The 135,000-nt window shown below is 39.2% G+C and overlaps 3 protein-coding genes across 3 annotated transcripts; 1 reads left to right on the top strand and 2 right to left on the bottom strand.

The window, feature by feature from the left end:
• Positions 1–30,760: 30,760 nt before the first annotated feature.
• On the bottom strand, positions 30,761–32,881 carry LOC146370550 (glycerol-3-phosphate dehydrogenase, mitochondrial-like). The gene is made up of 3 exons (XM_084908418.1): positions 32,602–32,881; positions 31,471–31,614; positions 30,761–30,807 (listed from the first exon to the last, which is right to left on the bottom strand). Exons 1-3 carry the CDS (start codon positions 32,879–32,881, stop codon positions 30,761–30,763), a joined length of 471 nt encoding a protein of 156 aa, XP_084764544.1.
• A 1,049-nt stretch (positions 32,882–33,930) lies between these two features.
• Positions 33,931–122,720, bottom strand: LOC146370548 (uncharacterized). The gene is made up of 4 exons (XM_084954526.1): positions 122,587–122,720; positions 89,677–89,756; positions 37,778–37,902; positions 33,931–34,197 (listed from the first exon to the last, which is right to left on the bottom strand). The coding sequence occupies exons 1-4, from the start codon at positions 122,718–122,720 to the stop codon at positions 33,931–33,933; spliced, it is 606 nt and encodes a 201-aa protein (XP_084810652.1).
• Positions 46,363–51,319, top strand: LOC146370549 (nuclear receptor subfamily 4 group A member 2). Its single transcript, XM_084908627.1, has 8 exons — positions 46,363–46,539; positions 47,019–47,123; positions 47,308–48,179; positions 48,634–48,763; positions 48,951–49,114; positions 49,490–49,692; positions 49,860–50,038; positions 50,166–51,319. The coding sequence occupies exons 3-8, from the start codon at positions 47,310–47,312 to the stop codon at positions 50,420–50,422; spliced, it is 1,803 nt and encodes a 600-aa protein (XP_084764753.1). The 5' UTR covers positions 46,363–46,539; positions 47,019–47,123; positions 47,308–47,309; the 3' UTR covers positions 50,423–51,319.
• Positions 122,721–135,000: the final 12,280 nt, after the last annotated feature.

The raw sequence follows: 135,000 nt of genomic DNA, 5'->3' as shown, positions 1-135,000 counted from the left end.
AAAGAGCATCGCGGTGGATGTCACAATACATCACAGGAAAGCAATGTCAGCTACTAACCCACTCCACCTCTTATATATTCATGCATAGCAAACACAAAGACTCAAACCGGTGTGGCGTATGCCATCTGACCCTGCACAGGGCTTTTATGGTGTGATGTCATCACGCCCCATTGTCATAAATGAACCTCCTCACTTCTGTGCCGGTCTGTCAATAAATTTTCAAGAGGCCTCTGTCATACGTTTCTAGTCTACTGTGCTCTAGATGGACATGAAATAATTGCCATGCAAAGAGTTGCACGTTTCCCTTTCTAATTTTAAGGGTCAACAGCATTTTAATACCATTTTAAACACAGACACAGTGTTTTTTATGATGCATGTACAAGCGGCTTTTGATAGCTTAACCAGCCAAGCATGGTTAAAGAGAGAAACCATTGCAGCTGCTTCCAGGACCCACTTAATTTAGTCCCCTGACCCCAGTTCACCTGAGTCTGCATGGAAATCATAATGCAATTCAAGTGTGACGAAAAATGATATACTGTGTATTTACCCCAAATATTTATGCAGGACCTACTAACAGTCATGCTTACTCCTAATAAAGAGAAAGTGATGCCTTGTAACACTGGCAGTGCTAGGTTGCTGCTACATTGCCCGAGGCCATTGTTTCCTCCATTATCATTTTCATTGGATTCTATACAGGGCAGTGTTTCCACTGTTTACAATTCCTGCCTCATATACTGTAGGCCTTAGGTGTTTTACTGACCCGTTTTGGATATAAAGTGATTTCTTTCAGAAATTTTGACTTTATTGTCAATAAAAAGTCTCTGCCTCACAGACATTAAGGCATACTGTATCCTGACACTCTATATGGTATATCTGCTGTCTACCTATGATAGATGTTACACAGCTAAAATTGGAGTTTACTCAAACCGACAGCTGCTGCAGGCATCCAACAATGTGTCTGCTGCTTAGCATCCCCATCACTATCTGCTGACCTGATGATACTGCGTGCTGCTCGAGGGATGAATACTCCAACCCTGAAAACACAACAGGATAAAAAAGGAAATCCTCTGTGGAGTAACACCCTTGAATTGGAGGATTATTCTGCAGTTTAGTACCTTAAGAAGTGTGTCAATAGTAATTCAAAAGGATCAGGTGAGCCCTGTAACAGCCAAGCAGAGATCCCTGAGGCAAAATCATGTTCTATATTTCCTGGGGGAAGGTCTGTACTGTACTCTGGGTAGCAATCTTCCAGAGGCCTATTAGACCACTGTAGCTGTATAAAGAGTCAAGCAGAGAGGGTGTCTCATCAGTGCTGATAACAGGGTATCTGGTCAAGTCATTAGCTCTTCTCTTATTGAATTCCTCCAGCCAAATAGACCAAATGAAGCTAAATAAAGCTATAGATGGTGAGGAGCCTTCAACCCATTAATACGCTGCCACCTCTCTCTCTCTCCCCTCCTCCTCCTCCTCTTCTCCCAGAGCAACAGACATGCACTGACTCTCGCTCCTTTTCTCATTCTCTTATTCTCACTTAGTCTTTCTTCCCCCCTCCCCTTCTTCCTCTATTGTCTGCATTCCACTTTTTTATTCCTTCTTCTGTTTTCCATCATTCTCAGCGTATCTCTCCTCTCCTTCTTTCTCCTCCTTCCTTCCCTCCTCTCTCCTCCCTCACTTTTTCCTTGTCTGGGGGCCCTAATGGCGAGCATGTACAGCAGCTCTGACACCGTCACATCTGCTGGCAGAGAGGGTCTCTCCCTCACCACACAGCCTGCTAATGAGATCTTCCCTCATTTAATTAATACCATAAGAATTTTAATTCTGACTGAATCAATTTAATGTGATGTGATTTTGTCAGCTCTATTCCCCAAGTAAGGAAAAAAACAGAGCGGGCCCTGATGCTTATTACATACATCATTTCACGGGCCCTGCATTCCCTGCTGACTTAAACAAATTCTAATTAAGACTAATTAAAGCATCATTTATGAAAACGCTTGTGATAGTTATGCAAACATTCTGGGTGGGTATGCTCTGCATGATAATTACCCCCCGGTTTAAATTAAGACCTGTTCCCTGGCAATTATGCTAGCCACACACCAGCACCTCACAGAAAAACGTTCTTTATTCAATTCCTGCAATTAAATATGAGACCTGGCTCCTGAACTCTCCGCTCAGAATGCATTTTATAAGAAGAAAAGGGTAATTACGTATTGTTGTTTTTCCTTCTCTGTCAGGTGGAGTTAATGGAGCCAATCCAGTGTTCTGTATCAAAGTTACATTTTGGCTAAAGCGATGATAATAAAGCTGCAAGTGGTGACTGATAATCTGAGCTGACGCCCACTGCCTTTGTATAAAATTATTATTCTGTGTTTTCTAGGCGAGTTTATGTCACATTGATGCTGGTTAGGACAATGTGAGCAAATGCAAAACTTCCACTTGGCAATGACTTTCTATGAATTGCTTCAAACACCCCCCACCTTTAAAAATTGTCTAAAACATTTCAAATATTTTAAGTGGGTCTAAAGTTGTGCTAAAACATGTTGAAAGTATCATTTTGGTTCATTTCAACTTGTAAATGAGACAAAAAATGACTCACTATGCACTCAGTACACAAGTTTTAACACTATGACTGATTGTTCCTGGTTAAAATACACAAAAAACCCTCAAAAGCTAAGTAAAATTTTAAGTTGTTCCGTGGACCACTACAGGGACGAATAAAAATAATTTCACGCCAATGACTGACCATATTTGTTTAAATTTAAGAAAACAGAATAGAAAGTAACTCATAACAATGAATAAACTTGAAGATGGAGGCAAAGACAGAAAAGCAAGTCAAAAGATGCACCATGAGAATTTAGTCAGATTATGCCATTGCTCTTCACAGGCAAAAAGTGCTTATCAACAGAAAAGACTGAGGCCAGCTCGAGCACATGGTCAGCTCTAAGAAAAAAAACTTAGCAGTATGAATGTTGAACTAGTCCTTTAAGGTCCAACGGAGGTATAAAGGCATTTATCAAATACAAATATTGCTGTGACTTTATAATCAGGGGTCTCAAGACTACATGCAAGACAAAGAAATAGTAGAGGCTGAAGTATATTGTGAGAAGAGTGTTTTCCTTCTTTAAACGAATGTGCTGATCCATGCTTATGTCAGCTGGCTGTTAATAGCCGCTGCCTCTTTATCAGGCTTTTAGCAGGAGTTTACAGAATGACGCCATTACACGTATCAGCTCTGTTGATACAGCAGCACACTCCCAGCAATACATTGTTTCCCAGTGCTGAGGACTGGGCTATTCTTACTTTTTCTGGCACCATTTAAAAGACTTTGTAAATAGGTTATTAAATAGGCATTAATGACCCTAACTGTAGCAGCCCTTTGCCAAAGGCTAGAATTACCCCATTCCATGTTTGAAAGTAACTGAGTACATTCATATAACAAGTACAGATTAAATTGTAATCTACTCCACCTTCACCAATTCACAAACTGTAAAAATACTTTATATTTAAATTGTTATTTCTATTGTTTTGCTTAAATGAAGTTAGCTAATGCAGAACTTTTTCCTTGTGATGAAGTATTTTTATAGTGTGGATTTACTTGTTTCACTTAAGCAAATTACCTGAATAGCTTTCCCATCACTGTCCATGCTTTTCATGGCTTTCTATCACTGCTAAACCAGCCGCTCATTAATTACCTCTTTCATGACCTAAAGCAACAAAATACAAGATACTTTGTGTAGCTTTATAAGTTTAATAATAAACAGATGTGTGTATGTGTGTGTGGGGTTCATGGAAATTCATCATACTTTTAATAAAGTTATGGCTTCCTTGTGCTCAGATGGCTTGACACGGCGGTGTTGTTTATATGTTTGCACAACACTTATCACTTCTGTCATGTTTGTTTACTTTTCTCAGTGTGTTCGATTTTGGCAACGCCGCAGCATTATTGCGTTTTATTTCATGAGAGGCAGCTGGTTCAATAAGATGAGGGGGGGGGGGGGGAAAAAGAGGCTCAATTCCCAAATCAGTTGCCGGTGAGGCTGAGGGAACTCGAGCGGCAGGGAGCAGACCCTGGTTCCACCCACGTCCTGTTTTACGTGCGCTGCCTCACCCTGTACATGCAGATGGCACAGTGCTCCCAGATTTCATTTGAGGTAATCTAATCCCTCCACTGCTCCCTCTAGAAAGGAGGAGTATTAGCGGCCATATGTCAACCAGATTTGTCAGATTATTCATTACAATTAATTGCTGTTCCACTTAAGGCCTTTAAGGCTGTGAATTGCTCCGAAATCTATTGCAAACACAAAAATTATGAGTAAAAGACTTTGGCCCTGTCATTCAAATTTCAGGCTGACCTTTAGTGGAGCCAGGCTTTTCTGAGGGAGTGCAGGAGAGCGAACCATTCTAATTGGTGTTTCTTCAGCTTTTTTTTTGTATTTTCCATCTACAGGTAGAGTGGCTGTCTCTGTTGACAAGGAATACAGGGAAGACTGTTGTGCCAGTCAGGAATGATTAAACCTACAGCCCACTGAAGTCCACATTATTTTTTTTAAAATCTGCTCCACTAAACATACTTAAAATATTGGTTATATTCATACCTATAATTTGTTTTTCCTATTTTTTTTTTTTAAATGCAGTAACGTCATAGTTACTTTCTACACACTGTCAACTGAATTTCAATGTAGACCTTTTTCGAAGGTTTGCTGCAAGGCAGCCTAATAGCCACCTGAATTAATGTGCTGTCCAAGGATATCAGCCATAATACTTTGGTGATTAATGTTTCACTGGTGCTCTGCTTCCATAGTTAAGGCTCAAACCCCAGAGATAAACTATTCAGTACATGCTCAGATCACATTCAACCAAATATTCACATTCAACTCTAAATCAGATATCTTGTACTTGTATCGTGTACTCCTTTTTTTCTTTTTTTTTAAAAAAGAAAAACCAATCCTGACTAAAAAATATTGATTTTAATTCCTATTAGCCCAAATCAGACTAAGTAATCCTTGAAGAAAAAGTCAGAGCAAATTACAACATTCCGAATTACTTTAATTATGATTGAAATCCATGGGGCTGATTTATTGCTGATGATGTATTTTGGTTAATTAGGAGTTAAGGCACTAGGAGTGACTTTAAGCCTGTCTGATTGGCCCAGTTAATTGTACTTTATGAGATAGGGCTTACCAAGAAGGGCTTAGAGAGTCAGTGTCAGGGCTGAAGTAGGAGGAGAAAATCTCTCCCAGGTCATATTACCCAGGCAAGAGTTAATGAGAAGGTGGAGGTAAGAGAATTCATCACCATATCAATCTGCACCTCCTCTCCTTTCACCTCCACTCCAACTGTTTTTTATCTTTTCCACATTAATCATGATTAGTATGACATAACATTGTCATATTCCTAGCAGCACAGAATCAGATTTGTGGTTTTATAGCGTAAACTAAAAATCAAGGAGGTGCAGCGAGATCACTTTTTTGCGTGTGTGTGTGTGTGATTTCTAGAAGTAGATTTACTCTAATCATGTACCGTATTATTCAGGAATATCTTTAGTTCATCACCTACTGGTTTGGTCGTATACATCAGCATTGTTTGAGAGGATGCCTCAAAGTACTTGAGACCAGCTCAAAGAGATCCCACACCCACTTACTGGGCGAGGGAGGCGTTGGAATATTTCAGATTCTCCTCTATACTCGTGGTGCCGGTGGATCGATGCTCTAAACGCCAGTTGCCTGGCCTCGTCTCATCACTGTACCCCCGCCGACTGACACATCCTCATTACATTACAATACGGTTGCCACTAAAGGTCATTCTCCCAGAACATAATCACACACAATCAAAACCACAAACTTCATATATCAAGGAGACAGTAAATAGCCTCAGGGTTTATTTTCTACTGCCACAGAGAAGCTTTCGGTCTATTCATAAGTTGAAGTTGGCTTGAATTAAGATCTGATACGAAAACGACTTCTTTGACACCTCCGTGTTTAGAGATCATATACTAAATTGAAATAGTCTTAACACAATAAATCTGCGCTTGTTAGCTCTTTGTAGCATCAGCTAAAATTGCTGTTTATCAGATTATAGTGACTGAAGCAGACGGCTGCTAATGTTTTCCTTCCTCCTCCATGAGGAGTGGGTTGTCATGAAAAGAAGTGTCAAAGTAGAAAAAAAAGGAGCGGAAACATACCCCTCTCCTCCATATTACCATAATGAGGAAAACACACTTAGTGGGCCATGACCTGATGTCATCTGATTATACCCATGATTAATGATATCCTTTTACCAAAACATGCCACTACTGTAACTGTCTGGGATTAAAAGCAGCAGATGGTAATGTATTCATGCTTTCAGCAATGTGTTCTTATATCCAGTGTTAACTGGATATAAATTTTGTGTGTGTGCATGTTTGTGTGTGTGTTTTGAATAGATTTATCTAGGGGGAATTTATTTTTGTCTTTGGTCATTTAGATTAATTTATTAGCTTCATGTTGCGCTACTGCATCTCTGTGCTTATTCTTAACTTTCGGTAAGAAGAGCAAGCACCATCTGTTGCAGAGTTATTAGAGACTAATTTGGATTCCATGTAATTTCTAACTATGGATACATGTGCTCACTGAGATTAGCTTGTTTTATCTTTCCAACAGAGAAAAAAATATTTGAAATACCATCTAAAAGTGATCAGCAGTGCACAGAAAATAACAAACTGTGCTGTACACTTTGCGTGTCAGCACCAAAGGTGCTTCTGTTGGTGTGAAGATGACTTTAATAATGGCGCAATAGTATCCCACGAGAGAGCAAAAGCTGAATTACAGCATCTTGTTTTGCACTCAGACTCTAGTCTCCAGATCCCAATGTCCAGTCGATGACTCAGTTGAAAATATTTTCCTCTGGTTTTTCCTCTATCCAGACGCCATGTCAACAAAGCCCCCAGTGTTGCTGCCATGTAGGAGCTACAATGTCAGTCTGTCTGCTTAATTGCGAGTGGGATGAATGTTAATTTACACAGTCAAGAAGCTTCTTTGTAGCACTTTTATAGCCCAGAGGTGTAGATTTACATCTAAGGGATACAATGAGTTTTAGCTTGTGCTAAAAGGGGGGTGATAGAGCCCACATTCCTCGACCTCCCACGGCATATTGTTCCATTGTATATGAACACCTCGCTGCCACAGAACAGTCCTGGTCAGGGTAGGTGTGGAAGAAGAGCGAGGGGAGGGGGTCATCCTGACCTACAGCTGAACTTGAGCGAAAGGCAACATTTTATATTTGCTCAGTCTGCATAGTCGACATCAGAGTGCACAGCATACCTGCCAGCGGAAATGATCTGTATATCTAATGTACACTTTAGCTTTGTGAGATATGCTTTTAACCACTTTAACGAACAAGCCGAATTTCCACTTGAACAACAGCATTGTGCAACTCAAAGGGAGATATGCTGTACTACTACAAAATGTAGTAGTACGTAATTATAAGAGAGTTGGTCCTGACCTCAGGGGTTTGCTGCTAGACTTCACCAGAAAGGTTCCTGTGCACTACATGAATATGCTCAAGAAATCCACCCTGTATTTGTGTATTGGGCTGTCAAAAAATTAAATGAAAAGTCATTCTAATAGGCGACCCTTGGCCTAGATCATATTTCCTGTCAATTATGAAAGTATGAAGTCATGCATAGTTATGAGGCATGGGTGGGCCTATTAAAATTCATAAATGATTTGTGTTTATACCAGGCTACTCTAAACCACTTAATTCCACGTGGCCATGTAGAACTAATGCTGGTCCCCACTGTATACCTTAAAGATAGGCAGGTGCATTGAGTTTCTCACAAATTTTAATAACTCAATTTTCACTATTTAAGAGAGAAGGAAGACCTAAGGGGGAAAAAGAAAGAAATTAACAAGTCAAACAATCTTTACTCTTGCTTTAGTACAGATAACATGTAATTTAGCAACAGGATTTTCATAATAAATTGTTTGCTTAAAGCCAGAAGATGCACCAGAAAAAAAAACCTCTTCTTCCAACTGCCACAGTAATGGGCTAATTGTTTTCTGGTAATTATACCTTCTTCACCAGTAAACGTTTTGCAGACCTCTTGGGTTCCCGATGTAACTGAGGTGTGTGTGTAATTACATTTCTTAAGGTCAACCTTTCTCCAGGATGAATTAGTGAAATTGCATAGTTGACCACTTCAGGGCATGGATCCAAACGCAATTATCTTTATTAATAGATCTTCACTTCATTGGCAAGAGATGACTCAGAATCCAACTTACTGACACAAAACATGCCGTGCATCTTAAAGTTGCCTCACAACATCGCTAATCTTACATTTCTTCATTTGGAAAGCATGACACAGTCAAAGCCGCCTTCCTCTTGTTAATCGAAATTAAGGAGAAGTGTTTTGGTATTGAATCCTGAATGCCAGTGTAAATACTGGCTTGAAATGCGCAAACACTTGATTTGTTTTTTCTCACCGTGTGGGGCCTGGTACGAGATATTGATCAGAGAATATCCTGGTCAATCAGACTAAATGATTGCCTATAAGCCCTCAGCGCCTCCTGCTTGCTGGAAGGCATGAGGGGGATCCGCAGGAAACCGAATTACAGAAGCCCAGATATGAGCTGCCTGGCCACTGATAGTTCCCAGCAGCCTCGTGGAACTGAGCAATGCAAATGTACAATAAACAGGGCCTAAGCTGGTGGAGGTCTTTCAATCACACAGGGGCAATAGTTCAACCCCCGCCATGCATAATCCCAGCCTTGAAACCCCTGGGACTCCAGCTTCCAACCTGCTCAATGGCACAAAGATATTAGATAGCCATATGTAGATTCACTAGGTAAACAGACTCTCATGATAACACAATACGCTCTCTTTTCTACCAGGAATATATTTGAAGCTAAATTCTGCTTTTTTTCCTGAGAGAAGGCTCAAATTGAAGGCTTAGCTTTGTGCCATCAGAATTCGATGCAGCTGTTTGCTTTGTTTAACATCTCTTGCTGAGAAGAAATTGGTATCTGTTCTTTGTGAATTAAGTTGCCGGGGTGTTTGCATTGCAGACAGGGCTAGACTGGAGTGTGGCTGGTACAGGGCCTGTTGGGGGGGGGGGGGGGGGGGGGGGGTGGGGGGGGGTGGGGGTGAAGTGTGTTAAGGCAAATGACAAAAAAAATCTCATGGAAACTGAGAAAACTGGATATTAGTTGGAAAGGAAAAGAAACGGAAAATAGAAAGTGTTCTTTTTTTAGATGCTGATCTAAGGATTCAAAGTTATTTGATTACAGCTTAAGTGGTTTTATTCTAATGAGCTGATGATTTAATTGACTAGCTCCAGCTCTGGGTGGATTGTTACCTCTGTATGATTAGTTCTGTGCAGTAGATTTATTGTTCTTTACTCTTGATGTTCAGCCTTTCCCGGGACATGTTTACTCACTCAGTCTTTCACTAACACGGCCACACGCACACAAGCTACGCACTAAAAATAATTCTAACACAACCAAGCAAGTACATCTGTGTGAAAACACAGACGCACACACAAGGACGCAGTCGCTTTGTCACACATGCATCTGCTAGAATAGAAGTGCATAAACGCATATACACACACAAACAGCAGGGAGAGTGCTTGTCTGTGTGGGGGGAGGGTCAGCAGGAACTGAAGATAGCAGTCTGGGATGGGGTGGAGGGTGATGGGTAAGGTTGGGACTGCTAGTGTTCTCCAGGTCTGTGTAACACCCCCACACCCTCAACCACCTCCTCCTCTTTCCCTCCCCTGCCTTTCTCGCCAGCGACTCACTAGTCCCAGCAGGAGCCACTCCAGGCTTGGGAGAGGGTCCTTCCGGCCAGCAGGGGATCCAGAGAGGGGGAGTTAGCGAGGGAACAGAGAAGAGAGATGTGAGATGGGCCATTTTAGGCTTGCATCACATGATCGGGAGGTGGCTGATGAGGAGCTGACACCTATCATCTGTTCTGCCCGTCCATTATGTCAAATAGAGTGAAGTGACAGAAGGACAATGTGTTCAAAAGAAAACCCCTCGATCAACCTTTTTGTTTGCAACAAATGTAGCAGAAATAGCCACAGGAGTCCCAGATAGGATACGGCTATGATGTTCTGAAATTTCTCCTCTAATGTCATCGTCAGTTTTCTCACTTGTAATCGCTTTAAGACTTGTTTTGTTCAGTTTCATACCTATACCGTTGATCTGCCCGTGTATCTGTTGCTAATGATGCCTCTGAGGTGCATTTTATTTTGTCACAGATACAGTGCTGTAATTAAGTGGCTCTCAGTCCTGCTCCTCAGTACCCAGAGTGCTGCTTGTTTTCAGTCCTACTAGAATCTTAATTTCATTCAGCTGGTGTTCTAGGTCTAAATCAGGCCCTGATTACATGACAAAAGTGGAAACCAGCAGGGCCTCTGCATCCGAAAGGACTAGAAATGAGAATAAGTGAAACTCGCTGCACAGTAGAAAGCAAAATGCAAATGAGATAATTTAAAAAGTAACCAAGTTTGTCAATTTTCTAAACTTGTCCGTAGGTAAGCTGAAGGTATAAGAGCAAAGCTCGAGGCTGTTTCTTTTGGTGCTGAACACATGAGTCCGCTTGGAAATGTAAGCACTTGTGAGTAAGAGATGATAATGATGGTATAATAGGAATCTATTAGTCCTTCAGTTTTTGCATGCCTAATAATTAGATTAATTGAATGACACTCATTTAGAGAAAATGAGGGACCCAGTGGTGTTAATTCAACCTGTGTTTCCAGATGCTCAATTCTAAACAGCTAAGTGAACTACCTAATCATAGCCCACCATCTGGGAATTCCCCTTCAAGGCAGCAATAGGGGATGGCGCCATAATACGTTTTAAAGGCATCAACTGATGGTTGCCTCCAACTAAACATATTGACGCCTCTCCAGCTAACAAATGGGGGGTAAAAGTGAGTGCCTTGATTATTAACTCCCTGTTCATTTAGGGCACCTAATGCTAATTTCTGTCTTTTATATGAAGGTAAATAAGGTCATTATGGCTGTGTTAATGATTAGCATATCTCACAGGTGTAATTCTCTGGGAGTACTGCTCTGAGACTCTTTTCCTTCTGTAAAAATCACTCAGTGCCATGCCAACATAGGGAGACTGACTAATTTATCCCCAAATTTGCTCCATGTACAAAAAATCATGCAAATGAACTGGGTTCTCAATTGGAAGACACAGCATTTGGGTGACATTAATCAAAGAAAAAATATGCAGACAAAGGTGACAGTAATCCCAATACTCATGCATAAGTGGCACAGCTGTGATTTGGCTCACTGTATATCTATACGGTTCCTTGCATGGACTGGAGCACAAATGGAAATACATTACGAAACCACCTCCTCTCATTATTTTTTTATTTTAGCTCACAGAGATCAAGTGGCAACGGACTTCAAAAAAAAAATTTTTTTCTTCACACTTAGGTGCTCATGCCTTGCCGTTACAATAATTCAATTACAAGTATCTGTTGGGTTTTCCATTATCACTTAAAGTTGGCAAGAAGCAAAAGATTTCAGGTTGTCAAGAGAGGGGATATCTTGTCATCTGTAAATGAGCATGTAGTTGTGTGGCTGGTATGACACATGAGGTGCTTCAAAAAAAAAAAAAAAGTTACGAAAATTAAAATAATTTGACGGTTAAATAAGTATGTCAAGATAAATTGTGTGGGTTTATGCGTGTTTTTCAATCTCGTTAATGATGATTGATATAGACATGTGATAATTGTAATTATCTCCCACTGCCTCCCGCTCTTTACACATGTGCATCTTCATTAGCTCGGTGAGCCTATAGATAGAATGCAGCATATACAATTCCTTGGAGTGTGAAATTTTCCAACATTCACCCATTCATCTGCCTGGTGTACAACTGTTGTGAGAGCAGTGCACTGCCACAGCCTGCGCTCACCTAAGCTCTCGACTGAGTTGTAGTGCGACGGAGCCTAATCCCCCAACAGAGCCGACAAGCCAGCCTGCAAACAGAGCTCGCTGCTGGCTCTCTCTGCGTGGAGGGAGCAAACCAACATCATAACAAAGGGTGTTTATGGAAAAATAGATGCTGGCGCAGCCGACCAGAAAGGGCTTAGCAGTGATCAGACCCCGCTCCCACCTTTATCCTTCACCGTTCACATTGAAATGCAAATATCAAGGCAGGGTTTCCACCCGCGTGCCACTCACAAATTGAAAAGCAGTTTTTATCTATGCAAATGCAAGCATGGTAATTGAAGTTAATCAATCAATGCTAGCTTTCACTAAAACCTTGAACATGATTGAATAAAGTAATTATCATTCAGGAGAAAATGATGAAGTTGTAGACAGCATGAACCTTATTAAAGGAGGATTTTGAGTCACAATGGCTTAATTTAGCAGCCCCCTCTGTGTCTTCCTCCTCTTCTCCCCTCTGCCTCTCTTTCTCACTCCATCCCTCTTATCTTTGCTCTCTGGCTCAATCTTGTGTGAGGCAGAATAACTCACTGTTAAGAATATTTTAAGGCAGTGTGAAATATGCGAGTCCGACCACTTGTGGAACGAAAAATAAGGTAAGTCCTGATGGAAGCATTTATTGCCGATTTAAACTGTCTTTAAACTCTTTTTTCCCCTCCCCAGAGAATAACAGTCAAATTATGTGCTGCCTTTAAATTCTTTTGCTTTAAAGTAAAATCAGAGGGAGATACATGGGAATTTTCTTCCTGACCATTTTGATGAAAAACAAGAAACCTAACATATTTAACTCAGTTCCCATTAAAGAACTTTATTTTTAGTCCACACGTCTTGCAATGACACAGATGTGATTTAAATGTTATAAATGTCTATTCATGCACTCAATTTAAATCTGGCTTTAGTAATATATCAGAAGCACAAACTAGTGCAAACACTCTGTCGGATGTTACCAAACTGTATCTACCTCTGCAGGTATGTCCTAAAATTAACTCCCATAATGAACAATTTGAAACTTTCCTAATTAGCTGCCAGAAGAGAGGTGATAAATACACGTGGACTTTGAAGTAGCGTCTCTTCAGGGCTTATCCTCACTGACCAAACCCAAACCTTTCTTTGATTCACACTTGATGTATCTGTTCTTTGAGGCTGAAATGACACTTGTACATAACAGTTGAGGTTAGGGATGAAAAAAAGAGAGATATCAGTGTCAACCATTTTCAAATGAAGCCTCCCCCCATCCCATCCCCCTAAGCTTCCACCTGTCATCCAAGACGGTGGTAATTGAGACTTCCAGTGTGCTCCGGCTGGCTACCTTACTGTGGCTCTCCTGGCTGCTCTCCTTGTGGCAGGGCTAGTTAAAGGCCTCTTTGGTTTGTCACAGAGTTTAATATGCACCCTACATAATTATGCAGGATTCACAGTGCTATCAAACTGCAATTCAAATTAGTTCAGGATTAAAGGCACAGAACAGTACTGGTTCCTTAATTGCATTGTACTGTGCTGATCACATTCAAATACCCATTACTCATTCCCTCTGCGGAGCAATAAGTCAGAGGGATTAATACTGAGGCAGGTGACAGGGCCAAGCCATTAAAAGGCAGTTATGCAGAAAGCATGGCTGGTTTTATTCACGTTAATGAAATCAGTGAAATGAAACTGTAATAGATTTATCAAAGCTCAGATGGATTTGCAGTAAATCAGTTTGATTCAGGCAATCAAACTGGACAATGGAGATAGTTTTCAGCTACAGCAGTGGATATCAGGCAGCAGCATGTGAGAAGTGCTGATATTCTTCTTGTGAGGATTTGGTGAACACCCGGTGCCTAGGCCCTATTCCCAGAGCTGGGCCTGCTCATTTTTGTCAGCTAAATGGTGCCAGTGACTGATAAAACATACTGCCTTCCAGTTAAACACCATATTCTTCTACCCCCTTCTCTCATCCCACACTCTGTCTCTCTCTCCCTCTTGCTCTCCTCTTGAATTTATGGACCGTGTGTTGCTGATTCTGGCTTGTTATACAGTGCACAAGCCCATGAATTAGAACCTAAATTCACTTACATCAAACGGATTAGTGCTGAAATCCATCTGTCTGAGCTTGTCTCATGGCACAGAGCTTCAAGTAGCTGTCCAACACAGGATGCTAGCTTGGACAAAACTGCAGAAAAAACAAACAAACACAGTTTAAATTAAATATAGCTTAATGAGACTTTGTTTGATTATCTGTTTATTCACAAGCATATGCTTATTGCTGCACACAGAAAGCTTCTGGTTGCAGTTGCATTATAATTGATTTCAAAGTGTTTAATGCTGATCTAGGGCTTAAAAATGCTAAAAAAAAATGGGAATTAAATGAAGTGTTAGCACATTATCCAATACAAATCTAAACTCTGTTCAATCTGAAATTCAAGGTGCAAGGTTCAGGTGCAAACTGAAAAGAAATCAATGAGTGACATTTTGCATTTTAGCGCACATACAGCCTGTAGAAAGTCACAGTAGGATACCAGCTTTTCCCAAGTCCTGCATTGCACTTTTTCCAGTGTAAAAATGGTTTAATGACCTGAGCTCAAATGACATTATTTTTAAATGTGTTCTTAATGAGTCGTCCACTGTACAGTATAAATTCCAATTACATCCAATTAACCCCAATCAGAAGCACCTCATCTCTAGCCTCTTTTTTATTTAATGGTTCGCTGCAGCTTCAACCATTGATTAGGCTGAATGAGCAGCACTACTAAATGACCACCTTGAAGGAGATGGGAGCTGTTAGCCTTAATAGAGACTGCGTTGCCATTACACCTCTGCATGCACAGTCCCCCCTCTTTTAACAGGCTAGATCAACTTTTATACCGGGGTCTGACGGGCTTCTATCCAGGTTGATTTTGACTTTAGCCCATTTGCTTCGAGGGAAAATGTTAAGTAGAAACCTTCCATCCATGAACGCTGGCCCATTATTTTCTAATTACAATGCATTTAGGTCCTTCAATAGGCATGCATGATTATACAAAACGACATTTGAATGTGTAAACAATGGAGATTTTCTTGAAGCAGCTATGAAACCAAATGGGATAGTTTGAGAAGTCTTGTGTCTATTTGCATTTAGCTTAAAAGTACATCCATCAAACGTCAAGTAAAAAAGTAAACATGATGCATGTGCAAAAAATAAATAAATAAAAACAGTAAAATACAAAAATTTTATATTCCTTTTGAGACCATTTGAGACTGAAAATGATCAGAGCGGCTTACTTTATTTCACTCTCGCTTCTGTCAGGATGAAGACAGGACTCTCCCTAACTGCAAGAGAAACAATACAGACTAGAAATAAAAGCATAAAAAGCATAAATCTATTCAACATGTAGTATCCTCCAGTGTTAAAACTGGCAGCAGACGCTCGGATAAGCCCTCCCACATACTCAGTCTTGAGAATTTCACTGTTTGTGTTCTTTTGAGGAGTTTGTGTTGAATAATACCCACATGGCAAGACATAACAATCTGTAGATTAAGCCCAACAAAAATATGCGTAGAACTCCCTGGCTTTCAAGTGCATTCAAAATACAATTCCCTCATAATCTGAGCTTTGTAAAAACAAAAAAAACAGTGTTGGTTTCTTAGTCAACATTAGAAGTGGATTAACAAGAGAACTAGAGATGCATGGTGTTTGAAAGAGCCTTGATATACAATTGCGTGAGATAAACACGAAGCCTTCACTGCGACAGTGTGCATAAGAAAATAATTGGCTTATTTATAGATGGTGTGAAATTAAACACACTTAAAAGCCTGGGACAGTATGGTTTAATCAACTGCCTTCAATTCAATTTATGCTCACAATTCACAATGTAACTGAGGAGGGGAGCATTAAATGCATTCCCTTATTACTCTATAAATGCAAGTGTCCAGGCAGACAAAACCCAAGTAATAAATTAATAGTAATAAAAACACCAGCTGTGTGGACAGATGTAGAAATTAAAAGCCAGCAACGAATACAACAGGCAGTCTAGCTTAATAAACCTTCAATGAAGGTTTAACCAGATAAAACAGTGAAAAAAAGACCTAATACTGATTAAACCGTCATTCCACCCTGTAACATGTCCAGCTTGTCACATCTACCAGCAACATAAGAGTTCAAAAGTCTTCTAAAAATCAATCTCTGATCAGTAATTACGAACAATACCAAAGAATTCTTTTTTTTTTTTAGTTCATTTTTTAATTTGGAAGGGAGAAAATGAATAGCCTGGACTTTGGCTCCCATGGGCTGTACCTGCCCCTCAACAATTACCTTACCTATGTAGGTCACAGTAGCCCTGGCAAACCTGCAGCCCAGTTTACTGTAGATTGAGCTCATCCAAGATATTCAGACAAAGCTTGAAAGTTCAGTACATGGCCTTTTCATTTGTTGCTCAAAATCACAACACTATCCAGATTTACAACGCAGTTTTCCAGACCAACAACCACTCTATTCAGTCTTTGAAAGGTAGCAGGTGCACTTCAGCATAAGGGTAGAAGCCTGAAGGCGTTATAAATGAGGCAACTAAATGCGAGTCATAGACAAGGAGAAAGTATCAAATTAGTCAGGCGCACGTTTCTAGACTTTTAATGTTCAAACAACCCATCCATTTTACCAGAAGACTGTGATATTGATATTAATTCCCCCAGGTACAGTACTATTTTCTAAAAAATGTATCCCCCTCCTGAAGGCACCCTTGAACAACACATCTCCCCCCATGAATTGCTCCTTTATTAACTTGGTGACAATGAAATTAGGAGTCAGGTTTAGCATTTTACTTATGGCTTTGAGCGTGTGTGCCTATACAAATCTGAAGGAGTCAGTGGTGTACGCATGCAAGGCCAGGGAGAAGAGTCTTTTTTGCATTCGTGGTTGTTCGCATGCTTCAAGTATGCATGCCACAGCAAACTCAACAGAGCATCTTGTTTTAAACTAATAATAACCAAATTCATGTTTTTATACTCAAATTTCGGGCACACTGGCCTTCGCTGAGAAGTCAGATTACTGTTTTTATGCTTTTTTTGTTAAAAAAAGTAAATTTGAAAAAACATGGATAGCAACAATAATTATGTTTTAGTGATAAAATGTTTTTAATTTCAAAAAATATTGCACCGATGGAGTTATCATAACAAAAAGATTAAAAAAAAAAAGATTTTGGTAATTACTAATATTGTTACAGCTGTGGTATAAACCTTAAATTGGGTGGCGATCTAATAAGTTTGTTAAACACTGTAATTTCCTTAAAAATTCAGTTCTATGTAATATATTAGTACATTTATTTCAATTACATCGAGTGCAATACCTAAAAATATGTATGCATTGAAATAACAGTTTGCTTATAGGGTCTCACCCAACTACCAATCACACTTACAAAATGTGATAGTCTTAATCGCCCAAATAAAACAATTAAAAAAAAGTAAAATTTACTACAATGATTTCTTTTAGTGTTATCAACAGGACTAAAATAGGAAAATAACAAAAATGAATGAATAAATTAATATGAAATTCTATCAGCTGTTTGCCTTTCACCACCTGGTAACCCTCTTCCTTTTCTATCATACTCACTTCCAATTACACAGCATCAGAATGATGTTTGCTAGCTGTGACGGACATGCAGTAAGTATACAAGGTTCATTATATAAAATCAGAAGTTCAAAACCAAAACTCTACTAATTAGTTAGGTTTCACAAGAATGTGTCATCAAAATGTCAGAAGCTCCACATTTTAAACACATCCCACTACAGCTTTAGACATCTCCTACAAGTAAAATCCACTTATTACAATGACAGTCTGTTGCTGATGAGGCACTGTACAGAGAAAGTATATATCACAGGTCTCCTTCTTGTAATAATTCACTTTGTAATAGGGGTGAGAACGCTACAGCATTTTATCAAAGTGTGAGCACTTGGACAGAGAGTACAGTATATTTTTAAATGTGGACACACACACTCAGGTTTTAGAATGGCTTGGGATTCCCGTGACCTCCTGCTTCAGTCGCAAGGGCCTTATCTCTGGAGGGTCAATTACCATTCGCTTTTGCTTGATCTTGTTTGTTTAACTTGACACGGTGAAGAAAGGCCTGACATTGACCAGAATTCACTGCATTAATGTGTTCCATGTTCTGCATTCATCACTGTCACTAACCTAGAGGAGAGTGCCGGCATCACATGAGGACAGAAAAGAGGCTGTATCTGTGTGTGTGGTAAAGACAGATGACACACGCACATACACACACGATAAAAAAAAAAATATGTGTGCAGAAATAAGAAGACAAAAATGATTAATTTCTTCACTCCACTGACAACGATAATAAAATGTCTATTTTTTAGGCTGCTGGAAGATTGTTTTTAAAGAAAACAACAATCTAAAAAAAAATGTTTTTGTGTTGTGCAACTCCATCGTCTGTGTGATGTGGGTGAAAATCTACAAGATGCTGTTCAGGGCTTAGTTCAGACAGTGACTCATACCTGATTCGCTTCTGTGCATGCACTCTTATTATTCCCTCTTGGTCACTTTAGATGTAATTTGTTACCAACTCACCAGGTGAGAGTGACATTTGCCTTTTCATTTTACCTGAATGCACAAATTTGTCTTTATTAAATAATCACAATTATTATTTGTATTTATCTATTGAAGACATTTCACAACTGTATCTAAATCTAAATCTTCTAATAGTAGTCAAGATTGACATTTTTTCAAAATATTTTCTTTTACATAAGTTGTTCTTTTTCTATTTTTATGAATAGCTAATAATAGCATAAGAGCATGAAAGAGCATGTATGCTCCAGGGTTAAATAAATAACATAAATGCAACAGATGTAGCGTTATAAATTAAACTAGTCTGACAAACTAGATGCTGGTTAGTGTCTGGTTTGGATCTATACGTTGTTTTTGTTGGGATAACATGCAAACTCCACACAGGGAGGGTTCAAACCAGAACTCTGGAGCTCTGTATCTATGTGTAGGCTTGGTGTATGTGTATATACATGTATATTTAAATAAATACATTTAAAACATGTTTTATATTTTAGACTCTTCAAAATAGCCACCCTTTGCCTTGATTACTGCTTTGCACACTCTTGGTATTCTCTCACTGAGCTTCATGAGGTAGTCACCTGAAATGGTTTTCCAACAGTCTTGAAGGAGTTCCCAGAGATGCTGAGCACTTGCTTGTTCATTTGCAATCCCAGACCATCTTGATTGGGTTTAGGTCAGGTGACAGTGGAGGCCAGGCCATCTGGCGCAGCACTCCATCACTCTACTTCTTGGTCAAATAGCCCTTACACAGCCTGGAGGCATTTTTGGGGTCATTGTCCTGTTGAAAAATAAATGCTGGTCTAACTAAACGCAAACCGGATGGGATGGCATATTGTTGCAGGATGCTGTGGTAACCATGTTGGTTTAGTGTGCCTTCAATTTTGAATAAATCCCCGACAGTGTCACCATCAAAGCACTCGCACACCATCACACCTCCTCCTCCATGTTTCACATTGGGAACCATGCATGTAGAGACCATCCTTTACCTTTCCTGAGTCACACAAATATACGGCAACCAAAGATGTCAAATTTGGACTGATCAGACAAATGCACAGATTTCCACTGGTCTAATGTTCGTTCCTTGTGTTTTGTGGCCTAGGCAAATCTCTTCAGGTTGGGGGTTCGACTCCCAACCAAGGCGTCTGTGTCTAGTAAGAGTCCCTAGGCTAGACCTCCCATGCTAACCAAGCCTACCTCGGATAAGAATGAGAGAGAGATAACTGAAACCATACTGGCTTGGACGTCGCCCGGTTTAACAAGCGTCAGGTGTTGAGCAACCAGGACACACTGAGGAGAAGTGGGCTACTGGAAAAAGAAGGCATACGTGAGCAAGAGATGTAAAACAGAGCGCTATTGGAATGCTACTATGCAAGTAAACCCAGTGGAAGAGGTTACATGAAGAGGATGTGGCACCTATGGACTCTTCGATAGTCTTATCGACTCTTTGTTCCACACATGGATCCTGTAATGCCTAGAACTATGCAGCATGAACAGCACCCTAACCCTTCATCGGGAACTCAATGGGGATGTGGCGAACAACACTTGAGGACAACTTCAAGCCAATTGCACAAGCCACCATCAAGGTTCCACCAAGAAGATGCTCCATCCACAATGGTGTTCTGCATAGGCCTGAACCCCCTCAGTGAGATCACTGACAAGACTGGCTACAGATAGTGACTACGGAGCAAGTAGTGACTACGGTGGCGTCAGCCACCTCCTCTACATGGGTGACATCAAGCTGTGTACCAGGAGTGAACAAGACATTGATTCACTGATCTCGAAGAGAGATACCAGCAAGATGGACAGCTTTCTGTACCCTTTCTTCATCACACCCAGCGCTGATAGTGGAATGTCATTCGGACCGGAGAACTACGGTCAGATGGTAACGAAGAGAGGGAAGGTAGTCAGAACCACCCTTTTCAGAGGCTGTGGTAGGATACAATCCCCTCAGCTCAGTTGTGATAGAAGCTCCTTCTTCCAAATGTTGGAGCACTGAGGTTTTTTGTTGTCAGTCTAGGTGTTAGGTATCGGAGATTCCATAGCTCCCACATCCTCTTCATGTAATCCCTTCCCACATTGAAGAAAAAAAAAAAAAAGCACATTGAAACTACATGTATGTAGTTATGTACATCCTCGAACTGCCAGTGTTAAATATATTAAATCTTCGACCATATAAAAGGTCTCAAGACAGCCTTAAAACACTCAACTTTTAATTTACATTGTAATTGGTAAATTTTGCTAAAACCAGTTAAGCTTTGTAGAATGGTTTAATTTGATGTAGTTTAAGTGAAGTTAAGGGACTAAAAGTGTTACATATTTTAAACTTCAAAAATATGAAACTATCCAAGAAAGTATAAAACTGCTTCTAAGCATGTTAAATACATAGTGATGATCAAAAATGATGAAAAGAAAATTAGGAATGTGTACTTTTACTATCTGCCGTTACAAAAATGTGTTTAATTTAGAAATTGTGTTGGTAGAAACTCCCACACAAGACCCTACAATAAACTCACAGCTCAATTAGTGCAGTGAAGTTCACGTAGAAAGGCCTGCCACTAGCTGAATCTCTATTCACAGGTTATCTGTGTGTTTCCTTTCAAACTCACAACCCAAATATAGTCTTATTTGTCATACCTCAGGGGCTTGGGAGAAGCACTTATTATGTAATGCTGCACCTAATTTTTCTGTGACACACAGTATAAAATACATAGTTTCTGTTAGTGTCACAACTGATTTTTAGTTGGTTTTAGAGTACAGGGTCTAAACCTACACCAGCCTGGAAGGAGGGAAGCATCAGTACCTCTCTAACATTTTACGCTCATAGGTTTTGGCCAGCGTTTGTACATCACTGTAGGGAACTTTTAATCAGTTTATCAATATGTGATTGAAGTGCAGACTTTCAGCTTCATTTTAAAGGGTTGTGTAAAAGTATTACATTTAATGTTTAGAAGTCACAGCCATTTTTGTACATAATCATTATTTTCAGAGGCTGAAAAGTAATAAGTGAAAATATATGGAATCAAGATGCATTTCCTGGACATTCTCAGGGTAACAAAACATGTCATTGAGAGAAAAACAACATGGATGTGCTGTTCCAGTCAACATCTGGAGTATTGTTCCTGATCCCGCATATCAGACAGAGACTCTGAGTGTCATGGTTACTGAGCTAAAAGAGGATCATCAGCACAGAACATCTATTAAAGTAGAGAAATCTAAAACCTCTTCTCATAAAGGAACACATGAGAAACGCCCACTGGTAATAATCAGATAGGAGCCTGTTCACATGCACATGCACCCACACACACTCACACTTTCCCGTAATATTTCATGAACATCCATGGTTAATCAAACCTTTGATTTCTTTTAAAAAAAATAGAATCTTTTCATGTACTTCTCTGAGCAGTAAAGAGGAACAACTGTAAGTAGTCTTCAGAGGCCGTGGTAGGACACAAAGTCATATGGAATGAATGGCAGAGTGAAATGTAAAGATGAATACCTCTGGGTTTACATGTTATGATCATTCATGTCACGTGAGAACTCAAATCAATGGTTTGACTGCAAAGTTAGCTAAAAATATGACCTTATATTACATTAAATTGTATCTGTATAATGGCAGTCATATTCTTTTTCCATTTTTAAGCACTTCTTGTTTCTATAATAAGCACCAAGTACAATCTAGGTTTGTTTGCTTTCTCTTTTACTTTCTTTCAGATGCCTCCATCACTTTCTCGCACACACACACTCACCACATTCCAGGCCTAGCTGTTCCACATTTCTTTTCCAACCATCCATCATATTCCACTTATCCAGTTCAGAGTTATGGTTGAGCTATACCAGCAGTCACTGGGTAAGAGGCAGAATACACCCTGGGCAAGTCACCAATCTATCTCAGAGAGACAACCACTCACATTCACACCTGCAGAAAATTTAGACTCACCAATTAACTTAACATAATGAGGACCTCCTAGCTGTGAGGCAACAGTGCTACAAACTGCACCCCCTTCCTTTAACCCTTTAAAACCTGAAACCTGAAATAACTGTCAGAAATTTTTGATAATGGAGTGTTTAGACAAAATATATAACAAATATATCAAATTTAAATCTGCATATATGAGTTTTAATTTGTATCACATTTGCTACATAAGCCATATTTTTGCAATTTAGTTATTAAAAATGTGTGATGTAATTTATATCATTTTTTGAGGGTAAAAAACAGTCACGGTGAGGATGTAGACGTCGCAAAAACTCACAAAAACACATGTATCAAATACGATATGCTTGGCTTTAAAGGGTTAAGATATTTAATTAATTCAATGCTTAAATATATTGTTCTTACTATCGTGTTAACATGTGAATCATTCTGAACCAACGGGCTTGTGCATTCTACATAGAATTGGCCCCCATTTCTCTATAAAAGAAAACAGGTTTACCTCCAAGTAAAACAAAGAAAGTGGTAATGATACTGCAGAAGCCTGCACCTCTGAAGCAAGAGGAGTGTCCAAAACGTGGACAGTCACATCACTTGTATATACTAATCATGTGATACTTGATGAGCTACTTTACTAATTTCTCATGGTCTATAATAATCCACAAAGACCAACATTTATCTGATGTCTGGATTAGGGCTAAAACTACCAGTTATTTTCATTACTGATTAACTTGCTGAATATTCCTTTGAATAACTGTTTTTCCTTTCTTATAAAGGTGCTGTGAGGAATGCAGGGATCACATTTACATCTATATTTGAGCTTCCAGGCAGATGACGTATTAAGAACAGAATGACAGGAAGGGTGAGGCTTAACTGTATGAAAAGTACTGCTAGGTTGACTGCCAATAATAGACTATTGCAAACTCCTGATAGGTATAGATCAAAACAATGCCTATTTTTAGGGCTCACGCAGGCACAGTGAATGGCTTTTGTGTACTGGGTATTATTGCAATCACAGTGTAGAAACGGTGCTGAGCAAATCTCAGTAATTAACCTATGGTAATGACAAAAGCCAATTTATGGCTCTTAAAGATCAAATGTATCTGGGTTAATGTGAGGTCAAATGCATGTGCGGGAATATCAGAGCTGGAATTGATGTAGCTGATTGGGGAGAGGTGTACAGGGATTACTGACAGTGTGAATGGTGCTGTCAAAAACATCTATTCTAAATAGACAATGGAGCGCAAGCTGTTGTCGAGCTTAATTCAAAACAATAACAGTACACAGTGTTAATACCACTGTACACTCACTCACTGGCTGTTTTAAAGTATGGTGAGCTAAACAGAGAACTCATAGCTGGAGGGGTTTTATTATAAGGTTTTGGCCTGTGCTTGTCAAACCTGTAACATTAAAGCCAGGAGAGGTTGGTTAAGTAGCCTGAACTAGACTGAAAAGTAGTAGTTACATTAAGTATAATAAGTTCAGAATGAATTAGAAGACCCTCTCCTTGCAGTGCTCCACTAACATTAACAGAATACAGTTGAAAATGTGGCGAATGGACACTTTCTCTTTTCTCACAGTGCATCCCATCTCCTCCCCAGGTAAATGACACACACACACACACACACACACACACACACACACACACACACACACACACACACACACACACACACACACTTGGGCATCCACATGATGTAAAAGAATTCCCCCCTTGTTCCACTGCACCATGGACAGTTTTGTAGGCAACAGACTGGTGTCTACATGGCCCCAATCACAGCAGACTGAATGCACTTTGGCTATGACAGCTTTCTACCATTAAGCAATTTGTGCCATAGCAACTCTTTGACGGGATCAGACCACACAGGCCAGCCTGTGCTGCCCACACACATTAATGAATCTTTGGTGCCATGATCCTGTCTCCAGTTATAGCTCTCCTTACTAAGACCACTTTTAATAGGTACTAAACACTGCATGTGCTTGATACGATCATTTATCCATCACATTTTTGGATCTTGTCAAAGTCTTTTAGGTCTTCCTTCTCTTTCAGCATCAAGGAATGACAATTTGTAAGTATCGTAATTGAACTCAACTCCATACTGGTGCCACTGTGACAGCATAACTAATGCTATCTAGTTCACCTTGCAGTAGTTTTAGTGTGGCTTGTCAGTGTATGTGAACTTACTTTCCTGGTATCCATCAGCCCACCTGACCACTTTGTAGATCCTGCGTCTGTAGGTGGAAGCCAGATGTTGTGCCATCTGGACACAGTGACAGACAAAACAGACATTAGTTATTCAGCCAGACTCCAAACAGAGCCTACTGACAGATCATGGCTCCTGGGGAGTTATGCTGCATTTAAATAGCACCTTTTGATATTAGATCAATACACCGGATTAACAGTCAAGTCATTCATGGGCAGATGCTGTGGGGAGACAGCATGCTTTGACTGTGATACATTATGTGCCAGAACTAAACAAAGAAGTTATTTCAATTCCAATGGTTTTGTTACTTTTTTCACAAAAGGTCAAGCGCTGTCAAAAATATCAGCATATTGACCTTTTTAAACATTCCAGAAACATTGGGATCATAGATTATGCTTTCTTCCCCTCTTTCTCGGTAACAAAGGGTTAAAACTCATTCACACCAAAGTCACAGGGGGCTGCAACTCTCTGTGCTTGTCATTTGCAGGTCATTGTACAGTTCATTTGAAGTCTAACATGGCATGGACTGTCCTGGTGATATGTGTGTATTGTCAGGAGGACAGAGAAGCTGTGCAGGATGACAGCAAGCTCTGTTACTGCTTGAGTAGATCCGTCCATTCAGTCTACCACCTACACATGTTTCATAATCCATGTTTGCAATCTAAAACAGGCTTGCTTCTAGAGTTAATATTTTCATATTTTTGAGCTTATTTCTCTTTTTTTTGCAGGACACCCACACACCTGTAAATTTTCAGCTTCCAAGTTTTCAAAGTTTTGGTTTTTTTTTTAAGCAGTTGTAGGAGCTTACCTAGAACTATCTACTGTGCAGGGCGTGCTTCTAGTTTTAAACACCTACATTGAATTCAACCTACTGTTTATCCACAGCATAATATAGAACTGTGCCACAGACTTGCATTAATTTCCAAAAACAATTACACACCTCACTGTCTGACACTGTGAGACATGTCCCTATACTCAACAAATATATAGGTAATTTCAGTACCTAGCTGTTGCAATTAAATACATTTGAGATCTTTTTTTTTTAAAAAGTTTTACGTCTTCATTAGGAACTCTGGAAGGGTATGGAGGTTAGACGGTAGCAAGAGACAAGTTATCACACTGTTTTCATTGGATTTGTTGAAAAAAATAAAACATGTTGTTCATAATGAAGCAAAAGAAGAACGCAAACATCAAATTTATATTTAGGGAACCCTGCACTAGGATAATGTACATTTTATCCTAGTTTATGATGGCTAAAATACAGCTGTGTTACAATCAAACAAAGGCAGCAAGCAAAGGTGTTTGACTTTTTGAGACTGCAGAAAGCATCAGACTACTGGTCTATTCAAATCTGCAGTAGACAGTTTGTATTGTGTTTTCTTCCCAACATGCACAGTGGAAATCAGTCAGGTCAGTGAGCAATTTTGACTTGGTGTGTTGTATACTAGTTTTATCTATCTGGACATTAACTGTGATAGTGAACACGTTCATTGAGTGCATTTTAAACTGGTCTCCAGTTGAGTAAATAGGGAATGATCGATAGGATAGATCAAAATTGTTGCCTTGCACAGAGAGTAGATCAAGCAATCATATATATAGATATGATTATTCTCTTCTTTGCCTCATTTGTTAAAATACATACTGGAAAAAGCGCTACATGGTCACCAGTTCACTGTCACTAATGTCAACATTGTTGCTCCTGCAGTTTGAGTGTCCTTGGAGTTTAGCTTTATGACCGGAGGAAAAACCACTGCAGGGTGGTGAGACATCACCTCTCCTATCTCAGAGAAAGACAGTGCAGACGGCTATGTTGGCAAACATAAACATGTGGACACCTACTGTTTGAAGACACACGCATCCTGCAGATATATGCTGTGTGTGTCAGTGCGCATGCGCACACACACACACACCCTTGAAGTGAGTTGTCTATCCTCTCTATTTCACCGCTAAAGCAGGAAAATAAACGAGCTCCTGCTGCTGCCTCTCAACAATCCAGTTTTTCTTGTATAGTGGTGACATATAAGGGATTAAATATTAATACGCTATTGTGTATCGATTGACAAAATACCTGCCACTATAATGGGCCGGTTGATATTTCTGAATAAAACAATGACAAACTCGTTATCAAAGGGCATTTTTAAAACATTTATGACAAGTGAGTAGCTTTGGAGCAGGAGGCCTCACATGGACAATAAAAAGCATGCCAATGAAGACAACGTCCATTTAGACTTGCTCAAAATAAAAGTTAAAGATAATAAACAATGTCTCCTGAGCTCAGAAGCCATACCGCCATGGATTTAAAACTCCAAAATAATGGATAATAATGATGGGTGATGAGGATGGGCTAACACTTCTAATTATTTACATGTCATTACAGTTTGTAGTGTAGACATCTAGCTGAGTTTTGATGTAAATAATCACAGTGAGCAAAAGGAGGAGTCCCTTTGGATTTGATGGCTAAAGAAGAAGATGGGAAATATTCAGTGAAAAAAAAAGAAAAGTTTTTCATTCTTTAATTCCAGAGGCAGAGTGAGCTACACTGATGCCTCCTTTGTTCGGCTGACTCATGGTTGGGGAATGGAACTGTTGTGTGGTGTGGAAAGATTTCACCACAAAAACAGAAAGGCAGGCCACTTCAAGCTGCAGGAAAGAAACAAAGAGGGTCTTTAAACATGCCAGTCCAGGCAGTGGAGAATCCAGTGAGTTGAGTCAAACTGAGAACAGCGAAGTAGAGATCTAGTGTTTGACACAAGGAGACTCTGGTGTGACTGTGAGAAGCCATGGAGACCCTTCCTGCTTTAGGGAAGGACTAGGGGAGACACTGGCTGTCCACTACGCAGGCCAGTGGGCCTTTCGAGGTGTCACCTCCACACAATGTGACAAACCCCTCTGGTCTGAGTCCTGTTCACACTCCCCCATCCCCTTCCTTATGTGTTCTTAGACAAATGAGTGAAGACCCCAGCTCGGGCACTACCACAGGCAAGGACGGAGACTGCATGGGCTCCACCAGTCAAGGCTTCTCGCTCCATCACTTCACACTTATATCCCCCACACTCTGCTATGTCCCCTTCCTTTATCTTACTTTTCAGGCTTCGGGCTTTCACTGCTCATTTTGTGACTACGAGACTTTTACCGAGGTCTCGCCCAGACATACGCCACATGTCACCCTGCCGTCTGTGGCCATGCTGCCTGGAGCCAGATGTGGTCTCAGGCTTGAACTGGAGACCTACTATGGCATGTCCCCAACAAACCCTTCTGTGTCTTATTCTTTATTTTTTATGGTGCTTACAGAAGACATATTCATACAGAACCTCGAGTACCAAGACAACAATGTAAGAACCCAGCTTAAGCATAATTCCACATTAAATATAATAGACTCAATCAATCCATAATAAAAGCAGTGATACATTATTAAATAATGGCATCATGTTACTAGATTTTTAACTACTTGCATTTGAGTATTCAGTGAGCAGTTTAGTCTAATGGTTTTCCAGTTAAGGGCCTTTCTAAAATGAGATGAACTTACGAGGTGATTACTGAGATAGGAAGGAAGAAACAAGCTAGCAGTGAGGCTGTAAGGAGTTAGAGATTGATGAATAGTTCTTTTTAAATAAAAGGTCTTTTTCATGCCATGTTTCCTCCATCTTCTTGCTGAAGAAATAATCCACTTTATTTCTAGCCTTAATAATGTATCTTATGGACCAAACACACTGACTATATGCTGCATATGTAGTTATGCTGCAGTAGGCCTAAGATGCCGAGTGGGCTTCCCTGCGCTGACTGTTTCTTCTTCACTCACCTTTTTCACTCCCTATGTGTTTATAGACCTTTTCTGTATTTAATAATTAGTAATCATTATCCCATAGTGTGTCCTGTTCTTTTGTCCTGTCTTTCTCTGCTCTCTTCTCCCTCACCCCCAACTGTGAGGGAGAAGAGATGGCTGGCAGATATCCACCTCTCCCTGAGTCTGGTTCTGCCAGAGGTTTCTTCCTGTTAAAAGGGAGTTTTTTCTTCCCACTTTTGCCAAGTAGGTGTTTTTTTTTTTTCTTGTCATAGAGGGTCGTGTCATTTATGGGGTTTCTTTACCTAACGACATAAAATATCTTGAGGTGACTGTTGCTGTAAATTGGTGCTATATAAATAAAATGTAATCAAATTGGAAAATAAAGCTATGAAGCACCTAATTAGTTAGATAATTTATCCACCATTTAATGCTCGATACCTTCTGGGTTACTTTACTCTGATTACTCAGCTGCACGCACAGTGAGGCTTTAAGCTAACAGTTACAGTGGCAGCAGAAAATGTCTCAAACTCTGTGTTCCCACAAAAAAATGAGTTTGAGACATTTTGTCTTTTTAATTGGTTAAACTAACCCTACCTGGCCTATCATCGTTTGATTTTTGGAAAATACGACACACCGTTTTTGCCACGTTGAGAAAAAATGTAAATAAAACTACATAGGTTTAGAGGGACATTTCTCTAGTGCTAAGTACTTAAACATCTCGTGTGAGACAACCACTTAAAAAAAATGTTTCACAGACTAAAACGCATAGAAACAACTATTCAACAGTTAAGACTCTGCTGTACTTTAACATCTTAACCTAAAAGTAAGATTTGATGAGACAAATCGAGTAAAATGCAGCTTTTTCTATGACACCCAGAACAGAACAATAAATTGGTAGAGCTGAAAATTGTTCTATCATACTTGAGTAAATATACTAAGTTACTTCCTAATAGCTTCTCTAAAATATGCCAATATACGCATCTTTATCTCATTAGCATACCAAAGCGTACAACCTCCTCTATACAGCTCTTCTCTTCACAGCAGATAAGTTGAATTTATCTGAGTTTTTTCTTTAGCATATAGAAGGCAGAGCTAATATTGAGGAATGCAAAAAAAGAAAAAACCCTCATGGACTAATCTTGTGCTGAGTACAGCCATGATAATGATGATGGATTAGAAATACAGCAGTGTATTGGGATTACAGTGCTATTAACTGGCCAGGGAAGGAGGATGAGGAGGCTGACCAGTATCAAACTAATCAATCAAATAATCGGGACAAGCCCTTGTCTACTAGAAACAATTAGACCACTTCTCCAAAATCAATAACCCTGCATTCTGTTTAGATACCCACTGGTCACTCATTCAATAAAACCTTCGTGGGTTTTGATAAGCCTGCCAGTCGGCAAGGGCCATTTGAGGCTCTGAGTGGGAACAAAATACATCAAACAGGCTCCAGGAAGGCCTCATAAAAATTGCAAATCGAAGACAATATAATTTAATGTGGCAAAGGTTATTTTTCCACTTGTTCATTATCAAATGTCTCATGTGAAAGCACTGCTATGAAGGGGAAAAATCTATTTGGTCTTGAGTGTTTGGGGAAAACAGGAGGGACATGTATTATATCTAAAGGAAAACAAAATAACGATGGAATCAAAAGGGTTCATAAAGTTGCTCTGAGAAATAGCCTTGGTATTGGAGGTGTCTCCAGCTTCCAGCACAGCTCCCATACATAATTAAAACAGGAATTTGTATCTGTCTGTACTCTGTGGCCTCCTGATGAATTAATATATGGTGGAAGTCCTACACAGCCATCAGATTAGCTCATTTATTTCTGTCAGCTGCTTGCTCTATCAGCTATTTGTAAATCAGAGAGGGTGGTTGGGTGGATGCTGGGGATGGGGGTGGGGATCGTTGGACGTGTATTTATTATCATAAATGGGTGTTATGAATTAGGTCTGATTCAAACGTCCCGGCTATAGTGCCGCAAGTGTAAGTGCGCAGTGATGACTTTCTTTTCTTTTCTTTTTTTTTACCTGGGAGAAATGTTATGTTGGTTGTTGCATTAATTATACCTTACATCACAGCTGTCCCTTACATGTATTGGGCTGCAGTTCAGTAAAACTTTGATATTTGTTGAAGATATTAAAAAAGAAAAAAAAAAACAAAAATAGGCATCAGGTGAAGAATGGTAAGTTTTTATGGAAAAAAAATCACCTTCCATTTCCTGGCTGTGGTTGCCGAGTTAGTTGAGGATGTAATTCAGACACTAATATCCTCTCCAGAGATGACTTGCTATGCGATGGTGTGTTTGGGCATCCGCTCCCCAGGTCAGATAGAAGATGATGCGACGGCGTCTTGGAGTTTTATGCTGTCAAGTCTGGAGGTGCATGAGTGTTGTGTGCATGAGAGGGCGAGTGGCTAGGGAGGGGAACAAACAAGGAGACTGCATTAACCTTTGGTCTGCTGGAGAGGGGAGGGCACAAGCGGGCCGGGCTGGTTGAAGGGACACCCCATAATCAGGCTCCTGTCAGTGCTGTTTCCAGGAGATTAATTCAGCTGGTTTCAATTCCAGTCGCTGCTCCCGTAGCCTCAACGCAGGGTACACATATTGCCCTGTTTAAAACACATGCACATGGCACTGACTCAATTTAACACAGGAATAGCTGAGGGGGAAGGCTGTGTCACAGGAGTAGCCTTCATTCCTTACCAACACAAATAACATGCATCAACAAGAAAGCAGAAATCTCAGTCTGACCCAAAAGAGAAAGGAATCCAATCAAAAATTGAGATGCAATCTCAGCAAGAATAGATGATGTTTGAAGAGAAATGTAAGTCTTCTCTTGCAGTTAACACAGTGATTACATGAAGCTGTGACACTCCCGAGCTGAAGTTCCCATTTGGACTAAACACCTGCTCTGAGCTAGACATACAGGCAGAGCTGCCAGACAGAGCCTGGCTGTTGTGGCCAGAGGCTGAGGAGTTTCTACTGCAGCTAACTAATGAACTGATGAGACGGCAGTGCTGAGGAGCAGGTGATACAGGAGGATAGTGACAGAGACGTAGGGGTCCACCGTTAGTTACCTGTAATAGCCGGGATGACGATGTGCACCCCGGCACTGGGCTGACAGATGTCGGGGTTCTTCTGATCATCCATTTTCCACAGCGCGTCCGTAAAAGGTCCCGTGGCATTGATAACACATTTGGCTCTGACATCAAATTCCTGCCCTATGAAAGAAAACAGCATCAATCACCAGGGGCTATTCATCTGTGGCTGGTGACAAGCCGGATTATTAATTTATCAGCGAACGCCCCCCTCTCTCCGTAATAGAGTGGCTCGAGTGTGTCCATGGGAGACTTCCCAGGATTGTAATTAATAGGAAACAGACATACCTAATTTCCCTCTTGCCTCTTTGTGTCACAGAGTAGCTCAGTGGCAGTGACTGAGGGTCTTTTGAAATTGTGGAAGGGAAATGTTTGTTAATGTGATGCTTGATGTTGACGAGCTACAGTATATAATGGGATGCATATCAAAAGATACCATGAGGATAGCAAATGATCTGTTTTGGCAACAAGATGAATGACAAACTACCTTTAAAAATTTGATGCGTGATGCTGCCACTGCTAAGAGAAGCGAAGAAAAGACCAGGAATGACTGCGTTCATAAGCCAGAAATTCATATCTCTGTGAGTGAGAAAAAAAAGAAGAAAAAATAAAAGACAGAAAAAAGAACTGATGACAAAACTGTTTTTATTATCCTTTCAGTCTGAGCCCTCCCTATGTGAGGCCCTCCTCTCACATTATTAAAGTGAGACATCTCCTCCAAGAGCACACTTCCATCTTTTAAAACATCAGGGGGTGGTCATGTGTTGAGATCCTCAAATCTTGGTTATTCATGAAATGTTTCAGAATACCATCTTTTACCCTTAACTGCTTTATTCTTCCAAAGCCAGCCCTATGCATGACATTTAAAAGGTAAGTAAGGCCATTTGGAGTACGCTAATTCTGTCTTATGTTCCTCCCTACAAGATCTGAAGCAGTCCTCTACACCATAAAACGCTTATAAAATATTAAAAGCCCCTGCATTAGATGTGCAATGACTATGTGCAAACTAGCACTGAGTAAGAGGCGCTGGGAGGAACCCTGTTGTGAGGGCTAGAGAGAGTGGGAATAGAGTGAGGCAGGAAGGAAGGAAGCGGCTTTTGTTGGATTTACCTGTGATCACATCCCTGCAGTGCGCTCCGCAGACCCTCTCCTTCCCCGTCTGAGGGTCTGCCCTCTCCAGTAGGTGCACCACTTCAGTGTAATTGGCTATGGCAGCCCCATACCTGGCAGCAGTGAGGGCGATGGCGAGGTTCATTCGAGCATCGTTGTGTTGTCCTGCAGCGGGGGGACAGGACCAGAGCGGGGGGATGTGAGTCACCCCAAGCCTGTGACTGGTGGTATGGAAGTGTGTCGGAACCGATATGTCACATCTGTCCCTGTCACTTTGCATCAGTGCGATGGCTGCTCTGGCCACACAAGGAGCACACTTAAAGCCACAGTGGCCCTTTGGCCTGAGTGTGGGGCCCCGGCAGCCCCTCCCCTCTCCTCTCCTACGCTGGGAAGGGTAACCGCTCCTCGGGAAAAGGAAGGGAATGCAAGGAACAGACGCACTGATGCCTTGAATATACAAAGAGTGCTGAGGAGCTAAAAAAATGGTTGTTTGAGAGTGTGCCTCTTGTGTAGTACATAATAGTTATTCCTGTCTTTTGAACATTTCATTAAGATTACTTTAATAGTTTTGTGTGCACAACTTCAGCAGGCTTCATTTTAAAAGAGAGCAGTGATCAGTGAAAACGGTCACGTCTCCTCCTAATAATCACATTTTTCAATATGTCAATATGACGGTAAACAAATCTTGACAGCGGCTGATCTTCCTTTCTAGAAGAAGATCCGTTGGCAGAATCCTTTTAATGAAGAGAGAAATCAAGTATCAAGATTTATGGATTAATCCCTCTTCAGCTCTAAAATACCAGAGATCTATATTCAGAGTCACAAGGTCACAAGTTTTGTAATTTAAATGAAAGGGTCTAAAAGGTGACAAATGAACAAAGCCCAGTTTCATTAGGAAGTGATTCTTATGTACATCTTTGAAGATTTATTGCTGGACAATCCCTTGGTTCAAAAGTAAAGAGAGAATAGAGATGATTAATCACTTTTAATGTTGGTGTCTCGGGTGACTTTCTTTCTATTTGTTATTGCCAAGGAAGTTCAAGTCCTCATTGTTGGCCAGGGAAAATGTTGCTACTTTGCAGGAATGAGCAGGGTCCTTTGTGCCCTGATTTATTTTACGTTTGAGCGACTTGAGGCTAGCTAGCTGGTGGGCTCTGCTTAATGCTACAGCATGCTGGAAGCCATTCCCTCACTACGGAAAATAAATAAATAAAATGAAGGGAAAAAGTAAAAAAAAGAAAAAAGAAAAAAAAGACCCAACAACAACAGATTTAAAGGCCACATTTTAGAATGAATTACATACAAGAGTATGCACCCTGCCATGATGTATTAGGAAGACCATAGAATCCACTTCTTCATCTCTGTAGGGTGAATGTGACCATTATAGTATGTGGTTAGCAAACTTATGCCACCGGTGGTGTATGAGCACACGCATGCACACGCATGCACACGCATGCACACACACAAGCGGCTAAGACTTGAGAGAGGTTTGGCACCGGTAGGCAGCGTCTGATCCTCGATGATTGCTGAGCCTTGTAGTGACCTTTGAACCCGTGATTCACAGCTCTCTGTTGTGGGGCCTGTCACAGATTGGCACTGGGTAAAGAAACAGGAGAATTAATACTACACTAAATGTCAGGAATTCAAGGATTAGTAAGATCACGGAACCAGGATTTATGAATGAGCGGCATAGCATGGGTATGATAACCCGGCACAGTGAAGATGATAACAATAATGATGATGATAATTATTATCATCAGCAATTAAAAGCCCAAATGGCCGAATGACAGAGGAGAGCTAAATGAGCATCAAAGCTCCCTGGAGGACAGGAGCCCACCCCCGCCCTCTTTCTTGTTCCCTCCCTCCCATCGTGCCCCTACTTCCGCTCGGCTCACACCACCAGTCGTTCCAGCCTCCTGGAGGTACAAAACTCAGTGGAGTGAGAGGAACTCTGCGGCTGGACAAAATGCTGCAAAATGACAGGGACAATAATGACAATGAATTTCATGTCTTCCAGTCATAGAGCCAGAGATGCTTGGCTGGGCTGACTTGTCCAATTAAATTGTTACAGGTACAGCAGGAGATAGAGTTATTATCCCAGATTCTTTTGTCAATTACTCCTTTAGCAGAAAGAAGAAGGGCAGAGTTGAGCAGACAACAAGAGAAAAATATTTCCGTAATATGGGGGAAAAAAAGTTTCAACACACACCAGAAATGTGAAAATTATTAGGCACGGTAATATAATATTTTAAATACTCGTGCTGCTGTTGACTAGTCGGATTTTTATGAAAAAAGCAAAGGTGAAGTGCCGCTTTTAAATATTTGAAAAACTCTTGCTGCTGAATGGTTAGAGTGTACGATCCCTTGTCCATGTGATTTATGTGTATGAAGTTAAAAAAAAAATCATTTCGTACTAAATTATATTTTTGCCAATACAACATTTTCTTAGGGTAAGGAATGTCTATTTGTTGAAACTATCTGGCAATGATGGCTTGAAAAATCCCGGGGAGATGAACCCAAGCAGTCAAAACCCAATCCCCATTGAAGAAGGTCAGGACAGAAAATGTCACTGCCATAATGTACCCAGTTGTTTATGGGAAAAGAGGTGGAAAAGACAGCTCGAGGAAAAATTAAATACATGTAAATGGTGTAATGTTTGTGATCAAAGAAAAAGAGTGTCTATGATAAACACTATGGCTAAATTTTAAATCTTATTAACATAACAATTATTATAAACAGTTATTAAGTAAATACTCTGATGCGTTTCAGATTCTCTGCCTTCTAGAGGTAAAAGAAGAAAAACACACTGGTATAAAACTGAACAAATATAAATAGCTCATGTAAAATACCCCCCTCTCCTACTTACTTCTGCTAAATGAATAAGGTTGACAGATCACTGCTCAGATAGTGGCCATATTCCCTCAGAAGTATGTTGCCTTTTTGCAGTACATGGGAATCCACATATCCTCAAATGCTAAATGAAGTCTGACAGATAGCCTAGAGAAACAAAGTTGGGAGTTTGAAGCTACAAGGGAGACCTTGAGTGAATGGGACATGCTATGTACACCCTGGCTAACAATCAACATATGCTTTGTTTTTCTGATGCCAACACCAGGCACATATAGCCCGGAGATAGATGGATCCTGGGACTGGTAGGAACGCGATGGCTACTGGCTAATTTCTGCTTTTTTTTTGGTTTGTTTTTTTAAATGTTGTTTCTAATTTGTTTACGCTCACATAGACAGCAATTACACAGCTGTGTAAAACACAATATATTTAACTATATTACACACAAAATAATAAAAACATCTGCTGTACAGCTACACTACTTAAAATGAATGTTAATGCACAACATACAATTTAGCACCATGTATATATATGTAAAATAAAATAATTTTTTTTTACTGCTAATACAGAAAATCAGTTGTTATCAAAGTTGAATTCTTAAATGTGTTTTCTACAAACTTGTTTTTCTCATAAGACAAGAAAAAAATAACTTTTTAAAGCACACAAAACAGGACAGACTTCGGGTTCTACAATTTGCAGTCAGATTGCTGCTATCAGCATCTCCAGCTGTGATAAGTGCTATAATTTTTAACATTACAAGTGAAAGTGATGCATACACTTTAACAGTGCATAGTAATGTGCACAGCACACTATATACTGCTCAAAGAAAGATTTCATGATTAGAGGCTTTGAGCAATAAACAGTGGCTCCCACAGCTTGTCTGTCTTGAGTCTGGTGGATTAAGAGAATCAGCACCTTGCAGCATTAGTGGGGGAAAAAAGCATTTCCATGGCTGATATGTGCCGAGGATGACTTGTTACTACATAGTCACATTCTTTTATCCCCTCTGTCTGCATTTTCCTCTAGGACAGCACTAAAAAAGACTTAATTTTATCATAGTCTTGAACTCTTTGACTGATGTTAGTTGGGCTAGGTATGGCTTTGTGCAAACGAGGGAGGGGTTCGGCGTTGGTGACAGGCAGCATGATGAGTTAAGAAGGTGCCACGGCCCGGCAATGAAAGAGAAATCAGAAAATCTCCTATCCCCCTCTCAGTAATGAACCACACCTGTACACTGCTTTAAATACCAGAGAGAAGCTTTAAATGTCAGGTGCAATTAAAGCTTATGATTCAAGGCTGCACCAATCAAATCAAGGCCTCTGAGTTCAACCAAGTCTGAGAGAGAGCAAAGGCGAGATGGAGCAGAGATGCCATGGTCTACTCTTCCTTTACCTTACACTTCAATGAGCCTTCAAACCCAAAGGTGACTATAAAGTTTGCTTCCAATCGGCCGAACTTCTACATCTTTTCGACTCCACGGCTTTATTGAGGGAAAGGTTTACCGTCTTTGTTTTGATCAGTCTTGATCATGTTTGCTTGAAAATTAATTAATTGAATAGTTTCATCAAATTTTAATCATAACCTTAATTTAATGTAATTTATTTGGAAGAAGTAGATGAAACAATCAGTGACATCAGTGATTTATGACAGTTCACTGTTATCAGAAAAGTTATTCCTTTAACAAAATAATATCACCTTTTTTTGGTGCACAGTCTTTTTGGAAAAACTGGATAAGACATATGTTTTAAGGGTAAATATACAAGCTGAAGGTTCAAGCTACCGGCTCCCAAATACCGTTGCTTTAATTTGCCCTGTGTAGCACAGGCTACATTTTACTGTTGAGCTGCTGACTAGGCAGCTGTGTTTCCTCCAATCACACTAATTGGTCTCTTCTGCTGCTCACCTCCAGCATCCTCATATGTTCATACAGATAACAAAATAAGGCTCCTAAAGAAAACACAGGCTTAGAATAATGAGATATCGCAAAGAATGAAACGTAACAGAAAATTGTGACATTTTACTTTGAACCTGGGTGACTCGTCTTAAACAACTTATAGCAAAAGAGGGTACATAAGCCTTGTTTCACCTATTACTGAGAGATAATTTCCCGAATTAATTTACAGTGTGATAGCAACAGAGGTCTGCTAAGTTGTAAGAATCCTTTAAAACAACTTCAGAAAATTCCAGGCAGGCAGTCATTCAAGGCAAACATGTCACTGCTTCCCGTGAATGAAAAATGAACATAGGGGGGTAAATAAAGCAATATGACCAGAGGGACCAGGAATTCTGCGGATAAGTGTCAGCTGCGGAGAAAAAATGAAGCATTTACCTGTTTGTAATCCAATTTCATGATGGCTTTCTGTAGATATCGGACTCCTCCGTGAATGAGCTTGGTGCTCCGGCTGCTAGTGCCTGATGAGAAATCGTCTCCCTGCACAGGGGCAGTTTTGAGATCTGACAATGGGAGCCAAGGAAACACATCAACATTTGGATACTTACTGTCCCAAATCTTTAGAATGGATCAAGATGCTATTCGCATATGCACAACTTTCCACTGTAATATTCATGACGAGAACAATATTGTGGGGCCATACATATTCCATTGGTTAAAAACAACAATCATTTCTACCACTATGACAGCATGAAGCACAAAGAGCAACCGCATATTCTGAGACCACATTTAAAAAGAACAAAACTTTTTAAAAAAAAAAAGAAACCTAGAGAACATATGCATGTTTTTAAACACCGAAGGAAGTCATATGACTTTCATAGCATTTTTAACAGTGAAATCGCTCTTTGCTTTGCCCATTAGAAGCTTCTTTGCTGTCCCAGATGGTCGATAAATCCCAGTTTTGAAAAGAAGAAAGGAAGAATAACTGAGGATTAGAAGAAAGGGTTTGAAACCCCCCTCTTCACTGCCAATAGACAACCAGGGCAAATAAAGGGGCAAAACATATTTAAGAAGCCTCTCACCAGCAGCATAGATAATTGATTTGGTATGTAATGGTAACCACATGAGGATGCACGCCCTTACTAGAAGAGAACAAAAGAGTTTTCATTTCTTTTTTTGGTGACTGGACTAAAGCCCGTAGACATGTAAAGGGGAGAAATCTTTCCAGTTCAAACGTACTGCAGCTCTACACTTTCTAGCAGACATGTGAAGCATCTTACAGAGGAAGCCCCAGAGAGGCAGCTTGGAAAGCAGCTCCACCACAATGGCAAGGAGGTTATGCAACATCAGGATGGAGAATACCCATTTGCAGTTGCAAACAGAGGCTGAACAAGACTCTGCCATGAAAAATCCTTTCGGAAAGCTCCTCACAGAAAATATTGTGCTGGTACTGTAAGAAAAAACTGGGATTTATTTGTTTTTATTACTTTTGCCTGTAAAACCTTGATACAGATCCCTGTACACGAGGGACAATTGGATTTTTTTCTTTTTTTTACTAAAGAAGTTGGACCAGAAAATATTGGGAACCAGGATAAGGTGGGATTTTCCTGTTTTTTTCTCAGTGTCAATAAATCCCAGATTTAAAAACAAACACACCTGTGCTGTTTACGTCTCAATACTGTCTCTTAAAATTTACTTACAGGGGCAGGATGGTGTGCATGGGTTTGATTTAAAATTATCCCCAGTGTCCAAATGTACATGTCACCCAAATGAACTGTTTGACCTGTTGATGTGTTTTTAATACGGCTATGAGCCTTTCCAGGCTTTGCATAAACATATAGCACACCCGTTTCAAGGCAGACTTGTGATAGAGATTATTATTATTATTATTAGGGGTAATCCTGCTTTTATGCATTTTTTAGGCTGGTTTATTGTAACACTAGAATTGCAGTCAGATCAATGATTGTAAAGATATTTAAAGGATTTTTAAAGCTTTTTCTTACAATAAGAAAAAATGTAAAACTATATAGCAGCACTTTTTACGGCATACAGAAACTTTTGCAAATACATTCAGAATTTTAAAAAAGCGTAAATCAATCTGACTATGAGGTTGTAATGAGCAGTTAGGACCCCTTAAACAATCACTTGTTGGATTTTATCTCATCCCTCTGATTCCCCTGAGTCCTCTCGATGGGGTTCTTCTTCTATCTGTTCAGTCCCCCTTTTACCTGTTCAGCCACCTTCACATGCAACACTCAGGCCTATAGCATCCATGCAAAAGAAATCCAGCCATCCATTTCATTGTCATATGACTCCAGGGGACAGTACACATTAATAAATGTGTTTCATTATTATGCATATGTCTTTATATTCCTTGTGATGGATTTAGGAAAAAGAAGCCATGTATTTTCTGTGACAAAGCTGTCAGACACCATCAAACAATAAAAAACAATACATCACATGCTTATTTATATTCCACTCCCAATAACATTTCAAAATAGTGTCTTTCGAGATTAATCACAGAATCTGCATGTGGCGAGCAGACGGACAACACTGAGACATGTTAACAAGCAAACTTGACTAATTGCAAGACTGATGATGATGATGATGATGATAGAGCTGGATTATCTAAAATAAGCAAAGCCGAAGAAGACAAATGGCATTCGCTCTCAAGTTCACTGCAACTGTGAGACACGTCCACATTATGGAGGCACCATCAACCATTTGTTAGAAATAATATGCAGCAGGTAATAGTGAACAGAATGGAAACTAACTTTTACTTAGTCACCTGTTGTTAATGAACACGTTTAAGGTCTGTGCAACACCGAGTGAAATTAAGTTACAAGTACCGTCTTTAAATCCACGCTGAAATTTTATTCAACAAACGCAATCTGAAGCATCCTTTTTATACTAATAAGACTTTGTTAACAACACTACTCATTGCTTTGCAACACTGAATCTCACGTTTTTTTTCTCTATTCTGTCAGTGCAGTAGGGCCATAAAATGAAAACAAGCCTCCTCCTTGCACTGACAGCGGTTCCCATTACTGCTACCTCCTCCTGTAATGCCCAGATACAGCTCAGTTGGTGAGCAACAGAAAAAAAAAGAAGAAAAATCAGCAACGAGCTTTGCGGTGTACAGTGGCCTAAGCAATCCATTGCTTAAACAAACTGCATACTGCAGGCGTTGTGTGGTAGGTAAATTGCACACGGAATTTATGGATTGGAACTTTTCTTAGGTTGCACAAACTCCAAGGTCTTAATAAAAGAAATGTGCAATGGTAGAAAGTAATTAAGTACATTTTAAACAATTGTTGTATTTAAAAAGAAATGTGAGGGACTTGTAGTCTGCCTGCTTTAACAGGAGAAATTATATTTTTATTCCACTATGCGGACTTTACAGTCATAGTTTCTTATTACCTGTACATAAAACACTCCATAAACTTGTAAAATATAATACATAGTTAGTGTTAGCTCTTCAATATACTGGAAATCTCTCCTGAGGTCTGTCTCACCTTTTGCCCTATGACAGTTAGTATAGGCTCCAGAGCCCCTGAACTGGACAGGTAGATGGGTGGATAGTTAGTTCCCAAATATTTGACATTAAAAAAAAACAGCATCTGAATGTCTTTGCAGGTTTTCCATCATCCAGGTTATAATAATTTATGTGCTCAAAAAGAAACCAACTGGACTTAGTTATGAAGTCAGAGTCTTCCTCTGTTCTCAAATGAGTCCCAGGTATTTAACCCACAGTGGGGTTGTCTTCTTGGTGAAAAATAGATGTCTCAATTATCTGTATATAGAAACTTAGCTTGCTACTTTTTTGTTACTCATAAAGTGCTTGTTCAATACATAACTGTGTTCACTTTGAAAAACAAACAAAATATAATTTAAAAGAAAAACTATAGCTGATAGTTAATAATGACACACTAAAGTGGTCACAAGCTGACACAGTGCAGCGGTGAGTGGTTTGATGATACGATGCCCACATTTTCAGTGTTTCCCACATGTTGTGCATGTATCTGAGATGTTGTGCTGAGACTCAGGCAATTTAAAGAGGTAGAGTGCGCGGTTATGAGATTTAAATGCTAAATGCTTCGTGCACACTGAACTAAAAAATCTTCAAGCTCAACACCGCATTTCTTTTGTTCCTCAGGAATACATCCACCAAATGTGCTGAACAGTCATGGAGAAATGCAGAGAGACTCATATACAGAGATACATTCGCTTAGTAGTAAGACTAAAAATATACATTGTACTTGTTAACTGATAATGGTACTTTTACTTTTTCTTCCACAGCGATCTGAATACTTCTTTATCACTCGATACATGACTAATGCAGCCTTTCCTGTTTGTGGAGAAACAGGTCTGCCTCCTCACAACACAGTTTGGACGGTTCATGGCAAACTGAACCCATGAGAGGAAAAATCCTCTCCTCCAGCTACTTAGAGGGGAAAGCCTTCCAGCTTATGCAAAGCTTTATCCAATTCCCTCATTATCCATTCTAGGACACTTTGGTGGGGCCGAAATGGAATCGCAGCAAATTCCAGTACACAAAGAAATCTGCCGCACTGTCTGGCCTATTGGAGGAGCGTGCCTGTGAAAACTGTAAAATCTAATCAAACCTCCAATGGATTGGATGGAATAAAAAATTGTTTGAAGCAGAGCGCATATGCTTATTAGTGATCTACAAAAATAAATGATCTGGGTTTGTTACTTTTAAGGCAAGAGTAATCAATGCTTTATATCAGTGATCTTTTAAAAGTCCAATAGCCAGTGGCACTGACATGGTATATAGGAGTCTTTAAGGTCCACATTCATAACTATTAGAAAGAAATTCACTTTACAATATTTAGCGTCCTCTCAACCTTTCATAATTCAGATATATTATTAATCAAAGAAACTGACAAAGAAACTAATGGTTTGTCTGATTTTCACTGGGGCACAATCCAGCCAGCAATTGATTGTGAAACCAGGGACACCTGCAGCTTCGGAATACATTTTCACTTTCAGGAGGATTGAAAAAAAGAAAAAAAAAACCCCAGCACCACGAGGAAATATTGCCCCACCACATGAATATGCAGGGAATTGATACCAGCAGTGTCATTACTAATGTTGCTGCCAATTACAGAGCATGTCATGACACTGTGATTCATGAATATTCATCGTTGACTGATATAGACAGCAGCAGTATGCAGAGGCTTCTATTCCCATTTTACTGTCTCATTGTGAATGGTGAACAGGTACCTCCATCATGCCATGGAGCAGCCTTCCAGCTGCAAGACAAGCTGTTCCATAAGGCATTGCTAGTTAACAGTGTGTTATATAAAGGTGTATAAAAGTGATGAAGTGCACCCTGGCTCTAAAGAGCAGGCATTAAAGCATATTAAGTAGACATTTAAGCTTGTAAAGTGGGAATCTAGAAATGGAAAGAAGACACTGAGCAAAGGGATGCCTTCAGGGTCTGGCTGTTCAATTCTCAGAAAGTTTGATACCTGCCAGTGCTTTGAGATGAAATGAGGTTTGTAGAAGCGACCGGGAGATTTTGCAAACTATCTAGGCTGCAGTTTAAGGAGAACGGCGCAACTTCTTTTCTAATTTAAATCCAATTTCACAAAAAAAGACAATGCAATTTAGAGATGGAGCGACGATTAGGTCTTTAAAAAGTGGAAGCCTCTTTCTCAGTTCCCACTTATTCTTAATTTGAGTAGCTTATGTGCTCAATATAATAATGAGAAAGTGGTGTTTCATGGAGTTTTCACAGTTTTCTGCAACTTCACATGCTGCATAGTGTTAGAGGGAAACGCTGTTGTTATTCTATAGGTTATTTCATAATCAAACATATGTCATGCATATCTAATATGATTGCTAAGAAGCAAAAGAAATTAATCTTGTTAAACGGTAAATGTGGGATGACTTATGCCAAAGCAATAACCATCTACAACAAAAGTGTCATTTGCATGTTACAAACAGCTCAGGAAGTGTTGATTCTTAAGCAAAAATAGCACAAAAAAGGTAAAAAATGTTCAGTCCAATTAAGTTATTCCATGCCCAAGAAAGCATTGAACAAAACTGCTGATAATGATGATAATTGTGCCTATTGTCCCTATATTTTATTTTGCTGCTTAAATTAGAACACATAATCATATTCGAGAGCTGACCTTGTTTTGCATGAAAAATCTTCACCTGTTAAATCTTTTATTATAGCTGACCTGTAAATGTTGTGCAGTAAAACAGTACAGTGTTTTCCACTGCAGCTGGCAGTAAGAAATAAGTAGGCATGTAAGTCTAAATTTTACTACAGTACTTTAGTAAATGCACTTTTCTTCCTTCCGCTTCACATAAATGCATCACTTGTTAAACACTTGTAGAAGAGTAGCCTGTACTTTTCATTGTGCTAAAATGCCATGTACTTCTTTTGCAGGTATCTGAACACATATTTCACCGCTGAAAATGACCACTTTTTTTATCCTCTTTATTAACCAATCACAGCAGCAAAGCTGTAATGTATTATACTGAAATGCAAATGTTGTTAATAAAGCTCTTAAAATGTGTCAAATGGAGCTGCACAATATCTGAGAAGACTGCACCACATGGTCAGTTTGGTCCATACCTGAAATCCATCTACTATATGTGAACGTTACATCTCCAGAGAAGGGGAAAGGGAATAGACTATATCAAGTCGCCCAAAAAAATAGTGAAGAATACTTGCTGGAGGTAAAGACGTTAATTTGAACCGACTTGTCAAAAAGAATTACAACAAAAAAATCGACTCTGAAGTTTCTTTGCGCTGGGCCTGTTGCTAATAACAACCACACTCATGATGGAGACCAGCGAATCAAGTGGGGCTCACTGTTCGCATCCCTCCTCGCACTCAGGGTCGAATCCCCGGGGAGCTGGCAGACCCTGGTCTGACTGTAACTGAGACTCATATGGTATCCTTTGACCTTGAGATGACGAGAGTGTCTCTTCTACTAATAAAACGCATTTCCCACAGAGTTTTCGATTGCACCCGGGGAGAAATTAATAATGGGGGCTCCCACGGTGATAAAAAGAGAGAGAGAGAGAGACAGTCAAAGCTACACATTCTGGCATTTCTACAAACCTAAACATATAATCTTCCGTATGATTACAACTAACCCGTCAGATTCACATCAGACTGCCAATTAACTGTGCACATAAATAGGAAATTAATTACTCTTCGGTAAAACGGCCAATTAAACGCTAACCAAGCTTAATTTTAAATGGAAAATTGTTACCAGTCAATAAAAACCAAGCGGCGTCCTGTCATCAGCGTTTTAAGTCAAAATAGTTTTTGTGTTTTTTTTTTTGGAGGTTGGTCACATATTCCACTTTATGTAAATATATTTACATGGCTGTAGGATAACTGTTGTTTAATGAGCCGAAATCATGATGACACAAGACTGGGTCAGTACAATGTGAAAAGCGCCATAATCTATGCAAGTCGAACAATATTTTACTTCCGGATATCCATAGTTCAGTGTGGGGAAACTGTAATTTACAAATCCCATCTTATAGTCCACCTGAAAACGACTGGGCGTGACCACACAGTCTTAATGGGGTTAGGTTAATTAAAAGGTTAATTGTAAGAAACAGCAGCTTTGTGATGTATGGCTGGCGAACAATAGTGTCCTCTAGAGGTGAGTGTAACCATGATATACAGTTTTCTTTCCCCCACCCCTCTTCTTGCGCACTCTTATTGTGTGTGCTGTGAGTACGGGGCAGTACATAAAACAGCTTCAAGACTGATGGTTGTTCTGTGGTTCATGTAATAAAGCAGCAGTCCAACAGCAATAACATATGATGTTGCATGCGGCGAGATGCTGGCTGTGGCGTGTGGAGCCACATCTCTGCGAATGCACTTTCTGCTCGTTCTCTTGGGCCTGGTTCCCAAGCCTGCGTACATCTAGAAAAATTTAGGCCAACTCGACTGGCTACAAGGTGTTGGTGTAAGATTAGGCGAAGATCAGTTATTCCATCGCTGCAGAACAATAAGGCCAGCAGATTATTTTGGCGACCGCGTCAACTTGAGCGTTTTCTGCGTCACTCTTATTCTGCGCGCTGCTATCACGTTTCCCTGTTTTGGGTCCCCCATGACAACTGGCTACAGGCCCGCTAATTATCCCCCCTTCCTCCTACAGAAGCTCTCTCTCTCTCGCACACACACACACGCGCGCTACCAGCGCTATGAATAGGCAGCCCACCTCGCAGACCCCACCCCATCTGAGGTCTAAATTTGGAACACAATTGAAATAGCCTACAGAAATCCTGTCAGAAGATAACAAAGAATAATATTGACCCCTGCTTCATTAGGGCTATTTCATACAACTACAGTGAGTCTAGCATTGTGACGTTGTGACATAACTGTGCCTTATATATGTGTCCCGGTGTACACTCATCTTAATTTCACATTCAAATACCGACAACCAGGCCATGCATAAACTCAGTGCTAGTAAGGAGACGTGTTTCTACTTAGGAGTGTGTGTACGTTTGTTTTAATGCCACAAAAATACACCGCACACTTGGCTACATATTGGCCTGCTGCAACCTTGGAGTGTACCTTCATTTTTTTTGGAGTAGTGCATGGTAGTAAATGAACTTTCCCCGATTGTAAATACTATTCCCACATGCCAGAACAGTGAGGAAAACAACAGTGACAGCACCAGTCCATCGGAAACGTGCATCATTTACTTTAGAGATTTGTGGCAAATACATCGAAATCATATCACATAGACTCATGTCAGCTTAAAACAAGCATGACGTAAGCCCTGTGCAAACACCAAGGTGTCTGAACTGAGTTTAGGTGGGTTTATCCTCCACTACATCTCTGCTAATGTCCATGTGGGAAGCAACACAGAACACATACCACAAGACAAACATACTCACCAGAAAAATTGGGGCTTGAGAAAGCTCCCGAGGAGATTGGTCCGCGTCGGTGTCGACGCCGATGACGTTGCGCACTGAAACACGTGGGCCAGGGTATCTAGAGCTCACATAAACAAAGCCACATTGGCCAGACTGAATAGTCGAAGCTCGTGTCGCTGTTGGTGCGCGGACTCACTTCCCTGCTTGGCATTGCTTGTACCTACGCTCGTGATTTGGAGCTTTTACTAAAATTGATGAATACCACCTACATGCTTATCGCATGGACAGAAAGTCACGATCCTGATGTGAAAGAGGTAAGATTCATTCATTCTTTTCTTGCAACATAATCTCCGAATTCGCTCGTCCTGTCCGGCTTCTCCGAGGCATTGAAATCTTTTTTTTTTTAATCTAAGTCTTTTTTCTATCCTTAAATTGAAATTGCACGCAATTAAGTTTGACTGAGACTATTAGATGTGACTGTCATTTAATGCCACATTTCAGCTTTCTGCTTTTTAGACAAGTTTTTACTAGTGTCAAGTGCGCAAAGTTGGTCTGTTCACGTCGAACCAGCATCTTAACAAAAGAAAAGAAATACTTGTGGTTTGGTTTCTATAGCATGTTGTTCATATTCATTAGAACACTGAATAAAATGTTGTAACATGCTCTGCACGTTTGGAAACGGGGTATGGTTTGCGCGCAAATAGACTTATGCTTAACCAATGTGTGATCTCTCCTTTTAGAGAGATTGTTTTAATGTATAATCTAGTAACTCCAAAGCTTTGTGTTTTATTAGGGGAAGAACCAGAACAGAGTCGCATTCTTCTATCCCGACACCCACACAACAGCTCCTGACATTACCCATTTCAAGTGTCACCGGAAAACTGTCAGAAGACTTGAGGTAGGATGTGAAACATTTATGTGTTAAAGTTTTATTTTTACCTGAAATCCCACACTTGTTTAAATTAGTGTAGTTTTTGCTGTGGACATTTCATATAATTTTACATTGATATATAAAACTTTCCCTCTCAGTTTAAACATTTATGTGAAAAATTCTAATTTGTTTGCACCCGTCTGGTTTTCAGCCATGCCCTGCGTTCAGGCTCAGTATGGATCATCACCTCAAGGAGCCAGTCCAGCTTCCCAGAGCTACAGCTACCACACCGCAGGAGAATACAGCTGCGACTTCTTAACACCCGAATTTGTTAAGTTTAGCATGGACTTGACCAACACTGAGATCACAGCTACTACTTCTCTACCAAGTTTCAGTACATTCATGGACAACTATAACACCAGTTACGACGTTAAACCGCCCTGTCTCTATCAGATGCCCCACTCCGGAGAGCAGTCCTCTATCAAAGTGGAGGACATTCAGATGCACAGTTACCATCAGCAGAGCCACCTGCCACCCCAGTCTGAGGAAATGATGGCTCACTCTGGGCCTATGTATTTCAAACCCTCCTCGCCTCACGCCCCAAGTACGCCAAACTTCCAGGTTCAGCCTAATCACATGTGGGAGGACCCTGGCTCCCTCCACAGTTTCCACCAGAACTATGTTGCGGCCACGTCTCATATGATAGACCAGCGCAAGAATCCGGTGTCAAGGCTTTCGCTCTTCTCCTTCAAACAGTCCCCGCCCGGTACTCCTGTTTCCAGCTGTCAGATGCGGTTCGACGGGCCGCTGCACGTATCCATGAACCACGACAACCCGGGCGCACACCGCGGCCCGGACGGCCAGAGTTTTGCGGTGCCCAGCGCTATACGGAAACAGTCTGGCCTGGCCTTTCCTCACTCGCTGCAGCTCAGCCACGGGCACCAGCTGATGGACAGCCAAGTGCCATCGCCCCCGTCCCGAGGATCTCCGTCAAACGAAGGTCTGTGTGCGGTATGTGGGGACAACGCAGCCTGCCAACATTATGGAGTGAGAACCTGCGAGGGTTGCAAAGGATTTTTCAAGGTGGGCTGAAATGACAGCAACAATGAATGCGTGTTACTGTTTTTTTACGTCAGCGAGACATTCTGTGATTATTATTCACAGCGCAGTGTGTTAAATGCTGCTCAGTTACTTAAAAACCAAATAAATCAAAGGCAACACAACAACACTAAACCCGACTTTAATACAAGTGTGAGTGCGCACACAAAAAAGAACCACATGGCAGTCATACTTGTCCACACAGACGTGACATCGAATGAAAAGAAAAAATAATCAACACCACCAATGCGTATTTGCTGAGCTTCTCTTATTATTATTGGTTCATACAGCACAATTCAAAACATTAAATATGAATTATATTATATTGTTTTCATCCTTGCATTTTCCCCTTCAAGTTGTGCGTCAGAATTGTGTAACCTTGGAAATGGGCCCGAAAGTTGACTGTGTGTGTTTTTTTTCTCTCTCTCTCTCTTTTCAGCGCACCGTACAGAAAAATGCAAAATACGTGTGTTTAGCAAATAAAAACTGTCCTGTTGACAAACGCCGAAGAAACCGTTGCCAGTTCTGCCGTTTCCAGAAGTGCCTTGTCGTCGGAATGGTGAGAGAAGGTACGTTTGGGCTATGCATTCAATTATTTCTGTCCCGGTGGTTAATATTTTTCATCTGACACACTGGGAAACGTGCGTAATGCAGTACTGGGTTGTGAATTTATCCACTAATAGGTATTTACGCACACGAGCTGGAGTTTGTATATTGATGATTTATCTAAATCACATATCTTTATATATTTTGCAGTTGTCCGAACGGATAATCTAAAAGGTCGAAGAGGACGCCTACCATCCAAACCCAAAAGTCCCCAAGAGCCTTCCCCTCCCTCGCCGCCGGTCAGCCTCATAAGCGCACTTGTTAGGGCCCATGTGGACTCCAATCCCTCCATGTCCGCTTTGGACTACTCCAGAGTAAGTGACTCTAATAATCCCAGAAATAAAAAGTCACACACTCACAGAACATTTGAAAAAAAAAGAGTTAAATATTATTCAGAGAAAGCAGATAAAACGAGACTGGCGACCCCTTTAATTTAGTTCTGCTTTAGGACTAAATGTATTACCCTGAAAGTTTTCTGTAATACGTCGCTGAATTCCAAACTTTGCCAGCCTTTTAATGTGACATATTTTAAGTGAGCTGCACTGAGATGCAGAACTTAATAAAAAGGAGACATGAATTCAACGGTTAAAAAAAAATCTTTCTCTCCTTCTTGGAAATGGGCATTTGCAATTTCACGGATTATATATTTTAAAGGACCTCATTAAGGCGCTGTTTAAATTAAATTCCAGTTCCAGGCTAACCCTGACTACCAAATGACTGGAGACAACACTCAGCATATCCAGCAGTTCTATGATCTCCTGACGGGCTCCATGGAGATCATCCGAGGCTGGGCGGAGAAGATCCCTGGCTTTTCTGATCTACCGAAGCAAGATCAAGATCTCCTCTTTGAATCCGCCTTCCTTGAACTTTTTGTCCTACGGCTGGCATACAGGTGAGACTGAGTAATTACTAAATAAAACAATTTAGGCTTTAGATAATCATCAGTCCCTCCTTCAAGCTTCATTGCTTTTGGCTTTATTAGCCGCCCAATAATTAGAAGGCTCTTGAATCCACATTTATTACCAAGCATAATTAATGACATTTTGTTAATAACTGCAGGTCCAACCCAGTGGAAGGAAAGCTTATTTTTTGTAATGGAGTGGTTTTACACAGACTACAGTGCGTCCGTGGATTTGGAGAGTGGGTAGACGCCATCGTGGAGTTTTCTTCCAACTTGCAGAGTATGAATATAGACATCTCAGCTTTTTCCTGCATCGCAGCACTGGCCATGGTAACAGGTGAGTAAAGGCGACGGTGCATTTATGAACACTGGATGGTTCACAACGCTTATGAAAAATGAGAGGGTTAACGTATCATAGATTATTTATCCGTGCCTGTTTTTTCTTTGTTAATTGTATTTTTCAGAGCGACACGGACTTAAGGAACCCAAGAGAGTCGAGGATCTCCAAAACAAGATCGTCAACTGCCTCAAAGATCAAGTGACATTCAATGGCGGCGGCTTGAATCGTCCCAACTACTTGTCAAAACTCTTAGGAAAGCTCCCAGAACTGCGCACACTCTGTACCCAAGGTCTGCAGCGTATCTTTTACCTAAAGCTAGAGGACCTAGTCCCTCCGCCAGCAATAATTGATAAACTTTTCCTCGACACCCTACCTTTCTGAGTCTGACTCAATGGCGAACCTCAAAGAACTTCCAAAAGACTATTTGTGTCAGACTTGACCGATTTTTAAAGTTGTTATTTCTGAATATTTGCAAGCTCCATATGCTAACAGAACAACCACATTATGAATATGAATTCGTGAAAAAGTAACACGAGGGGAAAAAAAGACAAAGTCTAATGGCTGTGCGGGCCTTGATTTTTCCCCCTTTTCTCTCTTTTGTTTGTGCCAAACAACTGAATTATCACTGGTTAATGCTCTCCGGTGGACAAACTGTCATCAAATTTAACTTGGTCTTGCAATCATTTACTGTTTGTTTAACCTCGGCTCTACTGATTCAGCATACTCAGATGTAATATATTCCATTTATATAGAAATATATAAATCCACGCACACACACTGTATATTATGATAGATTATGTGATGCCTCCAATGCATCGGTTTATAACATGTGTAAAAAGTTTGTTATAATGAAAATATTTAATTTTCTTTTCTCTTTTGACTCGTGCCTATGTGTTTCTGACAGGATCCCAAAAGCATCCAGAAAAGACAACGCATGATTTAGTTTCTTTTTTTTCCTCCCTCCCCTTTTCCTTTTTCTTTTATAGGCACTTGCTGAGGTGATGTCTATATATAATATATACCGGACACTATGTAGTCTGCTAGATTTGATACTGATTCGTAGTTATGGCACTCCTTTTATGTATGACGCATATGTGGAAAAATATTTCATCTGTATAGAAAATGAGGGACCCATGGTGTTTGTAAAACTGTCAGACATTCCTTGTTTGTATGTGCTGTAAGTATTGTTGCTGTTGAATATAAACGTTTCTATATATTTATTATTTCTATTGCCAAGAGCTACACTAAGCATGGTGCAATTTAAACGATTTCAAACCATCCAAGTTTCATGCTGAGCACGTTGTCTATGTTTTATGTCTTATAAGCGTCTAGCTAGTTATAATTTAACACGTTTTGGAACTGAAAAATCCCATCTTATATGAAGAGGTCCATGAGTGTGTGATATAGGCCTACATCTTTGGCATCATGGTGTACTTACAACTTCTGTAACGCATTTGGTGCCGAATTCAAAAAACTTTAGAGAGAAAGAAATATTTAATGTTTACAAATAAAACTTTTAAATCGATCCTTTGCTAAACACTTTCTCTGAAATTTATTCTTCAAATTCAGACTTTTCCAATCCCCAAGAGAGAGCGAGGCACACGAGAAATGATGCATTTTCTCACAACTTCTTCACTAAATTCTCAGTTTTGTGGAAGCTGTTGCGATCAGCGCTCAGGCTCGATTGCGCAAAAAACCCAAACGTTTTTTATAAGGACACCACAATAATAATAAGAATTTCTGTTATCATCCTGTTTTAAATAAACGTGACAGGATGCGATGAGATATTTAGTTCAAGCTAAGGGAGTAAGTCGTTGCATTAAAAGGTGAAATATTCGTAAAGGCGGGCCCATTTTAATTGGATTTAGATTTTTAAATTTGACAAAAATATGAATCTTTACAGAGGCGCATATTAACGACTTCACAATTTTAAGCTTTCATTTTCCGACTCTATTGAGCTCATATTTCATTTATCCAAATTCAATTTAACCCACTTACATTTTAGGAGTTCTAAAGTGTCGCCATGCGTGCAGGTGTGTATTTCCAATTATTTCTAATATTTTAACAAATAAAGGTGACAATTTTATTAGTCTATCCTTTGCCGATAAAACATTTCCTCCCTTTTCTAATGTCGCTGTCTAACTAAAGAAGCGATGCAACAGATTAAACGCAGGAATTTAAATTGAACATAAAACAATTTCTCGAACGACTGCTGAAATGAGAACATCGGAATTCATCTTATAATTCATCTGTTCTTTGCTGATGTAGCGCGGATGATTATAAAACTTTAACTTTGTGGATCTCGACTTTCCTCGTTACCAAAAAAGGTGATTAAAAATGTAATGCCGAGCTTTACATTATCCCAGTCTGTGTGCAAGCTGATTTTCTTTTCCTTTTGTGCTTCCGCTCCACTGACCTTTTATAATTTAAAATCAGACTTTTAACCTATCCTACCGACAAGTCAGATCAGAGCTAGAACTAAACGGTTTTACAGTCGGCAGTTTTCTGGCATAAAAAATCCGTCTACATGCAACTTGCCATTACAAATAAGAAGAAAAAGGCGTTCGAAAAGCTTTCTGAGAGGTGAAACCCGGTTTGAGCACAGGTAGCGCAGGCTTGCATTTCGCGTTCCAGCGCTCCAGTTGTCTGTGAAATTTAAGTGAAGAGACATATGATGATGCACAAACAAGGAAACATTTACTGCGTCGTTGTGCGGCATTTTTTTTTTGCAAACCGAGGCCGATGTTTGGTGAAAATAAAACGATACCCAGTTGGTTTTTAATAGTTTAGTAATACGCCAGCTTTTACCGACAACCTCCCACAAACCCCCCGGGAATGAAGTTCCGCGCCTCTTATTTCTTCTACATCATCCCCCTTCCGCTGTATCAGCCATTCAAGTACACAGGTAAAAGCGCCCCTATGTAGGCTGTATCCTTTAATCCAGTGCGCTGATTAATCTCACGCAACTGCGGTGAAGATTTTTTGTGAGATGTCGCTGCACATCACATCTGCATATCGTGGACTGCACAAGTAGAAATACAAGTCATTTAGAAATGTATACAAAACGGCTGTGATTAGCTTGAACAAAGTGAGGCAGGGCCGCTGTCACTAAGCCTTTCCTTCAGTCTATCAGGAGGGAGAAGTGACGCGAGGCTTTGAGGCATGTCTGGGACTTATCCACAACGATTCCACATTTATCACATGATCAAGATGAAGGGAACAGCTTATTTTGAGAGATATTAGCAGCAGGCAATAAATTGTCTAAATAATTACATCGTCACTGTAAAGTGCTAATTCCAAGGCAAATTGGGATTGTGCTCAGAACCAGTTTGCTGACATTTAGCAGATCTGTTGAAAGGGTGCATTGCAATGTCACAAGTTTCCTCTATTGACTCTAAGTACAGTTAGGTTTTATACATGTCTATCTCAATACAATAAAACATGACACATGTAGCCAACACTTCTGTCACTGTTTGTGCATGATTATATATATGCTGCAAGACTTTGAGTCTCAATTTATTAAGTGCCTAATTTCTTCCCCACTCTTGGACACCAGCGAAAGGTTAGGCGTGATTGTGTGAGCACAAGTTGGTCTACAAGAAAGAAAAGAAAATCATTTTTCACTTTTACAGTCTTGTGTTGAGCCCCTGAACACAGAACAACAATGAAAGCCAGCAGGTGGAGGTGGCCGTCTCCCAAGAACAAAGCCCGCATATCTGCCTCTAAGTGCTCATACACAAGGTGAGAAAGACATCGAATTAAAAATATCTCAGTCTTAGAAGAGACACGAACTCCGCACACTGTGGCAGTCTTGCATTTGGTTTCACGCTCACCTGTACACTGTGGTGATGCTGACAGGTTCATGTGTGTTGTATGTAGTGGATTTAAAGTGTTGTCAGTCAGTTGTAGGTATTTAATCTGAAAATCATTTTCCACTGTCAACTGACCATCATTATTTTATTATAATACGCAACACTGTCAACTGCTTTTATTCATATTATTTTAATCGGGAAGCCAAAATGTGTTAATTAACAGCTAGATCATTGCATTACTTGATACCTGAAGTGGGAGAAAACCACACCGTGCATCTTTGCAGTATATGAGAACTTAGTAGACATCTAAAGAGCAGGCATTGCTTTTGCTGAAACTGCATTTAGATGGAGAAGAACTACACTGTTTTTAAAGTGCAGAACCAACAAGTAGCAATCAGCGGCAGTCAGAAGGAGATAAGAAAGAATAATTATAAGGATGCATGAATACATCTGATACAAACTTCTGTGCAAAATAGTACAAAAGTGGCAGCCTACACGCTGCCCACTGTCTGCTCTCTTGGGATACAGCAAGTGAGCTTTGGTCACAGTATTTATTTTCTCTGGCCTAGCTAAAACAAAGCCACGTGCAAAATGACTTTTTAAAACTCTTTTTGTCTTTCATAGTTGCCAATGAGGTACAAAGGGAGATGAAAGCTTGTGAAGTGGATCTATATGTCTGCACACCACATGGCAGTCTTTATTACCTGGATCTGGCCATTTAAACAACATTCACTGCCTTTTCGACAGTCTTTTTCTGCATCTTTTCGTTCATTCACTGCATCCACTTTTCCCTCAACCTCGGCATCAATTTCTTTCGTGTTACCTTTCCCTCTGTTTAGGCAGCGAAGCACTTTGCTGTGGGAGCCTGCAGTAAAACATGTTGATTACACAACTTATGAATCTCATGAGTCCTGCTGACTATTGCTCTAAACAAAATGAATGAATAATGAGTTGAAAGATGGCCCTTTGGATAAGACTGTCTATAGTTATATTACTGTGACTATTTGATTTACCATATTGAAATGCTGATGATTGTCCAATAAATAATGCAAAAAGCTGATTTCCGAGCGGCGAGGCCGGAAAAGAAATCCACCTTGCATATAGATGGAGGTGAGCCATGTCTGTCCCTCTCAGCCTGTGGCCCAGAGCAGCTTTATCATTCATAGGACTAAACAGACAATCAATTCAGCAGCCGTGTATGAAGGATGAAGGGATGCGACAAGCTGTGAATGATGAGAAGCCAAAAATCAAAGGCCTCACTCCTTCTTAGCTCTAATAGCCATTACCAGCCCAGACAGCACCAGTAAAATGAGGTTAATCATTCGCACAGATCCTTTCAAAGAAGATTGACTGAACTTGATGTCTAGTCAGATCACTCATAAATATTTACTTCACATTAAACAGCTGTGTGTGCTCTGTTATCGCACATTGATTTCTGACGGATGCCATAAAATTATTGTTTCAAGTGTGGTCAGTAAAATCCATTAATGTAATGCTTGTACCAAGACTCAATTATGCTAACCACAAGAAATTAATAATGCAATGAAATTGACAGAACATCATGTGGGAGAGGGGTTTCTTCAGGTTTCTGCCTTAAAAAAATGTATAAATGGGGGAAAAAGAGAAATGGTGTTTTTGTTTGTTTATTTGCTTCTTTTCATCACAAAAAGCTAATCGAGGCTAAATTAGTGCATTCAGTGCTGATAGATGCCCAAATGAAATAGCCCAAGAATTTAGGGATGAGATTACGTTTATGGGCACCGCATGTATCAGGATCGAACACATGGGCTCGGTCCTTTGACCTTATTGACAAAGTGAAATCGGAAATTTCCTTTATAGAAAGAGTTAATGTTTCCTCAGGCAGACATGTTTCCGATTCAATTAGTTTTAATGAAGCCGGTGCTCAGTGGTCACTGAAGTAGAAAAAACAGGCTTAAATGCCTGATGGTAATAGAGGACATATTAAGGAGGAAGGGATCGGACACACAGTGCATGCTTCTAAGTGGCGAAAAATGCCTCTATCAGGCTGGTAGGAGCCAGTGGCTCGGTAAGCAGTGAATTGTATGAGCCTCAAATGATGCATTTGGTCTCTGGGGCGAGGCTGGAGGAGACTGAGGAGTAAACTGTAAAAACGGAGGAAAGAAGAAGCCGCTTCGGATGATGCACATGGGTTATCACGAGTGGACAACAATGTTCACCAAAGAAATCTACTTTAAACAATTTCATCCCAAGAGCCAGCTATTTGATTAATGTGTTTAACTATTTAATGCAATCGTTGCATTTTTAATTAATGAGTAAAAACATACCTTGTAATACCTCCAGTTTATACACTGTTAACTATGTGACTGAATGCAGGGATGCAAACTGGACTATCCCTCCATCTGATGTCAGACTGTAAAATGTCAACATGGTCAGATGCACTGGCTCTGTTCCCACAAGGATATGCCCTTATCCTGTGTTATGGTTTGTGCTGTTGCTCCACGGTAAAGTGGAAGCACACCCATGCACATGTAATCTGTTCATGCCTTTGGGTCAAATCATGTGTGTGGTCTGCCATCTTCTCAGTATTACAGTTTCTCTGTCTGCTGCATTTTTTGCATGCATTTAGTCTTGCGAAATGAAAGCAATCTGGTTTTTTTTTTTTTTAAAGGTAAATACATAGTAAACCAAACACTTGAAGTTGCTTACCATGTAACACTCTATGTCATGTCCTAGATTACATCCTAGGACTGCATCAACTGCATCATATCTTTTGGCACAATGCTTTTTTTTTTCTTTACGATGACAGGAGGTAAACAAGCTTGAAATTAATGCACACTTTGATGCATGTTAAGGGCATCTGAGGCCTCTGCTTTGTTTCTCGAATGCACAGACTATATGCATGTAATCACAACATAAACTGATGCACTAATGGTTTTACAAATCTCCCTCAGAACATATTAATCACACATGTAGTGTGAGAAAGTGCAAGTAGATTGAGTGGGGTACTCTTGAAGGGTCAAGAGGGGAATATGATGTGTGTTGGACAGAAAGGAAGGTGAGAGGGGGCTGTGGTGTGTGTGTGAGTGTGTGTGTATTTGTGTGTCACAACAGACAGAAGAGATCCAGCCCAGGCCCCCACACAGCTTTGTCACATCACTAGGAGATTAGGAACACACATGTCAAGCTAGGCACAGCCTGCTGCAATAATGCACCTGCCAGCTCTCAAGATCCACTCAACCCTTGTTCAACCCCTTGTACCTACATGCAAACACAAAGGCACACACACATAAATGTACCATTTTTTAATAGAAAAAAATACCTCACCCCACCCTTCAAATATACTGACTAAAAGAGTAATTTAAGATAAAAGTGGAACACGTAACTAGTATAATATTATTGATGTATGTTAAAGGAAAATGTATTTCAACACATACAGCAAGAAACACAGGAAATATCAAAGATATGAAAAGGTTGAGAGCTGGAAAAAAGTGGATATTTTACATGAAAAGTCTTATAGCAGAAGGTCATTGTCTTTCTTCGTGACAGAGTTCTTCAAGAAAAGCAGAGAGGGGAAGCTCAAAGAGATTCATCTCCACCAGGATCCAAGGTCATCCAACCTAGTCATCCTAGAAGCACTTGAAAAATATGGAGTGAAGACTTGAGATATTCTTCCCCCACCCCAAAAAAAGGAGTGTAGAGGGAAGACTCTGACTGAAGAGAATCACTGACCTTCAAACAAGCGCTCTATCCATATAGAGTAGGGGAAGACATGCACAATCCATCAAAAATGCACATGAACTTTCCCTCTTCAAATAGTTCCCGCTTGAATAGCAGTCAATGGATCAACTATGAATATTGCATGTCCTGAATTGCAGGGAATCAGATTGAATTCAGAGTGAGACAAAATCTGTGATATCGCACTTTCAGATTAAATCTCAAAAAAATTGTTTTGAGGGTGAACACTTTAGGCTGTAATTAATAACAACGGCAATGATGAGTTCAAACCCTGGGTTTGTTGTTTATGACACAAACCGGCTGTAAACAAACACATTAAAATGTAAAGAGGAGAATATATATAATCCAAATAAAAAGTAAAAAAATAGAAAAAATAGAAAAAAAAGTCCACCCTATAGTCATGAAATTGCCTTTTGCCACAGTCTCTCTTCAAGAATGGAAAGATCAGTGTTAATTTCAGCCCGTTTTTGATTGGATGAACCTGACTCCCTCTTGCACGACATGGATACCACAGGTCAGTGGCTGGTGCAGTGTTGCATGAAACAAACAAATAGAAAAAGGCACCTTGTGGCACTTGACTCTCGCCAGAATGCAACTGACGGCAAGCTTGCCAGCGTCCTATAATAACGACCAGTGCCTCATAACCAAAGAATGAAAGAGAGAGAGAGCGAGGGCGGGAGGGGGAAGGTGGGTTGAGAGAGAGGGAGAAAAGAGCAAGGAAAGAGGCAGAAAGATGATTTAAAAAAAACAAACAAAAACGAACAAGGTTGTAGAAGAATGTAACATGTTTGTGCTTGTAAAAGCCAGGAAACTGACTACAAATATATAATACTGAATGCAACAGTATGCAGAAAGGATAAAAATACTGAGGATATAAATACTGAGCGACCACAGAGGAAAATATAAAATAAGTCTGACAGCTCCAATACATGGTTAGCAACAACGACAGAGAAGCATTACTAAGGAAAAGAATTTCAAAGCTCGAATGTGTTTTATGTTTATTTCATCTATTAATAGTGCATAAGCACAGAGTGAGCATGGGCTTGCCTTTAGGAGCAACATGGTGGTTGTAACGCTGCAGAATAAAATATCAAATTAACATCACTGCTTTTATTGAGCTACTAATCAGAAGAAATACAAACACACACTGCAAATACATCAAAACTTTCATCAGTTTTACACATCAAATCTGTTTACGGGTTTTCAGAAATATACAACTAACTGTTGTATGAAGTCTTTTGTGGGGTAGCTATATAAATTTTAATAACCTGCCTTAAGGGATGTTTCTTGTATCAGTGTCATTTAGGTGTAAATACTTTATGTTTGAAAATAGAAAATGGAATCTTTATGATATCTGAGAGAAAATAATTTGACAAACTCGTATCTCTTGAGGCTCCAGATGACATTAGCCACTAAAATGTTTGACCAAATGGTTGACAGCTCACTTGTTACTCATTAGGGGTGAACTCCTACCAGCATGAGGCTTTTAACGCTGAGGTCCAAGTCATCACAGGTGGTAACCCTGACCCTAATTCTGCCCTAACCCTTTGTTTTAGATAAAAGCAAAATCGACTTCTTTGTTAGAAAAAATAGTTTTTTGGTGTTTTAAGGTTTCTTTGTTTGACGAGACTTAAAAGAAAAGAAAATTAAAAAAGAAAAGATATTTTCTGATTCCCTGAAAAAGACATTTAGTCATTTATCCGATGACAATTTAATAATAAAAAAAAGTTGAGGGATTGGCTACAAATATACTGGAAAATTGTATAATGCTTAAAAACAAACTTTGTGGAAGATCTCACAATTGTTCAGTGACAGGATTAGGTATTAACAGTGTATCTCATAGAAGTATGGAGAACTTTATCATTCTGTGAAAGATCATAGACATCACGTAGCCACCATGATTCACCCACTGGTGAAAATGCTCTCAAATGCATCACTACCACAGACAAAGCCAAGAGGCTCAGCTCTGTGATTCAAACTGGAGTAGGCCTAACACGTATCTTTGTATCAGTCACATAAGCCTCAACAAACTTTAAAGGTGTTAGTTAATCACTCGTACAGATGTTAAAACATGAAGAAAAGTAGCTACAGATACCGAAGTCATTTTGTTTTGTATCAAGCTGGATTGTAAACATGCGTTTTTGTGCTGCAATTTGTATTGATTGACTGCCTTTTGGAGCCGACCTGAAGTGGAAACTTGAGAGCTGCAATTTTTGGCACTTCTACATTGGCTTAATTTCATTCTTACTTGCTTGAGCGTAGCAAAGAAAAGACTGCATAGGTAAAGTTCAGCGATTTAAGAATAACGTTTCTCAACTTAATGCCACGTTGTGGTGGTTTCATCACCATCTATGGTACGCAAAAGCGGTGATTCAGAGAATAGCAAAATTGCTTTATGCGAGGACCGAGCTGAAAAATTAGTTGAATGGCTGCAAACTTCTGGCAGCACTGACTTTAAAACAGACAGTTCAGGAAATCACTGCATGAGATCAAAGTCAGAAAATCATCGTGAACACAAGTTTTCACTTTATTTGAAAACTCTATACAAAGGAGAAAAAAAACATATATAAAGAAGAGCCAAGAATCCTGCCAGCTTCTCTGGGAGCAAACTCATTTAGGAAAGACTGAAGTAAAATTAGAAACTGTGGCCTGATCTATCAAAATTTGAAACTGCTTTTAGAAATCAGAGACACTGTCCTCCGGGCTAAAGAGGAGAGGGAATATCCGGCTTGCAATCAGTTCAAATGTCACCATCTGTGATGGTACAGGAGTGCACTGGAGCACATAGTGGATAATGTGCACAGCTGTGAAGGTACCTTTAATACTGAAAGACACACCAGCATTTGCCACCATGACAAGGTTTTTTTTTCAGGGGAGTGAGACGAGGCCAAAGAGCATTCTGCATGTATTACAACAGCATAACTGTACAAGAATGGGAAAATATTTTTGTTAACAAAATTACAGCGATTGGTATCCTCAGCTCCAAAACACATATAGAGTATTGTTAAAAAAATGTAAAGTAGAACTCAATGGGTAACATAAAGTAGAACTGTTTGTGAAGCATGCTGCAGGCATTAAAATGTGCATCCATTTACAAAAAAACCCCCCAAAACACTAAACCACAATGTTTACATTATGTTATTAATAATGTCTTTAACACCTTATGCAAAATTTAGGGAAAAAAGGGGTAAGTTGGTACGGAGGAGGGAGGAAGAAAAGGTAGAAGAGAGAGAAAAGGAGAATGGAGAACAGAACAGCCAGGCGGATCATCCTGTGATAAGATGAGGAAAATAAGTCTGATTATCGCAGAGACTGGGAGCATTAGACAGACAGTTGGGAGTCATCTCAAAACTCAGGAGAGAAGAGGCAAGACAAGAGGTCACAATTATGCCCCGCTTGCTGCACTCCCCTCCTCCTCATGAAGTCCTCTAATATATTCGGTTAGTTCCTGTATGGCACGGAGGGGAAATTCTAATTAAAGGGTGGGGGGAATTTTGACACATGTGAGGCAGAGATCAATATTTAGCACCATAATCAGCCATTCTTGATGGCTCGACGGTGTCACTGTGAGCCGACTACGACTCTCCATTAGAGTGCTTGGGAAGGAGCAGACAGGCAGGCGAGCGAGTAGCCAAACAGGCAGGCTGCACAGGAGCACCAGATTCCCAGCCATCATGAATCAAAGCAAGCGATGCCTCCTGTGCTCCATTTTGCTTTGCTTTTTATCTTCATTCATCCTCTTAAAGGAGAAAAGTGAACTCTGTCAGACTGCTTTGTGAAAGTGATGCAGGGGGAGCGGAAAAAGAATAGAAAGAAAAATGCCATAGAGGAGATATGGCGGATCAGAAGGGAGTGCAGCTGTAAGGATTTTGGACTTTAATATGATTGTAAGGTACACAGATGGTCCTGCCTGTGGAGTGATTTCTCTTTTGGTTTGACCGTAGTTCATTTTAATTTCAAACAACGGTGGATTAAAAACTTAGATTCTCACAGTAAAGTAATACCAAAGTAATACCACAGAAGATCAACCATCAATTAAAAGTTGTATCCTGAATATGTTATGTAGAAGTAAAAGTACAGTATTTTGTTTTTGAACCTAACCATTGTAAAGTATTTCACTCTGAATTAATTGAGTAAAATTTGCAAACAGTCCAATAATGTACAAATACTTCCAGATTTGTTTTTCTGATAATGATGTTAAAAAAAATACTTGCAAATGAACAAAACAGATACACACTTACACACACACACGCAGCATTGCCGTATGTGAACAAGACTGCTCGGCTGACACGGATAGCGACCGCTGACTTAGTATTAAGAACATGGTGTTGTTTCTAGAGGGCAAGAAGTGTGAGGGCGGGGGGGCAAAGGAGGAGCTGTGTGTGTATGCATGTGTGTGTAGGTGGGTCGTGAGGGGTGGGGTTGGAGGGGTGGGCGTGAGGGGGGCAACCCAGCCCAGGTTGTCCCCTGTCTCCATGTGTCAAGCCATCTCCTTGTTCTTGCATGTCACTGACACACACGTGGGTACTTACCAACCCAAGTTGCTCCAATTAATGGCTGTCCCACTGCGCTGTCCGATGTGCAGTGTGCTAGCCCGGGTGACAAGATATGGTCTGGGATCTGTCTCTCCAGTGACATAAGGAAGGAATTTTAAGAGGGAGAAGTGATGCAAACACACACCGGCTCACGCTGCGCCCAGATAGGTAGATAACAAAGACTCTTGTAAATGAGTGGCAGCGCGGAAGGCATCGAGGATTCTCTAATTACTTGCTGCAATCTATCTAAGTCACTGGCCTTCTAATTTGATTTATCAGAATGCATGAAATCCCCTGGAATAATGCCCTTATTAGAAGGACAGAACTGACGGGGGGACAAGAGGTCTGCTGAGAGGAGGAGGGGCGAGGAGATTTAAGCATCAATTACAGTCAAAAGGAGAATTAATAGTTATTAATCCACAAACATAGCTATCGTCCTCATTGCTAACTCTCTGCCACTTGCAGACAATCCCTTTCGCGCTCGAACCACCCCACGCGCACGGTCACGCATACTGTACCCCGACTGCACACACAGGATTTTTTTTTTCTGTTGACAAACACCAGCATGCATATAAACATTCACATGCACATCAGATAAAAAGATTCAAGCACCCATGCATAAAAGAAGCAGCTAATACAAAAACCAGTACTGCAGAGCACAGTGCTGCATGTTTAAAAAAAGAAAGAAAAGAAAACGAAATTCATGTGTATAAGCAGTAACAACAGCAGCACGAGGCAGATGCCATAAATATCCTTAATACTCTGGACGGTTGAATCATTTTGCTCACCGGTAGTTCAAAGGTCTTTAACTCTTTAACTAAATTCTTGACTGACAAATTCAATTGCTGTCAGTATTCTGGGGCCCTCAATGTAATATGTGCATTTTGATTCAATTTGCCCTGCAAATACATACATATACATATTGTTTATCTTGTTACATGCACAAAAAAATCAATACTTATATCTGTGCTTTGTCATTCCTAAGTGCATCATGAAATAGCGAAATATTCCTCTAATTGAATCCCGCAAAACCACATAGATTGTTAATTTTGTGCTATTAAGCTTTTGCAAGATTTACAATGTCTTCTTTTTGCCTGTTGATGACTCTTGTTTGTCTCCTTGTATGAGAAAATAACATTTTATATATTTTAAAATTTAATTTCAAAAGGTCAATTTCTAAACAAATAACAATAAATCAAAGATGAAGGACACTTGTACCGCTTCCAAGTAGTGAAATTCAGAATACAAAGGAAGAGTTTTCCTAAGCTTATATTACTCGGAATAGAAAAAATGCCAGTATATTGTCGCATGTAGGTATTTTGCTCTTATGCGCAGCAGAAAATAATTGTTATTTAAATGATCCTAATGAATTCACACGTTACTACTTTTGCTGCGAGAGGGAATATCGATGTTCAGCAGCAACAACAAAAGGAAATCATGTCATGTTAAATAATTAAAGAACTGCGGGGCAGAAATGGAGCGTTAGGTGACACTCTGAGCTGAGTTTTATGTTAAATCCTGTGGTTTTTGTTAAAGCGTTGCTGAGTGGCTGAAAGGAGAATGCCAGTGTGCTGTTGCCTTGCTGTCAGTCACACAGAGGCAGTATTTAGACAGGGAGCTGAGAGGTCTGCTCCGCCGCCAGCTCCTGCCTTTTAAACAGCCCTTTCCTTAGAGAGACAGTTTAGCACTGAGTGCCAGTCAACCTCGCCTGCCCAGCCATGCACCCCCCCCCCCCCCCCCCCCCCTGTACACACGTACACACACACAGGCGCGCAGACTTTGATAGCCTTTTTGCTAAAGAACTATTTGGCAGAAGGGGAGAAATGATCATTTATGGTCAGACCCAAAGGTACATTGTGATGGGTCTATCCCGCTGTTTCAACAAAGTGGAGTGAAAGACATTTGGACAGCAAATTCATCAGCATTACTTGAATGGAGGAACAAGCTCATATAGCATTACATGGCTGACAGGGAAGATGAATATAGGCAACCCAGCGCATCGGGGGAGCCTCATAGACCTTCAGTCATGGCCTGTGGTAAAGACTGAAGGATGGGAGAGAGGTTGTGAAGATAACACATCACGCCCTCTCCACATCCCATATTATGGTGCTGTCCTGTAGAGTGTCTGGGACAATACTGTGTTAGCTGCTAGAGTGCCGTTGACATCATTGACAAACCTCTATGGTGTCAGGCAGTCACTCACACTTCTACCGGGTGTCTGTCATCATGCTCAAACAGTCAGGCACTGACACCTTTTCACGTGAATGAAAATTCTCCAGTGACTGATAAAAAATAGTGGATGGCCTTTAAGGAGGGGAAAAAACAGCAAGAATAGCACCTCTCTTCAAAAGGAGAGACTTATAATTTGCAATAATGGCACACCAATAGCTCTCAGAGAGAAAATTACAGGAAAAAGCCGATCTGAAATATCCTTTTAACTGGCAGAAACACATCCATTGTAGACAGAAGTCTTGTTTACTTGGTAAAATGGCATCAATTAGGAGCGGATGGCAAAATTAGCATATTCTCTTAATGGACTGGCCTTTCTTGCACGGCGCTCTCACACTGATTGTATGGAAGGGACATGTTAAGGGAGACTGAGAAAAGGTCAGGTGTCTGTACCGTTCAGGTGATCATATTTTTTACCAAACAGTTGTGCATTCTCCATGGCTATTGTCATGTTATACTGCAGCTGAGAGCAACATTTCTGCGTGTGAAGATATTCTATTTTAGATCATCTTGGAAAACAAGCCACTCATTCTGACACTTCCTGCATGTTGCACGGGCAAAATTTATTCTTGTGCATATAAAAAAACAAAAAAAACCCAAAACAATATTTTTATGCTTTGTATTTTTATTTTTTTTTAAATTGCACAAACCTTTTTATATGTATAACAGACATATACATAGAAATATGGCCTGAAATTTGATAACTGAACAGACTAACACTGAGATAATCAATGAACACCAGTTTACCACATTGCAAGCTAATTAAATCTAAATTATATTTCATCACCAATGCTGCAGTACGTCTCTCTCGTAGGGGGATCGGCTCCTCGCAACCAGACCAAGCCACAGACTGCAAATTCTCTTCCCTCATCCTCCTCCCCTCCTCCCTTGTGCCCCTGCTCCCACCACCCCAAATTGACTGGTCTTGCACAGTTGCAGCTGAACAAGAAAGGAATTGCTAGTGTCAAGACACAGTTTACAAATATGACATCTCCTCTGGCATGGCTGGAAATATGAAATATTGATTTATGTGCAGTAAAAGGTCTTATAAAAATGATCACATACACATGAGGGATTAATGCGCAGAAGATCAATAGAAATTTCATTCTTGACACTAGACTGTCACCTATGGTGAAATGCTAAAATAAAGAAATCAATATTATCTATGAAATGTCAAATTTATTATAATTATGTGGATGAAAGCTGGCCAAGTGGCTCCCAGGGGGCTGAGAGGGATAGGTTACCACTCTCAAGCATCCCTCATGTCCCTCCTTCTCGTGCTGCCAATTTTGAGAGCAATATTGGTGTAAAGGGTTTTCACCCGTTATGTATGGCCTTGTTGAAACAAATTCCTCCTGGAATATTTAACTCTGGAAAGACTGACAATGGACAGAGCTGCAGTTCATAGCCCAAAGGTTGTGTAGTTAACAGCTGTTAGCTTTGGCACAAATTGTATGACTCTGCCCTCTCGATTGAAACCTATTTGGCAGCTGCCTTTGACACGGACAAGTCACAGGCCACTAAAGTACGACATGTCAGCATGCATCCTCTTCAAAAATGGCATATTCAGTCACGTTACATATTGATCCTGAAACTACAGTGTATAATTAATAACACTAATTTGCTTTGCCTTGTAAAAGTATTAAGAATATGTTAAAACGCAAAAGAATTGGCAGATGTAGAAAAGGATGTAATATTTTCAGGGCACTTTGTACGAGTTTAAGTTGCTGGACTAGCTTTTTAAGTTCATAATTACATTAACAGTCTTGTGCTGCTCATGTGTTACTCTGCTTCCTCTCATTCTCCCCCAGTGTTTTATTTGCTATTGCATTTAAACTAAAAGCTATTTGTGTTCATTCACTTGTTTTCCATGTCTAATTAATATCCTTTGAATGTATGGCGATCAATTTATTTAATCAATGGTGGGTAGAGCCTCTGGCCTTCTAAAGGTCACTTTGATATGGAAAGGGAAATCATCAGAGCCAGATCACAAAGGGGCGAACAGGTAATTTGAATGTGGCAAGCAAACTTTGCATATCTGATCACATGTTCCTGAAAAACTATAAGAAATTATTTTTCCTTCTGTCCTCCTTTTCAGCCAATACTCTTTTTTTTTCCCACCAGAGGCCCACTGTAGACTCTAGAGTGTGGCAGCTGTGTAATCCCTTTAACAACCGGCGGGGCTATTAAATGAACCGGTGGTGCAGCTGCAAATAGCCAATAAAGCCAGCACAATATCATCCCTATTAAACAGTAATCTCGGCAGGCTTAAGAAGTTCTCTGAAAAATGGGAGGAAAACCATAACAAAATGTAATCAAGCAAAACATGAGGATTTTCCTCAACAAAATAAGCCAAACAATTTTCACAGTGGCTTACATGAAAGTGTTGAGCAAGAGCATTCAAGCCTCAGAGAAGTTCTCAGCCGATTCAGGTGACCACAGTTTGCTACCTTATCTCAAATAAAGAAGCACCCGACAACAACAAAAAAAAAAGAGCCTGTCAATTGAACCAATTTATCGCCACAGATATTAACAGAGAAAGGGAAACGGGGGAAAATAACAAATTGTGCGGTTACATTTTAAAAGTGACCAAATCGAATTCATAAGATCACAATTCGAGAGATAGAACCCAGTTTATTTTTTTCTCCCTTTCACCGGCTTATGTGCTCTGTCAGATGAAAGCGAGCCAGAGAGCTGCTGTTGATGGAGCCTTTGAGGCTGGGAGAGGAGGCAACGCAGCCTCTTGAAGGTGTGCCGGGGACAGCGATAACCAGGGAGGCCGCGGGAGCTCCCTCCGCTGCTTAGGGAAGGTGTTCCAACTTATCAGAGTCTGCACGCGGGGAATGATTACCCCCTCTGCCGGACCGATTACTGCTGGCTCTCAGGGTCAAAGCAGGCCAGGATAAAAGAGAGAACTGAAGCTTCCTATCCTGCCTCCAATCATCCATTAGCACTCAAGAGCGAGGGGCTTGTCTTCCCCTCCACCCCCATCACGCCTCTCTCCAATATAGGCTTGTCAGTCTGGTGCATAAGAAGTAGCAGGACGTAATCACAGGTGGGACTCTCACTCACACACCGATGTCATGGAGGGCCTGGAAAGCTTGCAGAAGTAATTTATGGATTTGAGAATAAGCACTTCTTTGACATATTATTTATTCATTTGAGTTTGTTTAAGAACAACCCTCATCATCTGCAGGGTTAGGCAAAGTGTTTACACTATTGATGTACTTTATATATGCTGATTCACTCACATTAATAACAATGTGAAAAAGGCCAGATACCATAAAATAACAGACACGTCAAACAACAATAAGTGACTGCAGCACACACCATTCAAGAGTTCTCTCCTTTTGTTTGCATTATTCTACTGATAAAGGAGGAGAAGGCATGAAAACATGATGCTTGGTAGGCATCAATGCTAAGAGCAAATAGGTTTGCTGCCTGTGCAACATCAGCTTCATGTATATCTATATATTTTACATCATTTTCATGTGTATCCAATGAAAACAAGTGAGATGTTGTATTTTCAGTGAATAAATCGCACCAGCCTATAAGAGGTCTACAAGCTCCCCAGTGACTGAGACGCTACACTTGGAGTATTTACATTTAATGCTTCACTTTGTATGCATTCCCCAGCTGGCATCGTGTTATGGACGGACAACGGGCTGGTATAGCACAGCTGACCAGACTCACCTCTGATTACAACAGCACAGCCCTTTAGATTAAGGTCAGCGCTCCGGCCACTTTCCACTCTCGAAGCCAATTGTTAGTGGAGTCTCTGATGAACAGAGTGTAAAAATTCTTCTTCCTGTGACTCTTTGCAAGGGTCAGTACAGGGGTCTTTACAATGCTGCAGTGAAATGCATGCTCAGAAACCCCAAACATGTTATTCCAGTGACAAATCTGTTCTTATTATGTAGAGTTGGTATCAGGGGAGAAGGTCTGGCTGAGTGAATTTGGGACAGATGAGCAGCGGGATGCTGTGCTCCCTCTCCCGCAGGCAAGCCAAAGCGAGGCTGCACCCCTGAGGAAGGAGGAGTGGATGCTGCCATTTACAGCCTGTTGTGACACAGCCACAGAGAGCTTGCTACTTCTAAATTTCAAAACACAAATGACAAGTCCACAATTTCATATAAAAATGGACGGCACAGAAGGCACGATCGATTGAAAGTGCTGTAATTTTTTATTCCAGTTCATTGTTTACTTGAACTTTAAACATTACAGCTTTCACTAAACCAGCACACAATAACTAGGCATTAACAGCTGCTTGCGGCTAAGCAGCATATTATTATACACGCAAGCTACCAAAGCTATCTCTATTGCTATAGTTTATAAAGAAACAGGCAAAGGGTTTTCTGGCAGAAAAAAAGTTCAGAGGCTCACTTGCATCTTGCTTTTTATCTATAAGTCTGGCTAACATACATGTAACTAGTGGCTAGCAAGTTATGCACAATGATTAACCTTCCAGTTAACTGCCATGTTTGGCATTTAATTCATTTTCTGTCAAATCTCTGTCCATCACAGAATAAAAGGTAGATCTAGCTACCATAATGTCAATGTGTGGCAAAGAAACAAACACACTGTCATTGGCTACTGATTTGTGATTGACAAGCCGTTAACCAATGAGCATGTGTTTCACACTACAAATAATCCTCCATTTTGAAACGTAGCGCGACAAAGCTTTTTAAAATAGGCTTTGTGTTTGTTCAATATAACCAAAACTGAGTGAATGAGCGTGTTAACTAAGCAGGAAAGACTTTACAGAGTTCAAGGCAGAAAGCTGTTTTTCCATAGGACGAAAGTCTTTTTGCAACCATAGCTATTGCCATCTGGTGGCCTTCAGACAGAATGCGGGCTTAAGCTATTTAATGAGAAGGATGTGCTTGGGGTTAAGCTTATGCAGAGAATGAATGGAAATGACTTCAGTGATTCTCTGACTTTTCCTCCAGGGAAGCATGAAGTTGACATTTGTGGATTTTGGTAAAATGTCCAGACACCTATTAAACAGACTGCCATAGCATTTATTTGGTATTCATCTCTTACTTAAAATGAGTTGTGGTGAATGACTAACTTTACAGGACTTTTCTCACATAGAGGAAATTTTTAGCAACACTGAAGAAGTCCATAAACATCAAGGTTAAACGCTATAGGCTACCTGTAAGTTTCGTAAAGTCAGTGTTTATCTTTCTAACTATCTTAGCATGATGCCATTAAGAGCATTTGTGCTTTTGTAGATAGTGTAAGGAAAGATGAACTATATCAGCATCCAAGCAAATATAGCAACATTATCTAAACGGGTTCAGTATGACAACAAAAACTAAACCACAGACAGACAGATGTTGATGTTGTATAAGCATAGCAGTATAGTATAAACTCTAATATAAACCACATGATACCCATTAAAAATTATCGACATGTAAATTACATGTCATTTGTTGCACAGTTGCAGAGCCCCCAGAACTAATCATTGCCTATCGGTGATGTGCACAGTTTGTTGATTTGTTAAGTAGCTCAGTGATAGGAGAAATGGTCCGCCGGAGTGAGAGGGCTGGAGTTTGAACTGCACCTGAGCTGGACGTTCATACATGCCTCTTGAATGAAAATACTTTATTTCATTTCACTGTAATAGATAACAAACTTGTGTGGAAAGTCTCACAAGGCAACATTCAAAAAGTATGGCAACTGGAATTATTTTTAATTCCAGTTGCCATGCATTACATATGGTCAAGATGAAGATATTACAACTCCAATATAAAGTCTTGCCCTTCAAGTTCTTAGCAGCCAGCCCTTTGAAAAGCACAACAGCCATGCAACTTAGATGTCAATGAAATATGCATAATTAAATAGAATCCAAATTCTGGAGTGATACTGAAAGACTGTGAAAGAAAAATGTTTTCTATGCTGACAAAACTGGACCAAACATTAGCAGAGTAAAGCCTTTCAAAAGATGCCTAGACACATGAATGTCAGAAATACTAGTCAGCATCACAGCAGTGAATAATTTTTCATGTTTAATTAAATATTGGCATTTGCTCTGTTGAAGTATCAATGGGGGTTAGAAATGAAAGCAAAACACCAGAATAAAACTGAAAGGGATCACCTTCGCCAGTCAGAATTATTTGGAAGAGAGTGCAAGTCGAATAAGGTAACAAATTTCTGAGGGCAAAGCAAACAAAGGGGGAGATTGACTACATGAAAAGACCAGTGGCGATGCTGTTTTCAATGATCCAAAGCATCTTGTCTTGTCCTTTTCACATGCTTCCAATGAATTATGTATCTGCAGTGATTTATGGTGCGCCAACTCTTCCTTTCCTTTCCCTCAATGTAGAGCGTTACATGGATTTTTCACAGGGAGCCAACTGGGAAAACCAAAATTGCTCAATTTAGGAAAGTAATTAAAACTGTCCGCAATCAATATTTATCCTTAGAAGGACCCTAGTGGGGGGTTTAGTGTTTTACCATCCCCCCACCAAGCCCATATCTAACCCTTCGCCCCCTTGCTGCTCTTATTGACAGCTGTCGACTGCTTCAAATAAACCACACCAATCAAACGATTCTGATACACGGCCAGCGCAACACATGTCGAGCAAGTTCAGTAACCTGAAATGCAAATGATCTATTTACAGAGGGATAACTTACTCTTAATTGTGTATTACGTCCAATAATGAATTTTTAAATAGTCAGGCCACCATTTTTATCCCAAATTAAAGCGTTTAGATATTATGAAACTTTCAAAACTCATGAATAATCAAAAGCTGAGCTCTCTCCCATTTTCCTACTCTTCACTGAGATAATTAGTTTGACATTATCGTCTCACCTGTGCACAAGTGGAAAAAAGTGGAGCTACACAGATTTCTATAATGATATTTAGACACTTCTTTAAAATCAAAAGTTGTTCATCTAATCCAAATAGAAAAATGGCATTTTTAGAAGGGGAATAATATATAAATATAGGTGAAAGCTGTACATGTTATAAGCAGTTTTGGATATTTATTTCCATTCTCCTGTAAAAGAGAAACTGTTAAGTGCTGTATGCAGTACTGCTCATAAATGCGAAATTTGTTGGGGTTAAAACACACGTAATGACTTAAAAGTCCATTCTGTCTATATAAAAAAAAGACTCACAATAGTCTAACAATAATGACGCACCCCAACTTAACCACGATGAAGGACCATGACGGGGGTACTTCCATCAATAGAAAGTAACCTTGAGTCACCATTGTTAATCAAACTTTAATTCAATAGAGTATTTACGTGCTATCAATTTAGTAAGGTGAAACAGTCATGTAAAACAGAATAGTGGTGGCATGACGGTTTGGTTAGACTGTCTTCAGAGACCTCTTGCTGCAGGCAGAAATCATGTCTCTGTCATTTTATATCATCATTTTTAATTATCCTCACAAGTGCTCATTCTGCTTCAGGCAGCAGTGGGAAAGCCAGAATCCGAAGGAAAAATTCCTTTAATCTATTTGGGACGTGAAGTGTGAGGTGAGATCTCTGTCTGTCACACCCCTCCCGTTTTATCCCCCCACCCCTACTCCACTACCACGCCACTTTGTCCATAGCAGACACACCCACACACACTTTATGGTCTTGTGCTTAGATGCACACATATGGGCAGTAAATCAATAAAGCATAGGGATACTTTACTCATGCGCTATAAACAAGTCATTTTTGTTTATTTGCCTCTTTTCTTTTTGAATGTTGACTCTTGTGTTATAGTACCTCCTCCTCAGGAGTCAGCCAGTTGGTCAGTCTACCAAAGGTCATGCACCTCCTTGCCAATCTCCCGCTGTAACTGAACATCACAGACATTTAGTGATCATTATGACACTCCAAGTTCCATCTGCTCTCAATAGCTTGGCAGGGGTCTTATGGGCCACTGCCCCCTGCTGATTTAGACTACCTCGATCTACCTACAGAGCTTATGGACTGCACAGTCACTGTTTGCGGGGCTTTATAATTGGGTCTCACCGGGTTAGAATATTGGCTTGAGGTCTGATTTGGCAGGGAAGGGCTATTGCTGGAGTTGAAATTACTGGGGTTGATTTAAAGATATACAATTTTTTTCATGGTGGCTTGGTGGTGCAGTAGTTAGCACTGCAGCCTCACAGCATGCAAGCTCCAAACATACCCAGAGGCTTTCTATGTGAAGTGTCCTGTTTTCCCTGATCCCGTGGTTCCCCTTTCTACAGGGGCTTTGTTTTCCTCCTGCAGTCTAAAGACACGTGTGTTAGGTTAACTGGTGACTCCAAATTGGCCCTTGGTGTGAGTGTGAGCGTGAATGTCAGCCCTGTCGGTGTCTGCGTCAGGCCCGTGATGGACCGGCGACCTGTCGAGGGTGTACCACACCTCTCACCCTGTTTCTGCAGGGATACAGTCCAGTCTCCCAATGACCCCCTGCATTTAAATGGTAACTGTTTTTCATTAAACAATTAGGATTAAGGAGATTTGGAAAAATGATATGCTATTCTAACTAATAAATTCAATATTTGTTCAGTTCATGGCAGCTATGTATACCATTATTTTTCTGTGAAGTGATCACTATCTGGTCTTTGCTGTCACAAACTGGCAGAAAATAAAATTAAAACACTTTTGACGAAGGAGACAGATTCTGTCACCACACTTGGAAGCATTTATTGAAGGATTCTTCACAATGTCTTTCCACTTTTATCAAGTTGCTGACATTTTGAATTATTAGCACCTAGCAGACAGTACTACAATGCTACATAAGTATTCAGTACTTGTGAGTACTCTACAGACAGACATAAAAAAAAAACCCAAAGCACTCAAAAGCCTCTTTGAGGTTTTTCCCAGTACGGTAGGTGTCTCTGGGACAACATTTTGCCATAATGACACCCACACAGAGACTCAGAGCTGATGGAAATAGTACCCACTACACTAATGCGGCTGGTAATTATAGTATCTTTTGCATGGCACAAAGAAAAACCTGAGACACTGACAGTAACAGAAAAGTTTGACTCAACTTTAACAACGCAGTAAGTATATATCACATTTTGCTCCGTTTTGACAGCAACTCTTTTAGAGTAGGTGTGCTATTTTTCTGGCTGTTGACGCCATTATTTACTATACAATGAGTGACGCACAATCAGACCTTCAGTGATTGGAAATCTGTAGCACATAAGTATACAATATGGTTAAATCTAATCGGGGCAAATTGCATGCATTTTTTTTTGTGTGGGGATCATTAAGTTATTAGCATCACTAGAGGGGGGAGAAAAACACTTGAAAAAATCTCTCTGCTAATTGCAATCAATTTCTTCTTTTCAGAGAAACTTCTGATGCCTTCCGGTATTCTGCTCCTCATGGATTTTATGTGGGGCCTGCCCTCCTAGTAATAGCAGCAGTGTTGTACACTTCTGAGGAGGGATCTGTTGAAACATTTCTGAGCAAATGCAAATAAACATTGTAGTTTGCATGCAGATAGTACCCAAGTAGATATTGCAGCAGTCTTAGCCATAAAGCGGAGGCTGAAATGACCCATAAAAAGACATAATTAATGGAAACTGAAGTAGCATATGAAAGGCAACCTGAAAGAAAAGTGAAGCAGACAGAATGAGGAACTGATAATGAGTTTCTGCTTTGGTGAGAAATCTTCTTGCTCCAGGGAGGAAAAGAAAGGTACTTCCCCCTTAAAAAGAAAGGATAAAAGAAATAAGTTAGAGAAAATCACTGGCCAGCTTTTACGTTTCACTCTGTCAGCTGAGTGTCAGGGATTTGCTGTCATAAAGATAGTGAAAGCTCAAGAGCTGGTGCTTACCAAGAATTAATCAGTTTAGGTTTTGGACCTGAACATAAAATGTCAGACATTGCCTCTCAACACTTGTAGGTGATTTCTTTGAGCCCAACAACACAATAATCCCACTCTTCACTTCTACTGAAGGTCAAAGTTGGTCAGTGAGCCAAGAAATACCATATCAGAGCTTCCTTCCTCCTCAATTGCTGCAAGTATAAATTATGGAATTAGTGTATTGATTGCTGACTATGGCTTCAAGCAATCACTTTTACAGCCATGACAAGATTATTTTATCCTACTTTTCCTGTATTATTATATGCTGTGTTTGAGTTATTCCACCAGCATGGGAAGTGACAGCCTGAATTTATTCAATAAAGCGGGGCAGTTAGGGAAGCCAGTGAGGCAAAAAGCAGAAGACATGGCATGAAGGAGAGAGACAGCGTTCCTGCCTGCAAGCCTGCCATCCTAAATAAAGAAAGATATCTGCCCAAATACACCACTGATCAATACATTCATACAAACACAAGCACATCATTTGTTAAGTCTTTGGTGATAACCTCACAGTGTTGCACATGGGGAACTGCAGGAGTGGGGAAAAAAAAGACATCATAAATTACAGATAATAGAGTTTGCAAGGATTTTTAGACTGATTTGTAAATGCCCTGTGGTGTTTCAGTTTGTGTACTTGTTTGCAAAATAGGTCAGGATTAAAAAACATAAAAATGTGTCGCACAAATCAGTTATATAAGTAGATGGTTGTTTTTTTTAAAATCAAACTGAAGATAACAGCATCAGTAAGACTTTAGTGTGTTGCTGAAAGAGGATAGATGTTTGAATTATGCGCCCCATCTGCATATACAGAAGTTTGTACAAGTGTACGCCCGTTGACAGGTGAAAATGAAAATTGATGTAAAGGTCAAATGTCAAAGGTTTATTTTTAAAAAAAGGATAATTTAAATAATCTTTTCAATGGGTTAAAAAAGCACTTTACCTCCAGCTAACCTATACCAGTGGTTAGTCCCATCCGGTACGAATTAAACACTCATTTTGGCCTACACTCAAATTAACTGTAACAACCCCTCACCAAATACATTGCAAAGCTACGGACTGTGAAAACCCTCAGAGCCGAATCACTGATTCTTTAAACTGTGATGCACGTTTACAGTGCACACATAAAAATTGATCAAACAAGCGCAGAATAAATGTGTAACTGTAATATATAATTTTTAAAAATGGCCTCCCATAAAATCCAGAATTTAACTAACTGAAGATTCATGCAGTAGCTTGTTTTCCTGCAGTAGCTTGTCGGGTGAAAAAGCAATATTACCTGTGTGCTGTGATTGATGTACCTTTCCATTTATAATCCAATTTCTATTGTTTTTAGCTGTTCCCAATACGCTTCAAAACTCTAAGAGGTAAGGTGCATAAAACCTTCATCGAAATGGGCATAATGTTCCCCATGAACAAATAAAATTAAAGATGCTGAACTTAATTTCAGACCTAAATAATACAATTTCTAAAATTTATTACAATGTACATACAATGTAATTGTAATAGATGAGATTGTTTTGGGAAAATAATTTGCAAAAGTATTGTCTTAACAATCATAAAAGAAAGGAGACACAATATTCCCAGTGACCCGTGTTCAGCTACAAAAAAGCACTTCTGTACATTAAACTATCTAAGCCTGTTTTTCAAGTAAGTTGTTGATGCCCTAAGACAAACATCAAGAAAACAACTTTAAAGAATGAGACAATGCCTCAGTCTGCACATGACAGACAAGTATCTGGGGTCTGCATTGCATCAAAATGACAGGACCCAACACAAGTAATCTGACACATCTTGATCACAGCACAGTTCTGATCTTTCTGTCACACTGGGGATTAAAACAGAAACTCGGGGCTAACAAGGGTCAGATATGAAATTTCAAGGAAGTGACACATGACAGGACAAACAATTAAGTGTCAGTATGCTGACCTTGGGGCAACAGTTTTACACCGTGACCCCGCGTGCATTAGTCATTCCATCAGCAGCATGTAGGAGGAAAAAGGGAGTCTCGCTGCTTTTGTTAATCCAATGCCACAAGCCCAGTGTTGTTCATTGTTTAGTCGTTATGATTAAAGGATGTACAGCACTATGGATACTGGAGAGCTTGTGATTTGTCTTTGTCTGGTCAGACTCCTACAGCATGCTGAACAAGTGTAGCTCAATATAGCTGTAGTCTTGATACAGCAAGCTCAATATAGTATTATTAACAGAAATGGAGATGTGAACCTCTTTATTGTACAAACAGATGTTTTATTCATATTAAGCTATTTTAAAAATCACCTCAATGAAAGCAACTCCTTTCAAGGGGTAGGAGCCTCTAATGATCTTATGATTTTTCTATTGTGGAAGCTGTACAACTGCACCTCAGAAATCAAGGATGCAATTACTCATGCAGAAAGCACAATGTGAAGGAGAAAAAGCAATGTTCTGCTGAGTATTGCTTTTAGAGGAGGCAACCAAACAAGCAGTGGCTGCACTGTAATCAGTCAAACCCCACTGCTAATTCTTCAGGTGGTGAAGACTGCAGCGTTTTTGTTTTGTTTTTTTCTTTAACTCTGAAGTAGCACTGTCCCTTTTTACACACTACACACCAGGACAGCTTCTCATCAATATCTTTGAACCACACTTTGGTATAGAAATACAGTGCAATTTTTTGTTTTCCAAACTTTTAGTTCCACCTGTTGAACAAATTTTACTAATAATAAACATTGTGAACTATTTATATTATCATTAATAACCTTATACTGACCAGTTCCACTGCTGCTTTTCATAGAAACAAATACAAGCTAATTAATCATTAATTCCTAAATGTGTTTTTTAATCATCATAGACACTGGCCAGCATGGTCTCATTTCTCTGTGACAGCTGGCGATGCTTTCCTGTGATTCACAGTAATCCACTTTTCATTATGAAGGAAAAACTGGTATTTTTCTTATACAGTGGGGAATGAATAAATATTGTAGGTGGCAGGGACATATGGTCCAAACAGAACGGAAATGGCAAGCCAAATTTCCAAGAAAAAACTCAGCACTTTCAAAGGTGTCTGTTTGGTCGTATTAGCTCAAGGATATTAAAAGAAAAATTCAAAACTACAAGAATATTTAATTAAAGCTCTATTACTGTGCCATAAAGTCAATATGTAATAAAGATTTTTGTTTCCAAGAAAGGAAACCGTTGTGTTGAAATTCAAATATCTGAATTTTTAATTTACACCAAGCACAACCGATGCCTGCAGCAAACTTCAAAAAAACTGGGACACGGGCAGGAAAAGTTGTGTAATGCAAAGAAAAACATAGTTTATCAGACAAAAGCATCTGATTAAGGCTTTTAAAAGTAATAATGGATGGTGTTCATCAGTCTGTTAAAGATGATCAATAATTTAAGAATCATTTTTAAAACAAGACTGTAAGAAATTCATGGATTTCTTTACCTGTCATATGTAACAGTCTTAAAAACAAAGAAGCAGAAAATAAAGTCTTTATAAGCAAGAAAAAAGGACTAAACACTGAAGATCTTCAGGCTCTAAGCAACATAAAGAACAGACATGGGGCTGTAGTAGAAACTGTTGCACAGGCTTATAAATACTTTTTATAACTTATGTTAGTAGACACAGTTTGCTGCTAAATCTACAGGGCTGGCAAATACTTTGAAAGTGGTGTTTCAAGCTAGCAATGACTTCACCTTCAAATAGATCAATTCATAGCAAAACTACACATGGGAGAAATTCCGTATGACTAATTAAAGCTTCTTAGACAAAGTCGTTCTTTAGTAAGAAAAAAAAAAAACAGGAATTAAATTGATATGAAATTGCAAAAAACACGTCAGAGGTAGTAAAAATGCCATTGAATGAACAGTGACCACCTGTTCACAGATCAAATAGTCAAATATTCATGAGAAAGTGTTGAAGTTTCAGTTTTCTGAAGGTTGCTTTCTGCAATCGTCTAATGTGCATCATCCAAAAACTTATTTGAGCATTCTTAAGAAAAAAAAAAGAAAAAGAAAAAAAACCCGAACTAATTGAAACACTACAAAAATGACTGATTCTTGTTATAGGATCCTTGCTGATCAACAGTCAATAACTGCAAAGACATCCTGTTGTAACAGATGCATTGTCTTGCTTAAAACATGGAAGGCATTCCCCTAAAAAAGAAGCCACCTGGATGGGAGCCTATGTTGCTTTTAAAACCTGTATGTACCCTTCAACACTGATGGTGCTTTTCCAGATGTGCAAACTGCCAATTCCATGCGCACTAATGGCCATCCAATAACATCAGAGATGTAGGTTTTTGAATCGGGTGCTGATAAGCTTGATGCTCCCGTCTAGTCTTTAGTCCAGAAAAATGCGATGTCGATGTTTTTCCAAAAAGTATTTCAAGTTTCAAGTTGTCTTACCACAGTGAATTTTTCCAGTGTATCCAAGTTAAATTAACTTTTGGTCTCCGGTTCATGTTTACATGTGGCTTCTTCTTAACCTGCATTTGTGGATTGAATGATGAACTGTGTTCACAGATGGTGATTCCTGGAAGTGTTCCTGAGCCCACGCAGTGATTTCCATTACGGAATTGTGACTGTTTTCAATGCAGCGCTGCCTGAATGCCCAAAAATCACGGGCATCCGGTATAGATTTCTGGCCTGTCCTTTGCGCATAGAGATTTCTCCAGCTCCTCAGAATCTTTTAATTAGATAGATAATCGAAGTCATCACATACACCGAGGAACGCTCAGATTGTTTCACAATTTGTAGATACACTTTTTTTGCGGATTGGCGAACCTCTTCTCATCTTTCCTTATGTCAAACTCTGCCTCTTTAAGTTATTTATTTCTGCCAAATCATGTTACCGACCTGTTGCCAATTAACCTAATGACCTGAAAATGTTCCTCCAACTGTTTTTTCTTCTGTTGCCCCATCCCAACTTTATGTTGTCATTAAATTACTTCTTTTTAAACTGGTAAATTTTCTCAGTTCAAACATTTAAAAAAAATCTGTGTTCTATTGTAAATAAAATATGGGTTTATGAGATTTGTAAAACTCCTGCTGTGACCCCTTGTGACAATGGAACACCAGAAAGTATGTTTCTTTGTAGAAGGGTGAGAAATGCCCAAACTCTTTAAAATGGAGTTAAATGTTAAATGTTTTGGTTTGATAAATTCATATTTGAAACGGTTTCAAGAAATCATGATTACTGTATTCAGTCTGTTATGAACTCATACTTCAAAGGCCAGTAACTGTAATGGTATGAAAGTCCATTAGTATAAATGTTATGGAAATTTGCCCCTACACACTGAACAGTATTTACATGGTTTGAAGCATCGTAGGCTTCTGGAAGGCCTTGCTTATTTCTGCAAGAAAACACTAAACCATATTCTGTTATAAAAATAAACACAGGGACCGGAGGCCTGAAACTAATGGGCACCTAACATTATATTTTGTTTTAAAAAAAGGGAAAAGCATTTAGCAATCATTTTTTCCAATGAGCTCATGCAACACAGTAGATGGAACAATATGCCATTGTCCTAATTAAAAATAACAAAATAACAGTTTTCAAGAGCAATTACATTTCTCAGTTTGAAGATTAAAAAATGTTTTTTAGTGTTTTTAAATGAATATATGATGTAAGTTATTTGAGTATCATTGTTTTCCATTTATATTGATTTTTAAAAAGCTGTCACAACTTTTCTGGTTTAATACAAAGTGCTCTGACATAATCATATTTAAACCAGTGCAACGGTGAAAAAGTTATAGAAAAAAAACCCCCAAATAAAACTATGTGAATACTTATGATATACAGCTTTAAAAAATCTAATTCCCCCAAAACTAGCTAACACAAGACACTACTGTAGTCTCAGTGTGTATTATCATCTTTTAGCAGGCAAGTGGAAAAAAATACATACTGTACACATTAGAGAATCCAACAAACATACATTAACTTTTCATGTAATAAGGTAACACGCCAATGATTAAGTGTAAGCACTTTGCCTCATACTGTAGTCTATCTGCTATGATAATGCATACTATTATGTAAATGAATATGGCATGACCTAAATCTGCTCTGTGTAAATTAATGTATTTTACCTTTAAGATAAGTTGTTGCATAGCTACCAAACCATTTGTGTAGTATGTTAATAAGATAGGCATAACTGAGATTTAGTAGCTAAAAAGTGGCATAAATTACAATGAAAAGATTTCTGTACAAAAATTAATACTTTTCTATTAGTAATAATAGCATTTGGAAGATGCAAAACAAACGCCATTACTCACACATGATCGCTGCAATGTAAAAGTCTGGTGTAGCCGGCTTCTTCAGCTTGTTCATTAAAGACTTTTGAACCTGTCAGGCCTAAAAATTGAAAGAAGTTTATTTTCTTCAGATGTCACAGTTTTGAAATGTATGCTGCATAGGCACAGTGTATTATAATAACTCGGCTAATTTTTAATTCTAGCAGAGAAGAGCATTTAGTTTCCCTCCTAATGTTGGGTGGGGGTGGCAAAACGTTCTAAGACCAAACAAAGAAAGACAATATCAAATCCTGACAAATGTGAAGCTAAAGCAAAACCATACAAAGACACAATACCAGGCTTTGCAAATGAAAACAAACTGAACAAACAAACAAACACACACAAGTTTAAAAAGCACATAAGTGGGGTTATGACCTCTACAACACAAAGCAGGAAGGTTGACTGGATGGAAACAGGGAGCTGGGGACACCTTTTTTAAACTACTTCTCCTGCAAACAGAATTATCTTGATTAAAGTTTAATTAAGGATCACATTTGGCTGTGCCTTTCATAGCGATCTACATGAGCAGATTTCCTAGGGCTTAACTCTATCGCTGGGAAAATCCTCCTTTATTACTTTCAACCTGTTGTAAAAGCTGTTGGCACGGAGGGACGGCTGCCTCATTCACTGGCCTTGTTTGCTGCTGGAAAAATCCTGAGTCTCAGGAGATCTCCCCACATAGGTTCAATTTAATATCTGTCCTATCACTACAAGGCTGGGGCTCATTATTAATGATACTATTCATTAATTTCTTGTTGGGCTGATGTTATTTATTAAAATATTAAAGAAAGCTCCTGAGACACTCACGTAATGAGGGATGTGTCCTCCTTCCACAACTCCCCCATCCCCCTCGCTCCAACCCCCCTCTGCTGGATGGATGGTGGGTGGAATTACCCCACTCGGACGCTGCTAGCCTGCGCACCCTCATTAGTCGTTCTCCAGGGCTGAGTGACACCATAAATCCATTCTGCACGTCGACCAACGGCAGCCATATACAAACGCACGCTGCTCGCCTCGCCCCGTTAATGAGCCATTCCCATGCACAGGGAATTGACTACTGTCCATCCACCATAACTGGACAGTATTTTTTAGAAGAGCTAAATTGCAGCCATGATATAGATTTAGGGCACTGGATAACAGTTTCAGTTCTCATTAATAAACTATCATGTTATAAACTTGAAATTGAAATTTAACTCAAAAGTACTACTGTCCCTTTTTAAAATTATGCAGCAGTAAACCGAGTGATGCTGACGGACTAATACAATGCTTGCAAGACATGAGGGAAAATCTTTTTTTGTAGCCCCCCCCAAAAAAAAATTAGCAGAATACAATTTTAACACATTCGGAATAAACAACAACCACATTTGATGAAGAAAGAGGTTCAAGAAGCAGCTCCACTGTGCTTTGGTGGTTTAAATTTGCACGTGTTGCCTGTTTTAAACCTCTACTATTAATGGTCACACACAGAAATCTAAGAATCCATTAATCATCATAATTAATCTGATCCAATTATATTGCAAAGAATATAACAAATTGCAGGGAAAAATAATGATCTATCACTGCCATGTCATAGGGATATGGGACTAAAGCAGTAATTAGACAGCAGGATTTTAAACACACTGAGCGAGCAGTTGATAGCTTTATCGTTTCAATCTGATGTTGTAATTAAAGACAAAGTTGAACATTTTTTTTAATGTTTTGGTGGTTTAAATAATAATAATCTGGCTCAATGGTTGGCCAGCTTTTTAGAAGCAGGATGTGCAGGTAATTAAACTGCAAGTGTAAAAAATACTATTGGATTATTTGCTGGGTGAGCTTGTGAGCAGGTGCTGTAAAGAGTGTGCCTTTGACATCATTATCAATATATCTGAGAGTATCTGTATGATCAATTAATAAACTTTAAAGCTGGATCATTGTAAAAAAAAAAAAAAAGACTTCATACATCCGTCACAGGAATTTTATTTAAATATAAATTTGCTAAGGGATGGTTGAGAGCTCATTAGGATGAAATATGTTACTGTAATGTAACAAGAAGCCTAATGACAACTTTCTTCTTAGTGTTGTGACAAAGTACAAAGACATCATGTGCTCTACACAACTGCTCAAGAGTGTCTCCACAACTGTCATGCTCTGAAACGTGTAAAAACATAATCATCTTTACAGAGATTTGCAGAGCAGGTTAATTGTCCGGCATAAACCATCTAAAAAAGTTAAACAGCTGTTTATTAGTGGATAAAACATCATCTACGTGCACCGTGTACCTAAACCACATTACCACTTAATCACATGTAAACCTTTATAAAAGGGAACAATAAAATTAGATATGAAAATAAAAAGGCAAAGGAAACCATAAAATAAAGAGAACAAATGTTTTCCAAAAAAAAAGGAGCAAGAGAAAGAAGAAGGAGAAAAAAAAAACCTTCTCTTGTTGGCTTCTCATGAGTACAGAATTAATCACCTGCCTGCCTTCCTGGTCTCAGTGCAAGGACCCGAAGATGGAGGTAATAAGACAAGCCCTTCAGGGACATGCAGCCAAGTATAAATATCAGCTGCTGTGCATATGTAAATCACTCGCAGATTTATTTTTTTATTTTTTTTATTTCTTCTCAAAGGCTCAAGTGTGCTAATATCAAATAGCAAGCTTTTAGGGAGTGTTTAATGGCTGTTGGTGGGAGGTAGGGAGCGGCGGACTCTGGAGCGTGTGCCAGTTCATGAGTAATTAAGGAGTGTTTTGCCGAGCATAAATAATGCTGTTTGTATTGGCTCTATGAAGAAACGGAGCGCTGAGAAAACAGAGGGGGCTCGGGCGGGGGCGAGAGGGTGAGGTAGGTGGCGGTGGGGATGTTGGACAGACAGGAACAGCAGGGGTTAAAACCCCTGAACACGTAACTCTGTTCGCCACTCGGCACCTCTTAACTCAACATACAAGCATGGAGAGGCTCATTTGTTAGTTACCACTACTACCACTCAGCATTACTTAGAGACAATTGTTGTTCGCGAAGATCATGTGATGAGGATGTAGTATGTTTTTTTTTCCAAGAACCTCCCTGTTTTTTGATCTAACTGGGAGAAAAACACAGCAGTAAGAAAGTACCATCATAAAGAAGAGGATAAGTGGCTGTTTTTCCAACTTGTTAGCCTGTAAAGAGTCAAATAAAGTGGCTTTACCTATGGCAGGAGTTTGTTGGAGAGAACTAAACAGCTCTTTTGTCATAGCTTGTATTTATGTTTTTATTGGTTGCTCTGATTACTACAATATACAGCAACTGCAACTGCAGCATTGAAAGGAAAGGAAAGATGTTTGAAAGAACTTCAATATTTCTATTAATTTTGCATTTAATTCTCATTTCTCTAGGATATTAATTGCCATTTATTTAAAACAAAATGTCACCATTTTTAACATGACACCTTTTCTAAAAAAAAAGAAAAAAAAAAGAAAGACCACAAAAAAAGGAAAGAAAATGTCTAAACATTGCGTACTCTTAGTCATGTCAGACCAGGTAATTTTCACTGAGGGAGAAAATAGAGATATTTCCTCACACATTAGTCGAGGAGTTGACAGGCCATAGAATGTACTGCACTTGAGCACACTAATGGTCAGTGAGTAACCCCTTCCCTCCCCTGCACCACCTCCACTGCAGACACCAAAGGAGTAGAAGCCATTTATAGATCCTTCTTACTTCTGTCTTCCTAGCAACGTGTTCACCTGCACTTAAAAATGCTCAGGGATGTGAAAAAGACATCACTTCGAAAGCTGGTAGTTTCTCACAGAAAAGGGGGTAAACCCCTGAAATACAGCTTTAAATTGCAACAAGTTTTTATGAATAATTAAACAAGACCTGGGCTTTTTATCATTTTCACAAACTATGTCGACTGTTAGCGCTAATACAATCCACCGAGCAAGTACAGTAGATTTGCCATGAGAGGAAAAACAAAGCTCTAGAGAAAATAAGTGATTCTAAACGGTGTTCTACTTTATGAAACTGTGATCCAATATTGCTTCGTACAAAGAGGGAGTACATCTCCTGCCCTCCTCCTCCTCCTCCCAGTTTTAGATGCCACAAAGGACTGTGCTCTGGAAGAGAAAGAGATTCACAATATAGCTTACAAGTTCCTCTGGGCACAATTATAACATATCTCTCTAGTTGCAAGTGGCTGTGGTAAAAGGGACAGGGGGACAACCTCTTGAGTGAAGCAATTTAGCTGTCATGACTGCATGGCAGGACCCAGATCTGTTTGGGAAGCTGGCTGATCCCCAGAGTAAGAAGATAATCGTGTCCAGCACAAAGAACCAATAAATCAATCTGGTTTCACAAGAATGTTTCACAAGTCTCTGTTTAGCTGTATTAACAACAACCATCAGTATGTGCCTTTTAAAGCAACGGCAAAGCATGTGACATCCAAAAGTAGCAATTCACATTAAATGAAGTGGCAGCAGCGCCATCTAATCGAACTACTTTGTCAAAATTTGACTGACAATGTCAAATTTATCGTGATTCCACAGAACTGTTGCTGCTGCTGGTTGAAAACGATCAAAGGCAAAGAAGGCAGGACTTTACTTCGACTAACACCATCACAGTTGCGCACACAAAAGACTTGTGCTGTATTCATTACACTTCTAATAAGCAGAGGTATCAGAGTCGACACGTGCTGGGATTGTTTATGACTCACCGGGAGGTACTGTAAAGCTAACAGGGACTGGCAGCACCTGTGCCCCCACGTTCCAGCTGCCAGCGCTGAGCTGCGGGGCCCATGAAAGGCGCATTAGCTGGGGCTGTGACTGGAGCTCGACTAGCTTGGTCATGCTGGGGAAATGTCAGCTGCAAAACCAGCCAGGTCCACTGAGCCCTGAGCCTGGCTCTGGCGCCCAGCATGACTCTGACATGATCATGGACTGTGGTTGTGACACATGTAAGCAATGACTCCACACAGCTATCTGATCAGCATTACGCCACTGTCAGAAGGCTCTGACTACAAGAGCGTGATGAGAGCTGTGATAGGGCTCCCTCTCTCAAATGGGTCAGAGATAGAGGTGGCCAGTCCGCCTCCCTGAAAGCACTCAGCTTAGTACTATACACTATCTTCACAGCAACAACAGCAAAGGACGCCTTAAAAAAAGACTCCAAATCTAGGAAAGAACACATTTTCATATTGTCATTAATTAAATCTGTATATTTATTTGTCACTTTATGTATTTATTTTTAATGAACACACAAGTAGGGTTTAAAATACATCAGGTGCAAAACAAGCATTGTTTGTCATAAGCCTGCGTGTGCATCAGCAATCAATCATTGCCATCACAACTGCCACAGTCTGCTGTCAGGGCCTATTACTACTGAATTCATTTCCCTCAATTAATTCAAAATCTAACCCCTTGGCAGCCACCAATGTATGTTTTTTATATCCATCCACCCACCTATTTGTCACAATGGAGTCAGTGACAGTACAGTAATGTATTCATTATAAAATGAGGAACAATAGTCCACACATATCATTAATTAACTCTGAATTAGGAAAAAAAATACAGCTACGGTACTTCTGCAGATACCGTAGTGACCACGCCAATAAACATTTAAGCAGCATCCAGAATCAATTTGTTTTCCCTTTCTCATAAGGGGAATGACATCCTTAATCAAAATCGCACATCTGGATTTGAGGGAAGAGTTGCAGCCGCATTAAGGCTAACTCTGTTTGCTGACCCGCCCATCTTTGATTTGGCTATTTTTACAATAAGCCTATAAAGCCAGCGCTCACACGTGCGATCCCATCAGCCAAATATGAAAAGACAAAGAAATGTCATCCGAGTGCCGTACTGTCTGATCATCTGCCTTATCTAGCCTCCCACACATACATAAACAACAAAATAAAAAGAATACATAATTAATAAACAGCACAAAGCACAACTATCCTTATCACTGAGGCTACTGTATCCTATTAAACAACAGTTTTGTCTTGAGGAGGACAAGGAGACTTTCATGCCTAAAATGTAGTGTTTAAATGAATTAAGTGTGAACATGATTTAACTTCGGGATATTATTTGAAAGTATAATTGCCCATAGGGATTAAAATGAACTCGGTGGGCTGGAGCGTCACCCCACTGAGCTCCCCATGTTGGGAAATGTCCAGTTTTAAAGATTAATTTGCATCTTTGAGGAGAAAGTCTTAATCTCAATCTTAAGGCACGTTAAAAGGAAAAAAAAACGAGAAAGAAAAAAGAACTTGCTCGCAATCAGATGCCACTTGACTAAACCATGCACCATGCAGAATCCACCATTACATGTTTCCTGTGCACAATTCCAATCGCTTTAGTGGCTGTGCAGGGAGCATTTCACTGTGCATATTAATTACACAGGGGCTTTGTCATGTGAGGGTCACAGCAGCCATGCTTGCTAAGCTGGGTCATTTGAACCGGGGCTGCAGCTTTGTGAGCCTGCTGTGCACATCACGGCCTTAGTCAGAAGGCAAGGGGCTACAGAGACAGGTTGGTGGTGTGATTACGAGTTCAGTAATAAATACCAATTTCTCACTGGCTCCTGCAGAATTCATGCGTCAAATCGGCTCACAATAGGATTAAAAATATGCCTATTAGACTGTGTTTATTACAGATTAGAAAGTTAGAAAAGCCTATCATTTTTAAATTTTCTGAAATAAATTAAACACATAGTAATTTCCTACCAGCGAGGGAACAAGAGTCAGTGAAAACACAGTTTAGAAAAGCTGCACCATAGGTTTGGTTTTACACCTGTACCCTCTTCCTTAGCAAATAGATCACTTTCTTGTGTAAACTAATCAGTTTAATTTGTTTCCCCGTATAGTGCCTTTGCCACAAGTGCTGCCTGACATAAGCTCATGTGACATTTGTGAGGAGGGACATGCAGGAGTCGTTGCTGGTTAGGCATACAGCAATGACTCAGCTTAGCTGATGGGTGGGACATTTTTCACATCTCTCAAAGGTAAAACCCCCTCACACCAAAGAGCTCTAAATAGCTCTTAACAACTCTCGGACCATAAAAAATGAGATTCTCCTCCTTTTTACTTCAAGGGGCATGCTTTTTTTTTTTTAAAGCAGAACCTTATGTTTTGCACATTGTTTCGATACATGCGTGTCTCATGCAGGGACCACAGACAATATTTTTTTAATCTACAAACATAGTTCACATTATTTGTAGCACATTAACACAATTATTCTTTAAGCGCATGAGAATGACATATTTGACGAATATTAACACAAACAGTAATAACGATTCTGTTGTGAATCCCTCTCTCTCTGCCTCTCTCGTGGTTAAATTCAATTTTGCAGTCCCTGGGTATTGAAATTTTACCATAAATAACAATAAGTGTGGGCTCACAATATACCGCAAAAAAAATTCTATTTTCTGTGATATTTGCATCAGAAGACACACCTGCAGCAACTCTGTGTCCTTGAAATAATTACACTTGTTCTGTTATGGAGGTCATAATTCATTCTCATTGTCCTAAGGTATCCTGTGTGGAAAAAAATGCACAATGCGCTCATGCAAATGTCCATAAAACATATATTGTGCAATAGGAAGCATGAATTAGGCCCTACTCAGTATGTGAAGTGATATCCAAATCCTGCGATGTATCCTTTTGAGGCACACCTAACAAGTTTCCCCATTTCTGATTAGCTCAGCAAAAACTGTGATAGTTTACCTTGATAAATTAGAGGAGGCAAGATTTAATGAATGGAACATGGGGGTCACCTTTGTTTCTTGGGGTGATACAATAAGAAAAAAACAAACAGATTTTTCTTACTGCCACATGCCTCTCCTTAATAATCAGATTTCTCATCCTCCTCGTAATAGAGGGTGCACAGAATCTCATTACCTTCTCTAGCTGTGGGGAGAGAGGCAACACTTCTTCTTTGACTTCCTCTGTAAACTGGGGAGGGGAAGGGGAGGACAAAGGTGGCGGCAGAGAAAGCACGGGACACATAAAGTTCTGCTTATTTGCACATACATCGACATCCCCTTACAGATATGTAAATGACAAAACCCAAATGCTAAAGTCTGCACCATTAGTTTTCCACTTCATAATCTCCACATGGGGCCGTTAGAGGGATAATGTACCATACAATACATGGTTTACTTTTAATTAATAGGGAAAATGCATTTTGGAATGTATATTAAATCTAGATTAATGTTAAAAAAAAAACCACCCAGCTCTTTGCAAACGTACAGCTCCTCTCCTTTGTACGAAAAGAGAAAACATTCAGTAGTGCAGTGGATGAGAAAGATGTATTTTTTGCAAAATAAAGGTATAGAATGGTAGGTTTGCAAAGAAAAGTCATGCACTAACTATGAAGTTTTATACACGGGTTACATCGCTCCTGAAAAAATTCACAGATTAAAAAACTGAAATAGTGATACTGTCAGCAGTTTGGATAAATGAAGTTATTTAACACTAAAAAAAACTACTTAGAAGGTAAAGCTCTCCTTACAGTCACTGGGCTAATATGTTAAAAGGTAATTGGTAATGATTACAGTGTTCAAAATCCTAATAGTTTAGTATGTCAGCATGTTATGGCATTTCATGACTGTTGAGACACTTCATGTAAAACCCAAAATGAACCTGGCTGCACTAAATAGTCTGGATACCACTTTATCCTCCTGGGTACCATGCATGTCTTTAAAATAATTCAGAGCAATCTATCCAACAGCTATTGAGACTGTTGGGTCACCTTACTGTAAACTTAAAATATAAAAATATACAAGGAATTACAACCAGCTAAACACAGTACTCCAACAGTATCCCCATGCCACAGTACACCCTATTGCAATTTGTTGCCTATATCATGTTTTAAATGAAAGCAATGTCCACAGAGCACTTCCACACTAAACTCCTGCAGAAAAATGTCCAGCAGTGTTACAGATTTGGTACATCAGCCATTTTTGAGGTTTTAGGAAAAATCTTTTTGATCTCCCTTGATCATTCTTTCATCAGTCTTCCATCTGACAGACCACAGAGCAAGAGCCAAAAGGACAGCTCCACAACCACTCAAAGTGGCAAAGTACAGCATGACCCTCCGCACACTCTGTACTCTCCAAATGCCAGACTTTATTGCCAGGTTGAGTCCTGGTTACACCAATCAGCACTTCATAAGTCTCTTCTTCCTTTGTCATAAATCCATCTCTGCAACATCACAAACGTCCTTGATCAATACGCTGCTTGATTTTTTTTCTTTTAAAATACAAGCATGCCAGACAGTCTTTACAACCGAATGGATCTTTGTTTATTTACCTGTCAAAAACTGTGATTCATGTTCAGCTACACAAGAGGGGAGGTGAAGGGTCATCAAGGCAAATGGAGCACAGCGCCATCTGTTGGAAGAAGAAAAAAAAAGACTTGGAAATTAAAATATTTTTGGATCACTTCATGACATAAAATGATGTGTGCCTGATAATAAATTCCAAATGTAATGTTAATGTTCTTTTCAGTTACAAGTGGCTGACTGCTTGCTGAAAGTCTCTTTTTTTACCCACTCCAGTGTTCCGTATATGGAGAGAAGTGGGGCCTGCTCAAGAAGAGCCTAAGTAGGATTATCAGACATGAAAGTAGCAGAAGCCTTTACACAACTTGGCTTAGCACAGCAACCCCAAAAAGCATGCAAACAGGGGCATCACATCAAGTAGAGGAGAAAAATTGAAAAAGTAAACTGTACTTTGTAATAAAGAGCATGCAATGTGTAATATTCTGGTCTTGCATCTGCCTACAGTAGTTGTCGGCCAAAGATTTTCTGCCACCCAAAGCACTACTGAGGAGGTGACGAAGCATTTAGCAGCTTATCTACAGTAAGTGATACATTTAGCTTCAGTTTGCATTAAGCATCACAATTAATGCATGTTAATTCTTAATTATGCTAATTTCATTTGAAACGGGCTGTGAGGTTCTAACAGGGTGGCTGGGCGAGAGAGGATCCTTTTGGCAACATGGGGTTGTTGTTTTCTCTGGTAGTGCTCCTAGCACATTCACATGTCCTCTGGTGTTAGGGACCCTTAATGAGGATGGAAGTTCAAAACATGACAAGCTCTCAGCTCATAAAAATAATTGGGCTGTTTTTTATCTGTCAAAAAAAATCAGAAAACAACTGAATATATTTGCATGCACCCCTAAGAGAATGTAAAAAAAACCCAAAACCCAACAACAACACTTTTAAACAGTTTTAAACACTTTTAATCTTGAAGCTTTCAAAACACTTTTAACGGATTAAACATAAACAAACAGCTTTGAGCATGATGTATGAAAAACTACAAGATGCCTCCATTTTGGAAATGTGATGAAATTCGGCACATAAACTAAACATAAATTTTGGTTGGCTGATAGAATATCCTATAAAAAAAAAAAAAAAAAGGTAATTAACTGAGCAGATGATGTTCTCAAGATGCTGAGAGGCTATGATTTCACGTTAATCAAAGAGTAGCTAAATTTTCTCTTTCTGCACAGCTTAATAAAATTTGGAACAATGATAAATTGAATCTCACTGTGATCTTTCTTTGGCCATTTTAGTGCTGAAATTAGCATTTTTTGTATTTCAGTCCTGTCTGTGATCATAGCTTCACGCTGAACCTCATAATTTTGCCAAGGCACACAACAAAGCAATCTGTCTGGTGGGTAATGTACTGTACACATGTGCTGTAATGAGATGCAATTAAATAAAACTAAATTGTGTAGATAACGTATGTATTTAATTTTCCGAGCTTCTTTTTGCTATAAGCAGCTGTGTAAACGTTCTAAAGATCTGCTGTGTGTGTTTTAGAAAAAAGAATGCATCTGTTATAACGCGTTTCTGAAAAGTGTGTCATCTTATTAGTGCAATTCCCCAACCAGAAACCTGCAAAATGTGCACTTTTGATTTTACTGTTCCATAAAATGTCTTTAATTCTCTTTATTCTCCTGTGTTTCAGGTATTCAAGGAAAATGAACAAGACATGGTTCGCACTGTTAAAGACTGTGGCAGTCGGAATATTTCACCTGACATGAGCTGTGCAAGTCGCATGGCACAACCAACCACAACTGGGCCATTAAATATATGTAAATGAAGAGAAACACAAGAGAGCCGGGTATAATAGCACGCACAGGGGAGAAATGGATCCTGGGTAGTGATTAATTTATTTGATGATGCCTCTAGTGAGGAATTTTAGGTCACAAATGAAGTGACAGGATGACAAATTACCATTTTAAGGAATTTACTGGGAATCATTAATGAACAATTGTCAGGTAGTTTACAGCAGCACGGTGGACGGAATAAATGTAGATCTCTTTCCTTATCTAAGATATAAATTATTGCATTATTTTTAAGCACATCTTTTCCAGCATGTATTGCTTTATGAAATGCAGCAAGGAGTTGTAATTTAACAGCAGATATATTTAGTACGGGAAATAGCTCATTTAAATTGTTGCTTGTTGGGAGGAGGCAAAAAAAGTTTAAAGGAGCTAAAGAAAAGCAGTCATCTGCTTGTGATCTGGATAAACCCTGCTGTGATAGACCATCAGAGTTTCTGTTCCGCAATGGCACTCGGAAACATGAAACTTTTGTCCTTTTACAATGTGCACCATGCATCAAACTTGTTTCAAAGTTCCCATGAGTGAACAAAGTAAGTCCAGATTTCCAGTTTGTCAACTTGATCCTAACAGCTTGAAAAATAATTCTGACTGCTCTTCTGCATCAAAAGCTATAATGGTTTATAATGTTGAGCACATTTCTAATTAAGAGAGGGGTTATCCAAAGTGATGTAAAGCCTGCAATATGTCTTATAGGAGGATATATATATTTAGATATATTGCTTCTGGCATATTTTAGGCAATTTGGCTGTATTTACTGACAAGACAAATCAATTCATTAATTAAAATTAAGCTCGTGTGTAAAAGACAGTATCATAGTTTATTTAAGTGTTAAAGGAGACAGATGCTCTTTAAGGAGTCGCTGTCAAGCTTGTCTGTCCTGTTCAGTTGCTGCCTCTAAATGGCTTTTAAAAGCCAGTGGTAAAAGAGAGCTGAGATGACAGGAGGAATCTTCACTGCATGTATTAATTCGACAGATTCCTTGATTCCCCTCCTGGGCCCCTCTGCCTCACCAGCTCGATGGTGCATTACAGTAGGTGTGACAAATATCTGTGGTCTGGAAGTGCTGGCTTTGCGTTGGTTTACACACGACATGTAAGTAGGATGTCTAAAAACACTCATAATTGCACTTTGCAAATGGAAGCAGTGTCCAAATTTGGGCCATGCCGATGTGTCCCTGACAGGAAATTTCTCTGTGTCTGATATGGTTATATTTGTTATATGTGAGGCATCATATCAGAAGAGCAAATTTCACTTTTGTTGAAGAAATTTATATGGAGTGTTGCCTTGAAATAGCAACTATATAATGACATAAAGACCTCTTGAGAATTGCTGGCTTTATTGTCGGTATATCAACATATACAATGAAATCTAAACACATGAAAATTGACTGTATTTCTTTTTTTTTCCTTGCAAAAGAATGCATATATATCTTTAATGTTTCCTTTAGCTTGTGCACTTATTTATCAAAATGACTTAACAAATAGAAGACATTGTCGAATTAGGCTATTAATTCTTATGCTGCAGCAGTGAATTGGCATTTATGTAATACTTTGCAAGTCTTCTTGACCCGTAGAAGCACTTTACAATGCAAGCAACATTCACCCACGCATCCTTATAGCATATTGTTCTATAGAAACAACAATTTATTTATTACACACACTCAAACATGACAGACACCGACACTTTTTTAGTTTTAGTGTCTTGTTAAAAGTCACTTGTACATGTAAGCTGTAGGAGACACTTTCAGATCGGTGGACAACTTACTCTATCCCCAGAGCCATAGCTGTCCAGACATTGTTACATTGTCACCTGTGTATCGCAGTTTTTAAAGAAATCCACATATAGGTATGGTATCTGAAAAGAAACCTTGTTGACACAATACAAAATGAGCTAGCCCTCAAATGTGATCTTAGGGGCTCGGTAAAGGCCTCAAAAATAATTGGACAAATCACATAACTGAAAATAAAATGTTAATTTCAGGGTTTCCTCCAGGCCTTTCCTGCAGCAGCTTTCAGTTGCTGTTCATTTGTGGGCCTTTCTGTCCACAGTTTTGTCTTCAACACGTGAAATAGTGAAATGCATGCTCAAATGGGTTAAGATCAGGTGACTGACTTGGCCATTCAAGAAGTTTAATAAACTCTTGGGTTGCTTTGGCTGTATATTTTAGGTCATTGTCCATCTGTATTATGAAATGGCGCCCAATCAATTTGACTGTATTAGCTGGATTTGAACAGAAAGTATGTCTATCTTCAGAATTCATTCGACTGCTTCTGTCCTGTGTCACATCATCAATAAACACTAGTGTCCCAGTGCCACTGTCAGCAATGCACGCTCAAGCTATCACACTGCCTCCACCGTGTTTTAGAGATAATGTGGTATGCTTTAGATCAGTGGTCCCCAACCTTTTTTTGCGCCACAGACCGGTTTATGCCCGACAATATTTTCACGGACCGGCCTTTAAAATGTCGCGGATAAATACAACAAAATAAAACTAGTACCGATACCGAAAAAAAGAAGATTTATTCATAACACACGTGAAAAGACCCAGGAAAACCGAGTTAACGATAAAAACGATAACAAAACAATGCTGAAAACCGATAAAAACCCTGAAAATCATACATTTCACACCTGAGCCTCAACTCTCGCGGCCCGGTACCAAACGACTCATGGACCGGTACTGAGGCCCGGGGGTTGGGGACCGCTGCTTTAGATAATGAGCTTCTTCCACGCCTTCTCCATGCTTTTTTCTTACCATCACTCTGGTAGAGGTTGATCTTGGTTTCATCTGTCCAAAGAATGTTTTTCCAGAACCCTGCTGGCTTTAAAAAAAAAATATATTTTTTTTTTGTTTTTGTTTTTTTAGCAAAGTTCAATCTAGCCTTTCTATTCTTTAGGCTTGTGAGTGGCTTTTACTTTCTAGTGAACCCTCTGTAATTACTTTCATGGAGTCTTCTCTTTGTGGAAGACTTGGATATCGATACGGCTACCTCCTGAAGAGTGTTGTTCACTTGGTTGGTTGTTATGAAGGGGTTTCTCTTCACCATGGAAATGATTCTGCGGTCTTTTTGCGTTGCTGAGTTTTGCGTGCTTTCTTTCTTTCACAGCATGTACCAAACTGTAGATTTTGCCACTCAATACTCAATACTGTAGCAATTTCTTGGATGGATTTTTTCTGTTTTTGCAGCTTAGGGATGACTTGTTTTACCTGCATGGAGAGCTTCTTTGACCACATGTTTTCTGTTCACAGCTAAATCTTCCAAATGCAAGCACCAAACCTCAAATCACCTCCAGGCCTTTTATCTGCTTAATGAAATAACAAAGGAATTGCCCACACCTGCCGATGAAATAACTTTTGAGTCAATTTTCCAATTTCTTGTGGTCCCTTTAAAAAGAGAGTAGCACATGTTAAAGAGCTGAAACTCCTAAACCCTTCATCCTATTTGATGCGGAAACGCTCAAATGAAAGCTAAGCATCTACACATCATGTTCATGTCCATTATATAACTATAACTGGAATATGTTTCAGTAAACAGGTAAAAAACAAAACGTATGTCAGTGTCCAAATATATATGGATCTAACTGTATATGAGCTGTAATATTTCTGAAGAGGTGACCCTTTCTGGAGCGGTAAAAACAACCCAAACCCCCAAAATCTAATGTAGCACCAAAATCTTTTCCCAATAACAAAGTACAGACGAAGTTTACTGATATGTTATGCAACAGCCTGGATCTGTCCTAGTCATTGACACATTTTACACATTTTACACATGTTTGTATGGGATATTGTATTTGTTTTAAATGTTATATACCTATGTGGTATGTGACTTTTGTTGCCATGATGCCAGGTCTCTCTTGGAAATGAGATTTTTAATCTCAATGAGATTTTTTACCTGGATAAATAAAGGATTAATAAAAAATTGACGAAGTGAAGCAAATCAAAATTGTAACACATTTTACTGAAAAACATTAGGGCAAAGTCAGGACCTGCTTAGTAGGGATTGAGTAATGCAACATAAAAATGACTCAAACCACATACACACACACATCAACACAATGGTTATAAAAGAGGAAAATCCAACAGCAACTGCAAATTTTGTCTGTTATTGTGAGATAAGAATATATTTAGATTTGTGACCAAGATAAAAATCTTAGCACATTTAACCAGTAATCAACACAGAAATCCTGCGAGTTTAAAAACTTTTTCTTGTCACTGTTTCCCAGATGCACTAGTTTGATTTATGTTTCAAGTATAAAGCAGCAGAGCACCATATCCATTTCTCTGCAGAATGAATTAAATCAAACATCCCAAGGAGTGACTTGGTGTTTCCACGACAGATCTGGGTTATTTTCCTCACATTTTCTCTAGATTAATTACATGAGTGATTACTTTGCTCAAAAAAGCAACACTCTTACTGAACATAAGTCTGGCGGTAACACAACAGCCCATCTAAGCTCACTGGTGCAGACACGGCCTATTTTATCCACTATACAAGTATTTCATTCGAGGGAAACATGGAAATTGGAGGCTGAAATTGAAAAGTCTTCTTTGAGGAGCTGGCTCTACAGAAGACTGAGTCATTTCTCTTGTTCTCTTTCAACAACCAAAAAATAAAAACTAATGCATCAGTTATTTAATGGAGTGGTTCGTTTGATTAAACAGAAGAAAATAAAGTGTATTCCACTTCACACTATTTCATTTCAACGATTGTAGGTTGCAATTTATCATAGATTGCGATAACATAAAGAGAAAGATGGCAGATCCGGTACATACACGATCCACTGCTTAACTGTACTACTACTATGAATTAATTTTTTTTCCATTTATTTTTTCATTTACATTTTTAACCAATGACAAACATGAACAGCCTACCTCTGTCTAACCCCTGACCAAGTGTCTTCGGTGTCACAACTGACTGCATGAATGACCAGGGTAATGTTCACACTCTGCATTGGATACACATTGCATGTACCATGAAAGTGACTATGAGCTTCTTTCCAGATTGTGCCCAATTTCATGGTGCTATACACTCACAGCATCAGTTCATCACACTGATTTGCCATATAGCTACTGTTTTCCTGTATGTCTACAGCATGCCAGCAATAAAAATTAAGCATTTTGCAGCTTAACTTATATAGTAAGTCCTATAGGGATGACTTATTTTACAACTTCTATGATTTCCTCAGCACAGAACAAAAAATTTTGATGTTAGGTGTTATGTTCAGAGCAGTTGGGCATTATTAAGTAGACTTTTAATTACAGTGTTGTGTGGCTATTCCTTAGTTTTTTCCATTCCACAAATACACAGACTGTAGCCTATGTGTTTTGGGGAGTGTAATATACTTACTGATGATGTGTTTTTATATATTTCTTTCTATTTGTTATTTGACATGCAAGACAGCAGCTGGAAATTATCCAGCAGCTAAATCTGGTACAGTGCATCTTTTCTCTTAGGAAAGTACTTTTTTTTTTCTAGTTTGTTTGTACATGGTCCCTGACAAATAAAGTGGCAATGAAAATGAAATGAATAACTGTCAGGTTAAAAAAAACAATCAAATGAAAAGGCAGCAAGAGATCCAGGAAAGAACAGATAAAACTACCAAAAACATCCACAGAGAAAAACCAAAAAGTAAGAACGAGTACCAGGAAGAAACGAAAGGAAGACAAAGGACTGACACTAAAGGATGGCACTTGAAAAGAAAGAAATGGGCAACACAAAAAATCAGAAATGGTGACTAAAAAAAGCAGAAGCAAAACCAGCAGAGATATGATTTCAGGTGATTATCAGAATAAAACAGGAAGTTACTAATACAGAGACACAGCCTGCTCTCTAAAACCATGTGTTCATCCTCCCTTACACACTCTCACTCTATCTGCAAGTTCATGTGGAAGGTCGGCCATATTAAGTGCCGTTTCAAACCCACCACACTTAAGTGGGAGTGGGTTATAAAGCCCTCCAACACTGTGTCTGCATTTTCTGCCAGCTTATAAATGCTGCTCCTTGAAGATGCAGTGTGTACTAGAGCAGGGCGATATGACCAAAAATATTTATCACAATATACAGCAGCTGTTTTTTATGTGCATTAAAGTTATACAAAAATGTAACAGTGCAAATTCCTTGCTGACAGTTTAACCAAAAGGCATTTCCAGTGGAAATTGGCCGACATATCCTCAGCATAACCATGTATAATATCCACAAAACATAAAAAGAGGTTATACACACACAATACGGTAATATTATGTTGAAGCACAGTACGTATCACTCCGCGAGGCTCCTGACTATGGTAGCCGTAATGCTCCGACAATCCATCAAGCAGTGCAGGTTCGTAGCTTAGCAAAGTCGTACTAAAACATTTGACAGATTTTCGAGTGCCGTGTAGCACATAAAATCATTTTGAGGTCAGTAAACACAACCAGAATTCATACATAAGGCACACGGGATTATAAGGGGCACTGTTGATTTTCAGAAAAATCAAAGGATTGATTTTAAGTGTGCCGTATTTTCCAAAAAACACGGTAATAACGACGGCCCGCTAGCATGCTCTACCAAAAATAGTGCTTTGTTGTGTATCTGACGGAGGAAAGCTAAACCAGTTCCACACCACTGAAGTTGCAGCATTTTTACAAACCAATTCTGATTCATCCGTTTCCTTCAACGATCCGCTTTCGCCCTTCTCATTCTCCGTCGCCGCCATGCTTTTTTCCGCCATGTCCGTATGAAAACAAAGGCACTGCACATGCGCATTTTACCCATATTCTATCGCGATATTTCATTTTCTTATCATTGCCCAACATATATATACACCGGTATTTCCGTGAACGGTATGAACAGTGTGTACCAAAGTGGAACCCAAGATAAAGGATTGCTTCAGAGAAGAATAAAATAAATTGTTAATGTCAAAATGTGAAACAAAAGAAAATACTGTCATATTGACATGGTTCAAAAGAGACAGACAGACAAAGGAAAATACTTTGTTTTCAAAGTATGATAACACGACTTGCATCATTACAATGAAAACCTTGAAAAAAATTAAATGGAATGAAATTATAAATGACCTGTAATATCCTCAGAAAGCATTCTAGGTTTGTTCTATAAGAGTTAATTTATTTTCATATAGTCTTATTTATCTAAATTTTAATTTAAAGCACATTGTGCCTGCTTTGGGAAAGGGATTTATAAAGTTCATAATTTTCTTAATAATATATAATTTTTTTTATTAGAAATGAGGACGGGAGAAAAGAATAAAGATATTTGGGGGTTTTGTAATCTTTTTCCTTATCTATGTAAACACATGAATGCAATTGAAATGGAATAGACATATTTTTAGCAAGTGATGGACAGGATAGACCAGACACATCAATCTGACAGCAGTATAAATCACCACAGATGCTGATTGAAAGCTTCAAGCTCTATCAGAGAAAGGGCTTCCAAAATTCCTTCTGTACCCTTCAAATAAGAAACTGTTGACAACCACTGTTGTGTAGGGTCAGGTTTGGATCTGGGCCATAGCTTAGCAGAGAGTGACAGACAGGGATGTAAAGAAAACATAGGAAAAGAGAAAACACTCAAAAAAAAAAAAAAGGAAAAAGAAAGAAAAAGAAAGGACAACAGTACGTAAATTGTACAGAAAATGGGTCAAATGCAACAACTCTAAAGTTAAATAGGTAAAGATTAAAAGTAAAAATATATGTGTTTTAAAGCAATCCTGGGATGCCAGTGCAAACCTGAGAACCGTGTAAGTGAGATCATTCCCTCATTGATGCCATTTTTCCTCCCTCTCTTCCTCGCACCCTCTTGGCCTTTGTGGTGAGAATAATAAGCTGGATGCAACTCATGTGTGTGGTTGTGGTTTGATTAACCTCTGTTCCAAGCTGTTGCTCCACACAGTATCATTACCTATTGACCTGCAGGTGCTCAGGGCTAGGGCCAGTGCAAAGGTCTGGAGGTGTGGGACTAGCAGTGGTAACAGGCCCCGGCCTAATTGTCTGTTCTTTGTAAGCTGAAGTTATTGGCAGCTGCCACTGTCTCTACCACTCCATTCTAGATATGGCAAAACGAACCAGAGCTTGCTAATTGCAATGGCCTTTTCATCATCTCAAATCAAGCACTTTCACACAAGCCAGGAGAGGCAGCATCCTCTCAGACCTTTAGTGAGGTACTGTAAGTATAGCACTGAGCTCAGAGCTGGACAGGCACATTACCACCACCACCACTCTCAGGATGTTATGCACTCTCCCTGAGTAGCTGTGGGTATTTAGCACACAGCCCCACTGACCTCCTCTCTCTCTCTCTCCTTACCTGAATCCCATAACCCGATTTTTACCAGTCATTTACGAGGGTGGTTGGCAGGAGAAAGGATAGCAGGCTGGATGTGGGTGTAAGTGGGGGTGCGATGGCAGGGTGGTTGGAAAGTTCAGTGGTGCTGGATTGTGAAAGAGGGCAACTGGTCCTCCTGACAAGAGATCAATACTGTCCTCCGAGTGGTTGGAGTCAAGCTGCTGGGTCTGACAGGGGGCCGTGTGGCGTAATTGGATCAGGGGGCGCAGCAAGTCGCCTGCCCACCCCCCTTCAGTACTGTCACAGCTGTCACATGTCATCCCCCTGCACTGCTGTCACCCCAGGAGGCTAGTGGTTCTCTCCCTCTCCCCCTCCCCTTCGCACCCATGCAAATGTCCACTTAGCAGATGAATGCAGCCAATATTAGACGCATTTTTCATGCTTTTATGCAAAAGTAAAATCTATGTCATTTGAGAATTTCATGGAAATAAAGTCACCATTTATTCAGAGCTGAAAGAGTGAAACCGCCTGTAAAAAGTGAAAATGGTTTGGTTCAGCTTATTAAAAATGGAAAGAAAATAAGGCTTTGGAAAAACAAACAATGAGGGAGTTGAGGATTAGAAGAAATAAGAAAGAAAAGGGAAAGACGAAACTTTATAGACAACATAATGAAAAATCTCTCTCTGCTATATTACCTCATATAACTCACCAGTAACACTTAATCCAAAACTATTGATTGACTGATGTGTAAGCTCTCAGAAAGTCTGTAAAATGAACCATGCATTGCGAGGTGTAGCTTGTTTTCCAATAAATATTGTAGCACTATTGCCAATGATCTATGGCCTTTCCAATCAAAAGAAGATGTGCAGTATCTTAATTAAGTTAATTTTAAATAAGTTACCTGATCACTTTAATCTGTCATTTTTCAGAAAAGCACCTGGGAGATGACGATCGATTTCAATGGGCAAGACCTGTGTGCTGTAAGAAGACAATAAAAGAGATCATGATTGTGTTCAGTCTAGATCACTGCTGAAATCAGTGTCTCTTTCAATTCCTAAAGGGAAACTGAGAATCTTTGGATCACCGTGACTAAAACGCTTCCAAAATCTCTGTTTTATAGCGCCAGTAATTGTTCCCATTTCATCAAAAATAGCCTGAGCGCATTTGGAATAATCACAAATCATCTGACAGACGCGGATATTTCTGAGTGCAGACATCACAGAGCTGGGTGGATTAAAGACTAGTTAAACATTAAACAGGAATCCATATGTAAATTTACAGCACCAATTAGGAGACACTGTCTGTGATGTTATCCTCCAAGAGACTCTCTGCCCTCAATTTTCACACACTTAATCAAATTAAAAGCTTAGGAGCGGCGTGATTATCGGATTATCATTGATACATGTACAATTCATTTTAGTTTGGGTAAATGAAGGGTGGATTCTGGTACAATCTATACAATGGTTGTTTGCTTTGGAAGGAAAAAAAACCTAAGAATTGCTTACTTTTGTAACAGAGCAAATATCAATTTGTATTATATTTCCTAGATACAAAACGTTTACACAGTGGTTTGATTCTCTTAACAGGGAATTTGAATGTACAAAACAGTTATGTCTCTTGTTTGATCTTGAAGCTTGAACAGACACAAGCAAACTCTTAAAAAACACAGATGAAGCTGAATCACTGATCTATGACACAAAGGCCTCCTTGTGGGACCGCACGTTCACCTTGGCAGCCTCAACAGTTCAGCGGCCACACGGATGTGGTTAACAAATGGGGAGAATGCTGACCAACTTCAGGGCGGTTGCAGGCCTGTGCTAAGTGATCTGTATTCCCAGTGAATCTGCTGTTCCTTAACCCTGTGAAATTAAGACAACTTCCTGAAACTAGCCCTGCCGACCTCCAACATAATGCAAAATTCAAAAAGCAGCATGCATCAATGTCCTTCAGTAAAGTAAAAGGGGGGGGGGGAAACAAGACCAGAATACAGCAGGGATTTTTATTCAACTAAGCATTTTTGGAAAATCTTTAAGACCATCTACATTATACATAATATACAGCACCCCCCCTCTCCAACCCACCACCCATCTCACCATCCCACAATATGCCATGTGAGATGGCTGTTTAATTTTTTTCCCTTCTGTCTCTCATTTTTGGAGGCTTTTCTCCACAGCAGGAATTCCATGAGGCTATACCCAAATTTTGTCAAGGTGTTTTGTAGACATAATTCACCAGATACCACCTGCTGTAAGACAGTTAACAGTATAAAGAACAAGGCTCTTAGAGTATCGAAGGAAAGTAAAGATTGGCAGGTGAAAGTGAGGCTTACAGGCTGACCTACACACAAGACCTCTTCATCCGTGACTCATAATCACTACTCTGGGGGAGTCACATGGTCTGCTAAAAGGCAGCCAAAGCCATTATGGGGGTGCTTAAAACTCCACTTAAAGATCACTTTATAGCCTATTACTTTAACTGTGGTTAGGTATTTACATGACACCTCCAGCAGCTTTTTGGTTTGGTAATATCTGTACTTGTAGGTAGAGCATCTTATGTGACTGTCTGCTGTGACAAAAGTAGTCAACATTCAATCCCTATATAAAGACCTTAATCTCTGTTTGTCTACTTTGGATCCCAATGGGAGTGTATTAAAGAAAAAGACATAAAATATATATTAATGGATGCACAGAACAAAAAAAAATCACACCTTACGACATTATCACGAAGCCTGAGATGCCCAATTTCTTAGTTTCTTGCGGGAAATATGTATGGTGGCTTCACATGCTGCTGCTGTTACACTGTGTATTACATGACCGAGGTCTGGTCCCCCAGCAGGATAAGCTCGGATCAGTGGAGACAGCCCCTACCCTGGGGTCAGCGGCGACCGCAGGACCGTGCCGCTTTGACGTGACGTTGAGCTGGGGCAATGGTGTGTAAATAAAGGGAGAGAATTGTGAATCTTGTCATGGCTGCAGTGAGCGCAGCAGAACAAGCAAAGATGGTTGTCCGCAAACCTGACTGCGAGGTTTGCGGCTCTGTGTGGAGGTGGCCGGGTGGATGAGTGGCTGGGGAGGAGACTGACTGCCATCACTACATCTCACAGCCTTCCCCTGCCCTGACAGCTCAGTGACAATTCAAACAGCTGCTCACTGCTGACATATGACTCAATCATGTACACAAATGAATGGCCATATGAAAACAATTCAGACTATCGGAGGGGCCATGGCAGGTATTCTGCTGTTAACAATTCAAGCTTTTCCTGAGCTACTTAATCATATCTGAGAAAGTATGACTCTGTATGCAGTAGTTGACTCTGGTCATTTACAACTTCCAAAACCCCCTTTAATTTTCCCCTGCCTCTTTAAATGCATGGTATATAATCACGCTAAATAAAAGGCCATTATCAGACATTTTCTGACAATTAGGCTACAGATGGTTCAAAGTAATTATTGTACTTCAATATTTCTATATCCTGCTCTGTGTGAACTCCATGCATTGTGCAAATGTCTCCTCAACAAAGGATTACAATCAATTAAACATTTATGAAAATGGCATCGCATCCTGTACACCGAGCTATTTCCCCTGACATTTTGCACCTATTATACTTTCAGTCATTTGATGATGGTCCTGACTTATACTTGGACATTTTGATAAACACTGCTGACAGTGACTAGACTGAGACAAGGTAACTGAGTGTGAGTCTCTTTGAGACATTGGCTGGAAGCTCACGTAAACCGATTTGAAAGTTATTAAGACTGTTGAGAAATGTCTTTAACAAACAAATCAGAGCAAAACACAGTGATTACAACCATTACCTATATTGAAGGCACTGTACATGACTGAACCTTTTAAAAGGCCAAAAAAGCTAAGGATTCTTTTTTTTTTCCTTTTCTCTTTTAAATCGAGGTGTGTAAATAACATGAATGGAAGTAAAGAGAAATCTCTGAGAGAAATTATTTAAATTCATTTTGCTGACTTCATTTACACCAAACTTGTGATATAGGTGCTTTTAACCTACAGCAGAAAAGATACAAACACAGTAAAGAAGAGATGTGAGTATGTGTAGGGAGTGTGTATGGGTTGAACTTGCAGACACCTTTATGACTAAAAAGATTCATATCCTTTATTTATCATTCATATCTGTGTTTATGCATAATACCATTTCACATTATATGACTCGGTTTAATCAACAGGATTTACATGAAGCAGACTCCTTTACTGACAGAGCTCGTCTAATATGAGTGAGGCCATGGGGAGATGTTGTCAGTGTTTGCCATTGGGTTTGCTCATGGCTGAGACGGTGATGAATATCTCACCTCCGTATAGGCGGCTGATTTTAATTCATAGTGAAAAAAACTCCCCCAAAAAACTCACTTGTCACTCAAAGATTTGAAATGTCTTAAGATATTTTTTTTAAATGGCTGACTCAATGTGCTATTTTTGTAAAACTTCAGAATTTTGAATTACATGCAAATTATAATTAGCTTATAACCTTATAATTTCTGACTTCATAACATGCTCTTCCAATATACAGTATTCATTCGACATAGTCTGTATGTCATGATATTTTATTGCAAGAATAAAGCTTGATGTTGTGCTTGCTTTCATGCATTTGTGCAAAAAGCTCTACAGTTCATGCTGCTATTCTGAGGAAGAGTTTGAATAAACAGCATGGTTCATTCCATTATAATTCTTTATTCACCTGGCATATCATGGAAATTTCAACAGTCATAGCAGATTAACCTTGTGTGTGCTTCCTATGGGCCCCCTCTTTGATACATTTACATGCATCCTGCTCATAACCCCCGTTTAGCAAATTATTGCTTTTCCATCTTTTTCTCACTGACTTGACCTTCCTCTTGCAAAATAATCACAACTCTTATGCTGGAATCTTTAGTCATAGTGATTATATAAATAATGAATGCATTAAGGTTGGCGTATTATCTTTGTATCTGAATGCAAGTGGCATTGAGGCACTAAATAAGACTTACTTTAATACATTCACTAAATGTTGCTGCTGTAGTATCAAAACATAGTTTGAATCACAGGAAGGCTCAAAATTTTAAATCAAAATAATTTTTCAAAATAAATGGAAGATCATATCTCAATGAGACAGTAGCTCATCCACCTCACGATCAATCACAACTCCCAGGTCATTGTAATGTGTAAGTACAGAAAAAAATATACGATTTCTTGTTGTTGGTTGGCTGTATAATAAAAACTAAAGACAATAAAAGTCAAAGAGAATGACAACTATGACCTTAATCACAATTTAAGTGAAAAGCCATCAGCTGGTGAAGTTGAATGAGCAACTTACATCAATTTAACTGACCAATAAAAGTAGTTACTCATATGAATTGTAGACAGATGGATGGATGACAGACGACTGATTGTGGCATCATCGGTCTTTTGGCCAAAACTGTCAAACACACTACTGTGTAACTACATCAGTGTAATATTGTAAATTAAGTTGATGCTGTGGTGGACACATAACTCTTTTGATATTCATCCCGAGTGGATTCAGATTTGCATTTTCAAAGTGAAGAAAATGTTATTTTCACATAATTTTACCAGTCTTTGTACTTATATATAAAACACACAGTTTACCGAGGATAGATACAGTGGTGATTTGTAAGTGTTACTAATTCTATAAGCCTCAAACATTAAAGATGGCATTTGTTTCACTGTTCTTTTTAATAACCCTTAGTTAGATTGACTTCTTTTAGAAGGAAGCTCATAAAACAATATCCAATTTGGAATTGGAAGCCTCAGATCACAGCAATATATTTCTATTTTATCTGAAGCAAATGTTTACCAAAATACAGTGTCAAAACAGCAAGTTTGAATCACACACACAAAAAAATAAGCTGTCCAAAGAAAGTGGCATCACCACATTTCTTAGCTGCAACTTCCTCGAGACTTCCTCAACTTTTGCACCTAATTTAAATAGGTTTGAAACAAATTAAAAAAAAAAAAAAATCAGGTGTTGATAAACAGCCTAGATTTAGTTACGTTTGGACAGAATGGGGTTATTAAATTCCCTCGTTCTGCCTTTTAGTCCAGAAAGCAGATAAGTGTTTATTTCAAAATGTTTCAGCAATATTATACATCTTTGAAATTACAAAACAGGCCATGCTGTATTTATGCTTGGTCCACATGTGGTTCACTTACAAAGGTAGCATGTTTAAAATGCAACTAGTCAATGACATCAGTTCAGCCATTTCTGCGGGCGCTACTAAAAAAAACCCACAATGTTGTCTTTGGTGCATCCCTGGCAATCACAAGTAGTACCTCTTCCCATGACATGTTTTGTCCTCTGAGCAAAGTTGCTGACATTGTTGAGGGATGAGTGGATACACAACAGAGCACTGCTTGAGATATGCTTCGCACTACACTGTATTCACACTACTTTAAACAAATTAGTAATGGTATCCCCAGGTGTATTGCAGAATATACAACTGTGTGATTAGAATATCCATATGCACTGTGGGACCCAAGGTATGTAGAGGGAGATATGAACCTTCCATACAAATATGAAAATCAACAGTGTCCCCCTATTCCATATATAATCAGTGAGCCCACTGCAGGAAGAGATATCAGGCTAGCTTTCCATTTGGTGATAGTGACATGCGGCGGCATTAAGAAATCACCCTGAATGTGCCGGAGTAGATAACTGAACATGTTGGGTGTCTACTGGAGATATATTTACACAAAACAGGGAGCAGACAGGGTAGATCTAATTGACTAGGTAGCAGTTTGCCAAGGTTGGTGTGGCAGGTCTCAGAGTCGAGTGGATGAGGGGCTTACAGAGAGGCCGTCAGAGAGCAAAAGATTAGTGCTGACGTCTCTGCCACATCAATTACAACCTGCTGCTTGGCTGGGGAGAAATCCCCACGACTGCCTCTTCAAGGCCACCAAGCACAAACTGGGTGTGTCAGAGGTCGTCCAGGGGAGGAAGCAAAGGGCCTCGGCCGTCCCAGTGGGAGTCACTCCTGTGAGCTGGTAGTTCAGAGTCCCCTGTGGAGGGAGGTGCCACAGAGAGTTTCACAGCAAACACCAGACCTGCCACTCAGTGAAGCCACAAGGTCCGACACAGTTGGGGTAGTGGAAAGAATGGAGACTACTGTATAGCTTAGGCTATTTTTCCTACTGTCTTTATGTTTTTGCATAAATGTATAATAATAATCTCATATCATATACATTAAACGGCTTCTTCATTACAAGTCATTATGCCTAATTTAGCAGTTAGAGAAATCCTCTTTGCTTTATCAAAACACCAAACCCACATGCAGAGCAGGGATGAGAATCTGTATCTAGATAATGAAATTTAACTCGTTCAGTAAGAGTAATGCTATTAAGTTTTCCATGCAGATTATTCTATGAAAACTGAAAGAAATGTTTTAAAGATTTTGTTTATTTAAACACACTTATTGAGAATAAGGTCTCTATCGGTGTTAAAAGTAAAATTCTGGGGGAATTGTTATTGTACTTCGTTGTTAAATCCAAATGACTTCTACTGTAATTCCAAACACTGCTCAGCAGACAAGAACACAATGCCTGGGTGCACTGGCCACCAGGCCAGAACGGCATGATGCCATCACACAGTGTTAGGTCTCCTAATCTGCTTGTCTGTTGTTGTTGGACCAGTCAGAACCCCCACCCCAGTTCATCCAGATCTGCATCCTTGTCAGCAGGGGGCTGACATCAGGCATTAGCCCGTGGGGCCTCTGATAGTACCAACACCTTCGCTTTTGGCTTGAACCCCTACCACGAACTCCACCACCAGGCAAAGAAGAACTATGACTACAATGTCCAAAGCACTCAGACTGCTAAATTATTTTTCTTGATATGAGTGTTGCTTCAGCAGCTATGTTATACTTCCACTGTTCACAATTTTACATCTTCAGGCTTTTGTGCCGTTATTGGCTATATCAACATTACATCTACTTTATTCTCTATTGTCAACTTCCAGTCCCATCGTATATACAAATGATGTCATTCAACCTGTCATGCATTGTGTGGCGAGGACAGAGGCAGAACAGCATGATAAAGATCTAAGAAGAGCAATCCTTTAGTTGACTAAACAAGTAGAAAATGGTACTTCAGAGACTCAGAGAATGGCATCATAATCCCATTAACTTTAATTAGATTTATGTGATGCTCACCTTTCTTCTGTGACAACAAATTAATGATAAGCCAAAGAGAATTAAAACAGTGGTAAGTGAAACCCTTTTCTTCCCCCTAAGGCTCTCTACTGGGTCCCAGCCTCACCTAAAAGCTCATGAGAATTTAGATCAAACCCCTCCTGTGTAGAGCTGAGTGAGACCAGCCATAAATTGCTAATAGACTAAATGAAACGAGGTAGGAGGCTCCTGCTCAGCAGCAATTACCCCTTAGATGTAGTCATTCATATCCCTGCATGTCTGGTTTCATCAGGGCAGCACCAGCACTTTGTCAGGCTGTCTTTGTTGCACAGCATCGGGTTGGTTAGAGGACCGACCATAGAACCGATATGCAGGGGAGCATTTGAAACAACAAAGTGCCGTTTGACTGGCTGGCCGTTCACAAGAATGGCACCTCTTCCTGCCTTTCATGTAGCATGGGTTTGTATAATCAATTATTAATCAAAGTTGCGTTTTGAAACTGAAACTCAAAGACACGTCTGCCACACTTAAGTAACTCCCTGTGTTTTTTTATTTGCTTGGTTGCCTTTTCACTGCTTTATTTACGATGCTCTCGCGGTGTTTTAGATGAGTTACTATAAAGGCAAAGTGTGTCTTCATAGGGTAGTGAGTTTATTTTGGGGGGCGCGATTTATAACAGCCAAAGGATTATTATGCCATATGATGACCATGAGCTACAGTGAGTTAAATGTCTATTCAATCATATGTTTTATACTGTGCGGAAAATATGTTATGTTTGAGTGGCTATTTGTCCAGATATATAGTATTCACCTCACCAAAATGAGACTCATTAGGTCAGTTAGCTCCTTTTTAGTATATGAAAGCATGACAGGTCTATGTATTAAGAAAATACACAAAATGACAATTTTGGTGCTATACATACATATACAATATATACATACATCTATAAATAATATATATAAATCTTTTTAATTAAACTGAGTTTAAATTTCTACTTTTACACTGAAGACAAAACAGAGTTAAACCAGATAAGGACTACAAGAAAAAGTAAAGCCGAGAAACAACAACAAGCTTGCCGGCTGAATCAATAACAGAGTATTGATGAAGATCTGCCACATCAGAGTGTGTGCTTTAAGATTTTGGTCTTTTTGGCCTTACAAAGATTATAACAGAATTATCAGATCTTTGTAAAGAGGCACAACAAATATATCTTGTTCAGGATGGAAAATTGTGACTCATGATTCATTAATTTAGTTTTTCTTCAGCAACAGAGGATAAATCAAGCTCCTATAAACCTCTACAGTTGTTTTAGCGTTCATTTTTCAATGGAAGATAACTGAACAAACACCTATGAATAAATATTGTGCCACTTGCAACTCAATTCAACCACTTGATAAAAAATTCATCCATTGTTTGGGAAACTCGAAACTCTTCTGTCCACCTTTTCTTGTTAGACAAATTGAAGTGTGCACTGAGGGAGGGAGACCAGCAGTAAACACAGAGAATCTATTTAGCCATCCCATTCCAGGGCTGAGAGAAGCGCTGGGTCCTTCAAAGGCAGAGGCAACAATGTGAGTGACATCAGGTCATCCTGCCTCCTCACAGTCATCTGGCTGATAGAATTGTTCTGGGGGGAGATAGGAGGGACGTATGAAGCACAGCTTTTTTGTCATTGCCATATCTTATGATTGATGGCTCCATGGCCGCAGTGAATCTGCCCTTTTTAAATAATTTATGTGGCCCATCGCTATGGACAAGTAGCTTATAACCGGGTTGTTATTTTTCCATTGACTGGAGAGATCAATACTTTAAAGACATGACATAGCCACTAATGAACTACTTAAATGGCTCTCTGGAGTGCAAAACAATTTACTCAAAGCAAAGAGTGAAAACACTTTTATTGCTCTCAACTGTAAAGTTCTACTGTAATGGGTAAAGTGTAAACAAGAAGAAAAGTGATGTCCAGCATTGGAGTCAATTCTACTTGAAGTGAAATTGCAATCCGAATAAAAAAAAGCTCTATTTTTGAATTCTTAAATGCTGGAAATCACTTTGGTAATGTGCATTTGCATTAAATCTAGCCTGGTGGAGTGTCCTGAAAGTGACACTTCTAAACCCCAAATAAGCAGAGCAATTCCCTAAAACAGCCCAGTAGAGTTGCACGTTGTAAATCAAAAGGCCGCTGTTCATTCTCCCTCTAACAAAGTGACAAATTGGGCAAACAATAGTGTTTGAATTCTTATTAAAGTTGATTAATTCATATCATTAGCTGATCGCACAACAGCTCATAAAATATACTAAATTAATTTCTTTACTGTGATTAATACATGAAACACTTGAATTAACATCAATAAATCAATTTGTGAATCAATTACATTATCATGTTTAAATACAGAGCTAATAGTGTACATTAAGTAGAAGTGTAGAAGTGATCATATATCATTTGGCATTGTAAAGAGGAAGAGCAGAGGAGCATCCTTAAATGATCAACGATAAACTCTTAACCTTAATAGGTCCCCGTACAACTGCACGATGATGTTACTGCGAGTTATCTACAAGGAGAATCTGATGTAAGCCAAGCTTCCTTTAATCTTAAATTAATTCAGTACAAGATTAGTGTTGCTGATGCATATAAGTGATGTAAACTCTGACAGCAAACCCTCTGCAAATGCACTATTTTAACAATACTGATACTAAAACTAAGGCTGGGGTCATCTCAAACAATTATTCTATTTGATACATAGTTTTCCTGCTTCAAGCTAAGCCTTTTTTTCCCCGTTTATGTTAAGGATACTATAAGTGAAGTGAAGACAAGATGCTTCATCCAATTTAGCACCTGGAAACTGCCTTGTATAAGTGACTGCTTGCTTCACTACGAACAAGCCAGCTATGAAAGGCACGTCAAGACTTCTTTCTGGTTGCACCGTGGAGAGCTACACACTGTAGCTGCCTTAAAGGGCTGCTGCACAGAGGTGTGAGAGGTCCTCTCAACCAGATGTTGTGTGGATCAGTCAACAGAGCTAACGTGACACACTTTGTAGAAAATTACACTTCTACCACAGCGAGCTTAGGGCCTATATGGTCTCGCTAATAAACCTGGACCTTGTAATGGCTGTCTGATCACTCAAAGGTAGGAGCAGTAGCAACAGGAGGACAAGGAAATGTCATCCAACATGGATAGAAAATGTACCTCCACCTTTGTTTAAGGTTCATGCGGGCTGAGTTTGATTGGTTTCTGTGTTTGTGCCAGTGCTGACTTGTTAGATGTTATACGCACCAGACTTAAGAGTTTTTTTTAACCACTTGGCCTGCTGGGCAACCTGGCTGTCCAATATAGGCAGGGTTTATGAATGAAGCTCTACTAGACCTTAAGGAGCTGCACTTAACATAACCTGAGCAGATGAACAGTAAAATAAAACTACTTATAATGGCCAACTGAATTTTTTATTGCCATTACTATTGACAGATTTAATAAATATTAGAAATACGTTATTTTATCCCCCAAATATGTTGACTTCTGGACAAACTACTGGTTGGCATATGCATATATATATATATATATATATATATATATATATATATATATATATATATATAAATAAGACTATGGATCAATGCATTGTTGATTTTGCTCTTTTCATAAGGTTTATTGACAATCTGAAAGTATTGATCACCACACTTATCTTTATCTCCATGGTTAGTCTGTGGTCTGTACATACCTTTTGTGTGTAATATCCCATACATGTCATCTGTACACAATAGACACACTGTGACATAATATCAATAAAGCAACAGCATAATATTTGCATATCACAAAGGTTCCACATGACAATTATTTAATAAATTAAGCCACCGATGTGTCTAAATGTCCCTTTCTTTTTACAGTTCTAATAATTATAATCCCTTTAAAATCTCCAGAGTTAATCCAAATGCCACTTAAGAAGACTTTCTTTGCTACAGATGTAACAGCCACCGGCCTCTTGTGTCTTCTTCCATAGCTACTGATGTATTCTATGATAAAAAAAAATAAAAGGCATACTTATAAAATGCATGAGTGAATAAAAATGCTTACAAACTTGAAACAATCCATTATTATAGAAAGGATTGAATTAACTCCACTCTTGCACTAAGAATTGTTTGATGCCTTGAAAGATAATTTGCCATGTAATTCTTTTCACCTACACAGATGCACCAGCATATGAGGCGTACAGTTTTTGGGTTTTTTTTCTCCTTTACCATGATAACAACCATTAATTCATCAAGAGTAAATAAAATGTTTTGTTGGGAAGGGACATTAATTATCACATTCATCTGCTTGCTGTTCCAAACTGAGCTATAATGAAATGTGCTGTAATAGAGATTGCTCTTGGGGAGGCAAGCCGTTTATGAATCGCTAGAGGTGCAGCAGCTGCCTTCCCCCTTGAGAGATAGAAATTTATGCCGTATACCCTGCTGATTGTTGAGAAGGTAAAGAACCAATAGCAGCATGTTCAGAGGTTTAATTTAAAGTGTGTTTCTCACTAGGCTGCTCACAACACTTAATTAAACTCTGCTGTTTTGGCAATGACAAATGCTGTGGTGCAGGAGGAAGCTGGGCTGCTGTGACTGAGAGGCTTTTGTAATTTCTTTCATGTGCAGCGATGGCCAGATCCAGGTCAGAAACTGTAGAATTAAAGAACTAAACAAGATTCAGACACGGGGAATAGGAGGGCAAGGGGGTGGGCGGTTACAGTCATTTCTTTCGCAGGAACACATCTATTTTTCTCTCTTTTTACGTCCTCTTTTTCATTTTTGGAAAGTTTTGTCATAGATTTATGAGGGCTTAGCTCCCGTGCCTGGTTTCCCGCACGTATTGCCTTTCACACTGTCGTTTCCTAAGGCATGTGTCTACTTGATGGAGACTTCAACATTTTACTGAAAGGTATGATGAATAAAATGAATAGCATGTTCCTGCACAGAATATTGTTCCTATTATTTTGTAATGGTCTGATCTTTCTATTAAGTCTCTTACCATGACTCTTGATTTGCAGAATCATATTTTTTACCACAGGAAACATTAAGTTTAAAATATTCAAGCAAGTGCGAAATTTAACTTCAGAGGTCTAACGCACAACATCAAACTCAGAGCAGTCAACAAACTGACAGGGAGTGACTAATAGCTTTTTTTCAGGGTATAAATCCAATTCATGCCAAACAAAAATCTTATTTTGTTTCTGTAATGGTATGAACCGTATTACTGTGCATTTCATGAGATTCATTTAAAAAGGTGGAGCCAGTCTAGCACACAGCCTCTGCAAAGCCCTGCTTGCTGCCGTGTCATGAAGTCGCAGAACTCTGGCTATACTACCAGGAAATAACCACAAAGATGCCTGCAAGGCATAAACAGGAGCTGGAGCATTTCATTCAATAATGTAATCCATACTTTTAGGTAAAAGACTTAAATTCTTATGTACTTTTTTATTACTTGAGTGAATGGCACCACACATTTTTTTTTCCTGTCACATGTCAATCTTTTTACGCAGACCTTTACCACAACTGTATAAATAAGTAGTGTTTTTACTGGTACAAAGCAAATAACAATTCACATGATACAATTTCAAGGTGTTTTCCATGAGCACAAGCTCCTCAAGATTTAGCACCTTTAAATGCTAATACATCCTATTTTAGTACATTAATCTTTTTCTTTTTTTGCAGCCTAATGTTAGATACTATTATTAAACTCTATATATAGAGTCTGTAGCTTATGTTTTTGCCATTTTCTCAAGGCAAATTCTCTCTCCAGTGCAATACATTAATAGATATGGACAGACAATTATAACTGTCTTCAGGAGCATGTAAGAATGTATCTACCCATTCATTTTGAAATTTAGTACAAAAACACCATTAGAGGTGAAAATGTTGTGACTGTGAATGTGAGTATTAAATATAAAAACAGAAGCACGCATATGTAAACAAAACAAAACAAAACAAAACAAAAAAACAAGAAACATTGTGTTTATTTAGCTGCTCATATAGGGGATGCAAACAGCTCTATATGTATTTTGGTGTTCTGTAAATGCCAGGGAGACACAGCAGCATCCGTTGGAGTTAACGGTGCAGCACTTTTGTGTTCAGTAGCACAAATCATTAATCATGAGGCCGGCCATATTCTTGTAGTGCCTGTGCTTTCATTACTGGGCCTAATTAAACAGTTCTGTGAACTGGAATCTCAGATTCCTCTGTTACAGATTATCATTAATTATGGTGAAAGTGCTCAGAGATGTTGGACTCAATTATATTCTGCTCAACCCTGGCAGTGGGGTGATTCATTGTTCTGAGCACTCCACAGCCGTACTGTCTCTGCTTATCACCAACCTCCACTTTTGTAAATTGGGCTCTGCCAGCCAACAAACTAAGAATTATGTGCTGCTTTTTTCATTACAGACATGTTGGAGGAGCACAGACCAATTAAGGGTGGGATATTTTGTGTGGAGTGATGAGGCAGGCATTGGTGCAAGGAGATGGGGGTTGGATGGGGGTACTAAGGGAATGAGCTCACCACCATGCTTAAGTTGGGGCTTTATTGCCATGTGTGGTGGATCTCTCCAGCAGGTCTATTGACTGATTATGCTAAGCATATTTTCTCAATATCTCAATGCTCTCAGTATTGTAATTGTAAAATTAGAATGTGGACAGATATGATACTGATATTTCGCTGCCAGTACTGTATACAAACACAGATTTTCAGTGTTGTGGAGAAGGGTTTAAGTGGAGATTTCTATTATAGTGGCAGCTTGGAGTGTGTCTAGCTGGGAGGAAAGTGATAACTTTTCATAATATTTGTGTATGACATGCAACTTTTTATGCAGCTGAACAATGTCAATATTACTTCTTTGGTCTTATGCAGGGTATGTGGGGGTCTAGGATGGAAACAGTGTATGAATGAGATTATTGGTCACCTTTTTTGAGGGTCAGAGAATTGAGAGGAAAATCTGAATCAAAGGGAAGTCGACGTTCCAGTGGTAAGCTTAGGCCTTAGCGGTTTGTACAATTTCATATGCCACAGTAGGTAGTGATTTTAATATATATGAAAATCAGGGGGAACTGTGTGCAGGTGTTGCTTATAATATCACCAGTGGGAGATTTTACAAAGCAGGGCTGTTTTTGTTTCCTCCCACTACAGGGCTGTCTCAGAATGACTCAAAAAAAAAAAAAAAAAAAAAAAAAATCAGTCTCACTTCCATTTACTTCAAAAATTAACACCTTGTGGTAAAAAGGGAGAGATGTGAGAGGAAGACAAAGCCCAATCTGAAATGTCAAAATTTAATTTCACAGTATCTTTGTTTTCCTCATAGTTCCTTAAACTATGGCTGATCTAATCCCATAATTCCCTCGGCAAAGGGGCAAGAAATGGGATTTTTCCTTCAAGTGACATAGCACCAGCTCATTGAAAATGTAATGCACTACTTCCAAGTCACAGGTCAGCCGGCAATCTGAATTTTAAAAGGACTGTGAATAATATTCTGTTTTATTTTGAAAATGAACTTTGTGGCCTCCATCCTGAATCCAATATATGTCTTAATCTTCTGGGCTCTTGAAGCTCACATCTATGGAAGAAGGCCTTTGACTCCTGAACCTAATAAGGAAATCACTTGTTTTCTCATCCGTCTTCCCAGTTTTATAGGGCCCGACGCAAAACAGTCTTTTATTTTAAAAGTATCTGATGAACTGTAAAATATGTGTTATAAAATATCGAGGCATTTCTTCACTTTTATACGTACGGAAAAAGCATTACTCAAGAGAGCCAATACAACACTAATCTGTCAGTAAATATAATGATAATATTATTGTCATCATCATTGTTCCCATTTTTTTATTATATTTTACAAATTCAGTTAGGGTATCTTTTCCACAGTGCATCCTAAAGATGAAAAGATTATCATTTGGGCATTTATTGTTATTCTGAACTGAACGTGGCTGACAGTGGCAGTGAATTTCAGCGTTAATTACGCACTAACCTTTTCAGAATGGATATTTAGACATGCTGTGTCCTGCGACTCTGAATGTTTCAGAAATGAAAACATCCAACGCCCGATCAGTATCTACTCACATTAGCATAGTGTTTTAAAGCCCAGTGCCCTAAAACATGCCACGGAAATCCTCTCCTATTTATCTTAAAATAGCCACTTAACTTTGACTGACACTAATTCTTACTACATGAAACTGTAGAAACCCCTCCATTTCCCCCTTCTGTCTCTGTCAGAAAATTACAAAAGACAGAGTTTGTGATGTCCCCAGTGTGAAAATCCTTTTATTCTGTCAGATTACAGCATTTGATATGACGTAGTGCGGCATTCTGGCCTCACATGCCTGCCAGAAAGAAGGGACCTGTCAGCAGCAGAGGAGAGCAGTGCAGATCATCACTCTGACTGATCCACAGGCCCAGAGACTGTCATCTCCTCCGACTGTACAAGTCAACACAAATAAAAGTGAGGAAGCAAAAGCCATAATGACTGGGAGAGATCCAGGCTCATTGTGGCCATTACTTTTATTCAAACCTTACAGATGACATGATGTGAAAAATGAGCCTGTGTCTAGTCGGGTGCCCATTAGTGAGTGAGCACATTATCTCCCCTTTTTCACATTGAATCTCCTCCCTGCATGCAGTGGCAGATGCTCCCGAGGAGTCACTCACTTTTATGGGCTTTTGACTGCAGTACTCTTTTAAATACAGGGGCCTCCACTAGGCAGAGATGATGTATGGCTGTCAGTGCTCTTTACCTCACTGACAGATGCCTTCAGTGGATCCCTGCTTAAACCTTCTGTCTAAAACTAACGGGGACAGCTAACCTCTTCCTTCACAGAGCAGACAAGCATGCATCAAATTGATTATTGCTGGAGAGGGGGTGATTTCTAAAAAATCTCTATTACCAGACAATTACAGTGCAATTTACTTAAGTACAGTCTGAAGGCAATCATGAAATACAATTCCCCAAAACCCAAACGAGTACTATACTCAGAACCTAAAAATTATAAATATTGAATCTATTATATGGAGTATAGGAGAAGATAAATTTGATTACCACAAAATGAAGATGGACTAGTGGCCCACACAAAAAAGAAAAAGAAAAAAAGAGGAAGAAGACCCATTGAAGAAATGTTAAACCTCTTGATGCAGTAACACCGCTAATTGTTATCAAAAATCCCCAAGATGATGAAGGAAAATCAGTTACTTTGTCAGATTACTATGTTTAAGACGCATGGCGGAGACTGACAGGAAGAAGAAAAAGTGCTTCTCCTTCTTTTCCATCTATCTAGGTGGCAAATTTATGTGGTACACACTCAGAAAAAAAAAAAAAAAAAAAACTTGCTTGGAGATATTTCAACCTATTTTTTGGTACATTTTCAAAGGAATGAAGCAACACAAATTTACAAAGCCTCAACTTTGATATGAATTCTACAAATCTTTTCAGTGAACAGACATAATGGCAATTCTTTGCAGACTCTTGCCAAAACCCTCCGTCTGATCTTTTAAGGGCTGATGAAATGAATATGTAAAAAGTGGAACTGTAGGAAAATAAACATAATGTCAGCTGAGAAACATGTGAATAAATCCCCTTTTTCATTCCCAGTGGCCAGTCATGCATCAGTGTACAGTGTGCTGCAGTGAGCAAATATTCAGCAGCATGGAAACCCCCAGAGAAGGTGGAGCTTATTTTTAAAATAACAAACTTTATTCTACAATAAGAAATACATCTAGATGTGGTGCTACAGAGCAAAGCTCAGAGGTTGTGTTCGGTGACAGGAAGCCTTGGCTTCTCTCAGGCATGAGTATGAACCACAGCCGCCTGGTTCAATCTAATCTCTGACAAGAAACAACGAGCCTTTGGGACACCCCTGGGGTCCACCTCAACACCACACAACATCATAAGCAGCTCAACTCAGAGGGTTAGATCTACTGTAGCTGTCAGGGGAGAAATATGTTTCCATTTTACTACTTCAGTGGCAAGGAAGACCATACAAATGCTCCTCTATTGCCTTCACTATTGCTCACTCGTTTGAATCTCTTTTTTCTCTCTTTCGCCTCTGTCGGTTTTCTCCCAGCACACATACTCAAGGGGTTCCTTGGTGACTGCGTCCCATTACTAGCAAATGACAGCTGCACAACAGAGCTGAATGTCCCCAGTGACTCTGTTCACCACATTCCCAAATCCAGAAGTGTGCAGGATAAACAGGATTTGGTAGTTTCAACCCAATTCACTTCTGTCTGTTAAATTAGTCATTTGAAAAAAGTTGTTCCAGGGATCAACAGTTATGCAAAAATTGTTATAAGATATTAATATTTTCTGAAAGAAATTACAGCATTTTATCATTCCCTTGTCCAACACACACAAACTTATCAGCTGAGTTAATTTATCAAAAGGTGCCAATACTTGTCAGTGAAGTACTAAAACCAAAGATATACAGAGAGCAGTTATGCATACTTAGTTTCATAATTTTTAATCAATTCCAGTTAGTATATTTGCAAATACTGACAATATGAATGGTATGTCAATATTATATACTGCAGTATCTAGGCCATTTTTTAAATTATATGTTTATAATTATTACTGATTCCAATAAGCCTATTTCAGTAACAGTAAAGTCAATTGCAACAGGCTGTCATTAATTTCAGCAGCAAGGTGACTAGGTGACCATTTTATCTGGTCACAGACAGTAAATTTGAGTACCACAGGGTAATGTTAATATCATCAGGGCAATGCCTGTTATGCACAGAAGGCTTCACAGTATAATAGTTTATAGACGCAAGTTACTGTTGACTGTTCACATTGTTCACACTGTTCAGACAGTCTGTTCCACTGTCAGTGTTTATCCAAACATACTAAGTTCCAGTGATTCCACAAGGATCTCAGGCATGATTGTGTTAATCACCTGACACACCTGATTTACCGATTCATTTTCCCCATTCATCTTGGGCAAATGTAGCGACAGCTTGCAATCTGTTTGTTTTGAGTTGTCAAAAAGGAACCAAAGGCATGTATCAACACGGAATAAATGCTACTGCAAGATGTCACCGGCTGCACATGAGATGATGAATTGCAATCATATGTTAATCAGTCGAAGTTGCAGTGATGAGTTGTTTACATGGCGTTCCGTCACGAACCTTGGGCTGCTTTATAGATATGGGTTCTCAAACTGACAGGAGCAGGTTGCCATTTGTGGTACTAATGAACAGCTTTAACTTTTTTTTTTTTTTTGTTCTTTTTATCTTGTTTGTTTTCCATCGCCATAGGAACAACTAAAAATGCATTTATGGATTAAAAAGTGTCTTCAGTGAAAAATTAACTAAGTTTGCTCATGCGATTATAATTACTTTCTTTAAATTTGGCCGCTTGTTATTGTTGTTACAAAATGTATGCACGACGAGCGCTGCTAAGACTGCCTGACAATACTGCAAAACCAGTAGCGTTTTCATCCTTCATCACTCACTGTATTGCTCTCTGACATGCATGCAAAACCATGTAATGTATGTGTGGGTGTGTGCGTGTCTGTTGTGGAAAGCTGGCCACAGAGCAAACAGCAGTAGGTCCAGCAACAAGGTCAATACTAGCGTAAGTACCTTTTTATTTCCCTAGCCTCCCACAGTGTTAGATCCCACAGTTTGTCCAGCAAACGTACTAATGACTGGGATAGCCTTTCTGCTTTGCTTTTGGTTTCCATTGGTAGGAGAATGGGCAGGAGCTAGCTGATACTTTAGTAATTAGAGGACACTAATATGACAACACATACACAATCTGTAGACTAATATTGAGATTAAAGGGAATTAGGTACAAAAATCAATATCTCAGATATTAAAACGACCTTAGTATATATATTAACAATATTTTAGCACATAATTTAAAAAGAATATCTAAAATATAATTATTCTCTTCTATTATTAGTATTCAGTAACAATATCTCAGAAGTGACCTAACTGTACCTGAAATTTTCTTTAAAAATAAATGTGGAGCTACTTGGTACGGTTGATAAAGCAACATTATTATCAGGCATATTTTCATGCAATAATTAACAGCACACTACTTGGCAACATTGGTGGCTCTGCAATCTTTCATCCTGTCCTACTGGCTCAATACAACCTCTGTCAGTCATCTAAAGTGTACAGTAATGCTGGGGGGTTATATTTGATGCACTGGCATATTATTTCTTCAAATGCTGCTATACAGAAACAAGTAAAACAAACAAAAAAAACACCTTCATGTTTCAAGATGTGTAAATGTATTAAATTACTTCACGCCAAGAACACCATGCGTTCAGAAGCAGCCTGTATTAGATGCACACCTTTTTTCATCATATCGCAAAACAACTGATATCAGACTTCAAATTAATAACCCACAATAACACAACAAGGGACACTAGGGTCATTTCTGGTCATGCTGCATCTGTGCCGATATTATCAGCCAATATTCATTTACTGATCTATTGGTATCAGCATTTAACTGCCAATAAATGAAAGTAAAGAAGAAACGAGGAGAACGTCTCTCAACAATGTCATCAGTGTTGTTGCATATTTCGTCCACCAGAGGGCACTTCACTATTGGCATCACATGTTTTTGAATACCACAAACACAATAATCAGCTAATCTGAATAGAAGCAGGTAGAATAAATAAACAGCTACACTTAAAAAATGTAAGAGAAATCTGTTTATAAAAATCAGTTAAGAAAAAAAAAATAGTCCTATATTTCATAATATCTGATTTTCAAAATCACCAAATATCGGTATCAGTATCGGTCGTAAAAATTCTGTATCAACTGGGCTCTAGAGGACGTGGCACTATATGGCATTACATTTAACCAAAAAAAGCATAACAGGCAGAAGGTTAAGCTTTGTGTCAAACATTTATTTTTTGATAAAAGACTCTTTATGAATATTTATGAGTTTGCTTGGGTTATTTTATTTTAAGCTATTTATGTTTCATTTCTTTTATGATGACATTCAAGTGTTTAGTGAGCCATTGTAAACCTTTATAAAACCACTTTTTTGCAGGAATAGTAACAATAATAATAACAACAGTATTGTGACACACTGAAACTGCCAGAACCTTAAAAAAATTACTGTGATGTCAATTTCTGCCCAGCACTAATGCACAGCACACTGCAAGTGAAGTATAGCGCTGAAAGCCCATGAAGTTTTTAACTGTTAGCTGATGCTGCCTTGAGGACTTGATCAATCCTGCTTAATGAAAATAGCCATGACTCTCTAAGGGATTTATTAAATAAGTGAAAATGCAAACAAGGTAATATTTTTAGAGAACTGGAAGTGACAATATAACGAAAGTAATTATAACAGTATATGAAAAATGCAGCGAGAGGCTGCTGTGTGTAAATAAATTAGAATCAAGAGTAAATAGAAACATCACAAGCACAGACACACTTATAAACTATGCTACAACTAAATTGCTTCCACACTCCACGGGCTCAATATGCGATTTAAAAGAACCTAGCAGTGGCAATATTCCTCTGATATGGTGTTTAGTTTTAATAGGAACCCTCAGCTCAAATATGAGCTGACAAACACAGCAAGACAAACACAGTCTCTCTCCGGCAATGAAATATACACTATCAAATAGACCTGTACCTTTTTGAATCTGCCGTGTGGGTGAAACTAAAGCGCAGAACAAACAGCATTCTGATATGGCTTTGAGGGTGATAACAGCGTCTGACAGGGTGGAGAGAGCAGCCTTTGGGCTCGGTGCGAAAACACAACCTGTGATTGACATGATTCCCTGGCCTTAGAGAAGTTTACCTTTTAATAAGAGCTCAGAGAGGCCCTCTCAACAGCCTAGGCTCTCACCGACAGCAAGGGACGTTTGGGGAGGTGTATGTGCATATGTATTTATGTGTGTTAGGCTTATTTGTGTGCATGTGTATCGACCCACATGTGTATCTGTGCCCACTTGTAGCAGATTTCAATCAAGGATTTCAGCCATGCCCAAATATCCCTTCTCTTTTGGGCTGAGTTGTTTGAAGAAAATGAGTGGATTCAGGATCAAGAGCCTTTCTGGAGGAATTTAAGTCTGTTTGAGGATTATGACTTCTTCATCCTGTACAAAGCCTGCAGAGAGAGCTATATGCTAGCCCTTGGTGGCCGGGCTTAGCAATGCATTCCAGACTGCGATATAGAAGAGATAAAACCCAGGAAAGACATCACGGCGTTGGGCACAGATCTGCAAAATAAACAGGGAAATCTGAACCTTTCCAATTTTCATGTTGAATAATTCTTTCATGGTCTTAGAATATGCATGCTTAAAAAATGTTACAGATGTGCTGTAATAGGAGGATATGTGGGAGGGTGAAGAAAGTTTTTCCTAGTAACCTCAAATAATACTGATGAAAACACTGCTCTTTAGCTGATAAACATAATTGCAAGCCCGCTTACTGCCTTTGTGAAATCCTGCAAACATTTCTCTGTACTTCTGACTCATGATTTCCTCTTCATGCCGGGGCTTGTTTCTTTGAACTCATCAAACTGCTGCAAAAGCCACACCTCTTTTCCTCTGACTTATAATTACAATTATCACGCCAACACATCCCCTGCCAGCTCTGCTCAGCATCTTCAGGTTTCAGCCAGGCTTCCTGCAGCATTGACAACATGCCGGATCTATTTCTGAGAGATGCCACAACTAACCTAGCCTCCAGTGAAAGCCACAGTGACTGTGAGGGCCACCTCGCATAAACTTCAGCTGATGAGAAAATAATGTCTGCACCGCGGCCAGCTACTTCTGGATCATCTCTGGAGCGAGCGCTGCTCAAATCTGTCATTATTTACCCTGTTTACAGCGTAACCTGAAAGCAAAACAAGAAATCAATAGAAAATGGGGACAAATTACTGTAAGCATCAATATTTAAGACAGCTGAGATAAAGGGCTCTGAGCTGGTAATAGATTCTTTCCATTTACCATAAGCTTATTGAGAAGAGGGTTTGTCAATTGCTGATAAGCCCATTAGTTAGTTGTTGATAAAACAATTTAGTATCATTAAAGCTCTAAATATAACAAATAGAGCTTGTTAAAAGATAAGATTAATATCTAGCAATCATGTTGCCTCTCTTTTTTCTGGTGCATTTCTTTATTTGACATAAACTTCAATGTAATTGTGTAGCTCATAATGAGAATTTACAGCAACATTATGCAGCAAAATCCAGTGAGTAAGGTTGTTATGCAAGAAATGATCCAACTTCTGATACCAAGTTGCCTCAGACTCTAACATTACAGAACAGAACGTTGATCTTGCCTGTCTACCAAGAATAATGAATATTACCACTAACTATTAGAATGTTAATACCATTATAAAGTATATTATTAATACATCGCACACCCAAATGTCCCAAGTACTTAAACAGATTAAGAACTGTAAGCTTAATTTTCCTTATAAATCCTACTAACTTGAATTATTTGAGTTCCTGGGACATTTTCTTCCTATTTAAGATGTAACTGATTGACTAAGCAAAAGATACGTTTTGTTGTTATGTGGACTGTTTAAGGAAAGTTCTGGTTTTTGCATTAGTAAAATATTATGTATCTTTTTCAAACTACGTTGTTGTATGTTTCTTCCATTATGTTTTCTTTTTATTTACTCAGGCTGTGTTTTAGTACCTTAATGTTGGATTAGAGAAGCAGTGGCACCATAGGTGGAGTGACACCCCTTTGCTGGTATCTATGCAGAGGCAATTATTTCTGATCAGAGAAATTCCACGCATGACAAAAACAATATCAGGACGTTGATTTTACTCACGCTACAGTCCTTTTGTGTGTTTGTGTACCTTTAATCCCATGGGGTATGACAATTAAAATAATCATGATAAGTAAAAATTAAAATGCAGCATGTAATCCAAGTACAGTTTACAGTGATTTTGAGAGTAAACATGCTTTATTCAGCAATAAAAGACACATAATAGAACACACACATAGATAGCTAAAACCTCCTAACAGTATGTGAATCTCAAGAGTGCTTTGCTTTGTTGTGAAGGTTACCTGACTTTGCTTTACCCCAAAGCAAAGAGACTCAACTCGCTTCACTCTTACATCTTTTGTTCTTGATCAAGTTTACTAAACCCCGTACAAAATGCAGCCAAACGCACGAAGCAAAGCGATCATCCCGGGCAAAGGAAGCTATGAACGAGCAGGAAAGAGGAAGTAGCATCTCCAACAGACAGTCGCAGCAGGGCACGGACTAACTATAGCCACATCAATGACTAACTCTCACAGCAAGGACACCTCCCTTCACTTTGAAAAGAAAATAAATTAAACAACAAAGGGGGACACTGACATTCACAGCCTTTCAGTTTTATTGCACCAAATAACTACTCGTCATACGTCCAGCACAGGATCATTGTTAAGTTCAGTCCATAAAAACAACACGAAGAAGAAGAAAAAAACATTTTGAGAACAAGAAGTTTTCTTCCCAGCTGGAATGATGATTGCTTTATGAATTTGTAGTTGATGTAGAAAAAGGTTCCCTCATCTCCTGGCCTAATATGGTCATTCCAACACAGGAGGACACCCATCTTTGTACTTCTTCATGCATTACACACACAATCAATAATGGAAAAATATACACTGTGAAAGGCCTTAGTTGCACTGCCTACAAGCGGCATTGATTAATGATTTTGTGCCAGTTATGACAGCAAGGTGCATGCAGTGAAGAGAGTGGAAGGCCTTTTTAATAGTGCAAGGAGAGAATTAAATCAAACCCAGGAGGGCCTCCACTGGAAAGGAGAGATGCTGCATCTCTCTGCTCTAAATCACAGCTCTACTTAAGCCCAGCCTTCTCTTTCCCCATTTTTCTACATTATCAAAGGAAACCTGTCACTGCTGTCTATGGTAAAGTTTACAAATCATGATTTATCAGAGAGAGGATCTCTAAACACCTGTGTGAGAAAATAAGCGTCCCCTGCATTATTATTTATAGGCCAAAAAGTTTGTTTAGTCTTCCTTTGACTTGAGAAAGCGTTTCAAAACTTTGAAATCCAAGTTTTGAAAAATGCATTTAAAAAGCATTTGATTCCATTTGCGTACCTGCATATGTCATGTCCAAACAACGTCTCAAGTCGTTAAGTCGTCAGTGGAAAAACAAGCAAAATGCAGCTTGATATTATCCCAGAGTTGGCTAAATTAAATTAAAATTTTCGCAAAAACAAATTAATAAATAAATAAAATACACTAGGAAGAGAAACATGTTTAGCAGATTTCTAACCTCTATTTTCTTTTCAAAAGGCTGGAGATTCTCAAATAGCCATGAGTCTTTATTTCTAACAAGAAAAGGGAATCCTAAGGACCCTCCTAGGTCTGCTGTTAGAGATGCAAACATCACACTTTTAAAACCTGCAATCCATACATTTAGCTCAGACATCTCTAGAAAAACAACATTTTAAATACACAGTACATTCTGAAATAGTCCATTACTTATTTTTAAACCTTTATGTCTTGAGAGCCCCAAACCACAACCCAGTTTTGAGACACTTTGTGCAGTGCAAACCGACAAAGCCGCAGAAGCTGGGGAGAGAAAATCCTTCTTACTGGCCACCAAGGCCAGTCGCTACCAGAATACTCCAGAAAAAAGCAGCAGCCCGAAAGCCATATAAAGAGAGGAGATGAACCCAGGGTGATGAGCACTCACTCTGTCTTCTCTTTGTTCCTAATACAGAACTTTCTCCAGGCATGAGGTTTCTGAGTAAGATATATAAGACAGAATACCCAAAGTGCTTTGTTTGTATAGAAAATACATTAGGATAAGACTGCTGCAAAAGTTTGAAAATGCCATTGGGGATTAGTGTGTAAATACACATTGTTGATGGGAAACTGATGTCATTAGAAAAAAAAATAAATTATATATTATTTTAACAAAGACTGTAATTAAATAGAAAACACACATTCTATACATGTGCACTTAAAAGGAAGCAGATGTAACACAAACACTGAATATGAACATTTTTTTCCTTTTCTATTATTTTGTTCCATTAATATTTCAGTTTAATAATTAATAATAATTTTTTTCATATCAATACCTAAGAGTGTGATGTGAGCTGATTTGTGTTGTTAGGTTAATGGCCTGTGCATTTCAAATGTTTCACAGTAACATTTGAAGACAACTGGTAAAAGTGTCCACTGACTATAAATGAACAGAGCTTTAAATCCACCACACTTCCTAATGTAAAACAATTTCTTTTAAATTTAAATGGGTTTTTTTTTTTATAACCATAACCAAAGCAAATATCAGTTAAATAATAATTTCATCATTTCCCAAACTTTAAACACTGACCAGGCCTGAAGGTTAAAGAAATCACAAACTCCTTTACTATTTAAAAAATGTTAAAATATTTATACGAGAAAAAACAAAAAAACGAGGGCTTTGGGAAGAGGAAAAAAGCAAACAAGAAAACCGTTGCTCTAAGGGAAGTCCAGGCTGTAAATGTGCACAATATTCCACATTATATACATGTCATTTCAGAGTGCGCTCCAAGTGACGCAGTGTCAAATCTGTGTGACAGATTTAGGTGAACGCTGGTGAAGGGAGCTCTGCGTGGGGAGAGCGGCTTAGGGCTGACTCAAGCAGCCAGTACAAGATCTCCAGCAGGCAGAAAGGAGCCCTTCTCAGTGCGGAGCAGATGCCTGTCCAGCCCACCAACACCGAATGCCAAGCAATAACCTGACACCATTGCCATCTTCTGACTATATTCACACATGACTCTTGGTATATACTGCGTATGGCGAAACACTGACAAGAAAAGAAAATGCAAAGGAAAATTTAAAGCTGCTTCAAAAGGCTAAAGTCGAGTGTTCTATAGATAAAACCAATATTAGGGTTTTTTTTTTTTATTTTAGTAAGACTGAATTGGTTCAAAAAGTTCATGCTTTTCATGATATATACAGAGATGTGAACTAAGACACAGAGCCAGTATGTTGATTTATAATGTAATGTCTCCCTCTTTAGGTGGATATTGTGTGAGTCTTTTAAGAGTCCAAAACAAGAGGATTTGATTTTGACTGAGGACTACTTTTGTCTTTTTTTTTTTTATAAATAAAAATAAATCTGTGTTTGTGTATTTTTTTTTCATATAATGTTTTGTGTTTATGTGCAGTGAAACTTGAATTTAAAAATGTACCTGTGGACATTTTAATTGAACTATGATGAGATTTAACAGTTTATTTTGAGGTAGAAAGCAGTTGTTTAAGCTGAAGTTTAGATGTAATAGTGCTCTGAGAGTAGGATGCTGGGAAGTTCATTCTGAAATCTGGGAGCTTCCTGACATCTAGTGGACAAAACCGAGACTTCGCCCATGCTAGTACAAGGCAGCTGCACTATAAATGCAATTTTAAAGGGTAAATTTTTCATTAACAGTGCATATCTAGCCAACATATTCTGGCAGCTTGCAGATACCATTTATGAGTTGTGGGGTTTTGTTTTCTTTTGTTTTAAAAGCTTAAATTCCATTCAGGCATATTCATCACAATAGTAGTAGAGCCTACAGTATTCTTAGTACTTATTATTTTTTTAATACATTATGAATCTTCTTCCGAATCTATCACATTCACCTTTATCATACATTATAGGTACAAAGATAATAATAATGATCTAGGAAGACAAATGAGCCCAGGGTAAATACACATATGTAGAAATATGAGATACAGGAGATTGTTTTCCAGCAATAAAAATCTTTTTGCATTTGAAAAACATGGTGGTGAGAGCCTGTTCTCCTGTATCCACATGGGCCAGAACAGCTCGCAGTTATTGACTAACAGTGAATTGTGATTAAACTAAGAAACTTTGAAGGAAAATGTCAGAAAATCTGCATAATAACAAATCGTTCTTTCAAAGAATGGTCAGAGCTAATGTTTTGGAATCGCCAACTTATAATTCAAACTAGGGCTGGGCCATATCATACCGTTCACGGTAATACCGGTATAATGTTAGGCAATGATATGAAAATGAAATATCGCGATAGAATATGGGTAAACACGCATGCACAGTGCCTTTGTTTTCATACGCACATGGCGGAAAAAGCATGGCGGCGACGGAGAATGAGGAGGGCGAAAGCGGATCGTTGAATGAAACGGGTGACCAAAGTTTAACCAAAAGGTATTTCCAGTGGAAATTGGCCGACATATCCAATTTCCACTGGAAATTCCACTGTTAATTTTTTTATATACCTTTAATGCACCTATATAACAGCTGCCTGTTTAAGTGAAAATACATTGATGGGGTTCTTTTGCACTAATAAAGTTGTGGAGTTGTAAAGTATTTTGTCTTGCGTCAATTATATCGTTATCGCAAACTTTCAAGTATATATCTGATAAATATTTTTGGCCATATTTCCCTGCCCTAATTCAAACCCTAATGCAATACAAATGTGAAAGCGCCTCACAGAAATGTCAGAAAACCAATCAGCAATTTTTTGAAGTTGGTCAAGGATCACTGTAGTACCTTAGTCAATGTAAACAAAAAATAGGCCCAGAGACCCAATCTGTAACCATCAAGCTACCATGGATAACAAAGGAAAGATTTGTACAACAATTACTTGCAGTTGCTCTGACAGTGAGTACTTAAGTCCCATTCACAGGCCTAGAGAATGATCAGTAACAAGAATGACGGCACTCACTAGCCATTGGTTGCAAAGAGGTATATGGTGCTGTACCGAAAATCTCATTGTATACACAAGCTGATAAAACTGCAATTGGTTTGGTCACTAGCCTGTTGCTGTGGTCACCAGTAGCTTGTATAAATGACACTGACTTTCTGCAAACTGACACAAAACTTACCAAGCAGTACTGAAAACACAAAAGAAAAGGAGAATGTTCACCTTCAAAGTAAAGGTGAAACTTTTACTTTGAAAGCAAACATTCTCTGCTTCTGGTCAGTGTCAATTTCAAGAGTCACTACAGCTCATAAAGAAAATAGAATTTTTCTTACCAGAGGTTATCATGGGTACGGCCTTAATTGGTGGTTAATAGGCTCAGACTCCCCTGCCACGAATGGATGGACGGATGCTGCAGGAATAAGTATAAACAGAAATGTATGATCTTAAAAGCCTGTCCATCTTTACCTAAAATTAAAGTTGGTTAAAGACTCAGTTAATCAGTAAAGTTGTAGTTTTACAAACAACCTACCTTAAATGTTTCTTTAAACATTGTTCAAAATATATCATTCATCAAGCGTTCTATATTAAATTATTATGGGACAGTTTAAGGGTAATTTAACACCAATTTCATTTCATGCTGGCCAAAGTATAATAATAATAATAATAATAATAATAATAATAATAATAATAATAATAATAATAATAACAAAATACTACTATTACTACTAATAATAATAATAAAAATAAAACCAGATGGTATATTTGAAACTATTAAACAGCCTGCTGCTTACATAAACCGCTGTCTAAACTGTTCTACATTTAGTATAACATCGCAGCTATTGGATACAAGATTATTTTATAACTAAAATTACTGTAGGGCTTCATTTTGGTTTGGGCTGTATTTCAGCCACAACACATGCAATTAACTCAACTAATAAAGCAGTCATTACCTCAATAATCAGTATCAATAATTAAAAATTGACAAAAAAAAAAGCCTTCACTCATACCATTAGGTCTAATAACTCTAAATTAAATGCAGCTGCAGAAGCTATATAAAATGTGTCATCTTGCAAATATTGAATGTTTTGTGAGTTTCATTTTGTACTTTTCTCCCCAAAGTCACCTTGACATTAGTCCTTCTCACTGAGACAGAGCAGCAACATTGGATAGATGGAAAGCAAAGAGGACAGAAATAGAAACTAACACAAAGAACTCATTTTGTTTCGTAAGTAAATGTAAATTAGTCTCACATTCTGCTTGTAAAAAAAGGACTAAAAATGCCTAAAGGCCTACTTAAGATAAGCTAGCAGACTGTTAAATTAAGTTCAACTTAAAGCAGTCCAATTAGCCACTGGAGTTTGACCAGAATATTAAAGAAATTCAAATTAAAGTGTGGACAGGTAATGTTAATGAGCTAGAATGCGAATTATTTCTATTTTAATGTAGTTATTAAAGAAGACAGGTCCATACATAATCATCCATTCATGTTAATGCTGCTTTTGAACACCATCATTTAATGTTTTACTGTAATGACCTGGTCATTTTGGAATATTCTAGCAGCTTATGCACATGCAGAGACACAGACACACAAAAACACATGTGGGTACATCCTGGACAGGTTACCAGTCTATCACAGGGCTAACAGTAAATCATTTACTTTTTGTATGACTTTGTTTGGGTCCTGACAGCACTGGTTAAAGCAAACAAAACATCCTAGCTTGGTTTGTTACTCTGTGAGTTGAAAGAAGCTTTTATTTAGACTTAATCGAAACCACAATCTTTTTGTTAACTACATCAATGTGGATTTGACCACAGACTATCGGTTTCCAAATTCTGGTCTCTAATGTAAAAGTTTGTACACCTCACCAACACGCCTAAACCTTCCATCAACTCTAAGGCAGTTTAAAGATGTGGTACTTCTTTCATTTAAAACATTAATTTTTCATAAAATGGAGTCCAGCCAAAAGTTACAATGCCAGCACAACATAATTGGGAAAGTAATGAAAGTGAATGTGATTTCTGAGAAGTGGCTAAAATTATTCTTCAGAAATGATTCACTGAAAAACTGTTAAATAATGAGTCAGTCATTAGTGCTTTTCTTGAAAGATCCACTTAATTCTTACAAGTTTCTAAGGGCCACTTAGATACGCAACTTCACAGGATTAAAAAGCGTGTGCACCACCTCTTCAAATGGTTCTGACACGTGTGGTTAGCTGGGTGAACTTTAACTCCATCTGTTAACTGGAATTAGTTATAGCTGTTCTAGAGTCTGCTAGCCCTCTGTTAAATGGTGAAATGGACCTCTTCACTGCCATCGTGCTTGTGGTGCCTTTTGGAGCAATTTGGAGTCATTTTACAAATATATGGCCTGCTGTTTGGTTTAAACTGTCCAAGAATTTTACTTGTGGAGAGTGAAAAATAAAAATAAAAATGAGGGACTTTTGCTAGCTGTCCTTGAATTTACTTCTACTACTACTTTCCAGCAACGATGGCAAGAGTACAGACTTTTTTTTACTTAATTAGAACTACAGATACCTGTGTTTAAAAATACTCAATTAAATACTGAACTATTGAAGCAACTTATTTACTTAAGTAAAAAAAAAAAAAAAAAAGTACAGGCTCTGAAATGTACTAACAGTAGGAAAGTAAAAAGTAGCTCTTTGAAGGACAGTTCTAATAACCCTTTTTGTAAAAAAGTAACTGAACTTGTGCTATAGTAATATAATATAAAAAAATATTAGTACATGGAAAGGAAAATATTATTTCAATCTAAATTCTAATTCTCATGAAAACTTCAATCTGTTATGTAGGACTCATATGGTGAAAGAGGTTTTTTTTATTTTTAAAAGACTCTGCCTCCACAACTAAACAGGAAAGTTTGTACAGTCAGGGGTTACAGTTGGATGCCTCAGCATAGGGAAAAGAATCACAACTCACAGTAATTTCTAATGTGAGCTTCAACAGGTTTTCTTAGTGTACATGCTGTGATCAACTGACCTGCTGCTCTTTGTGGATTTACAAAGCTAATTTCAACAATATGTAAGCAGTTTCATGAGCCATCTTGACTGATATCCATCCCCTACACTGACACTATACTGTTTATACTATCTTTATGCTAGATAATACACAGTTGGTATAAAGTTGCAATTCAGTTAATTAATGGAAGCATCATCAGCGGAAATGCAAATTTATCTCTGCTACACTTGATGTAACTAAAATCTGACCTTCAGCACCACAGCCACTGTGTATCAATCCAACACAGAGCTTTACTCTGAATTCACCACAGTATTGCAAACTAACCTGTTTATTTTGGAAAAAAACTACCCAATGTTTTCATGCAACACTGAATAATAAAGTTAGTATAGTTTGTTTTGCAGGACTTTTGACAAAATGAACATACATAATTTATCAAAACACATGATATACAAATCAAATATATGAAAATTTAAAAAAGTCTGTAAAAATATTTAAAATTTTAATCTGCAGATTTAATTCACGTTTGACTGAGTAGCCCTTACCATTAAATACAACCCCTCTCTTCCTCTCCAGCTCTTTTCTTTCTCGCCCTGGGAAATACAGCAGCTGGACTTTTAGCTAGCAACACAATGTGCGAGAAACTGCACACAAACAGTTTGCTGACGTTTCTTGAGCAGACAGAAACGTTACATTTGAAATTACAGTATCTCCTCATTTAAAACTCCCCTCATGCGTCCCCAATCTTCTGTAGAGCTAGCTAGATGCTAGTAGCACAAACACAACTTGGACACCTGCACTCCTTCCGGCCTCCTTTAACTGCCCTACGAATGATACTGTTGAACTTAAACTAACAACTCGGCTTTAAAAGGTAAGGAGTAGAAAGTACAGATATGTGTTTAAAAATGTAGGGAGTAAAAGTAAAGACTTGTCGGTAATGCTCAAGTAAAGTACAGATGCCTCGGTGGGCTGGTTTTAAACTTGGCTTTTTGTTGGCCGTTTTGTGTCCACGCTAAAAACTACAGCAGGGGTTGGCAACCTTTCTGATGGCGAGTGCCATTTAAAATTTCCTCAGAGGTCAGTGCGCCATATGATTGCATTAGCAATAAATTTAATAACGCTCTATATTAACAGTTACACACTATATAGAACCACTTTCTAGAATTATATTTGTTTGCAGATGTTGGCAGCTATCAGAGAATAGTTATCAGCTATTTTGAAACAAAAAAAAAGACACTTTTAATCCATAACAAGAACTCCATAACAGCAAATGAACTGTACAACAGAAAATACACACAGTCTCCTCACAAGAATGATAAGAAAAATAAATTAAGCCAATATGGCATGTCTGTTAATACAGAGACACACATGTTAATATGATCTCTGGTCTCCCACTCAGAAACACAGGTCTACGAGTGTCCAGCATTCAGACGGCTACCTGAGGACACTCATGTGAGAGAAAATCTGCTCACACAGATATGTAGAGCCAAATACTGTCAATAAGGCCTCTGCAATGTTCTGAAGACAGTTAAACTTGTCAGGCAGTGATGTCCAGCAGGCGAAAATGCAAGCTCCATGAACATGCACAGCTGTGGATTCCAGCTGCTTCGATGTTGCATTAACTGGCATTAACTCAGCCAGTTAATGCGAGACAAATCCAGCTGCTCATTAAAGATTTCTGGTTTGATCAGAAAATAAAACATTGGTCCAAACACCTGAAAGTCCCAAAAATGCATTGTGTCTCGAGTCTACGGATGTATCCGTGTATCTCCGTGGTGCTGATGCTGTGCTAAGCGGAAAGCTCCTGAAGCTTTTGAAGTGTCGGAATATGGAAAGCTAACAACGTCCCTCTCACCAGTAGGTGAAATTATTTTAGCCAATTACAAGTAGAATCTGGTAGTTTGGGTTTTTAGTTAAGATACCGTCATTAAGAAGAGGCACAACTAATGTGTCTATGCGAGCTGATTTGCGATGTGCACCACTGGCGCGGCCATTTATTTTTTAATGCACCCTCTCAGATTAACTCACTGTGTGTCGTGCCCAGGGCTGGACTGGGACAAAAAAAACAGCCCGGGCATTTTGACTAAAGACCGGCCCACCAGGTATTAAAGCCATAAAGCCTTTGAATGAAAACAAATGCTGTTGTGACAGTGATGTACAGTCTTGTTGGTATATGTATGATTTCTATACATTTTACATCAGATAAAAACTTTGGTTGTAAGCTTCAGATAATTATTTAATAACAGCCAGACATTTTAAATGAGAATAAGAAAGTATTTCTTTGTGCCCCCCTTTCCCTGTTAATGTCCCACCTGGCCCCCCTGACAAAACTTTGCTAGATCCACCCCTGCACAGTTACCAGCTGTCAGCTACTTAGAAAATGATATTGGTGTTATTTGTCCCTCAGAAACAGTTCATAACTTCCCTTCAACTCATTCATGTCACCTAAAAGGTAAACCTGTTTCTCCATCACCTGTTCAGCTCTGATGATTCAGTAAGGACATCTCCTGGTTTCATCTTCATGTTTCCCTCTCACCACATATCCAAACCGACATCATGACCAGCAGCTTTACAGCTGTGGCTCCAGCAAACATCAGCTGACACTAGAAATTAATATTAAATAAATTCTAACAACAGCTGATCAAGCTTAAACGTGCTGCTGTTGTTTAGTGCGACATCCGGTTTCCTCTTTCTGGCGCAAAGTGGGCGATAAACAAACAAGAGAGAAAAGCCGATCATTGATCATTGATCAGTTTCATGATTGAAGTAGCAACAGGAGAGAGAGGGGGGAGAATGAGAGAAGAAGAGGCAGCTGTGCAGCAAAGACACAGAATAACTCCACCTTTGTGTCTTTTTCATTCTAGCTGAAGTCCGGGACAAACTGCGTCCCCTCTCAGCTCAACACCAAACGCATAATAATTTCTCTGAATGCGGGAGGATTCCGTCTTTTTACAGGACGGTTGGCAACTCTACTAACCTTATGAATTAAATAAAGTTCAACATCAGTAACATCAAAGCACCCACCCAGCTGTATAGAAACTCCGTCATGCTAGCTAGCAGTACGAGCTATTGTAACTGACTGTAAAAAGTCAGCACAACGAAAATAAACTCCACCTAAACTTGGTTTATATCTGACCCAGATAGACTGCAGGTCATAACTTCTTAGCTGAAGTTCAGTTCACCTGACGCTCAGACCGGCGGCCGCCTCGGGTCTCTCCTCGTCCTACATCCGATCTCCCTCGTCCACGTGCTGGCCTCCACCACTTGTTAATTTTACTGAATCTGTGGAAGCTCCGCGATGCCACCACCAAACAGCTGAGTTATTTTTACACACTGTAGATAACCTGCTGTTAGGTTACAGACCCCACAGGGTTACGACCGCATAGGTGTGGTGAAGGAACTTTGTAAAGAACCTAGATCCTACCTGGTACAGTCAGATGGAAACACTTACAGGAGAAATCGCAGACACATATTGCCTGTGTCTGAGCCTGT

The sequence above is a fragment of the Perissodus microlepis genome, chromosome 16, assembly GCF_051167445.1.
Source record: "Perissodus microlepis isolate ML-2025 ecotype Zambia chromosome 16, ASM5116744v1, whole genome shotgun sequence".
NCBI lineage: Eukaryota > Metazoa > Chordata > Actinopteri > Cichliformes > Cichlidae > Perissodus > Perissodus microlepis.
This window is presented reverse-complemented; position numbering and strand designations above follow the sequence as displayed.

Excerpts from the sequence above, each read along its gene's own strand:
- LOC146370549 (XM_084908627.1), top strand. The coding sequence starts at position 47,310 with ATGCCCTGCGTTCAGGCTCAGTATGGATCATCACCTCAAGGAGCCAGT. Across the intron at positions 49,115-49,489 it reads CCGCTTTGGACTACTCCAGA|TTCCAGGCTAACCCTGACTA; the intron begins GTAAGTGACTCT and ends ATTAAATTCCAG. Across the intron at positions 49,693-49,859 it reads GTCCTACGGCTGGCATACAG|GTCCAACCCAGTGGAAGGAA; the intron begins GTGAGACTGAGT and ends TAATAACTGCAG.
- LOC146370548 (XM_084954526.1), bottom strand. The coding sequence starts at position 122,720 with ATGACAGATTTGAGCAGCGCTCGCTCCAGAGATGATCCAGAAGTAGCT. Across the intron at positions 89,757-122,586 it reads TGGCTTTCACTGGAGGCTAG|ATGGCGCTGTGCTCCATTTG; the intron begins GTTAGTTGTGGC and ends TTCTTCCAACAG. Across the intron at positions 37,903-89,676 it reads TGAATCACAGTTTTTGACAG|ATCTCAAAACTGCCCCTGTG; the intron begins GTAAATAAACAA and ends TCCCATTGTCAG.
- LOC146370550 (XM_084908418.1), bottom strand. The coding sequence starts at position 32,881 with ATGCAAAGTGACAGGGACAGATGTGACATATCGGTTCCGACACACTTC. Across the intron at positions 31,615-32,601 it reads CTGCAGGGATGTGATCACAG|GGCAGGAATTTGATGTCAGA; the intron begins GTAAATCCAACA and ends TTTCTTTCATAG. Across the intron at positions 30,808-31,470 it reads CGTCATCCCGGCTATTACAG|CCACTCGCCCTCTCATGCAC; the intron begins GTAACTAACGGT and ends TCCCCTCCCTAG.